The 120,053-nt window shown below is 31.6% G+C and overlaps 24 protein-coding genes across 39 annotated transcripts; 10 read left to right on the top strand and 14 right to left on the bottom strand.

The window, feature by feature from the left end:
* Positions 1–518: 518 nt before the first annotated feature.
* On the bottom strand, positions 519–2,125 carry LOC113854918 (DCC family protein At1g52590, chloroplastic). Its single transcript, XM_027486253.1, has 5 exons — positions 1,878–2,125; positions 1,715–1,772; positions 1,424–1,531; positions 1,066–1,158; positions 519–964 (listed from the first exon to the last, which is right to left on the bottom strand). The coding sequence occupies exons 1-5, from the start codon at positions 2,065–2,067 to the stop codon at positions 883–885; spliced, it is 531 nt and encodes a 176-aa protein (XP_027342054.1). The 5' UTR covers positions 2,068–2,125; the 3' UTR covers positions 519–882.
* Positions 2,126–3,655: 1,530 nt separating this feature from the next.
* On the top strand, positions 3,656–7,074 carry LOC113854739 (signal peptidase complex catalytic subunit SEC11A). The gene is made up of 8 exons (XM_027485927.1): positions 3,656–3,807; positions 4,263–4,375; positions 4,593–4,664; positions 4,902–4,937; positions 5,538–5,583; positions 5,976–6,063; positions 6,460–6,517; positions 6,727–7,074. Exons 1-8 carry the CDS (start codon positions 3,729–3,731, stop codon positions 6,775–6,777), a joined length of 543 nt encoding a protein of 180 aa, XP_027341728.1. The 5' UTR covers positions 3,656–3,728; the 3' UTR covers positions 6,778–7,074.
* A 5,051-nt stretch (positions 7,075–12,125) lies between these two features.
* Positions 12,126–15,562, top strand: LOC113854442 (pentatricopeptide repeat-containing protein At1g80150, mitochondrial). Of its 3 annotated transcripts, none has more exons than XM_027485413.1 (3): positions 12,126–13,705; positions 14,088–14,177; positions 14,527–15,298. In XM_027485413.1, exon 1 carries the CDS (start codon positions 12,271–12,273, stop codon positions 13,453–13,455), a length of 1,185 nt encoding a protein of 394 aa, XP_027341214.1. In that variant the 5' UTR covers positions 12,126–12,270; the 3' UTR covers positions 13,456–13,705; positions 14,088–14,177; positions 14,527–15,298. The 3 variants fall into 3 exon arrangements, with proteins under 3 accessions (XP_027341214.1, XP_027341215.1, XP_027341216.1); XM_027485414.1 differs by having other exon boundaries at positions 14,524–15,298; XM_027485415.1 differs by having other exon boundaries at positions 12,126–14,177; positions 14,450–15,562.
* A 7,500-nt stretch (positions 15,563–23,062) lies between these two features.
* LOC113854440 (pentatricopeptide repeat-containing protein At1g52620) lies at positions 23,063–26,876 on the top strand. The gene has a single exon (XM_027485412.1). The coding sequence runs from the start codon at positions 23,319–23,321 to the stop codon at positions 25,779–25,781; it is 2,463 nt and encodes an 820-aa protein (XP_027341213.1). The 5' UTR covers positions 23,063–23,318; the 3' UTR covers positions 25,782–26,876.
* A 1,778-nt stretch (positions 26,877–28,654) lies between these two features.
* LOC113856030 (nodulin-20-like) lies at positions 28,655–33,690 on the top strand. Its single transcript, XM_027487653.1, has 2 exons — positions 28,655–29,220; positions 33,612–33,690. The coding sequence occupies exons 1-2, from the start codon at positions 28,655–28,657 to the stop codon at positions 33,688–33,690; spliced, it is 645 nt and encodes a 214-aa protein (XP_027343454.1).
* LOC113854811 (uncharacterized protein At2g34160-like) lies at positions 30,379–32,478 on the bottom strand. Its single transcript, XM_027486049.1, has 5 exons — positions 32,274–32,478; positions 32,142–32,190; positions 31,090–31,152; positions 30,899–30,963; positions 30,379–30,704 (listed from the first exon to the last, which is right to left on the bottom strand). Exons 1-5 carry the CDS (start codon positions 32,388–32,390, stop codon positions 30,603–30,605), a joined length of 396 nt encoding a protein of 131 aa, XP_027341850.1. The 5' UTR covers positions 32,391–32,478; the 3' UTR covers positions 30,379–30,602.
* Positions 33,691–36,419: 2,729 nt separating the features above from the next.
* On the top strand, positions 36,420–38,129 carry LOC113854088 (metallothiol transferase FosB-like). The gene is made up of 3 exons (XM_027484934.1): positions 36,420–36,680; positions 36,798–36,903; positions 37,714–38,129. The coding sequence occupies exons 1-3, from the start codon at positions 36,526–36,528 to the stop codon at positions 37,963–37,965; spliced, it is 513 nt and encodes a 170-aa protein (XP_027340735.1). The 5' UTR covers positions 36,420–36,525; the 3' UTR covers positions 37,966–38,129.
* A 5,153-nt stretch (positions 38,130–43,282) lies between these two features.
* On the top strand, positions 43,283–44,768 carry LOC113854086 (peptide deformylase 1A, chloroplastic-like). Its single transcript, XM_027484933.1, has 4 exons — positions 43,283–43,644; positions 43,723–43,812; positions 43,883–43,950; positions 44,188–44,768. The coding sequence occupies exons 1-4, from the start codon at positions 43,312–43,314 to the stop codon at positions 44,426–44,428; spliced, it is 732 nt and encodes a 243-aa protein (XP_027340734.1). The 5' UTR covers positions 43,283–43,311; the 3' UTR covers positions 44,429–44,768.
* A 359-nt stretch (positions 44,769–45,127) lies between these two features.
* On the bottom strand, positions 45,128–48,001 carry LOC113856029 (probable polygalacturonase At1g80170). Its single transcript, XM_027487651.1, has 9 exons — positions 47,780–48,001; positions 47,138–47,269; positions 46,851–47,027; positions 46,742–46,762; positions 46,430–46,637; positions 46,094–46,175; positions 45,903–46,011; positions 45,697–45,813; positions 45,128–45,450 (listed from the first exon to the last, which is right to left on the bottom strand). The coding sequence occupies exons 1-9, from the start codon at positions 47,999–48,001 to the stop codon at positions 45,163–45,165; spliced, it is 1,356 nt and encodes a 451-aa protein (XP_027343452.1). The 3' UTR covers positions 45,128–45,162.
* Positions 48,002–51,264: 3,263 nt separating this feature from the next.
* On the bottom strand, positions 51,265–52,164 carry LOC113856187 (uncharacterized protein At1g15400-like). The gene has a single exon (XM_027487905.1). The coding sequence runs from the start codon at positions 51,952–51,954 to the stop codon at positions 51,607–51,609; it is 348 nt and encodes a 115-aa protein (XP_027343706.1). The 5' UTR covers positions 51,955–52,164; the 3' UTR covers positions 51,265–51,606.
* A 4,813-nt stretch (positions 52,165–56,977) lies between these two features.
* Positions 56,978–65,571, top strand: LOC113853603 (nuclear pore complex protein NUP93A-like). 2 transcript variants are annotated; one of them, XM_027484053.1, is made up of 15 exons: positions 56,978–57,167; positions 57,702–57,793; positions 58,023–58,089; positions 58,389–58,448; positions 58,944–59,033; positions 59,858–60,127; positions 60,447–60,542; positions 60,673–60,804; positions 61,291–61,344; positions 61,442–61,525; positions 61,696–61,782; positions 61,862–62,764; positions 63,281–63,462; positions 64,058–64,349; positions 65,115–65,571. In XM_027484053.1, the coding sequence occupies exons 1-15, from the start codon at positions 57,069–57,071 to the stop codon at positions 65,190–65,192; spliced, it is 2,586 nt and encodes an 861-aa protein (XP_027339854.1). In that variant the 5' UTR covers positions 56,978–57,068; the 3' UTR covers positions 65,193–65,571. The 2 variants fall into 2 exon arrangements, with proteins under 2 accessions (XP_027339854.1, XP_027339855.1); XM_027484054.1 differs by having other exon boundaries at positions 57,062–57,167; positions 57,399–57,793; positions 65,115–65,407.
* A 2,040-nt stretch (positions 65,572–67,611) lies between these two features.
* LOC113856028 (embryo-specific protein ATS3B-like) lies at positions 67,612–68,615 on the bottom strand. Its single transcript, XM_027487650.1, has 3 exons — positions 68,490–68,615; positions 68,056–68,169; positions 67,612–67,884 (listed from the first exon to the last, which is right to left on the bottom strand). Exons 1-3 carry the CDS (start codon positions 68,613–68,615, stop codon positions 67,612–67,614), a joined length of 513 nt encoding a protein of 170 aa, XP_027343451.1.
* Positions 68,616–70,602: 1,987 nt separating this feature from the next.
* LOC113856027 (embryo-specific protein ATS3B-like) lies at positions 70,603–71,728 on the bottom strand. The gene is made up of 3 exons (XM_027487649.1): positions 71,603–71,728; positions 71,031–71,141; positions 70,603–70,851 (listed from the first exon to the last, which is right to left on the bottom strand). Exons 1-3 carry the CDS (start codon positions 71,726–71,728, stop codon positions 70,603–70,605), a joined length of 486 nt encoding a protein of 161 aa, XP_027343450.1.
* Positions 71,729–73,592: 1,864 nt separating this feature from the next.
* On the top strand, positions 73,593–76,016 carry LOC113853604 (probable amino-acid racemase). Its single transcript, XM_027484055.1, has 2 exons — positions 73,593–74,533; positions 75,604–76,016. Exons 1-2 carry the CDS (start codon positions 73,823–73,825, stop codon positions 75,880–75,882), a joined length of 990 nt encoding a protein of 329 aa, XP_027339856.1. The 5' UTR covers positions 73,593–73,822; the 3' UTR covers positions 75,883–76,016.
* A 254-nt stretch (positions 76,017–76,270) lies between these two features.
* LOC113856026 lies at positions 76,271–76,603 on the bottom strand. The gene has a single exon (XM_027487648.1). It carries the CDS (start codon positions 76,601–76,603, stop codon positions 76,271–76,273), a length of 333 nt encoding a protein of 110 aa, XP_027343449.1.
* Positions 76,604–77,274: 671 nt separating this feature from the next.
* LOC113855247 (biotin carboxyl carrier protein of acetyl-CoA carboxylase) lies at positions 77,275–82,187 on the bottom strand. Of its 3 annotated transcripts, XM_027486803.1 has the most exons (9): positions 81,984–82,187; positions 80,317–80,505; positions 79,599–79,678; positions 78,722–78,781; positions 78,334–78,567; positions 78,209–78,271; positions 77,770–77,838; positions 77,609–77,654; positions 77,280–77,511 (listed from the first exon to the last, which is right to left on the bottom strand). In XM_027486803.1, the coding sequence occupies exons 1-9, from the start codon at positions 81,991–81,993 to the stop codon at positions 77,441–77,443; spliced, it is 822 nt and encodes a 273-aa protein (XP_027342604.1). In that variant the 5' UTR covers positions 81,994–82,187; the 3' UTR covers positions 77,280–77,440. The 3 variants fall into 3 exon arrangements, with proteins under 3 accessions (XP_027342605.1, XP_027342604.1, XP_027342603.1); XM_027486804.1 differs by having other exon boundaries at positions 77,275–77,654; positions 79,599–79,681; positions 81,984–82,161; XM_027486802.1 differs by lacking the exon at positions 81,984–82,187 and having other exon boundaries at positions 77,441–77,511; positions 80,317–80,536.
* Positions 82,188–84,392: 2,205 nt separating this feature from the next.
* On the bottom strand, positions 84,393–86,052 carry LOC113856025 (protein kinase PINOID 2-like). The gene is made up of 2 exons (XM_027487647.1): positions 85,604–86,052; positions 84,393–85,323 (listed from the first exon to the last, which is right to left on the bottom strand). The coding sequence occupies exons 1-2, from the start codon at positions 86,050–86,052 to the stop codon at positions 84,471–84,473; spliced, it is 1,302 nt and encodes a 433-aa protein (XP_027343448.1). The 3' UTR covers positions 84,393–84,470.
* Positions 86,053–87,295: 1,243 nt separating this feature from the next.
* On the bottom strand, positions 87,296–91,400 carry LOC113854849 (lys-63-specific deubiquitinase BRCC36-like). Of its 2 annotated transcripts, none has more exons than XM_027486117.1 (9): positions 91,100–91,378; positions 90,816–91,029; positions 90,650–90,735; positions 90,350–90,565; positions 89,232–89,416; positions 88,421–88,579; positions 88,206–88,286; positions 88,065–88,119; positions 87,296–87,714 (listed from the first exon to the last, which is right to left on the bottom strand). In XM_027486117.1, exons 1-9 carry the CDS (start codon positions 91,208–91,210, stop codon positions 87,508–87,510), a joined length of 1,314 nt encoding a protein of 437 aa, XP_027341918.1. In that variant the 5' UTR covers positions 91,211–91,378; the 3' UTR covers positions 87,296–87,507. The 2 variants fall into 2 exon arrangements, with proteins under 2 accessions (XP_027341918.1, XP_027341919.1); XM_027486118.1 differs by having other exon boundaries at positions 87,336–87,714; positions 90,864–91,029; positions 91,100–91,400.
* Positions 91,401–92,637: 1,237 nt separating this feature from the next.
* LOC113854731 (late embryogenesis abundant protein 2-like) lies at positions 92,638–93,411 on the top strand. Its single transcript, XM_027485919.1, has 2 exons — positions 92,638–92,827; positions 92,971–93,411. The coding sequence occupies exons 1-2, from the start codon at positions 92,774–92,776 to the stop codon at positions 93,370–93,372; spliced, it is 456 nt and encodes a 151-aa protein (XP_027341720.1). The 5' UTR covers positions 92,638–92,773; the 3' UTR covers positions 93,373–93,411.
* A 156-nt stretch (positions 93,412–93,567) lies between these two features.
* On the bottom strand, positions 93,568–96,075 carry LOC113854730 (WD repeat-containing protein 43-like). The gene is made up of 7 exons (XM_027485917.1): positions 95,981–96,075; positions 95,821–95,874; positions 95,429–95,676; positions 95,119–95,201; positions 94,795–94,906; positions 94,270–94,344; positions 93,568–94,200 (listed from the first exon to the last, which is right to left on the bottom strand). The coding sequence occupies exons 2-7, from the start codon at positions 95,864–95,866 to the stop codon at positions 94,018–94,020; spliced, it is 747 nt and encodes a 248-aa protein (XP_027341718.1). The 5' UTR covers positions 95,867–95,874; positions 95,981–96,075; the 3' UTR covers positions 93,568–94,017.
* An 886-nt stretch (positions 96,076–96,961) lies between these two features.
* On the top strand, positions 96,962–99,951 carry LOC113856621 (monothiol glutaredoxin-S15, mitochondrial-like). 3 transcript variants are annotated; one of them, XM_027488535.1, is made up of 7 exons: positions 96,962–97,179; positions 97,920–98,051; positions 98,180–98,279; positions 98,866–98,932; positions 99,044–99,122; positions 99,206–99,289; positions 99,561–99,601. In XM_027488535.1, exons 1-6 carry the CDS (start codon positions 97,117–97,119, stop codon positions 99,251–99,253), a joined length of 489 nt encoding a protein of 162 aa, XP_027344336.1. In that variant the 5' UTR covers positions 96,962–97,116; the 3' UTR covers positions 99,254–99,289; positions 99,561–99,601. The 3 variants fall into 3 exon arrangements, with proteins under 3 accessions (XP_027344336.1, XP_027344335.1, XP_027344334.1); XM_027488534.1 differs by having other exon boundaries at positions 99,206–99,951; XM_027488533.1 differs by having other exon boundaries at positions 99,044–99,882.
* A 119-nt stretch (positions 99,952–100,070) lies between these two features.
* LOC113856620 (acyl-protein thioesterase 2-like) lies at positions 100,071–104,234 on the bottom strand. Of its 8 annotated transcripts, none has more exons than XM_027488531.1 (12): positions 104,158–104,204; positions 104,014–104,075; positions 103,671–103,831; positions 103,394–103,479; positions 102,973–103,087; positions 101,895–101,931; positions 101,723–101,792; positions 101,507–101,611; positions 101,082–101,232; positions 100,803–100,885; positions 100,573–100,666; positions 100,104–100,481 (listed from the first exon to the last, which is right to left on the bottom strand). In XM_027488531.1, exons 4-12 carry the CDS (start codon positions 103,422–103,424, stop codon positions 100,397–100,399), a joined length of 771 nt encoding a protein of 256 aa, XP_027344332.1. In that variant the 5' UTR covers positions 103,425–103,479; positions 103,671–103,831; positions 104,014–104,075; positions 104,158–104,204; the 3' UTR covers positions 100,104–100,396. The 8 variants fall into 8 exon arrangements, with proteins under 8 accessions (XP_027344331.1, XP_027344333.1, XP_027344332.1 ...); XM_027488528.1 differs by having other exon boundaries at positions 100,114–100,481; positions 103,591–103,831; positions 104,158–104,171; XM_027488530.1 differs by having other exon boundaries at positions 100,071–100,481; positions 103,394–103,831; positions 104,158–104,171.
* A 6,113-nt stretch (positions 104,235–110,347) lies between these two features.
* Positions 110,348–113,021, bottom strand: LOC113856623 (cytochrome c oxidase subunit 5b-2, mitochondrial-like). The gene is made up of 6 exons (XM_027488536.1): positions 112,810–113,021; positions 112,642–112,724; positions 112,324–112,374; positions 111,747–111,813; positions 111,575–111,654; positions 110,348–110,689 (listed from the first exon to the last, which is right to left on the bottom strand). The coding sequence occupies exons 1-6, from the start codon at positions 112,922–112,924 to the stop codon at positions 110,630–110,632; spliced, it is 456 nt and encodes a 151-aa protein (XP_027344337.1). The 5' UTR covers positions 112,925–113,021; the 3' UTR covers positions 110,348–110,629.
* A 2,271-nt stretch (positions 113,022–115,292) lies between these two features.
* On the bottom strand, positions 115,293–117,743 carry LOC113856024 (beta-galactosidase 7-like). Its single transcript, XM_027487646.1, has one exon. The coding sequence runs from the start codon at positions 117,741–117,743 to the stop codon at positions 115,293–115,295; it is 2,451 nt and encodes an 816-aa protein (XP_027343447.1).
* Between the last annotated feature and the right edge of the window lie 2,310 nt (positions 117,744–120,053).

Below are 120,053 nucleotides of genomic sequence, written 5' to 3'. Positions count from 1 at the left end.
GACCTCCGAATTCATCAGACCATGTGAAATAGTGTTCAAGTGTATAACTTATCATTTGTTGAAAATTGTTCTGTTTTCTACTTCCAGAATCAGCTGTATGTAGACATCACAACTAGATCCGTCATGAATGAATAGTTCATTTTTTGTGGAACTAATAGTTAATCCAATTGGAAGGAAGAAAAGTTGAGGCTTTGATTCAATTTATTTCTTTGTTGAAGCATTAAATGCAGAAATTTACTCGCATAAATTCTGAGTAATTTCATAACTAGCAAATTTACTGCAGGGTTTTGACACCTTATTTCTGCGTACTTAGAAGTTAAGACTTATTCTGAGGATCTATTGTGAGAATCATTGGTTGAAAAAATGAATTGGGACCTTCTCCTATTGTTGAGTAACAAGATGGATTGTAAAATCCACTAGTTTTATTAAAATATAAACTTGGTACTTTTCTCTGTAATATAACCATATCACTAATCCAACAATAGGAGAGGATCCAAGTCCAAAACAAATCAGATTCAAGGCTAACAGAAGTCAGGTTACTTAGAAACGATTAAACATGAATGGTCATAAATAAATAAATAAATACAGTTAAACAACTTCTTTAATGATTCGCTGATGAACATAGGAAATTGGGAGTGTCTCCTGACAAAATTGAAATTGCAAAATCGTACGGTACAGAAGATATTATTATGAATTGATGTTCCGCTCGGCTACTATAGAATAAAACAATTAATTTAGAAGCGTAAAGTTGCTATACAGTATACGGAAACTTCAACTAGAAGATTTGAGGACAACATGATCTAACTTCAACCAACCAGAAAGAATCCTAGTTCTTGAACTTAGCACTTTACTATCACCACTAGTACTCATGCCAGGATGATGCTATATTTCACATGATTCTGAACGACCAAAAATCACGTAACGATTGTTTGCAACATTGTCATAAACAAAATCTCTGATAAACCTGCAGCCATCCATGACATATATCATCAAGCATGTTCCTCTTAAGCAATTAAATAACATGATAAAAACTTACAAAGCAACTGAAAAAAAAATACAACTTACAAAGGCACAAATTGAAGAAGAAATGCTAGCTGTGGAAAGGGCAAGTCTATGTATTCCATTATCTTCAGCACGGCTTCTGACTTTATGTATGATCTATAACCAACTAGAAAGTCATATATTTTACTGCAAACTCTTCTTTCTCATAATTTGCAATCATAAATTTCTTCTTTCCTCACAAATATTATAGCAATTCATCAATTCGGTTGAGAATATTTGGATGAAAATTGTTGAGACAAGAAAACCTTTATTTCCTAGCAACACTTCACAGCCGAATTTTATGCATGATTACAAAAAGATGCTACTGAGTTGAAATTGTTTTGCCTCAAAACCAACACTTTTGAACCTTCAATACACGTACCTGTCCTTTTCAACAAGTACAACACTTGAGATATCATCAGGAGCTCTTCCTGATCTCCGAAGCAACATTTTACCCGCTTCACTCTGAAGAGGTTCATATCTAATTGTCCTTTCAACCATAAAACAAACGAAACAACTATCAAGTTCTTGTTTCTCTATATCAAAACAGAGACCTCATTATCTTTCCATCAGGGTAGCAACTTTCACTCTAGTTTATTTATGAGATAAACTTTTACTGTGAAAATAATCAAAAAGTGGAATTACTACAAGGAAAAGGAAAAATATCACATACTTATTTCGATCATTATCACGAACGAACTTCACACCCCCATTGCACAAGTTGCATACCCCTGTGTCAAAAGAAAGAATTTTTATCGAAACTTGCATTGTGGAATCATTTAGTTTCAGGTAGGATGATGAAAATCAGAAGAATAAATTTGAGTTAGTATGATTACCGTCAAACAACATGATGGGTCGTTTGTCTTGGTCGAAGAAAGTGGAAGTTGCTTCAACCCAGTTGGCTGTGTCGCTTCGGGGCTGTGACAAAGTAGCAAAGGTATTAACTTTTCGTGGAGGCAGCGACCACACAGTTGAGTTGAAGCGCCCAACGCAACCAGGAACTGAAACTACAAGCTGAAGAGCCATTGAAACAAGTGGCCTGCGAACTCAGGGAAAGACGACAACTTCAACTCCCACATCGAATGGAATCTATAAAAACATATATAAGACTTTTTAAAGCATTTTTTTATTTTTAAAATTAATCTGTAGTAGATTAGAGATCACAAAAATAGATTTTGCATTTTTTGAAATAAAATCTCGTTCCTATAGTTTGTTAAATTTTAAGAGAGTATATATTTTACGTGTATATTTCAGGGGAAAAAATTAAAATATGTTTAATTCTTGTTTTAAAAATAGTTTTTAATTTTAAAAACGGTTTTCTATTTTTAAAACAGAAATTAAATATGTCTTTGAAGTACATTTTTCATTTTTCAGGCTTAATTTGGACAAAAGAACTGATCCAACCTTTACATATGGTTAAGAAAAATATACTAATTGGATTATATGAACTCAATGCAAATTATCACCACTTGTTTCATTGTCTCTTTGTTGAGGTGCTATTTTTCATTGGGTGAATCAGTAAAATGCGTAAAGAATAATCTAAATTTTTGTCTATTGGTAGATATGTCAAAGTGTGATTAAAAATAGAAGAGTTAAATTAAAACGATTGGAATTTACAGTTGGCTTTTAATTATCTTCTTGCTTCTCTTCTATGTGCGAGTTTGAATATTAAACACGAGTTTAGATTTAAATGTTTTGTGGAATGTGGATAAAAAGGCTTAAAAAATATTATTTTTATTTGGTAATTTTTAAAAAATAATTTATAGTTTTTATTAATTCTTTTTTTTAAAATATTTAAGACAATAAAATTTTACATCTGATGAATAAAAGTTATTAGTTAATTAATTAATAATTAAATTTAGCTTATTCTTTATAATTTATTTTTTAATACAAATTTATCTTTTTTGCTAATTTTGGCCCTAGATGAGTTGACTCGCTGACCTGCTTACTTAGTCTTTAAGATTGAGCTAATATTTGTAAGTCTACTGCTAAATTGACCAATTTTTTGAGACAAAATGGACCTTTTAGTATTTACTTAAAATTGTTTTTTATTATTTTTTTCTTCATTTATTCTCATAATTCTTTAAAAACAAAAAAGTTGGTTCATTCGTGGACTAGCTTAGCGAAATATATGGAAAATTCACGAAATTTAACGCATAAAAAATCAGTTAAAATGAACCAAACTTATTAATACTTCGGAACCGTTTGAGATTATTGTGTTCCAATTGTTAATTAATTATGGTACTTTGCATAGAAATGCAACGCTAGTGACCACGATTGCACGAACTTTAAAAACGGAAGTTATACAATACTTAAATGTAATATGTTTTTTTATTTTGATATTTTATTTTGCAGATTTTTCTTTTAAAAAGTTACAAGGTAAAAACTATCGTGATATGTGCCTATAATCTTAAAATGAAAAATAATCTAAACAATGCGATGTATAAATATTTTAATATATATATTAAAAAATAATTTTTAAAAAAATTAAATTATCATATAATAAAATTATTTTGAATAAAATTTTTAACAAACAGTATCATAAGGTTAAGAAAATAATAATAAAAAGTAGGATTGTTGTAAAAAAAAAAAAAGATCGGGTTTGGCAGAGAGTAAACAAAAGACTGCATTGGTGAAGGAGACAGCGCTGTAGAGAGAGAGAGAGAGAGGAGAAGAAGAAGAAAGCAATGGGTTGGATCGGTGAGAGCATGGATTCCATCAAATCTCTTCAGATCCGGCAGGTCCTCACACAGGCTGTTAGTCTCGGTTCGTTCCGCTTCTTCTCGCTTTCGCGTTCCCACACTTCATTTTCAAAATCAATTTCACTCACTCTCTTAAGGTCTATCTGGTAGCTACGGTGATACGTGTCGACTCTGAAATTTTACATAATCTAAGTATTGGTATCAAAGTCTTCACTCTCCCCCTTCTTTAGGGTTTATGTCGAGAGCTCTTATTGCCAATTTTCCCCATTCCTATGGTTTAAGGCATTTGGAAGATTTGTGTTAAATGGATTATATGAAAAACTTAGGGTTGCTTATTCGCCATAAGTCCACTTTTTTCTGTAATTTATGTGGTTTTTCTAATCTACTATGTATAACCGTATGCATATGCTGTAGTTGTGGACATTACTTTAAGATTTGGTTGATAACTTGTACATATTGGCTATGCTGATTTACCACAAATACTGTTAACGTCACGATTTTCTGATCTGTCTGCCTCAGGCATGATTGTTACTTCTGCGCTAATAATATGGAAGGCATTGATGTGCATCACTGGCAGTGAATCTCCTGTTGTTGTTGTTCTTTCTGGAAGCATGGAACCGGGATTCAAGCGGGTTAGTTAGTCTCATGCATGAATGCTTCAGTAGTTCTTATTGATTTTCTTACAGTAAATGGTAGTATGAGTTTCTTGTAGTCATAATTCAGGATTTATGTCAATCATCCACTTAATATTTCAGCAAGAAGAGGGAAGGGATATGGAAACTATTCGTCAATATAATTTGTCTGTTTCTGTGTGGTGTTAACAAACGTTGGCTCTCGTGCTATGTGCAGGGAGACATCTTATTCTTGCACATGAGTAAAGATCCGATACGTGCAGGGGAGATTGTTGTGTTTAATGTGGATGTAAGTTTGCTCTTGGTTTGATTCCTTATACTTTGCTTACCCTAGTTCATGTTTATATCAGCATAAATCTATATAAAATAAAATAAAATCAGCGTCATTATCTTTGACTTAATTCAGAATGATAGGCTTGTTTATTCTGTGTTTACAGTTGTTAGTCATATTCATTTTCTGATTCTTTGTATTCTGCTCACTACCATAATGACATACTATATTGACATTTACTCTTTTTTTCTCTAGGGACGTGAGATTCCGATTGTTCATCGTGTAATTAAGGTAAGCACCTCTGGGACAGATAATTATCTTCTGGATGGAAATTTAGGGAGAAGTGGTTCACAGTGTTGCATGGTGTATCCATTTCATGAGTATGTAGCTGTAGGGATGGATGCCTATTCAAACTGTAACCACATAAATTACATAACAAATTGAGCTTTTGCAGTTTGATGTGACTACGAACCACATTCTATACCTGTTTTATCAACTTAGATGCTGTCTGTTATTAGTTCTCCTTACTTGGTATAACTTAATCATGAGGGATAAGGATCAACAATAGTACAATGCCATTAGAACTTTCCTCCTACACCCTCTGCTCCTCTGTTGTTTCTTGAACTACTCGTATCAATTTATTGTCATTGATGTATAAACTGGAGAGCATCAAGAATCTCAGGACAATGGATAAGATTGATTACTTGGACTTTTCCTTCCTTCCAAAGAGAAACTTCCGGAATCCCTCAAGCACACAAGCACCCATATATTTCACCGGTTTAACAGTCTTCAATACTTTCTGAAATATGCACACATTAATTATTATTACACAGTTTATGGTAACTATGGTTTCCCTGCTTTAGACTCTTATTACTTGATCATTTTGTCTAGGTACATGAAAGGCAAGATACTGGGGAGGTTGATGTTCTCACAAAAGGTGGTGACTGATTCATGATTAGATAATTTTACAGAAATGTTGACATTTCTCATTTTAGGTTCTCCATTTTACAGAAATATTAATGATGCTAGCAACACATCCTTTCTAACACATTCTTTATTATTGAGTGAATTTTAATGTGTCTCCCCTTAAAAAAATGGCCCCATTCTCGGACTCTCCTTATAGCGAGACCCACATGAAATTCACCCAATCATTAGTGTTAGAAAGAATGTGTATTGTTAGCATCTCTCTTATACAAAACCTAACCTTGTTTCAGATTTGAAATTCATTTTCCTCTGCAGTATTTCATAAAGTTTTGTTCAGTATTTCATTTTAGTTTGTTATCTGTTAAAGTGATGCTCTCCCTTCATTTATTTTGTCATCTTTGGCAGGAGATAACAATTATGGGGATGACAGGCTACTGTATGCTCATGGTCAGCTTTGGCTGCAAAGACACCACATAATGGGTAGAGCTGTCGGGTATAGCATTTCCTTTAGTTACACTTGCTTCTCTTATTGTAGACTTGTTTTCTAAACCTATCTGGCCACCACATAGTTAGTTGCAATATATAGGTTATGCCTTTGAAGTCTCCAACTATAATTAGAGACAGATATCTGGACATTAAAGTATTTTTCATTTTTTGGCTACATGCTTAATGTTACTTGAAAAGCATAGTATCTACCCATATGTGCATTTCAATACTTGTTGGGCCTTTGAGCATAATGTATTAGGGCACCATGCCAAGAGTTAATCCTAGTTTAACCCATCATGATACCAACAGTTTGGCGTTCAAGTTTTTTTATAGTATGAAGCGTAGTCAATTAATTAGTTATTTTCGGTATTCAATTATCATTGCTTGTTTTTGTCAATGGCAGGTTCTTACCTTACGTTGGCTGGGTGACCATTATTATGACTGAAAAGCCTATCATCAAGGTTTGTTTGCTGTGCCAATCTATTGTGTTCATTTAGCTGAAGTACGTTGTTTATTTTTTGAAACTTCATAATTCTGTCGTAATGTCTGATTGTTGCAAAGCAACATGACGTTTTACTGTGAGATAAATCATGACCAATTTAAAGATGCACCACATAGATATTGAGTTGCAGCAAGTATGGAATGTTCTAAAGCTGTTTTTCCCTTGCAGTATATTCTCATTGGTGCTTTGGGGTTGCTCGTGATAACTTCAAAAGATTAAACGATGAATCTTAAAGTCAAACTGCGGTCTAACCAATGGTAGTGGGAGCAGAAATCATACTTTTCTTGAAGGTGTCATTTTGTACCATTCTTAGTATGGGGGACAATATAATGTTAAGAAGAATTTAATGCAAAATAGTTGAATTTTCATATTTTCTTACCCCTTACTTTTTATATCGTATTTTGGTGCAATTTTAAGCATATATAAACAGCTGTTCCTTAGACGTTTCTCACCCACACTGGCACTGCTGCCAAAAACAAGACTTTATTTCTATGCGATAAATTTTAGCTTACTGATGCATTAATAAATCTTAATATAATTGTTTAAATTTTATCTTAATTGATCTTAAATGAAGCTAATATAAAATTTGTGGGGTGTAGGTTTAGTTTAGTTTAGTTTTGTATTTTCGGGGGGTCCGTTATAGCTTTCACCCCCCTGAGTGTGATTAATATTCTCTTGGGATACCGAGCCAGATCTTCTCAAGTACTATCACTGTTGCACCCACCCGAATTCATTTCATGGATGAAATTCAGATGATACGTCGTTTTTTTTTTTTTTTTGCTCGTACACTAAAGCAATATTTCATGGCTGAATTTTGAAATTGTTAAAAAACACTTCAAAATATGATATCATCTCAAGTAATAAACACATTTCATTCCATGGTTGCAATTTTCATTATTCTTGAAAAATGCATTTTTATTTGGATAAATAGTAAATAAGCAGATTGTCCGTCTGAATTTTCAGATACTGAGAAGGTTGAAGCTTTTACTTGTGGTATATAAATCCGAAAGATTAATGTTCTACACCTCATCTTATGAAAGAAAGAAAAAGCTTTAGAGTATGATTGATTACTGTTTTAAGAACAGTTTTCTATTTTTAAAAATAAATTTTCATATAAATTTATATTAAAATTTATTTTTAAAAACCAGAAAAAAAATAGAAAATTATTTTCAAAACAGTATCTTTATCTTTATATATATATATATAAGTAGATGAGTTTTGGAAGGAAAGTTGCAATAAGTTTTGAAGGAGAATTTGTCTTCATTTTTTAATACAATAATCTTTATATAAAAATTAATAATTACTATTTAAGGCTATCATAAATGCTTTAATTCAAATTAATTAAATTCATTCATTTTTAATTAGCAGTTTTGATATATCTTTAACTTTAAGGTCGTCTTGAATGATTTAATTTAAATCAGTTAAATGTATTTATTTTTAATTAGCAGTCTTTATATATTCAAAATATGCATCCTTTGTGGCGGCAGATTTGAACCTTAATATTAATGTTTATTTTAAATTTTATTATTAAAAATTAATAACTGATAAAATTACATAAAACTCTTGAACTTTAAATTAAGTTTATTATAAAATTAAAAAAATAAGTAAAAAAAAGACGTAAAAAAAAGTAAAAAGAAAATCAAATATATTGATTTGATTCTCAATGACTTGGAGTGAGTATTATTTTATAACATATTTTAATGGCTAAAATATTTATTAAATATTTTTTCTCTTTCATTACTTTATACTAATTAAGATTATATTATATTGAATTTATTTCGTAAGAATCAGAGAATTGTTTGTACTTTATGAGCGGAGTTTGATGATCAAATGGTTGTTTTTTAAAAGAATGAAAATTATAATACTTTACCTATTATGATTATTCAATTATGTAAAGTGAAAACATTTGGTGGTATGATTTTTTATCTATATTGAACTATTTTTAATTGTGTGATAATTATTATTATCAACAAATTATATTTCATAGTTGTTTTAGGAACTTTAGGCATATCAAATGCTTATAATGAGACAAAGTTGTATATCAATCTTAACATAAAAGAGGCTATTGATTACAAGAATAAGTAAGTATTTTAATTATTTTTTATTTATAGAGACATCATTATGTTTTGCATGATATTTCCTATTTTTGTTAACTTATAAGCTATCCAATTTGTGGTATAGGATAAATATGAATGATACAGGTATAAGTCAAGTATTAAGTCTGATGGATACTCTTCTGTTTTAATGGAAGATGATTTGCTTCAAGCTCAAAACATGACCGTATATACATGAAATAATTGAGACAAATTATATATGTTTTGTATTGAAATAATGAAGTGAAATGCATATAATTAGCAGTTAAATACAATTTTAAATTTTAATATAAATGATTTACTTTAAATTTTATTCTTGAAAACTGATAATTTGTATATGATTAATGAAGAATAATAGAATAAATGAATAAGAATTGATGAGTGTATATATATATTCTAAGGGTCATTTATGTTACATTTGATCTGTTATAAATAATCAAATGATAGCTATATGGACAAATATAAAATATTTAATACCGATAAAAAAATTATATTTTATTTAGTGTATATATATTAACATATTTGTACTTTCTTTTTAACCTTAATATTAACATATAGGATTATTTATGAAAAACAGTAAAATGAATAAATTATAATTAATTAATTTATATATTTAAAAGGTCATACAACAATGGAATAATAAGAATTAATATTAATTTAGTATTTATAATTTAAATATTATATGAAAAAAGTACAAAAATTGTTAAAAAGTTGGTATACAAAGAAATCTTTCAAAATATAAATTAGATTTATTATAAAAATTAGAACTTTCCTTCTTAATTAATTTCAATAGAAAAGAAAAATAATTTATAAAGTTTTATATTATATTTTTTTCTTTCAAATAACTAATATTTTTATTAATAATAATATTAACATATACTAATTAATTTTAAACTTTAAAATAGTTTAAATATTATTATAAAGTTTTTCTTATCATAATATTTGTCTATATTTTATATGTGACTCATAAATTTTATATTATATATGTGTAATTTTAATTAATATAAAGATTCATTTTTGTTTTCAATAAATTTATTCTTCTCTTTTACTTTCTATTTAAATATTAATTCAAAATTTTAAAATATATAAAGTATATAAAATTTGCATATGAAAAATTATTTATCTTATTTTTCAATCTATTTATATTTGATATTATTCAATATAATATAATTTTATTATTATATTTTTATATTTAAATTATAATTTTATAATATTAATATATACTAATTACAATATAAGAAAATTTCTGTGACATATAAATATATTTACTAATCTATAATTAAATTTTTTATTATAATATTTAAAGTCACATATAAATTATTTTTAACTATTATATTTATTTTTTATAGATTATTTATTTTTAAAATAATCAAAAAATTTATTTAATATTTTTATCTTTCTGTTATATTAAAAATAATTAATTTAATATTTAAAGTATAATTATTTTAAAACTAAATTATATATATATATAATTAATAAATATACAATTCAATAATAAGAGATAAAATTATGATACTTGATACATACCAATAGTTTCAAAAATACAAAATAGGCTTATTTAAAAAAAATTATTTATTTTTATCTTTAAATTGTGTATTATATAATTTTATAAGATAAAATAAGATATATAATTTTATTCTTTCAATAATTTTTGCATTAAAATATTTTAAATATATTAAAATTTATTTTTTTATTAAGAATCCTTATGTTGTGGTAGTATATATACATGTTAAATTATTACAAATTAATTATAAGAGTATTTTTAAACTTTATAGAATTAAATTTATAATTTATAAATTTAAATTATATTTGAGTTTAAACCTTTTACTTTTAAAGTTAATTTATAAATATTTAAAATTATATTATAAATCTTTATATAACATATGAAATCATTTTATTAGTAACAATATTAATATATACTAATTAATTTTAAAATTTAAAAGTATTTTTAAACTTTATAGAATTAAATCTATAATCTTATAAATTTAAATTTTATTTTAGTTTAATCCTTTTACTTTTAAAACTAATTTAAAAATATTTAAAAGTATATTATAAATCTTTATATAATATATGAAATCATTTTATTAGTAATAATATTAATATATACTAATTAATTTTAAATTTTAAAATAAATTAAATATTATCATAAATGTTTTATAGAATTATTTTTTATTTTATAATTATTAATTATAATATTATACTATAACATAATAATTTATCTGTGCATTGCGCAGCTCATCTATAAATCTTAATTGAAATTTTAAAATATATAAAGTATCTAAAATTTGCATATAAAAATTTATTTATTTTATTTTTTAATTTATTTATATTTAATATTATTCAATATAAAATAATTTTATTATTATATTTTTTATTATTTAAATTATAATTTTATAATATTAATATATATTAATTACAATATAAATAAATTTCTGTGACATATAAATATATTTACTAATTTATAATTAAATTTTTTATAATAATATTTATAATATTTAAAGTCACATATAAATTATTTTTAATTGTTATATTTATTTTTTATAGATAATTTATTTTAAAAATAATTAAAATTTTTATTTAATATTTTTTTTTATATTAAAAATAATTAATTTAATATTTAAATTATAATTATTTTAAAACTAAATTATATATATTTAATTAATAAATATACGATTCAATAACAAGTGATTAAATTATGATACTTAATACATAACAATGGTTTTAAAAATATAAAATAGACTTATTTAATAAAAAAATTATTTATTTTTATCTTTAAATTGTATGATATATAATTTTATAAGATAAAATAAGATATATAATTTTATTTCTTTAATAATTTTTGTCTTAAAATATTTTAAATATATTAAAATTTATTTATTTTATTAAAAATCCTTATGTTGTAGTATGTATATATACATGTTAAATTATTACAAATTAATTATAAGAATATTTTTAAACTTTATAGAATTAAATTTATAATTTATAAATTTAAATTATATTTAAATTTAAATCTTTTACTTTTGAAGTTAATTTATAAATATTTAAAAGTATATTATAAATTTTTATATAACATATGAAATATTTTATTAGTAATAATATTAATATATACTAATTAATTTAAAATTTAAAATAATTTAAATATTATTATAAATATTTTATATAATTATTTTTTATTTTATAATTATTAATTATAATATTATACTATAATATAATAATTTATCCGTGTATCGGGTTCACTTCTTAATTTATATTTATATTTTGATAATATCGTACAAAATATTGCACCTAAAGTTTCCTAAATAAATCGGATTTCATTCAGAATCTGTTGAGTTGAGATGTGATAACAGAACGAGTTTTATAACATTTTTTACGTGTTCATGGGGTCACATGGCATAGTCACAAAAACTCGCTCATGTAGTTACTAGTTACTGAAAAATAAATAAATAAATAAATAAAAAAAGGAAAAAAATATGAGAGGGTCTGGAACAGGTGATGCGGTTGAAGAGACACCCCCAATGAATGGTGGCGCTGCCATCGCTCATAAACCCTAGTGATTCTCTCTGCGTCCACGTCTTCGAATGCATACCACAAATGATCCCCTCCTTCCATCCCCCTGATCATGTTCTCTCTGCGATCCACTCGCAGACTCTGCCACTCCGCCGCCGCTGCCGCCGATTCTTCCGCCGCTCCTCTAATTCGCGTTCAGACCTCAAAACCCTTAGAACCCCCTGTTCTCGATAAGCTCAAAGCCGAGAGGGACCCTGACAAGCTCTTCCACCTTTTCAAGGCCAATGCCACTAACCGCATCCTAGTCGAGAACCGCTTCGCCTTCGACGACACCGTTTCAAGGCTCGCCGGTGCTCGCCGTTTCGATTACATCGAACACTTGCTTGAGCACCAGAAAACCCTACCTCAGGCTCGCCGCGAAGGATTCATCGTTCGAATTATAACCCTTTATGGCAAAGCTGGCATGACCAACCGCGCCGTCCACACTTTCTATAACATGCGCTGTCGTAGAACCGTTAAGTCTTTCAACGCTACCCTTCAAGTTTTGGCTCAATCCCCAAATTTCGATTCTATTCGCCAGTTCTTAGTTCAGGTTTCTCCCCGCTTTGATATTCAGCTAGATATTGTTTCTGTTAACATTGCTATTAAGGCCTTTTGTGAAGTGGGAAAGCTTCAAGAGGCTTATTTGTTTATGTCAGAGGCTGAGAAAAAGGGTGTTTCACCTGATGTGATAACGTATACTACTCTTTTATCTGCTTTTTACAAGAATAAGAGGTGGGAAATTGGCAATGGTTTGTGGAACCTTATGGTGTTGAAGGGGTGTATGCCCAACCTTGCCACGTTCAACGTTCGGATCCAATTTCTTGTTAGTGTGAGGCGTGCGTGGGATGCTAATAAATTGATTGATGTGATGCAGAGAGTGGGGATTGCACCGGATGAGGTTACCTTTAATTTGGTGATCAAGGGTTTTTGCCAGGCTGGTTATGTTGACATGGCCAAGAGGGTTTATTCTGCGCTGCATGGGAAGGGGTATAAACCTAATGCTAAGATTTATCAGACCATGATTCATTATTTATGTAAGAGTGGGGATTATGATCGGGCGTACACCATGTGCAGAGATTCTATGCAGAAGAATTGGTTTCCGGATGTCAGTACCTTCTATATGCTGCTGGAGGGCCTTAAGGGAAATGGTCAAATTCGTAAAGGAATGTTGATCGTTACGTTGGCTGAGAAGAGAATGCCTCCCTTCTCTTCTGGTCATTTGGCTGCCATGCAGTCCATATTGTCCAGTAGTTAGCTTAGGTAGAATAGGGAAACAGGAAATTGGCTGACTTTTGTGAGACAGCAGCCTCGACGGTTCTCTCATATTCTTTGTATTCCATTCGTTTGTACATCTTGAAATTTTAACAAGCCTGAAGTTTTTATGTTATTACATCGAGACGAGCAGACGAACACTAATTATTTTCCACTCAGTTTTTTGTACCACCATCCTTAATAACATTTCAGCCAAGATGATATTTCAGGAGGCAAGTATCCTATAAACTCTTGTAAGTTTTGGAGCGTAAGTTTTGGAGCACTTTCCCCTTCAGCATTCTTTCTCTTTGTCACACACAGCACCATTTTTGTGATTGCTTAATTGCAGACTAATCTTGCATGTGGCTATCAAAGGTTGTATATGCTATTCTTTCCATGTCTTACTTTGGAAAAGTGTGCCTAGATCATGGATCATTTTTACGACTGTCAATAGTAATTAACCAAATATTTATTTTATTTTCAATTATTGAAAATTTTAAGGTGGATTTCTGGGGTTTTAAGGCAGATGCATATCTGCAAAGTCACTTCTTTTGGGTTCATGCATGTCATTTTATGAACTTTTATTTAGTAAAAGTTGTTGTCTTCAGATACTAATGTAACACTTGATGATTTCAGAATCATGGTGGTGTGGTGTAGAGTACAGTAATCATTTTAAATAAGTGAAGTTCATCCTTGTTGGATATCAATGATCAGATGTAGACCTCGGTAACACTTTTTTCAGCTGGGTCAATGATTCAATATGCTTCCTGCTTTCATGTTCTTTTATATTATCTTATTTTGATGACTGATATTGCGTAAGTTTTAGCTTCAAGTCTCCCTCATTATTGAAATATCACCCTTATGACTGTCAAAAACCATTTATATGAATAGCATTTACCGTCTTGATGAAACTATAGATTGAAGGACTAGTGTTGTATGTCTTGGTAATATAATGAGATAAATTAGAATTGACCCCAAATATCCATTTGTCTTTGAAGTGAAGGTAAAGTGTTCTTGTCATGCACTGGAAATTTCTGGAAGTATTTTGATGCGCAATCTGGGTTTTGTGTAGCAGAGAGCAGATACTTTGTGTACAATGAACATCCTTGTTCAGATTCCAAGGCTGTCTGAAAGGCTTCTGTCCACACTGCATAATGTATATTGGGCTTGATGAGGTATTTGTGGAGTGAACAAGTTTACAGATATGAGTTTATGCTTTAGAACATGGATCTTATCTGCTCTTCTTTGTGCTTATCTGATTTGGATTGATGCCGGACAATAGCTAAATGTTCTCCTTATTTGAAGGTATTTTCCAATAAAAAAGTTGTTGAAGAGAATAACCAATATATTTATATGGGTAGCCATGTTTGGTTGAATGTATTGGAGAAGTTTTGTCAGCCTTTTGCTGTAAAATCTATTGTGAAGGGGGAGACAGACGGATGAGAATAGAAAGAGCATTATTGCATTGGAAGGCACAAGATCGAGTGTCTATTTTGTGATTATCCATAGACATGAGACATCCGGTGTATGACCATGGTTAGAACTTCTTGTCCATCAATAGGAATAATAATCAGGATGGAGAATTATTTGCACGTAACGCGTGGATATGATGTGCTGATATTGCTGTTGGTTGTTTGCACAGTCCTTCATTAAAAGCATAACACTTTCCACTGAACTAGGATCTTGCATCCGTTTTTGCCATTGTTGTACAGAAAAATCCTTGAACCAGGAATAAGAAGACACAACATATACAGAGAGCAATGGCACGCTGCAAACTAAAAGAAGCCAGAATTTTGTCACAATACGAGCGCGATGTTGGAAGGTATAAAGTGGTAGGAACCAGTTACTCATCCAAGAGTAAGCACATATACCACATCATTCTGGCATAAGCTTTGCCCCTCTAGCATTTTTTTTTCATATTGAAAACGAGGGAAGCTTCATCGCTGATTGAAAAACAATTATACCAATCAGAATAGATGATCATTTAAATTGATATTTTTTTTTCCATGGTATTACGAGTGTTTTTGGTTTTAGGGAAGTCCTCTAAGATTTTAATCAGTTTCATCAACTTGTCGATTTTATGTTTTAAATGAAGTTATTTGTCCCTTGACCTATCAATCCTTCCGCCTAGTTCACACTATACCTAGACCTATCACCTGGTACTATCAATTGATCAGTTTTTGCTTGCCATCTTATTCCTTTTTTCATTGAACTTGTCCAACATTTATCCTTTTGTTTTTGGTCAGTACATTAGAACAATAAGGCCACTGTAGGGGCCGAACGCACAAAGTGGTGCGAAGCCAAAGCAGAGGATTGTCGACATTTAGGGCACGTTTGATTTAGTTTTAATTTTTAGTTTTTAAAATTATATTTTTAAATAATTTTATAAAACTTTTTTTAGGAAAAATAAAATAAATGTGTTTGGTAATTTAATTTTAAAACTGGTTTTAGTTGAACTTTCATTAGTTTTAGGAAGAAAAAAAGAAAAATAAAAACAAAAACACCTGAGTAGTAATTCTGTTTTAAAAATTGAAAGTAAAAATTTTTAAAAATAGTTTTTAAAATTTACATTAACAAGTTTTTTTTGCTTTTTATTTTTAAAATAAAAAACTATATTTAAAAAGTGAAAACAAACAAGCCCTTATCCTTTGGAATCATCAATATTCTCATCTTGAGCTTCTTGAGTTTCATTGATGATCAAACAAAAACTGGGTATTAAATACAATTGTTGTTTATACAATAATTTTTTTCGTTATTTTTTTAGACTTCTGTTAGCATTTGACACAATAAATAAAAATATGGAGGTGGGTTCAAATATAATGAGGCAAATAGCATTTTGTCGAATTTCGAGTAAAACAAGGTGCTTCACAACCATGATATTAATCGTTCATAAAACAAGGAATGATGTGTTAATGTGTTATCTATCTTTATGTCGCAATCTTATAGTCGCATGTCACTCTAAAACATTTGAGTCAGTTTAGTAATTAAACAATGAAACAAATCAATGTTATGCTAGATTAGGGTTTCTGCTGCAACCACACTGCCTCTCAGAATCTGTTTCTGATGCTTCAAGAAACCCCAATCTCTCATGCAGACCAAAAAAAAAAAAAATCAATGTTATGCTCTCTCTTGCGGTCACTGTGTGAGAGTATTGTAAGACTAGGATAACATTAGAATAAATGAATAATCAACTCAATTAATTAAAATCTAATCCAACATTGAAAAACAAATAAAACATGCAATTTTTATTATAATAATTAACTGAAAATGTTCTTTTTAGTAATTCAATAATTTTTCCCGTCTGCAGAAGATGTTAAAAAAAAAGATTTTAAAGATAATGGATTTTAGTTTGACAAGTTAGTACAAAAATGTTTTTTTTTTCGTTTTTTATTTAAAAAAACATTTCTTTTCAAGACAATATTTGATCGCTGATTTTACGTTTATCGTGATCTAATCCTTAATAATTTTATAGACGTATTATGAAACAATAAATATGATATAATAAAGTAAAGAAATGATATAAATGATAATATTAATTATATTCTTTGATTTTTGTATTATCTAGATAAAAAATGAAATAATTATAAAAAATTATTATTTATAACAATTTTGATTTATGAATATTAAAACAGTATCAATATTTGTTTTTTTTATTTTTTTTCTTATTAGCATGTAATGATTATATCAGTATTTATGAGGCTCAGATCAGGATCTTATGCAGTTTTAGATAGAATTATAATCTGTAATTTAAATTCGCTTAAACAAATATGATAAAAAGTAATTTTTGTTTAAGTTAACAAAAGTTGTTAAAGTCAATCTAGTAAAAAAGTAATTTTTGCTTAAGTTAAAAAATTTGTTTAAATTAAAATTGTAAAAGATTTTTAAATTTTTTTTTCTCTTTAAATTACATAAAAGTTAAGAAACGTTTATGTAAGATCATGTGATCACAATTTATAGTTATGTTATAAAAATTTAAATATTTCAAAATATGTAATAATATAATTATTTTTTAAAATTATTATTTTTATAATAATAATTATTATTTTTAATAATATAATTTTAAATAGTTTTATCTCATTAATTTTTAACACAAGTAGTTTGTTAGATAATATATTTAAAATATTTAATAGAATAATATATATTAAAAAATTTGTTTAGAGAAATAGTTACTTATGTATCCATAGAGGAGGATCCGGATCCTCTGCAGTCTTGGCGGGAACTGCAGGGCGCAGTGCATTTTCGCTTAAGCGAAAATTTAGGACCATTCGCTTAAGTTAGAATAAAGGCTTAAGCGAATGGAAGTTAGAGAGCGGTTCATTAATAACCACTCTCCAAGAAAGACTTTAGAGAACGGTTAATAGAGAATCGCTCTCCAACTAGGGCTTAAACATGATTCGTGTCTCGCTTAAGCCCCTAAATTCACTTAAGCTATTTTCATTTAGCTTAAGCGCGCTACGAAGCGAAATATATTAAACCTAAGCGAAAATGGACTAGAGAGGGATGCATTTGAATCACAATTTCGCTTGAGCGGATTGTAAATCGCTTAAGTTATTATTGAATCGCTTAAGCCTTGACCAGCGATTTTAATTGAAATTAAGCGAATTTGAGGCAGAGAACTATTATTTCAGGCATGCGAAATGGCTTAAGCGAAACTGAATTGGCTTAAGCGAATTGTGGAAGGGCTTGAGCCCAGATTTGAATATGTGAGCGAATATGAAAACCGCTTAAGCGAATATGGGAGCTTAAGCGAATATATCATAAGTTTAAAAAATTATGCAGAAATAGCAGCATGCAAAACAATGGCTTAAGCGAATATTAATTGGCTTAAGCGAATGATAGCAGGGCTTGAGCCCAAATTTGAATTTGTGAGCGAATATTAATACCGCTTAAGCGAATACATGAGCTTAAGCGAAAATATCAGAATTTTAAAAAATTATGCAGAAACAGCAGCATGCAAAAAAATGGCTTAAGCTAATATTAATTGGATTAAGCAAATGGTAGCAGGGCTTGAGCCAAAAATTTATTTTCCCAGCGTATCAAAATTAGCTTAAGAGATGCCATGGGCTTAAGCGAATAAAAAAGAAAATCCTAACATTATGCAGAAACAAACAGCATGCAAGAGGGCTAAATAGACAGGATTACATCTGTTCTTCAACATACATCTTCCACCAAAAACAATTTATAAATACAAATTTAGCTTAGAAACAAAAGAACTTTTTCCAATTGCGAAATCAAATTTGATCAAGGATTGAAGTATTGGTATCATCAAGTTGTTCCTACAAAATTAAAATAGATATAAGAAGACACATAATGAACAAGAATGGATGGAAGTTTATTAGTCTTACCTTCAACAAATCTGTGAAACTTAATTGCTGGATGAAAGTTTCAGGGGGAACATAATATGGAGGTGCTGAACAATGTACTTGAAATGATGAACCTAACATTGGTTGATATTCCTTAAACATTTAAGCACAGTAAAATTAATGATATGGTTATAACAAGGAAGTTATAATAAATGCATTAATCGACAATAAAAGTGGTTATAAGAAAGTACTTGAGATGCTGATTGACCTAAAGTTGGACTTTTGTTCTTCTTTTTTGCTTGTAGCTCAACCCAACTTTTGAATCTTTTACACCCTTTCCTCTTGGTAGTAGGTCTATGCTTAAATCTCTTAGGTTGTATACTATGAATATTGACCTTATCAACACCATCATTGTTATTGTTGTCATTATCTTGTGGTTGTAAGCGAAGTTTTGTGATTTGAATGATTAAAGTATTAATACTTTCATCCACTAATTGACAATATTCTTCTGAACTAGAAACCTCAGAGGCCAACCTAATCATTTTACATGCTAGATGTCGGTATCTGCGGGTAGTACTCAGTTTAGGATCTCCTTCCACTGGTATTCTTTTTACATTGTGAATAATACCACAACATCCTTGTGTTGTCCATCTCTTTAGTATGTATTTGTCAGGAACAACCTTTACATCATTGGCTTCAAACACTTTTAAAGCATGACAACAAAGTATACCAAATGTTTCAAATTTTTTACAAGAGCAATTGATAGTAGTTGAGGAACGATCAAATGTAATTGTCCATGATCTTTGTTGATTGACTTTATATATTCAATCAAATGAGGAGTTTCAATCCTTTGCGATATGCAACAAGCTAAGAATTGAGCAAACTCTTGTTGAAATAAATTATACACTACATTTGTGTAAACCTTAGCCATTTGTATTAGTATTGGTGATACCTCATATCGCAACATGGCTAGTTTGTGACAAGAGTCATACTCACACTTGAGCTCGTTATAACGTTTGTCTTCAACCACCCGTTCAAAGTGTTCAAAGAATTGCTTGATGTCAACACCAGGTCTCATACATGCCTTGAAGTCATAATTTAAACTTTCACTTAACTGAGTGCTACGCATTCCAAGGGTTAAATAATCCTTGAGATAACATGATGCTCATTTCTCCTTTATAGCATACAGTGAAGTAATCCAAGTATGTTCTTGAACATTGTATTCTGTAATCAACCTTATCCAAGCCTCCTCAAACTCAATTGAAGTATCAAAGTCATATATGTATCATTTCAAATCTCGTAAGAAATGACTCCCTCCTTTCATCAAATTTCCCAAATGCTTTATTCCATTTTGCATTAAGTGCCACGTGCATAAAGCATGACGTGTCTCAGGCATTACTTGGACAAGTGCCTTTGCCATTGCTTGGTCTTGATCTGTAAAAAGAGTTTGAGGTTTTTTGTTGTTGTGTGCTTCCAAGAATGTCTCGAACAACCATTGAAATGATTCAGCTGTTTCATCATACAATATTCTGCTGGAAATGCTTTTTGTCACTTTTATTTTGATGTTTGGCTGATTGAAAATTTTTTTGCTGGATGAAATGTTAGTTTGAGCTTACCTTAATGTCTGTATTTTTTGCTTAAGCGACACAAACAGGCTTAAGCGATTTTTACTAAAATTTTTGTCCTGGTTTCGACTGCATGATGGCACCAAAAAAATCAATTCCTCAAAGAAAGAGGCAGAGACCAGAAGTTGGCCAAACTTCACAACAGCATGATGAACCTATTGATCAACATGAACATTCACCACCAGCGACTCAAACACAAACACAAACAGAAGTCATATCATGGGATAGATATAGGTTCAAAACTAGGGCCAAGGCTCAAAGATTTATTGACTTACAAGCTAGAGATTTGCTACTTGAGAGAAAGGTAGCTTTACAAGAAGGAGAGTATGAAGAATTTATGCAAGAGGTTAGGAGAAGAAAATGGGAATTCTTGGCAAATCTCCCCAACCAAATTAATGAGGTAATCGTCAAAGAGTTTTATGCAAATGTTTGGCCATTGATACCAGAAAGGTCAGAAAAGAGGTCTTGGGTTCGAAGGCACCCAGTTGCTTATGATAGAGATGCAATTTCAGCTTTGTTAGGCAACCCTTTGACCTTACAAGAAGGGGAGCTATGCCAATACCAGCAACGCCGAAAGCGATTCTCAAGTTTTTTGGATCATGCTGTAGCTGAGGCCTTATGCATCCCTGGAAAATCATATGAAACAAATGCTGCTGGGAAGCCAATGAGGTTCAAAAGACAATCTCTGAATACTTTGGCCCAAATCTGGACATCATTTCTTCTTGCTAACATTGCTCCAACCACACACACCTCAGATCTTCGGATGCCTCGAGCATATCTCATATACAGTATCATGCAAGGGATATCCGTTGACATAGCAGCAATCATTTCAGATGAGTTGCACCAATTTGTTATTTCCAACACCTCCTCTATTGCATCAGCAACAAAACTTTTGGGATTTCCAGCACTCATCACTGCTTTATGTGCTTCCCAAAGTGTTATCCTTCCAGAGAGCGTTGCTCAAACTATCAGTTTGAAGAAACCAATCAATTCCCAGTTCATCAGAAATTATTGCACCAATCAATTGGAACAGCCTGCAGGACCTTCCTCTCAACCCTCCTCATCTGTACCACTTACATCACAGCCAACACAACCATTCATGCCTGACATGCCACAAACAGATTCAAGTGTCCTATGCCATCTAACCCACATAGAGCAACAATTGGCAGCAACTAATCGCGCTTACACTCAGTTGAATGAGTCGTTCTACAAGTTAGCCCTTTTCTTATTTAATATTTTAATATATGTAATCAATTATGCAACCATGCCTGATTTTCTCTTTCCATAGGTTCACTCTACATCAACATCATGGTGAGCCATCTGCTTTTCCATGGCCAACACCAGAGCTTTTTGTAGCGACTGTATCGTGGCCTGGAGACAATCCTATCTTTTCAGCTCAACAACAAACTCCACAAGATCATGTATCACATCCGGATGAAGGAGCCAATGAGGACATTGACGATCATCAAGAGGGAGATGTACAACAACATCAAAACTTAGAGGAAGAAGGGAGACATGATGAGGGAGATGGGCCACAACCAATGCAAGAAGAGGACAATATAGGAGACCCATGATTAGAATTAGGATTTTATTGTAATGGATATGAATGACTAAACATTTTCTGTTATGTAATATATTTTCTCTTTACTTTCCCAATGGTGAATTCTATACTTTTTCATTGATGGATTTTAATATTTATTCACAATCGTGCCAAAGTCATTATAAACTGTTTTTGGTGGAAGATGTATGTTGAAGAACAGATGTAATCCAGTCTATTTAGCCCTCTTGCATGCTGTTTGTTTCTGCATAATGTTAGGATTTTCTTTTTTATTCGCTTAAGCCCATGGCATCGCTTAAGCTAATTTTGATACGTTGGAAAAATAAATTTTTGGCTCAAGCCTTGCTACCATTTGCTTAATCCAATTAATATTAGTTTAAGCCATTTTTTTGCATGGTGCTGTTTCTGCATAATTTTTTAAAATTCTGATATTTTCGCTTAAGCTCATGTATTCGCTTAAGCGGTATTAATATTCGCTCACAAATTCAAATCTGGGCTCAAGCCCTGCTATCATTCGCTTAAGCCAATTAATATTCGCTTAAGCCATTGTTTTGCATGCTACTGTTTCTGCATAATTTTTTAAACTTCTGATATATTCGTTTAAGCTCCCATATTCGCTTAAGCGGTTTTCATATTCACTCACATATTCAAATCTGGGCTCAAGCCCTTCCACAATTCGCTTAAGCCAATTCAGTTTCGCTTAAGCCATTTCGCATGCCTGAAATAATAGCTCTCTGCCTCAAATTCGCTTAATTTCAATTAAAATCGCTGGTCAAGGCTTAAGCGATTCAATAATAGCTTAAGCGATTTACAATCCGCTCAAGCGAAATTGTGATTCAAATGCATCTCTCTCTAGTCTATTTTTGCTTAGGTTTAATATATTTCGCTTCGTAGCGCGCTTAAGCTAAATGAAAATAGCTTAAGTGAATTTAGGGGCTTAAGCAAGACACAAATCATGTTTAAGCCCTAGTTAGAGAGCAATTCTCCATTAACTGCTCTCTAAAGTCTTTCTTGAAGAGCAGTTATTAATGAACCGCTCTCTAACTTCCATTCGCTTAAGCCTTTATTTTAGCTTAAGTGAATGGTCCTAAATTTTCGCTTAAACAAAAAAATTAAGTTAAGCGAAAATGCACTGCACCTTGCAGTTGTCGTCGAGACTGCAGAAGATTCGGATCCCATGGAGGAAGTGGATGTCTTCCACGTACGACTTGAGGAGTTGAAGCATTGTCTAGCGCTGTTAAATAGATAGAAGACGATCATTTACTTGCCTTTGCAGTTTGCATCGCACTCGTTGTTTCTCATGTACGGGGTAACATTCGATCTGACATATGATTGAAACCTTAACAGTAACCCTCTTCCTTGAAACCTTTTAAACACAAAAATGTCGAAGGCCGTTCTTTCGCGAATCAAACCTCGTCACTGCCCGAAAGGTCCCACCTTTTTGCCTCCCCGCATCAGAAACCTCGTTTTGGACGTCATCCGAATCCTTAAAACCCAGCAATGGCAGGATTCCCTCGAATCTCGCTTCGCCGAATCCGAGGTGCTTGTTTCCGATGTCGCCCATTTCGTCATAGACCGAGTACACGACGCAGAACTGGGTTTGAAGTTTTTTGATTGGGCTTCGACCAGACCCTTTTCTTGCTCTCTCGATGGGGTTGCCTATTCTTCTCTTCTGAAGCTCTTGGCGAGGTTCAGAGTGTTTTCCGAGATCGAGTTGGTGTTGGGGAACATGGAAGTTCAAGACTTGAAGCCTACCCATGAAGCATTCGGCACTTTGATTTGCGCCTATGGAGAATCTGGGTTGGTTGATAGGGCCCTCCAGTTATTCCATGCAGTGCGTGAATTGCATAATTGTTTTCCCAGTGTCGTAGCTTGCAATTCATTGCTGAATAATTTGGTGAGAAGCGGGAAAGTTGATATTGCGCTTCAGCTGTATGACAAAATGCTTGAAGCAGATGATGGTACTGGTAAGGTTGTGGATAATTGTAGCACCTCCATAGTGGTGAAGGGCCTATGCAACTTGGGGAAGGTTGAGGAAGGTAGGAGGTTGATTAAAGATAGATGGGGAAAGGGTTGTGTGCCACATGTGGTGTTTTACAATATGATTATTGATGGGCATTGCAAGAAGGGTGATCTCGAAAGTGCAACTAGATTTCTCAAGGAATTGAAATTGAAGGGGTTTTTGCCAACGGTAGAAACTTACGGGGCTTTAATTAATGGATTTTGCAAGGCTGGTAAGTTCGCAGAAGTTGATCATCTTCTGACGGAAATGACTGCAAGCGGATTCAATGTGAATATACAAGTGTTCAATAATATTATAGATGCTGAATTCAAGCATGGTTTGATAGAAAAAGCATCTGAGACAATGAGAAGGATGGATGAGATGGGTTGTGAGCCAGATATTACAACTTACAATACTCTGATTAACTTTTCGTGTAGGAGTGGAAGGATTAAAGAAGCTGATGAACTTATAGAGAAGGCAAAAGAAAGGGGATTGCTTCCTAGTAAGTTTAGTTATACCCCCATCATGCATGCTTATTGCAAACAAGGGGATTATGTTAAGGCATCGAAAATGCTTTTTAAGATTGCTGAAATGGGAGAAAAACCGGACTTGGTTTCTTATGGAGCTTTTATCCATGGAGTTGTTGTTGCCGGCGAAATTGATGTTGCACTGATGGTCCGAGAGAAAATGATGAAGAAGGGTGTATTTCCTGATGCTCAAATTTACAATGTTTTGATGAGTGGTCTCTGCAAGAAAGGGAGATTTCCTGCTGCCAAACTTCTACTTTCAGAAATGCTTGATCTAAATGTTCAACCTGATGCATATGTTTATACCACCTTGGTAGACGGGTTAATTAGAAATGATGAACTTGATGAGGCAATTAAGCTTTTTGAAGCCATATTTGAAAAGGGTATAGACCCTGGCATTGTGGTGTATAATGCTATGATCAAAGGTTTCTGTAAATTTGGAAAGATGACAGATGCTCTTTCATGCTTAAATAAGATGAAAAATGAGCATCTCGCTCCAGATGAATACACTTATTCCACAGTTATAGACGGATATGTAAAACTTCATGACTTAAGTAGTGCACTCAAGATGTTTGGACAGATGATAAAACAAAAATTCAAGCCAAATGTGGTCACCTACACCTCTTTGATCAATGGATTCTGCAAGAAAGCAGATATGAACAGAGCTGAAAAAGTTTTCAGAGGGATGGAATCTCTCAACTTGGAGCCTAATGTTGTCACATACACCATATTAGTTGGGGGTTTCTTTAAGGATGGTAAACCTGAAAAAGCAACATCCATTTTCGAGCTAATGCTGATGAACAATTGTCTTCCAAATGATGTCACATTCCATTACCTGATAAATGGTTTAACAAATATTACAACTAGTCCAGCTCTAATTAAGCAGAATGAGTCTATGGAATATGGGAGGTCCTTGATCTTGGATTTCTTTGCAATGATGGTATCAGATGGATGGAACCCATTGGTTGCTGCCTATAATTCTGTTCTTGTTTGTCTCTGTAAGCATGGAATGGTTGACACTGCCCAATTATTGCAAACTAAGATGATGCGTAAGGGGTTTCTTATAGATTATGTATGTTTCACTGCTCTGCTACATGGCTTATGCCAAAAAGGAAGATCAAAAGAATGGAGAAATGTTATATCATGTGATATAAATAATATTGAACTCCAATCTGCTATTGAATATTCCCTGATTTTAGACAAATACCTATATCAGGGAGGGCTATCAGAGGCTTCGGGTATTTTACAGGCCTTGATTGAAGACTCCAAGCTTTCTAATCAACCAGACAAACATATAAAGGTTATAGAAAGATAGGGAAGAAGGAAATTCCCATAAAATAGGAAATTCTCCAAGCTTCAGGTATGAATGTGTATTTGTTGAATAAACTTAAATGTCGGTTTTAATGGTTTTAATTCAACAGTTTTTGTTAGAATAAAAGGTCAGGAGTCAGCAGTTATATTTTTGATAAATTGTTATAATGGGTTTTGATTGTAGTTTATGGCTATTAATAGAATTTAAGTCTTTTATTTTATAAATAGATTATTGTATTATTTGACAAAATGTGTAAGAAATATGCAAACAATTTTTCTCCTCTGTGCTCGTCATAGAATTTTATAAAGGAAACCATTTTTTCTAAATTCTATTATTCTTCTTGAGGACTGTACACATCAAAGGTATAATGCAAGTGGTCAAGTGGTCTTCGAACAAGCATTTTATGAAGAGGCTACCAATGAAAAATTATTAGTTCCAACCTTTTGCAATATAACTGCCATGCGCTAAAGATGAGCTGTTTAGTCAATATTATGGGAGCCATCTGCCTGTAACAATAAAGAGGTGCTGGATCGATATGAATTGCACAGTATGCATGACGGTTTACTTCCTCCCAGTGGAAGCATCAAGACTCAAGAGCTTCCGCGTATTGCTTTTGTACAATTATTTTAAAAGTAACATTAAATGGTATAAAAACCCCACTTCATTAGTCTGTTGAAGCCATTAGCTTTGGAAGCTGTCCAGTTCCTACAGACAGAGAAGAAAATTTTCCCCGACATGAATATCATGATCCCTTGTTATATTGCGGAAAGCCCTTCAATTTGCAGCTCTTTGAACAGCCTCTTTGCCCCTTCACTCACTTTCCCATGACAGGAGCATTATTGCAGTGACTGGGCAACACTGACTGATTTCAGAGTCATTGCATGGCATTAGGATATACTTTGAAGTTTAGTAAAAGGGACTTCTGATTCTGCTCTGCTTTATCAGTTAATTAGGTAATGCATGGATTTTCATTCTGATATGAGAAGCTGAAAAGTGAGCTCTTCATCATGCCAGAAGAGTTTCTCAGTTTTCATAAACGGTTGTGATCTATGATGTAAGTTATTCAGTTGATTTTTGAAAAAATGTTATACTTCCATCTTTTAGACAACTAAAAATAATAATGATGTTTTCTTTTTGGGTCAACAAATAATGTTTTCTTTAAAATAGTTATCTTCGAAGATGGGCTAAAAGCCTAAAACTAGTCTCGTCAACAATTACCGTAAACATAATACTGTGTGAAGATCACCAATTACTGGGGCTCTTTAGTTGGAGATAGAAAAAAAAACAATTACCTGAAGTAATTTCTATGGTAATTTTTATATGCATATCGTTATAATATCACTCTCTAATCATTTTTATTTCTTGATTATTTCATGCATGTAAGTAATATACTTGCCAAAAAATGAATGAATCTTACTCCAATTGAATCCGCACTTAATTAATCCAACGTTAAAACACTTGACCGAAAAGAAAAAAAAACTAATAAACAAAGGCAGAAAAACAACCTCATACTGATAAATGTTGTTCATGTATTAAATTACGATTTTTTAAAAGACCAGTCTTCTAAGTGTGACGGTGTAAATTATTTCTTGAATATTTTTATATAACTGCAATTTTAAATTTAATAGTTAGATTGATAAAATAAATAATTTTTATAAAAGGTTGATAAAAGTATATTTTTACAAAGTTTGATAATCGGTATCAATTAATTCTACCCCATAAAGAAGTATATTTTTATAATTTGTTAATTAATACAATTCTATGTTTAAAAAAAATTGTTTTCAGCCCTTCTCATTATTCTGTCACTTAGGAAGAATTTTTTTTTTTCAAAATAAAGGAATGACGTTGTAATTTAAATATCTTTTAAAAATTATAAAATTTAGCATAGAAATTAACTTTTAAAATAATTGTCATCCCAATCAAACTCTTTTATTTATAACGGTAACATATAAAAAATTACACCGTATTAGTGACTTAAAACTATATATGAAGCATTTAATAAATAAATAAATAAAATGAAACGACTTTTAATTTTAATGAAGCATCTCTTTGTTAAACCTAATATTTCCAAAATGTCAACATTGTTTGATGAACGTTTTAATTGAATCCGGTGTATGAATGAGTTGTCATATATTTATTTTGTCTTAAATATTCAATAATGTATTAAATATAATTAAAAATAATGAATACTTAACAAATTTTTCGTTTCCCACGTTTAATTTTCATAGGAGATAACTTGTATGATTCGGAAACAAATGTGAGATTTGTCTGTTTTAAAAACAAAGAGGTACACCTTAGATAATATAATATTATGATAATATATTATTAAAAAAGTTATGGCTGAAATTTTAATAATTTAATTATACATGTGAATACATTTTTATCATAATTCTAATTGTATATTTTATTTTATCTAATATCTATGATGATATTTATCCTCTAAAATGCACTCTCTCACTTTAAAGAGCTAAATCCTTAATTGTAGACATCTCAGCAAAAAATTGAACCATAATTTATTAGTTTAAACAACTCATTCTTTACACTGATGATACATTTTAAGAAAAAACAAAAAAAAAACTCTTTAATCTTCGTAAAAGGAAATAAATAAACGTGAAATGTGAATGCAGTAGTCGTCAAATCAACCATATTTTATTTTTTTTATGAACAGAGATATTCTATTTTGATGTCAGAAAGACAAATAATTTTAACTCTTGGAAGCAAGAAAAGTAAAAGGTCATTAATTTTTATATATAAAAAAAAACATTTACATATATTTCTTAGATTCTCTTGCGCATATTGTAGAGTTGACATATTCTATAAATACAAGAGCATCAAAGAAATATTTCCCATAAGTGCAGGGTTAAGAAAACCAATTAATGGAGAAAATGAGAGTGATACTAATTACTCAATTCCTATTCATAGCTGCAGCAGCTGCAGCACAAGTTGATGATGGAAAAGCTATTAATCCTAATCAAAATCTTAATCCCCTTAATAACCAACCTCAAGCCTATGAATCTCCAAGATTCCAAAAGTTTGTGACACATTGCACCTCACATATTGCTGAAACTTGCAGTGGAAACGATGCTTTGATACAGCATCCATATGTGTTGGCCCAATGTCTTTTCACCTCTATGGAAAAGTGTTTGGTAGACCATGGGGCCGCACTTTATCCATCAACTAAGACCGTCACAGAGCCCCATCAAGCCAAAGAGAAAGCCCAAGACCAGGCCCAAGAACAAGAGCCCAAATCTCCTAAGCCACTCTTTTATCATCCATTACTAGTTGATGCTCTGAACTTTCAAACCGTCTTGAGAGACTGCACACGTGTCACTGCACGGACTTGTTTGAGGGGTCCAAATGTTGCCACGTCATCAGTTTTAGCGGCGTGCCTAATTCCATCTATGAATCAATGCGTATATCCCCGTGGAGCTGAACCCAGTATGTATTCTTTACTATTAATAGAGTTTTTTCTAACAGCTAAAATACCCAAGTTGAATATAATACACTCCTTTTATTCAGATGCATGATTAATGTTCTCACCACTTATATATACTTATTGATTTTCTTTATTGGTTAAAAATGATTGGTGATATTTTTCACCAAAAGTCAATCATATAATAATGTTATCCTCATACAAATACAAGAATGCTTCCTTTTATGTGAACTTTTTAAGAAATAAAGTCATGTAAAAATTTTATATTTATCTTTTATTCCAAAAAATAATCAATTTTTTAAAATCGATTTTTTTCATACTGATTTTAATTATGTAACGTACTTCATATGGCTTATTCTTGTGTTTTTCAATTGTTTAGTTTTAAGATTTTAAAAATATATATCTTGAATTATAATGCAGGTGACCCGTGACGCTGTTGTGGAGTGAAGTTATATTGGATATGAAGGCAAACATCTTGAAGGTATTCGCCACAGAACTAGTAAAAGAATAATCGGGTTTGCTCAGCCCAGCCCAGCCCATAGTATAATAATCCCTTTTCTAGCCAAGAGACTACTCTTTATTTCAATTTACTTGAAACATCCCTAGTCATATATCAACTATATATTATTGGCTTGCAAGCTTGTCTACGGCGAAGGATCCATAAAACCTTGAATATTCCAATTAGCTACATTACTGTTATGTATAATAAATCATTGTACGTCGTGATCGTTAAGGCTTTTCAACTATATAAAACATGCTTTATTTCCATTTCGTTGGATTTCTACTGGAACGCATAATTTAGGTACAGAACCTGGTGCCGCACTCTGCCGTTTATATAATGTGACAAAATCAATAATATAATATAATACACACATATATATATATATATATATATAATAAAAATTTACTATCTTTAAATACATAAAACCAATTATAAGACTGAAATTAATAAAATCAATAATTTGATTCAACTAATTGTATACTATTGACTAATTTATTTTAATTGAAAACGCTTTTCTTTTGAATCATAAACAAATGGGTAGTCAATATGCGGTGGAAAATGAAGAGGAAATGAAAGGGGCATTGTTGTTAGGTTGTCTAAATATCTCGATGAAAAGGAAGAGGAAATGAAAGGTTGACCTTCATACTACAGGTGGGATCACGACGGTAATTGAAACAAAGATTGTCACAAATTTTTGGAACATTAGACATTGTATGACCCTAACTAACAAGAAAAACCCATTTTATAGAGAAAGAAACAAAGGAATTTTGTAGTTCAATATTGCAGGTCAGTTTATAATAATGACATGTCCTCTACCTCGCAACAACAAAAATGCAAATCACTAAAAGGTACATATCTTCAACAGATTCTAATGTAATTTTGAAGAACTTCATGCGCTCTGTTCTTCAATATCTCCATTTTCACCATCTTCAGCAACCGCAGCAGCCATCAATTCATCGAAGTTTGCTGTCTTCCCAAGAACTATTTCGATCTAAAACATTATTTATGAAATAAAGAACTTTAAGGCAAATCAACAAAAGCTGGTTTTTAGTTTTATTTTTTCAATTAATTTTCTTGAAGTTCTAAGAATTGTCTTGCTGTGCATTTGCGCGCACACCAAGGCCAAACAGGCTCCAAACAAACATTCTCCTTCTAGAGTAAAAAAGAACTTGTTTAAATCCGTACCTTGGCCTTTTGGACTGGTCTACCTCTAGAATCATCCTTTATGTCCACAGTTGATGTCATGATTTCTGCATGAAGATTCCATCATTAAACAAATTAGATTATTCAAATATAAAAGATTAAGAGAATCAGAAAGAGTGTCTACGAGAAGGGAGAGAGATCATTTCTCGAGAGAAAAAAATATAGCGTCTCACTCTTTTCAACAGCAAGTCCATTGTTTTTCAAAATTTCAGTAACAGTTACCACGGTGGCAATAGCTGTAACAAAGAAATAGAAAAATATCAGAAATCAGATTAAAATTGTAATCAAGGAAAATACATTTTATTTTCTTCCTCATTATAACTTTTTAATACATTTCTGCCATTCCAGGAAATATTATAACGCTCACATGTAGATCAACTATTGCTTTCAAATTTAGAAAAAAATTTTAAAATAAATCTCCAGATTTCATTTCAGCATTGCAAATATACTTAGCTACTTAGCTTCGCAACAGTTTTTGTCCCACCATTTCTATCATCTATCAAATTAAATAACTGATTATACTTAAACCCTAAGTAGGAAGAAAGTCCCTAGTGGGTAAAACTTGAGGAAAGGCCACCAGTAAAAGTCAAATCTCCAAGGACAGCACCTCTGCGTACAGCTGCAAGGTCTAAAAAATTAGCTAATCCGACTTGTCATGGCCAAATTTTCCAAACTTAAGGCCGAACAATGCTATGAGCCGGCAACAAACCAATGCAGCCACCTACGTTGTATTTGAGGTTTCGTAAGGAATTGGAAGGTGAGGCCAGGGTACAGCATTATTAGTATGCTTTAAAACAGAGCATAAGTACACAATAGTGATAGCCACCATCACCAGCATCACTGCATAGTGCATACTAAAACTAAAATTTGAAGGAAAACACAATACCTTGAAACAAAGTTCAACACTAAAGTCATTCAAAAGTTCAGGGCATGATGGGGTAGCTAAAGAAATCTTAACATTTATCAAGACAGCTATAGAAACACGTTGCCGAAAGTAACATCTTTTGGTCAATGAAATTTTAATCTTTTAAGAGCTATAACTCTTCAGTTTTTCAAAATTCTCAGTCTCGTGGTTATATTAGCTTCTGAAACTCCAAAATAATAATACTTAAAAAAATCAAAAGGATGAGCATATTACCAATCCATTACAAAAAAAAAAAAAAAAAAAACGTAACTGAATTAATAAAACAAAAAAACCAGAGAAAAGCGCGAAGAATACTGATACCCATTCCTAGCGCTGAGAGTTCGACCTCATTATGCTGTTGCATATATCTCTGCAATAAAAACAAAATTAAACATGAGGAAAGAAGTTTGCAAGCTTCAAAATCTCGTATGAAGAGTTGAAATTTGCAGGGACCTTGGCGAGATTAACGTAGAAGAAGAGGGGCTTCTTCGTGTTAGAGACTTGAATGCGATTTTTCTTGTATGAATCGGAGATGTTGATGTTGTTCACTCCCTCCGTTATGCTTTCCATTTCTCTCTCTCTCTCTCTCTCTCTGTAATCAAAAACCCTAACAACTTGTTTTATGAAAAGTGTTGAAGAGAACAACCCCCACGAACCACACGATGCACTCCTTGGCCCAACATTTTATTCATTCCATTGGATCTTATTGGGCCAGGCCCGTTTACGAATACAAAACAAAAACTGGATCATACCAGCTAAGCAGAAAAATGCGAGCGTCATACCAGCTAAGTCTAATTTAAACTTGTTAAAGTTATTTCATTTACTCTAGTTTTATTGTAAGTCACTTAACACTTCTTCTCTAATTTATAAATTTTTTAGGAAGGTTACATTAGTCTTTTTCATAAGATTCTCTAATTAATTAGGTCCTAATAATTTTAGAAATGTTTTAAAAAATGTATAGAAATTGTTAATTTATTTCTACAGTAAAATTCATTGTTCTTATAAAAATAATTTTACATGGACAATTAAAATTCCATAAGATTAAATCATTTTTTAAATATAAACAGAACATTTGAAGATGCCCCATTAAAGTGATTTAAAAATTAACTCTCTCATATTTCAATAGAAATACATGTATTTATATAATGTACAGTTCATTAATTTAAATTTATATATTTTAGTTGTATCTAACAGTTTAAATATGAATATATGAATATTAATTTTATAAATTTTTAAAGGGATAAAATCCTAAATTATTTATTTGCTCGTCCTTTTGCCATGGATATACTTGAGCCACTTGCTTGACACGTTCCGTCTAAAAATAAATATTACAACGAACAAATAGAAAACACGATTGCGTTGCGTGAATGAAAAATCGTTGGATATTTCTTGTCTTCGTATAATTGACAAACTTACGATGGATCTGACTAAACAAATTAAATAAATACTAATCAGATAAATTTTATTATATAATATTTTATCATTTATTTATTCAAATAAATTTTAAAAATATATAAAAATAATAATATTATTTTTATCTATTCAAATCAGAAAAATTGATTCAAATTATCGGTGGATCCTGCCATTACGTGTTGAAGCAAATGTTATTTAAAATGTGTTAAAAAAGGGTGGTGTAAACACTTTTCAACTAAAAACCATTTTGATAATTCAATTATGTGATTTTAAGTTTGATATATAAAAATAACGTCAAAATTTTAAGGTAATTCGATTTTATTTTATTTTATTTTATTTTATTTAGACCACGTATATCCTCTCAACTTGGAGCCGAAGTATCTCTTATTTATTAAAGGATAAGATATTCTGGAAAAAAAATCTGAACGAATTGACATTATTTCAATGCTTGTTCTAAATTATTAAGTTGGAACTTTGAATATCTATAATAAAAAAGAGTAGCAGGATATATGAGCAATATTCTGGTTTGGAGCATTGGGGGGTGAATTATTGTGCCATACTTGCTAGAGTTTCATGTGGACAATGATTTGATTTGTTGGCTACTTCATGCACATATGAAACTTGTGAAGGTATGTTTAATTAATGTTAGTGTTAATAAGTGACCCACTCTAATATAGAATATATAAAATCAATGAACGAGACACTCAATTATTGAAGATAGGTCATAATCCCTAATAGATCTCAAAATGGACATTTTTTAAGGATTCTTCTAATACTTGTCATAGTGATATTCATTTAACAATCTGTTTATGTCGATTTGATCTTTAAATTTTATAATATTGATTATTCTGATATTTCATATGACACACAAATTACTTTTTAATCTGACTGGTTTGTCAAATACCACATTAATCATGCCTTTAACATTATCAAATAAGTTTAGCTAAAAAAATGGCTTATCAATTAATTTAACCCTTAATATGTAAATCAAATTGAGTAATAGTGATCAGGAGGCATGTTTAAATTGCTTTTGATTTAATGTCGATACTAAATTGGTGGGTAAATATTAATTTTAAAATTTAATTTTACTCTCCGTAATGTTAATAATCAAACTCACTAGTAATGCAAAATTTAAGAATTAAATTATTTTCAATTTGTTGTTTAATAACTATGTAAAAATTGACTAATGCAATGCAAAATAAAAAAACTCAGTGATTTTTGTCTTAACTAATGAGTATGTCATATATTACACATGTATTTAAAATATATGAATATGTAAAAAATAAATAAATTTAAAAACACTGAAAGATTATTTTGCTGATAATTAAAAAGCACGAGTCCAATTTATTTATTTTGTATGATAAAATATTGTTGTTAATCTATATAATATAATATTAATTTATTGTTAATTCATAAACATCTCATTTTGTATTTAAGAACTAAACTAATTTCCTGCAATAGATTTTTTTTTATTTTATAAACATCTCATGGCACTTATTATTAATGAAAAAATTTAAATATTGATTAAAATGATTAAAATAAATAAAGGTTTTATTTATTTTGATAACTGAATAATAAAAATTGATGAAAGTATGTTTTGATTTATAAGTCACGTGTCATAAAAACAAACAATACGTAAGAAAAAAGTACGTGTAGAATTTTAATTAAAAAACAAGATTATAATACAAAGATGAATTTAAATTCCATTTGATCAAATAAATTGAATTTGTACCGCATATTATGTTTAAGTGATTTAACATATTATTTTGAATGTTGAGTTTTGATTTAATAGGTAAATTACTTTACACTAGTATTTGTATCTGTGCAATGTATGGAATGAATTATAATTTTTTAATTGTAATAAAAATTATATACAAATATTTTTTTAATATTTTTAATCACAAACAGGAATAATATAAATAATAATTATTTATTACTCAAATTTCAACTAGTTTAACATAACACAATTTAGTTCTGTGAATTTTTTAAATCTATATTTATAGTAATACCTTTATGCATAATAATTAAATATTTTAATTGATTTCAATTAATAACTTTAAATTTCAGAATGGAAATATTTGATTAAATATGTTTTATTAAATAAAAATATCACAAATATGTAAAAAAGTTATTTTTTGGGCACAAAAGAAATAGTGGATAACAAGAAAAACAGCAAATTTAGTGGATAAGACAAGGTCATTATTCGGCTGAAATATTAAAAAGATGAGTCACAAATGCGTATAGCCAATTTAGTTATTAAATTCTTATTAAACTCACCTTTAAGGAATGTTTGTAGGGTTTAAAAATAGTAATAACAGTGTTAAGTTGAAAATGTTAAATTATATTTCCTTTTAAAAAAGAAAATATTAAATATTGAAAAAGAAAATGTTTATAGGAATTTTTAAAACATCTCTTTATTTATGTTTTTATTCTTATGAGAGAATGAAAAATTAATATTTTTATCTATAAAAATGTTTTAACCGTACTTGTAGTTAAAAATCATATTTATAATACTTTTGAAAATTAATAGATTCCTTGATGGATACCCAATTAGGCAAAATCAGCAGGCCAAGTCCTAAATTAGAAGCTGTGAAGCTGCACTCAAAGTATTAGGAGGCAAAGTTCAAACAGAGATATGAAAAATCGAATATTTCTTTTTCTGTATTTTGTTTAATGTTTATAAATATTTTTTAATTATTAAATAAAATCATTATAAATACACGTGGATACATACATCTCACAATTTAGTGCATATTATTCTTCTATCTAATATACTACATAATCCATTTTTATATTAAAAAAATATTGTATAATACTTAAAGAGAAAAAAAAAAAAAAAAGAGCTTTCCACGTGCCTGAAAATCTGCTTTTTGTCCTGCTGAATATAAAAAAAGAAAAAGAAAGAAAATAAAATAAAATATTTGAATAATTTAAATAACAGAATACTTTTCCTATTTACTCAATATTTGTATTTTATAAATGTGAATGCGTGTATTGATTTATTTCTAAATTGGATAGAAGAGAAAAATGAATAGGATGCAATCTTGTTTAGCGTAAGGTAACGTGGAAATGACGTGTAAGGGAAATCATGAGACCAAAACAAAGAAAGTGACACGTGGCGAAAATGTATGACATAACGACGATAGGGTCTATATAGAGCGCACCCATTTCGCTCGAGTTGGTGGACTTGCGTGACTTTCATTCTTTTGTTTCCGTTTCTTTCTCGAAAGTTTGGGATTTGGAATTTGAAATTGTTGTGTTTGGGGTAGAATTAGGGTATTCTCTCGAGAAAATGAAAGAAAGTGTTGGCAACCCTTTGCACCTAAAGTCTGTGAACCACATCTCTCTCATCTGCACATCCGTGGAAGAATCTATGAACTTTTATCAGAACTTTCTTGGATTTTTCCCTATCAGGAGGCCAGGATCATTTGACTTTAATGGGGCGTGGTAATTGTTAACTGATTATTCTAAATTTCAAATCAAAGCATTTCAACTTCATCATCCAATGTTTGTTGTTAATTATGTTTATGTAATCTAATTTTGCTTTTGATTTTCTACTTACAGGCTTTTTGGCTTTGGGATTGGAATTCACTTGCTGCAGGCTGAGGATCCAACAAACATCCCAAGAAAGACTGAAATTAATCCAAAAGATAATCATATATCATTCCAGGCAAGTTTTTAATGTGATCGTCGCGTTCATTTTTTTTTATTCAGCATCAGATTAAATGCTTTGTTCAGTTTCGGGGTTGTGAATAGTTTTCTTACATCAATTATTTTAAATTTTAAAATAATAACTTATTAAAAATATTTATTATACTAAGACTATAAAAGTATAATAAATATATTCTTAAAAATTGATAAAAATGTTTTAATATTTTAAGAAGAACCAAATTAAAAACATAAATTAACTCAAGAGACTAGTATTCATTAAATCGCAAATTTAATTAAACTCATACTTTTCTCCCAGGTAAATGTAAGTGTTTTTTTAATCTGATAATTTTTCTTACCTTATAATGGGATATTTTGTTCTTTTCGAAACTAGAAAAAAAAAATACTAAACCATAGAAATAAGAATTTAATTAGAATATATTAATAAGTATTATGTTATTATTTAATCGTAGATTGTTGTATTATTAAGTTATGTGATCAATTAATTTTAAACTTATATATATTATGTAATCTAATTAATTGATATTGTAAAAAAAAGTATACTAACATTGTATTGAAATTGAATTCTAAAAATAAATAAATGTAGATAGAAATGTGGCGCAAATAGACAAAATCACCATGCTTTTTAGTGCAAAATTGTTTGTATTGGTTTCAAGTTTATAGCACTTGCAATGCCCCTGGCTTTAGAGAGATAAAAACAGGCTCATAACACAGGCGTTTTCTACTTACTGTTGTAGCATTTGTATGTTAGTGCGTGTTTTGATGAAGTAACAAAGTGATTATATATTTTTTGTCCTTATGATGAAAGCAGTGTGAAAGCATGGGGGCAGTGGAGAAGAAGTTGAAGGAGATGGGTATTGGTTATGTGCGTGCAATGGTAGAGGAAAGTGGGATCCAAGTGGATCAGCTGTTTTTCCATGACCCAGATGGGTTCATGATTGAGATATGCAATTGTGATAGCCTTCCTGTGATACCCTTAACAGGTGAGATGGTTAGATCCTGCTCACGTGTGAACCTTCAGATGCTTCAGCAGCAAATACAACAAGTTGTTCAGCAACAATAAGGTCAAGGGAGTGACGAAAGTACGTGGAAAATTAAAGTTGCATATATCCTCCTTTTTATGTTCTCTACTTATCAACGAGTCATTTTCTTCTTGATGTTTGCATTCCTTTGATGTAGTAAACAATATCCTAGTTGTTCCTAATAAAATAAGTATTGTTTCTTGTGCCACTTTAGTTTTTCCAAAAGTGTAAACATGCTTTGCTGGCTAATTTCTTGCATCATTTGCCATATGGGCACCCGCTTTGTTAGCAACCTTATGATCCAGGTGACCTCACACGGACATGGCAACAAATGAGAAGATTCTGTGGTTAACAAACTAATCATATTCAAGAAACCAGAGACTAATAATATTCTAGTATCTTTAGCTTTGGCCTTGATCATTTTGGTATATAGGTAAGATAATGTATAGTGAGAAACTGCAACCTTGTTTAGATCATCGATAAAGTTGTGGCATATTATCTGTTGACTCTTATTTTATTGCATTAGAAACAGAAAAAATATTCTAAATTAATTTAATTTCCAATCAATAACCAATCATGTGAATCGAATGAACCAACCACAGTGAGCAAAGTTAGGTGAAGGTAGTGAATCAACGAAATCATATGAGAATGCCTATTCTCAAACAAGCATTTCCATCATGAAGTGACTATTTCATAAATGCATACTTCTGTTCAGCATCATCAAACTAATAATATACAAACACATGCTTTTAGATACTATAAATGTTTTTCACAAGCTGACTCAGATAACAATTCGAAACTCAAAATGATTAATACAGATGCAATTTATTAATTGTATATTAGATGAGTCAGCATCAGCAAACAGACAGAAAAGCTGACTCGGAGATGGCAAATTTTTCCTCAATTATTGATTGCAAAAAATTGTAAAAGCTCCTCCAATCATTTCTTGGACCCCTCGTGGTGATTTTATTGCAGCCAGCTGGTCCAACTAACAAAATTCATACTTTAGTTTCAAGTGTATGTTAAATTTTAATATGATTACGTTAAAGGGGTTGAGTGAATGTAGTAAGACAAGATTGAGTGAAGTTAAGACAGGTCAAAGGTCTTAGAATGGAGTATTATTTTCTCCTCTTAAAATTTTATGTATAAAAAAAATAACATGATAATATTGTATTCAAATTTTATGTTGAATCAATAGACATAAAAGGGAAAATGTTTATTGAATATTGTAAGGATAGATACTAATATAAAATATTAAATTGGTATATTATATACATCAGAATATTGTAAGGATAGTTATACGCAAGAGAGTCACGAAGGTTCGGTAATTAAGAAGTATAAAAAGATTCATCATTCCATACTTTATATCCAACAAGCGTTTGTCGACCCAACAACGGTTGGTATCAATGAATGTAGAGTTGTTGGACTGACTAACATTTATTTAAAATGAAGTATGAAATTTCAATGTTAATATATAAGCAAGTGAGAATAAATTTTTCTTAGCTTTATATGTGGGAATAAAACTCTCCTTTAATAATTAATGAGCTATAAAATTAGCTAACTTTCTTCTATAGTACTTCATCATAAACATATTTATTCCTAAAACATATTGAATAGTCATTAAATATATTTTATAATCTTTTTACAAATCTTATTCCTAAGAATAAAAGTCTTAAGAAATTGATTTAATTGACAATGAAAGATTCCTAATAACAAGTGCCGCCAAAAATGGAGAGTTCATTCCCTAATATATTTCCTAACAGAAGCATTATACCTTTCCACCACTATCAACAACATAATAATGACAACAACAAAAACAATGAAGTTAAGTATAGTTTTAGACAACTAAGTTAACCTTTAAGCACAGATAAAAAGAAATAGATGGATTTTATAATAAAAATAAAACAAAAGTTTGTTGTATTGTAACAACAGCTTATAAAACGGCGTGACAATAACTCCTTATTATATACTTAACAAATGAAAGATAAGTTATATATAAAATAAAAAATATTTTGATAATCTAATCCTTTTACAATATTTATCTTTATTTTTTAAGATAAGTTAATTTGTTGGAAGAATATTTTCTTTGATGATAGAAGAGGTGAAACTTATTATTGAAGATTTTTTTTTTAAGATCCAGATTGTTTTGTCAAGAGATCCATAATTAGTTTTGGGCTGCATCCAAAGATAGATATCGACCTAAGCCCAACATTGTTTGGCTGAGTAGATGGGCCTAGGCCCAAAATATCTACAAGGGCATTAAAGTTATGTATGTCCAGAGCAGAATGAAAAATGCAATGCTCTAATGCCAACAGAAACTCATCACGAAAGAAGCTAATCATGATTTCATATAACAATTAGTCCCGAGGATCGTGCACACACTTTAAAAGCCAATTTATCATTAACGGTTACTGTATTTATAATATTAAATATTATATTTTTAATAAAATTTATTAATTTTTTATTTATAAGTCAGATGTTAAAACACTTAATGCGTATATAGAAACACGTTAGAAAGTGTGAATCTAACACAGATTCATAATTAGTATTGTTAAAGGAAACATAATTTCACTTAAAAAAGGACAAGATGATTTTGTTGCTAATATAAAACCATGAAAAGAAACATGCAAACGGCAAGGAATAAACAGAAACCCAAACTACATAAACAACATATATTTTCCATTATATGAAGATGTTACAGCCATAAACCAAGTGAATACATTGTTCATCACTGACAATTCATTCATCGGCAGGGACTGCATCCCTATTCTGCCCATTATTTCTCTTTTCTCTAAACCACACGCTTCTACACTAAAGAGCAGAAAAAGAAACAACAAATTAAGACAGAGAAATGCTACATGCACACGACAAGCGTATAATAATAGTCATAGATATAGCCTTGCAAGCACATAGAGGTTTTGATATATATATGTATATATGAAATTAAGGATATATGTATATAATTACTAGAGGCCCCTTGCAAGCATTTGCTCGTAATTTTCAATGGATTGGAGCCTTTGAATAAGCAGTTGCTGCCTGAAGTTCTTGATGAATGCATCAGCACTGGCGTTGATGTCTTCGGTGGGCTTCCTCTCTAGCTTCTTTCCCTCAGAAGTGTGTGTATTCTTTGCCCCATCTGAACCTGAAGATGGGTTTCTCTTCTCTCTCGAGTTGCTACTCTCTCCCTCTCTTTGCTTCTCTGATGAAAATGCTTCCTGGTTGAGGCGTGAAGGATGGAAATAGCTCTTTCTCATTCTTCCCGAGTCTCCAAAGAAAGGCCTTGGTGTGTTACAATGAAATGAATTGGTGCTTCATAGGCAGCCTCATGTGCTTCCTTAAATATATAGATAAAGAAAAGGGAATATGTGGTTTCTACTTTTTTTTTTCTTCGTGTCCAATGGGGTTTATACTTTGTATATAGTTGATACTTTTTTTTTTTTTTCATTAATCTTGGTGATAACTTTAATTTCACCTTGCCCCCACCCCTAGTGTTACCTTCAAACCAAAGTTAAAAGATGATGGAAAGCAAAATGATGCGGAGAATATCTGCCTCAACCGTTATACTAAGCGTAGTAAACGCATATGCTTTCAATGACAAAAGAACAGTAACGTTAAAATAAAATCAATTTGCCTATTGATTGAGGAAAGCTTAACTTTTCATCATTCGGTGAGTGTGAGATTAATATCATATATTTACATCTTCTACATCGTAAATAGTTTTGCTATCGGTTGAAATAATACAAAATTACTACGAATGTTTTTTATAAGGTAATTAGAGAAATTTCAAAGTTGTAAAAGAATTGTCTTTTCTAAGTTGAAATATCATTCAAGATTCAATTAGATCTTAGCCACCAATGTGGCATGTGCAGAAGACCATTCACTTTCATCTTGCGGCTTAAGACATGGGCATGATGGATTAATATCCTGCCGGGGGAAAAGATGCTAAACCTTTGAAGACGCCATGTTTGGCGAGTCAAGTAACAACGTTAATACTACTTTAATCGAATTCTTAAGACCAATGGGGGAACATTCATTGCGCATATATACCGACCCACCTAAGCCATAAATATTAGATTAGATTGGTGCATTGCATGAAAAAGGTTCTTCACAGCTAATAAAAATTAAATATCACGATACGCATGTGATGCCCATCCTTGGCTTTGATTGAGTGGCATGGGAAGCTGCTAACCCACATAGGGTTCTTAATTATTTCTAGATGTTCACACTATTTATCGTAGGAATGCCAAAAAGGTAGTGAAAGCTGTCTTGATTACATACATGTGCATATATATAAGAGCATCTTCACGAGAAATCTAGAGTGAGCCTCCACCGTTCATTGCCACTAATTTGGATGTTAACATATGTTTATTTGGCTTCAACACAGGAGTTTTGATAAGGAAAAAGGCTGAGGTGACACAAAGTAAATTTATAAACTATAGACATAATTAAACATGAGATGAATGTGATAAACGATAAAAATACTAAACTTTGTAAATTATGATTTTAGAATCTACAATATTATTTGTTATTATTATTCCTCTTTCATGCATATAGAATATTCCCCCCTTTAAGACAGAGATTATTGAAGTGGGTATAATTTGCTCTAATAAAGTTATTTCTATACCTATAACCAAAATTTGAACTCCCATTAACAAACTGAAAGTACTACACTGTCTAACAATTGTGTGAGCTTTATTGGCATTTATTATTTTATGGGACAAATTTGAGCTAGATAATATAAATAAATTTTGTATGGAGTTAGCATCTTGAAATGACTTCGATTCTATCCAATGCAAGAAGAATCATATTAATTATCCATATTCACTTATTATAATATCACAAACAAACAAAAGATAAGAGTTGTGTTGATGAAATATTCAAAATATTACTTATTGCAAGTTATTATATATATATATATATATATATATATATATTGAAATCACCAATCCAATTTAATTATTTAATGTTACAAATATTTATTAAATATAATATATTTATGGCATTGAATTATTTATATATTATTAATTTTAATGAATTATTTATTTGTTTTATATATAACAAAGAGAAAACAGTAAATTTTTTTATTTTTCTTTTTTATTATTAATTACAAACCAAATATTATTTATGTGTGAATACCATGCATAACTGGACTTTGATGGTCCAACCACAACTGGGCTTTATGGGCAATGGAGGCCCAAAGACAGATTGAACCCTTGACAATTTCAATTCAGTCCCTCAACGAAACTCACTGAAACTGAAATGATTGATTATTTATTTAATTAAATGCAGTTGAATATAATTAGAATTAAATTGATATTTCCCCTAATTTTATTTACCTTTTTAATTAAGACAATTAAAATGTGGGAGTGAGTGAAAGCAGAAGAAGAATGGAAGTGATGCAGCGGGTGGCGTTACGGTTGCCTGTGGTTCCGATAGCTTTCCAATACGGTGTCGTAATGAGCAGTTACTGCACAACCGGAATGGGAGTGTTGAGGAAGAAGATGAGCTCAAGTTCAGGTTCAGGATCAGGATGGTTTGCGGGGAAATTGCCGAAAATAGTGAAAGCTGGAGAGCGTGTTCTTCACCAGCCTGCAGAAGAAGTTGTTGGGAGCGAGATGAAGTCTGAGAGAGTGCAGAAGATCATCGACCACATGATCCGTGTCATGAGAATCGCACCTGGAGTTGGCCTCGCTGCTCCGCAGATTGGAATCCCCTTAAGAGTTTCTCTCTATTTTTCAATATCTATCTCTTTGTTTATGATTTTTATTTTGTTAGTTATTGATTTATAATGTGTGCAGATAATTGTTTTGGAAGATAGAAAAGAGTATATGAATTATGAAACAAAGGAAGAGATTAAAGCACAGGATAGAAGACCCTTTGATCTTTTGGTATGTCCATTTGCAAAACTACTGAAAATGAAATTTCATCATAAACATTCATTTAATTATTTTAAGGCAGGTGATCCTGAATCCCAAGTTGAAGAAAAAGACTAATAGGACTGCCCTATTCTTTGAAGGCTGTTTGAGGTAATGGTAATAGTTTATCCATTTTTCTAACACATTTGAAAAAATAAGAAGTTATATATAGTAATTTTTAATTAAAAATTATAGCATTTAACAGTAATAATACATTGCATTACATTGAATTTTGTAATTTTTAATAAAAAAATTACTATATATAACTTGTTAACCTATGCAATATTACACTAATTTAATGGAAATAATTTACTATTAACATCTTCATGTGTAACAACATTTTTGTAGTGTTGATGGATATAGTGCTGTGGTAGAGCGGCACCTTGATGTTGAGGTTGCAGGTTTTGATCGTTGCGGGGAACCCATCAAACTAAATGCTAGTGGTTGGCAGGCCCGGATTTTACAACATGAGTGTGATCACCTGGATGGAATACTGTATGTTGATAAGATGTTACCAAGAACTTTCAGAGCTGCACAAAACGTGGATTTGCCTCTTCCCTATGGGTGCCCCAAACTTGGCCCCCGCTAATGCAGTTTCTTTAACTTGATGTTATAATGCAGGTAACATCTTATCACAACGAGTTTCTTGTGCACATTAGCGAAAGGTTGACACTTAAGATCCTAGCATGTAGTAATTCTCATGATTTTTAAGTTAAAAAAATAATCTGAGTATGGGAATCAGTAAGTTTTCCCCCAGTTCTCAGGGTTATCACATTGCAACAATTGTTATTGCAATTCGCTTTTATTTTTCTTTTGTTATCAATTCACTTAATACAACTTTCAATGCGCTCTGGGTATTGATTTTGCTTAGCTTTTCTCTAGGTTGTGCATCTTACAACCAATTTGGAGTATGTACCATCAACATGCTGTGCTTGTTCTCTCTCTTTTTCAATATAATGTCGGGTGTTTATTAATAGTCCATTCAGGTCGCCCTGCTTTTTTGGTTTACCATTCTAAGGATCCTACGAAGATGATGGAGAATTCCCCTTCTAATGCATGAAAATGGAACATGGGTTAATGTTATGACAAGAAAAACAACTTGTTTTTTGTGAATTTGCCTTTGCCTTGCCGTCGGACATATTTTGGTACTAAAAATGCATCTTGATGTTCAGAGACCACAAAAATAATTCAAAGAAATAATGGCATGCATTTACACTGACGATAAGGGTTCTCCATAGTTGCCTTCCCCTTAAATAATAGTTTGCGAAATAATTACTAAGGAATTCCAAGTACTCATTTAATTCTGTACAAAAAACCCTTTACTCAGACGGAATGAATAACAGGGTTTGACTCTAACCATACATTCTGTCTGATAAAATCATCACTGCTTGGGAAGCAAGCCAGAGGATACACCAAACCCCGAGCAGAACCATAAGCTTGCCAGCAGTAGGATCTAGTATTTCCTCCGGAGCATGATGCAAGAAAAATATTTTCCAGATATAATCCTTCACATGGAGAGGCATCACTGCAAACAAATTTAATTGCTTCTCGGGTCGCTGAAGTTCCTTGTATATTAATGAAAGATATGTTCTCCACTTTCACAGCTGAGGTCTGCATTTCGATACAGGACATTACATTCTTGCAGCATATTATAGTTTCCTTGAATGTTTCTATCGATGTTAAAAGAAAAGTGCTCCCTCGGGTGTTTGAATTGAATTTTGATAGAAATGTTAAGGACTAATCCTCCTTGAAGATTGAGACAAATGTATGTGATTCTAGTGACTATATAATCAATGCAAATTATGCATTTAGCTATTATATTCTCCAAACTGAAAAATATTTCAAAAATTTATATACCTGATTATTACAAGGATGTCGTGAATCACAGTAGTATTGATTTATTATTATCGGGTTAGACACATTTTCCATCACGATATTCTGAAATGTGATCTTGGAGGCAAAACCATTCCCACCCTGACAAAAATTTTAGAGAAGTCAATCAATATGAACACCGCTGGGTGACATAAAGAGAAATAGAGTGCTACTGCTGTCAAGAAACTTACCTGCCATGTTTTGATTCTCACCCCATTATCAGTATTGGAAAGAGAAGCTCCATTAATAATTACATCTTGCACCTTCTCCCATTTGTTCTTTTTTCCCAAGCTACCAATGCTGTATAATAGGTTCCAGTCTCACGGTTAACAATTATATCCCTTAATGTCTTAGAGAACTGTAAAGGGAAAATTACTTTCACCTTATGCCATGGCCCGGACCACAAGATATGTTTCTGATCCAGACCCGTGAAGAATTTCTGACTACTGAGATGCAGTCATCACCTGATTGAGAACATAATGGAGTGAAATATTTTTCTTTGGACATACAAAAGTTTATTCTGGAACTTAAAAGTCTGTAATGAAAGTAATCACTATTCTTACTTTCGACTTCCATCTCATTATATAAATGATTTACACATTCATGGTGTTCCACAATTACATTAATGCCATTTTTATGTTCAAGTGCACATTAAAACCATAATACTATCATTCAAGATAACTAAACCTAATGTTGCAATTGGATGAGGATAATGTACCTGTTCTGATTACACTATCCCTAACCTCAACACCCTTTGTTGCACTAATGTGGATTCCATCAGTATTAGGGCTGAAAGCAGGTGCTAATACTTTGAGATTGGATGCAACAACTCGCATACAGCTAGTGAATGCCACGTGCATTTGTTGGCTGTTTAACAACACAAGATTTCCAATTTTCAGATTCTTGCATCTGTGGAAAGTCAGGGCCTGCAGTATAAATGTGGTTTCATATTCAGCCAATAGAAGACATAAGTAATATATCAGATCAGGGAAACAAACTGCTTCACTCCATATTTTGAAGTGTTACTAACCGTTGGAGCAGGATGACATGGCTGCAAAAGGACATTTCAAAGTCACCTTAGTTACACACCTGATTAAACTTCAACGAAATACGAATTTAACCTTGCTAGAAAACCATACATTAGTGGAGTTGATCTTGCAAGATCTGGCCCACCATTCCTGTCCCATTCCATTGATGCTTCCTCGCCCTCCACCATCTACCGTAAGGTAATTCACCCCATGGAAGTAAAGCCATTTGCGCTGATTCAAACCATGCCATACTAGAGGATCTCGCGGTGCAACTATTGTACCTGAGATCTATAATAAATTTGGAAATAATCAAGTAAATAAATATTTTCTGTAAAGACATACTTCATTCAGGAATTGAATGGAGAAAATAACAAAATTTACTTTAACATGGTGCATACCATCAAAGTTATCTTAGATCGACAAGGCCCACCAATGTCAATTGGATGGACAAGGAAAGTTTTCCCTTGTGGAAAAACCACATTTATGAATCCAGAGAGTGAACAAGCGATTTTCCAAACCTCCAGGAAGGCCTGAAAAGATAAACAAACAAGGTCAAGAGACATTTTAATAGTATCATTATGGTGAGTGCATATTGTGCTTGCAGTTGCAGGTGGGAGATTCATGATCCTGCCTAGTTCTAACAGACAAATTATCAAATATTTCATTGCCTATACGGAAACGTAAGAAACCGGGCTGCATGAATGACCCATTATTAAGATGTATTTGTATGTTAATTTTCTACTTAAATTTGGTTCACTAAGTTATTTTCATGTTGCAGTAGAATCTCTAGAAATACTTGCTTTCATACAGCATGATGGTATTGATAAGTGATAATTGTCAGTCAGTGATGGTTACAATTTTTAGATCAAGAAAAATACTGAAAAGAAAAAAAATGAATCCATCCGCAACATTAAATAAGTTCAAAACCTCCAAATTTGAGGCCTTTAAACAACAAATTTATGTTTCCAAATGGTGGGGCACGACGAACTTATTTGATGAAAGGAAAGTCAAAAGTAAAAAAAAATAAATTGAACCATTACCTCAGTGTCATTATGAAAGCCATCCCCTTTAGCACCATAATCGCCGACAGAAAGAACCCGTTTAAATCTGGTTCGGGTTTTGGTCAACCCCGAACGTGGGAGTTGAATAACAGAATCACATCCTTCTGCATGGATACGGGTCAGATACGGACTGACAAGTATGTTTATATGAATGAAGATAATGATAAATGTTAAAGAGAAACAATATCCGAGGTTCTTCATTTTGTGTCAGATTCCGACCATTTCACGCAGGTTTAGTGAGAGAATCTTAGAATAATTTGTTAATTTAGTCACTTGCTGTTTACTAGGAACAGTTAGTTACACACTCCTTCAACTAAGCCTCAAATCAGCATTTAGTAAACGAGAAAACAGCATAAAGCCACAAACCACATTACACACTAATGTCAGTGACAATAGGAGTGTTGTTTATGTTCATTCGATCATAACCGGACCTATGAAATTTTTTTGGACATAAATTAAAACGTTACATTCATTGTATACAAGCATGTCTGTGGTCTTGATGTGACGAAATCGTATAATTTACCATAAAATTTGTCTTTTGTTTGTGCAATACTTGCAAGAGACGAAATTTCCTTCCCGGGGTGGTCTTGTACCCTTGTTCTTTCCTCGTTTGGATGATTGGAACCAAATGATAAAATTAATAAATTATAGAAGTCCTGTCCCGGGCGCCAAAGAATTTCGTGTTCTGTCTGGTCGTTTTTTATCATCTAACTTGTTCAGAATCATAAAATTTTAAAGATTGAACACTCAAATTTATTTCTTAAAAGAATCACCCAGTCTCAATATAATTTGATTTTTGAAAAATAAAGATACCGAACAATATCCCAAGGTTATAATTAAAGTAGAATATTTTAATTCTTAGGTTGTTTTCTCTTCAATTTTAGCACATAATTAGTCTTTAAAAACATCAATTTAGTCCAGGATAAAATTATTTGCCACCTAAATTGGTTCAACAAAATGTTAATTCAAACAAATAAAAAATGTCACTTGTGCAATCTTAAAAACTATTTGATAACTTGCTTATATATATGACAGATGTCATAGGCTATTCCTGATTCATACCTACCAAGTAATAAATTGTCGTTTAAATAGTAAGAAACTATTACTAAGTATGTTTCACTATCCACATAAAATAGTTGGCTTAAAACTCTAGTATCAAGAGCGGACACTGAAAACTATAGAGTGATAGAAAATTGGCCAATTTACATTGTGATTATGACTGCATCTGATGAACAATGGGACACTTGAATCTGAAAACAAGTCGCATCGCATCAAAAGTTGGTTTCGAAAATGGGAAATTTCTTTGAAAAGAGACCAAGAGAGCAGCAGAATGAAAACCAACCAACCAATTCACTGGCTTTGATCTTGGTTGTCTCAGTTTTTGCTCCAACTGGATACAAGCTAAAATGAACCTAAGGATATGTATTCTCAGATTTTATCAACTAATATATATGTAGTTTAAATTATTTACAATCTCTTATTTCTGAGAGAATAAATCATTCTCACACTTGATATTGTTTACATTCTGATTGTAAATAAAATTGAAACAATCAAAACTTCTACTCCTGCATATTTAAACAAAAATTGTTGGCAAACTTGATCAATAAAGTTAATAGTTTTTAAATTAGAGTAATATAAATAATTGGAGCTAATTGTTAACAGTCAGTGACACGTAATGTAGCTACATAAGATGAGCATCTATAAAACAAAAGTTTGAAAAAATGAAGTGTAAGTTAATTTTAGTTTAAATATTCTTAATGTTAAATAAATTGATAGATATTTACTTACTATAAATTTTGCAAGACTTTTATAAAGACAAGATTAATATTGTACCATTAATTGTACTCCGTTGAAGGTTATTATAGATTTACTCAACATGGCACACATTTCAATATTTGGTTTTATGAGACGGGAAAAAGTGTTACTCCTGCACAAATTAAGATTTTTATTAAATAAGAAAAATTTATATATATATATATATATATATATATATGAAATAGATATTTTACACTCGACTTAGTTTAAAAATTAATAAAATAATAAATTATAATCTGTTAAATATAAATTAAATAAAAAATTTAAATAGAGTGTAAAATTTTTTAAATTTAGACTGATATCAGAATATATATATATAAGTTTATTTTAATTTTATTTTTTTTTATTTTTATTTAACTCTATCTTTATGGTTTAAAAAAAAGCACTGTGTCTTTCTCTCATGCTGTATTCTTAATTTATTTATTTATTTTCTTCTCAAAATCAAACAGAGCAAGTAATTTCCATTCCCATTAATTGCTAAGGTTGCTTTTCCAAGGGTGGGGTTTGGGATCATTATGTGATGAGCCATCACCCGTTTCACAAGGAAGTAAAAGCCACTGAATACGCACATAAAATTTTGGCTTCATATAATGCATTTGCTATCTCAATAAACACCAAAAAGTAACAGATAATGAATTGAGTGTCAAGGTGATATATTGTGGTTCTATTTGGACAGCTGTCACCATCAAATAGGCTCAAAACACATAAATAAGATAATTGATGGAAAAAACTCATATGACTTGCTAAGAAAGAGAAATACTGCATATTTGGTTGGGATTAATTAAAACAATATTCAAAAGCTTTCTGAAAAATGATAAAAAATAGTAAATTAAACCAAAATCATAAAAAAAATCTTCTCATTCAACTCCAACTTGTTTGTATTTACAAGAGTAAAACACAATTGATGAAGATTTTGAATAATTAGAAACTGAATTTTGTTTTTCAAATTTCTTGACAACTTTTTATGCGTATTTCTAAAGCGATTTCATATGTAAGAATTACATTTTTTTATTGACATCGATTTCCCTTGTACGATTACACAATTACATGTCATTACCTCACTATAAAAAAGTTGACCAATGACCACCATAACAAAATTTTTTTTTTATTAACAATTAAATATTATCAAGCGTTGTGATCATTTTTATTGGTATAATTTTCATTTAACTTAATAAATTGTCAGTATAAACTTTGAAAGTTTATACTAATAAATAATATATCGTACTATCCTTTGATATTTTAATAATACATAATAATGTTTTTATTAATAAAATTAGTTGTTGGTATGATATATTATATTATTATAAATTGCGAGTCGACAATACAGTATATAAATATTATAAATTTAACTTAAATACATTTTTATCCAATTATAAATTATTATATATTTATATTTGTAAAAATTGTCAATTATTATAATAATTCATATACGAGTTATCTTTTAAATATTATATGATTAAATGATACTATACATCTTATATATATTGCTCTCTAACTATAATTAAGGTTGCTCTAAAAAAAAGAAGATAATTCTAATCATGGCCAAGCAGAACAAAACTTTACACTGTATTTGCAATTTGCACTCATAGCAAAGCAGCTTAATAATGTGAAATCCCATTTTTGAGATTTGCTCATATAAATCACCAAAAAATAATAACGATTATTACTACTCAAGTACTCAACTCAACCAAAATAAAACATTGATTAAACATCTCTACCAGCTAACCATTGATCCAAGAGAATTTGAACACTGTTCCAAGTAAAAACTAGAAAAGAAAAGGAAAAAGGTTTGCACAAAACAGAGACTTGAATATTGTAAAGGCAAAAGAGAAAGAAAAACAGAGAGGTCATCATCATGTTCGCAACACGAATTCATGAATTCAACCCCGCCCTACCCTACCACCCTAAAACTAATCATTACATAAAAGACTATAACCCTCCGCGGAATATCCCTTCTCCGACCACCGTCGAAGGACGAGTCAATTGACAAACTACCTTGCTCGATGCTTCGCCGGTTTTGCCCGTTGCCCCTTATCCCCTGCTTTTCCAAAGGCGCCGCAAAACCCACATGCAGAGAGTCTGGGAGACGGTGGCTCAATCGCCGGCGAGACTTTTCCGGTGCGGTAACCGCGGGTTCCACCGTTGGAGCGGGTTCTCTGAAGTGGCGGCGGCGGTGCATGAAGGTCTTTAATGTCGTCCTTGTCCTTGTCCTTGTCGATGTCCTGTTCTTGGTTATTGTTGACTTTGTTGAGTTCCTCTGATAAGAACCTGTCGTCCCAAACGAAGCCAGAAGAACCTTGCCTTCTGAAGGACACTGCAGATCTTTGAAGACCAGCCATGGGCACAGGTTGTGTTTCTCTCTATCTATCTGGATCTTTCTCTTGAAAGCAAATTGCACATGAATATAAGTATCCTTTTGTGTGTGACTTTTTCTCAATTACTGCATAAATTAATTGAATGAAAGGATATTGAAAGAGAAAGAGAGAGAACAGCTGGTGAAGAAATTGGAGACAAGTGGTTAATACAAGAAAGAAGAGGTCATATTAAGACAACTTGGTCAATATCTCCTCCTACTCCTCTCATTTTATAATATCAATCTCTTCTTTAACTTCCACATCATTATATTACTGTTCCATCTAAACCCTAAACTAATATAATTTTAAATTTGATAACGAATAGTATGCAGTAGATTCTTATCTTCATTAACATGTATTTAAAAAAAATTAGATAACAGTTTAATTCCTATAAAGCTAAAACATTTGATATTGCTTCATAAAAAATAGTTAGGATGTTGTTACAAATTAAATAATTAATTTATTTTTATAAAAAACAATAAAGGTAAATGAGAAATAATTTTTAAAATTTTTAATTATATACTCGTTACGATAAAGGTACATGTGTTTGTGTTGAGTTAAAACTTATTAATTAACTCAATACTTAACAAATACAAGTTAGAAATACAAAATAAATTTTACTTACTTAAATTAAAAAATAATAATTTTTAAGAGTCAATCCTAAATATAGTAATTAGAATAAAATCAGTATTTAAATTTTAAATTTTTAAAAATATTGATTATTAATTATGATAGGAGCTTTTGGTGTTTTGGATATGTAACATAAGATAATTGAGTTGAATTTGTGTTAGTCAACTTAACGCTTTAAAAAAATAAGAATTAAATGCTAAATTTGAAAAAAAAAATTATCAACTCATTTCAAACGTAATAACTTGTACATATAAATTTAAAATTATTTTTTATTATATAAAAACAATTGAATGAACTTTATATTTTGAATACATTAAATATTTTAGTGAAAAAGTATCTTTATATGTAGAAATACACCTTAAATGAATTAGATTAGAATGTTAGCATAATAATATAAATTTTAAATTTTTTATTATTTTGGTACTATGAAACTTTTTTACAAACTAGTAGTGATGTTAATATGTTTATGTATTGATAAAATAATTATTTAAATTATAATAGTTATAGAATTAATCATTGTCATTATAAACAAAAATAACATTTTAATAATTAAAAATAATAATTTTTGAGAAACAATTTAGAATTTTATTGAAAATAAAATTATGGGCATGGTGACTTTATGCGCAACTTAGCATGACACACGGGGTGTTGGGTCCACCGAGTGAGTGTGCACACTACCTCCACCGTCCCTGTCACATCATAATCGTTCAATAAATGAAAGGAAGAAAACGCATTCACGTCCTTGTCGCCTTACCATGGTTTTGATAAGAGTAGTAATAACATGACAACAACAATAATAATGATAATAATAATAAATTAAGACATTACAAGTTATTTTAATCTTATAAAATAAAATTACAAATCAACTCATATAATAAATATAGTAAATGAAAGATAATTTTTCGAAGTCATATAATAAAGAGCTAATTGTGTAGTATATTTGCAATATAAACATATTAATTTCTTCATAACCTTTAATTTATCAATTGATTGTAATATATTTAAAAAGAAGGTTTGTAATATATTTTTAACACACTTTTTTAATACACTCTTAACTATCAATTGGAATTTATTAAAAGTTTGTAAAAATATTTAAAAAAATGTGTGGTTAGATTTTGTTTCTGTTAAAACCCTTTGAAAGTTTTAATTCTTTTGATCGTGAGTGTTGTGGTTTTGTTTTGTTCTTAATGCATTTCATTTCTTAAGTCAAGCAATGAAGTGAAAATAGCCGAAATAGTAGACTTGAAACAATCTTTGGTGATAAATTGTTTATGTATGCAATAAAGATAGCAACAAACGCAAGTATTTGAAAATTGGCAACTCCAACCTATACTTGCCTGCAGAATTAAGTAATGTGAGACTTAAATCAATATTTGGTCATACTTAGGGAGAAAACAAATAGCAACAATAATATATGCATAAATTCAGTGTGGTCCGCAAACATCTTTAAGAATACTATAGAGTTTACTAACCTCCCCAGTGATTCATATAAAAGGTTAACAACTATGAATAATCACGGCTACCAAAAAATAATATTTATAACAAATTTTTAGATAAATTAATAATTAACCAATCTAATAATAAGTGTAATGATATTTTTAAAAATAGCAAATTTTTAATACTAGTTATCAAATAATTAATGTAAAAATTATTTTTTACGCTAATTTCAACTTTCTATAAAAAATGTGAAAAATACTATAAATATAAACATGTTAAAAAAAGAAAATATCAAAATTTTAAAAAATATTTCTGTTCAACCTTCTTATGTTAGGCTAAGAATAAAATAGAAACCAATGGAGTTAAAAACAAAATTAGTGCTAAAAAAATATTGCTAAATTAGAGGACTGTAAAATTAAGATAATATATATATATATTTTAGTATCATTTAATAAAAGAAGAAAAAATACATTTATTTTCTTTCCTTATCTCCTGATTTTTTGAAGGAAACCTTTATTTAACGGATGCATTATTTTAATAATCGAGGGCTTTTTTTTAATAAATTTTTAAAAAATATATAAAATAGACATATAACTACATGAATTAAAATTTTATAGTAAAAATTATGTATTTCAAAGTTTTAAAGTAAAAGTTACATAATTTTTTAAATCAATTACTAAACAATTAATGTAAATAACACTTTTTATATCGTTTATTTTTTTAAAATCCGTGTAAAAATAAATTAAATATAACTTTTTAAATCAAACATTTATAAAATTGATATAAAATGTCACTTTCAATATTAGTTTTTCATAATCGATATAAAATAATTCAAATATTATATTTTAAAAGCACACACTATTAAAATAACATAAATTAATGATATTAAATACAAACTTCTTATTACATTCTTAAATTTTTGTTAGTATTTTTTGTTACGTCATTGATAAAAATAAACTTTTATTTATATTCTTAAAATTTTGTTAATGTTGTTAGTTATATTATTAATAAATATGAACTTTTATAAGTTATATCAATAATTTTATCTTTATTTTTTTATTTTTTTTAATTTAATTTATTAATATACTATATTGATAAACATCGTATATTTTTTATTTAAATATTTAATAAATACTAAATTTGAAGTAAATAAAGGTAAATATTAACGATGATCATTGTATAATTTTTATTTACATACTCAACTAAGATTAAATATTAAATAAATATTAACAATAAACATTAATAATATTAATAATGTTAATGAATATGGATAAAATATAAAAAATATTTGTTAAATTACCATAGAAATATTAACATTATTAACAAATACTAACAAAAGAAACATTTTATAAATTAATTGTTCATAATTAATGTAAAAAATAATAATTTTTTATATCACATTATTTACCTTGATTTTTTAACTAATATTAATTGTTAACAAGGGAATTAAATAAATGAAAAAATTTTAAGTGAGTCAGTAAGATTGAAGCAAGAGGTATGAAGTTATGAATCAAAATTCTCTCATATTTTGATGCAGACTAAATAGTTCAATGAAGTAAAATTTTACACTTTTGCTTAAATAAATATATAAACTACACTGATTCAACCGTTCAATCCCGAGAGAGAATCCTGATCTATGAACTTATTATTCAAACATTTCTCTTCAAAATATAATTTATATATAAAAAACAAGTAGTAGTCAGTGAGTTATCATTAGCAGTACCCAGAGAGGGAAAAAATTATATTTGTTGTTCCCCTTTTGATACATTATTATACACTAAGTGGTCGCACCTTGTTGATTATTTGGGCACATGAGGTGTTCAGTGCACGAAGGCTAGCTCATATCTGTTTTACTAGTTTACTTTCTTCTACAATCGATTTTCTAGTGATAAAATTATTTTGATTCAATTTGCATAAATGTAATTATTTTTCTATAAATTGTATTTTTTGGGAATTATATTTCATAGAAATCATAATTTTTGTAAACATTATAAGTATATTTGGTATATTTAAAAGATTTTTAAAATCATTTTTATGAGCATAGTTAATATTTTTCATTTTAAAAAAGAATTTACATCACCACCTCTTATTTGAATTTCTTTTATTGAGAAATATAGTTATTTTTTAAGAATGTCAGTTTTGTAAGAATATTTATTTTTTTCAATCAAGCATTCTCAACTTTAAAATTTTGAAAAATTTAAAATAATTTTCCTAATAAACATTCTTTGGTCAATTTTTTTTATAAATTTAATCTAGTTTGTAAATACTAGGAAGAGAACGAAGCAAAAAATTGAGAAAAGATGATTATCTCAACTAATTTACATCAATGTGATTATTTTAATTATTTATTTACGTCACTACATTATATTAAGTATTTTACATTGAATTAAGAAAAATTCAACAATAATTGATAACTAATAAATATAGTGTGTAATATACGAAAATTTTATCAATGATTGTAATGGATATAACTTTTTTTTTTTTTAAACAATGGCTTTATATATTTAAACAACGAATAAAGATGAATTCAATTTATTGAGAAATAAACTGATATTCTAAAAGAATATAAATTCAAATTTTATTTTTAATATAAGAAATTTATTGATGAGTTATCTATAAAAATCTCTATAAATTATTAAAAGTTTTTAATTTGTAATGAATGTTTGAGATCAAGCTACCTTAATCTATAAACATCTCTATAAATTCTTTTGATGTATTGTTGTTACAAAATTAATTTATAAAAAGATTATCATCATATTAGACATTCATTTTTTTTTTTTACAGATTACTCCATTAGCTTATGTTTGAATTAAGAAAAAGAATAAAAATAAGATTAAGAAAAAGTAATTTTTAAAAAATAATATTTTTAATCTCTTTCTTTATTTTTTAAATAATCCGGTCTGAATCTGAAAGATCCCGTTAATTTGGGTGCATGCGCGTTCTGCAGAACCTTTCTTTTTCAAATTTTAGGGCTTAAGAAAGAGCGTTCGTCTAAAACTAAAACCCTCACATTTGCGTTGAGCTCGAGAGCCATGGCGAACGAAGACTTGAGCAATTGGACTGATCTGCTGCATTCTTCCACGAAGCTTCTCGAACAAGCTGCTCCTTCTGCTCAGTTCCCTCCACTTCAGGTTCTCTTCCTTCTTCTCAAACCAACTCACTTCGCTTCGTTTCTCAATCTAATACCACTCAAACCAATGCCATCGAATCAACTTGTTCCTTTTAATTTGCCTAACAAACACACACTACATTTTCTACGAACTAATCTTTCGCTGTTTATTTTAGTTTCTCTGAAAAATTTTGCGAAGCAATAGAAATTTCCTAGAGTTTAGATTTGTATTAATTTTTTCTTTGAAAGACAGAGTCCAGTACGATTTCGCGTTCGATTCCAGCATTCCACTTTAAGTGTTGTTTCAGTTGGTTACTGGAATACCGAAACGCTACACATCGAAACTGTGGTTGTACATGCATAAAATTCAGTTGGAGGATAAGTATAAGTGTATTTTGATTTTGAACTAAGGGTAGCTTCGATTTGACCTAGTAAATGGATAAGCATTGTTTCCTGTCAGTGAGAATTGTGACTGCTTGAAAGATAAGGAATATTTATTGATTATATATACATTTTGGGATCTCTGGTTTTGAATTCACTTTCTTATGTTGTTCAGAGGAACTTAGATCAACTGGAAGCGTTGTCCAAGAAGCTTAAATCCAAGACCATAAGGACTGAAGCACCTTCTCAGTCTATTGCTGCTACGAGGTAATCTTTGGTTGTGATTGTTTTGTTGCAATTTTTTTTCTATTGATTTCTGAATTTTTCAATCACTTAGAAGTTAGAAATTATAACATATCTTGAATTATCTTATGGCTAGTCTGTTAGAAAAATTCATATTTTTTAGACATGATTTATTTGCACCATTTTCTTGAAGGAGAAAATGCATTATAACACAGTCAATTATTTTGATAAATTTTTGTATTTCCATGGACAGGCTCCTTGCTCGTGAAGGGATAAATGCGGAGCAGCTTGCAAGGGATCTGAAGTCATTTGAATTGAAGGTACTACTAAATATCAACTTTTGAATCTTTTTTACATTTAACATTTTTGCTTTGCTTGTCATTAAGCATTCCAATTTTAGATTGCTGTGTAGCTATTTTATGCATCTTTTCTGCACAGCCATAGTTATCTCACTTTAGAGTTGCTTGTTTTCCTGATATAATTAGTTCTGTAGCAAAACTAATTTTCCCTTCGAAGTACATAACGTTTGTTTTTTCTGTGGTTCTCCCTATTACTTAATTTATGTGGCTTCTATATTACTGATGCCATACTTCTTGTCTTTTCTATCTGCCCTTTGAAGACTACTTTTGAGGATGTTTTTCCTGTTGAGGCAACAAGTGTTGAAGAGTATCTACAGCAGGTATTTTTCATTTTTAAATTTCCTGTTATTCATGGATTTACTATACTATCACATTTAAGTAATAATTAGACATTGAAATGATTCAATTTGGATTTGAGTTTGCTTGCATTTTTTTCCCTTCAATGTTCACAAAACCAGTGAGAAATATTTATTCCTATATATTCAAACACAGTGTTCGAAGTCTGTTGTTTGAATTCTTTCATTGCATTTTGTTAGAGTTAAAGTGCTATCTTTGTAGATGAAAATTATTATTTGTTTTCATTTTTATGTTATTTTTACTTTTCACAGGTGAGCATGGTATTGTAGCATGATTGTTTTATCTGAATGCTGTTTCTTTCTGCTGCCCCCTTTGTCCTATAAGCAAAACTATTCAGTGATTGTATGTGAAGTTCTGTTCTTTGTCATGGAAAACAAATAAAATTTTCTTACTCCATACATCTAGTCTTTTTTTTAATTGGAGTTGTGACAATATTGTGTACTGTGTTTTCCCCTCAGGTTCATGAAATGGCAATGGTCTCTGCTGTCCAGGAAGCTCAGAAGGATAATCTCAGGAGTTTCAATGATTATATGATGAAAGTTTTAGAGGTTAGTGTAAGCGTGTCTTTCATGATTTAATGCTTTATTATGGTTTTTTTACACTTGTAATTTAGGGTTTGGTTTCTTTATATATCTTACTGGAGATATTTTTTTGTAATAGACATTGGTTAAGATATATTCATAAAATTACCAAAATAAGAACCCTTGGTCTAGTATTGGTAAAGCATTATTTTGCACACTTGATGTTTCCTTGCATTGCTGAAAAAAAAATCATTATAGATTTGTACTATATTGTTATATTTGCTTTCTTTCATGTTTAAGTTGTAGTTAAATGCCTTGAATAAAAAAATGTGTTTAGATTTTTTTATGGCTTTTAGGACAAGGTTATGACAAAGGGATTGTAGAGATTTATTGTATTGATAATATTGTTTATCTTTGCCATGTTTTACTTTTGTGTCATTGTTTATGAGGACATCTCCTTTCGTGGTGGAGTTAACCTACTTTATAATCCTTATTAATTCTTTCTATAAGTTTTTCTCGTTTTCTATTTAAAATGAAGATGAATAGAAAACAAAAAGAAAATGAAAAATAGGTCTGTTTAACACATGTAACTTAATGATTTTGTCTAATCTTAACAATTAGAACTAGGTCCACTGATCTGATTAACATCCACCAATCAAAGCATCCCTTTTGGCTGATTGCTTTTCTACTAAACTTGCTTAGGCAATCTGTGGAACTTCACATATTAAATATAGTCAGAGAAGTGAGTAAATATTTTTATTACATATTTGTAATTTTATAAATGGGATGAGCATTCAATATATTGTGTGGCTCAGCCTCCTTAATGCTCGGTAGAATTTACTTATTGACAGGAGGATTGGCAAAAAGAAAAGCGTGATTTCCTTCAGAGTTTAAGTCGAATTTCAACATTACCTAGGACAAACATGATTGCTAATGGCAATGTGGGTTCTCGCCCAGGTCAGATTGCGTGTGTATCTTCTAGTCCACAAGTCTCTTCTGGTATGCCTAGCATGGAGATTGTTCCTCTGACTAGCAGACCTGTTGTGGAGAAAAAGGCATCAATCTATGCTGAGGTAGTGAAAAATCTGAATAAAGCGAGGGAGTCTGGGCTACCGTTTAAAGTATGTCCTCTTCTTACTCCATCTCCCTTAAATTTAAAGTGTGATTTGAGATTTTTTAATTAGATTGAAATGTTTGTGGCCGGTGTTGCCTGTTTAAAAGTCATGCCTTTTTTGATCAACTTATTTATTGGCATGAAACTGATGCTTTGAAATTTTAATCTAATATCATGTCCATTCTTCATTTTTGGATATACAATGGTACATTATATGTTTTGAGATGTTTTCTGCATTGTTCCTGTATGCTCTTGTAGTATTTACCTTTATATTTGCATGCTTGTTAGTATGTTGGTTTTCATTAATTTTTTCCTATGGTTCTTAGCCTGCTGCAGCTTTCAAGGGTGCATATGAAAATTTGGGCATTGATGCTAGTGGTGGAAAATCGGTAACAATGCGAAAGATATGGCACCTTGTTCAGGTTGTTCTTGTAATTGTATGCTGTTATTCTCTTAGACAAAACTGAAGAAAAACTTTTGCATGCAACTTATTGTTCCACTGGAAAATTAAATATTTTATTTATTTTCATATAACTTAGCTCATTAAAACAGATGCTAATGGACGAGGATTCAGCCCTGCAACATGTTTCAAAAAAGATGATGTTGATTATTGGTGCAAGACGCCACCTTGAATGGGGACATGAGAAATACATCATGGATACCATACAAAGTCATCCTGCACAAGTAATTTGTTATTCAGGAATTCAATACTACTCCAACTAATGTTGTCTGCAGATGATTTTTCTAGTACTTATTGTAACTTTTTTTTCCCTGTGGATTGATAATTCTACCTTTATTTGACTCCCTGTGTTTGCATGCTATTATCCTTTTGTTGGGAATTTTTTTTTTTTTAAATTTTGGGAAAAACTTTGTCATGCTTTCTGAAATATTGTCCTTCCTCCTGAGTTTTCTTTATTAATATAGGACAGAAAACACACATGAAATTGCATTATTATTGTCAATGGTTATGTTACAAAAAAACTTTATATTTATTTATGTTGATAATCCTCATTTGGACTTCTTATGCGTGCCATGTCATACTTTTGAGAAATGGGGAACTACTTTGCAATCTTATCTCAATTTTTTTATGCTGCTTGTTCTTTATTTATATAAGATATCATGCATAAATCCGTATTCTTAATTTTTGCTTGCTTTCTTATCTAATGGCAGGCTGCTCTTGGTGGTGGTGTTGGGAATTTGCAAAGAATCCGTGCCTTTCTTCGGGTTTGTCTCAGTTTGAAAAATTATTTCTTATAAATAATACCATGCATTTAATTTTTTTTTTTTATATAAAGTTCTGATTTTAGTTGTTACTGTATAGATTCGGTTGAGGGATTATGGGGTACTAGATTTTGATGCTGGTGATGCCCGACGGCAGCCTCCTGTTGACACCACATGGCAGCAGGTCTCAGATACTTCATCTTATTATAAAATTAGTTATGCTAAGTTATTTGTTGCATTTCATGTTTTTTTCATTTGGTTTCAATTGGTTCATTGATATATCTAATTCCTTTTTGTTTCTTGAAATTATTAATATTGATGATGACCTAAGCTTGCACTTTTTTTTTGTGACAGATATATTTTTGCTTGAGGTCTGGTTATTATGAGGAAGCAAGAAATGTCGCCCTATCTTCACGTGCTTCACATCAGTTTTCTCCTCTGGTATATCATGTGGTCACTACTAATTTTTTTTAGTAATTTATGTTGTAATCATTCTTAATATTTTACTTGTTTCTGACAGCTCACAGAGTGGATTAATACTGGAGGGATGGTGCCAGAAGAGATTGCAGCTGCTGCATCAGATGAATGTGAAAGAATGTTGAGAACTGGTGACCGGGTAGGTCGAGCTGCATATGACAAGAAAAAGTTACTTCTGTATGCCATCATATCAGGTTCTAGAAGACATATTGATCGCCTGCTTAGGGATCAACCAACTCTGTTTAGTACAATAGAGGATTTCTTGTGGTTCAAATTGTCAGCCGTTCGGGATTGCCCTAGTGGACCTTCATCCATTGTTCTAAGTGATGGTCTCATTCCATACAGTTTAGATGATTTGCAAATTTACCTGAATAAATTTGAGCCATCATACTATACTAAAAATGGAAAAGATCCTCTGGTATATCCCTATGTCTTGCTTTTAAGCATTCAATTGCTTCCTGCTGTATTATACTTGTCTAAGGAAGCAGGAGACGAAGGATATAACATTGATGCTGCCCACCTATCAATTGTACTAGCTGATCATGGGGTCCTTTCTGAAGGTGCTGGTTCTGGGCAGAAATTGGGAGTGATGGATGCTTATGCAGAAGTGTCCACGATTATTAGGCAGTATGGATCTATGTATTTGCGTCTTGGTGATCTCCAAATGGCACTAGAATATTATGCACAAGCTGCTGCAGCAGTGGGTGGTGGGCGGTTGTCGTGGACTGGCAGAGGTAATGTTGATCAGCAAAGGCAGAGAAATTTGATGCTGAAGCAGCTTCTAACTGAACTATTGTTAAGGGATGGGGGCATATATCTTTTACTTGGTGTGAGGGGTGCTGGAGATGAAGGTGAATTGGGACGTTTTGTGACTGATCCAAAAGCAAGGCAACAATTTTTAATAGAAGCTGCATGCCAGTGTCAGGAGGCTGGGATGTATGACAAAGTAATTTCTTTCTTTCTTATATTACTGTTATATCTTAGGGGAAAAGCAGGAAGGCCCTTATCTGCATTAACAAATTATAACATGACCTGGCTGTTAGGCATTGCATTATCTTGCAGACTATAATCAGGCTCTTGAGGTAGCTAGAGTGGGGAAGCACTTAATTCTGATTTTTAGATCTCACTGACCTCACTGACCTCACTTCCTTTTTCTGGAACAAAACTAAATCATTATTTAAACTTTAAAGCATTCAGGAATTTTGTTCACTCGCATCTATTTTCAAATTTAATATCTTTGATTACTTATAAGTTGTAACTAATATTCACATTCTTATGTTTCTTGTCTTGTATCTTCACTCTGAGCTTTATCTTACCAATAATACTATCCATACTTCTTTTTCCATCATTCATTTTTTCATTGCCTCTCTTTTTCCCTTAGTTCACATTCTCTGTAGTGGATTATTGAATTTTCATCTAAACGTACTATTGCTTTTGCTGATATTGGATGTTTCTGGTTCAGTCTATAGAAATTCAGAAGAGAGTGGGTTCCTTCTCAATGGCACTGGATACCATCAACAAATGCCTCTCTGAAGCTATTTGTGCTCTTTTCCGTGGAAGATTAGATGGCGAGAGCCGGACTGCTGGCCTAATCCATTCTGGCAATGAAATTTTGGAGACATACACTTATTACCCAGATGTCAGGTGATATTCAAGCTCTTACCTTATGTCATTGTTTTATGCATGACCATGTTTGGCTTTGAGATATTAATATTCTTCTATTTCTACTTATAACCGGCATATATGAACCATAGAGGCATGCTTAGAATTGAGATGCAGGATCAGATCAACTGATTCCACGGGTTTAGTCTTTGTTAGGCATTCTATTTTCTTTCTCTTTGCTGTAGACACCCCCCACCTGCCCAAAAAAATAAATAAAGACCTATACAATATTTTATTAGTAGCATAATTTCATGGATTTGTAAGTGATTTTTTTTTTCTTCATTTGCAATTAATATTCATTGAGGTCTTCCTTGTGTAGTATTCTTAAGAAGTCAGCCTAGGGAATATTCCTAGATGCCTTACTATTGTTTGAGTTGCTGCAGCTTGGATTGATTTTAGAAGTTGAAGATGCTGCATTTTAATGAATTTAAGACCCCAGTAATTTGGATTTTGACTTTTCAATCAGAATTGCGATGATGAATGGTGTCAATTATAAAAATAAGGACCGCTTTTCTTTCTCAGTAACATATTGGGATTCCATCCCTTAGTGAAATGAAGGATTGAATTCTTTTTGCAGTCTTCAAGAGAGAGAGCATGTTTTTGAGCAGCAAACTGTGTTAAGACAACTTGAGTCTATATTGTCAATTCACAAATTGGCAAGACTGGGGCATCATGTCAATGCATTAAGGGAGGTTGCCAAACTTCAATTTCTTCCTCTAGACCCTCGAGCCCCTGATATTGCTGTTGATGTGTTTGAAAGTTTATCTCCTCATGTTCAAGCATGTATTCCAGATCTTCTGAAGGCTGCTCTCACTTGTCTGGACAATGTGCCAGACTCTGATGGATCGATTCGTGCCTTGAGGGCTAAGGTATTATCTTGTGGATTCTGTTGTATGGTTGGGCTATGTCCTTGCTTTATTTGCTTCTGTTGAAGTACCATAATTCACTTAATGCTTTTCAAAAGTGGTGTGTTGGGTGCACGTAATGAGCTTAATGCCTGCCGTATAGTCTGGTAAACTCTGGTCAAATTGAAAATATAACCCATCTCTTGAAGCTTTCTTAGGAGTTTGTCTTAATCTGTTAAATACAAATCTATGTTCATTATTTTATGTGACCACTACTTTTAATATCTATCCTCTGCCCTTGCATCATTTTGCTGTAGTTAATACTCATTTTTTCTTTTTTCTGATTTTATATAAAATATAAAGTATACGTCATAGATATCAAATTAATTCAATACTTGTACCAGAAAGGAAGACGACACGGAAGATTCAGTTGATTTTGTACAAAATCTGGACTTTACTAGAATGAAAAGAGATTGAAGTAGGGATTACTTTCAGTTAATTAAATTGTTATCGAAATATTCATTTACTCACTTTTTGACGGAGGGTAAATGATGGTTTGGGCATGGTTGCCTTATACCAGCAATTTATGGAGCTTTCTTGACAGCAGTAAAGCCTCTTAGTTATCATCTGTTGTAGCTTCAAAATAATGCTCAGTTGATTATGTCAAGCATTTGTGGGTTATTCCTTATCTTACATTTGGTGTCTGATGGCATGATTAATATGCTATTTGATATTTAATTTAATAATGTGTTCTTGTTTAATAATGGTTAAATCTTTTTCTTTGTGCAGATTGCGAGTTTTATTGCGAATAATTTAAAGAGGAATTGGCCTCGTGATTTGTATGAGAGAGTTGCGCAGAGGTTGTGAAAGTAAATATGCGATGGATAAAGGGGTCTCAGTAGTGTAACATATGTAAAGTAGTCTCACACTTTGGTAGTCATATGCCATGGAGATATATTGGGAGGAAGAAATACACATGTTATGAGTTTTTTCATAACTCTTTTCTCCTGTTATAACTATTGGTAATATATCGTTCACAGGCTTGGTTAATAAGGAACGTTTACTTTGCGCCGCTTCCATTTTTGTTTAAAAATCCAGTAAATAGCACGCTGTTTTTCAACTTTTTCGTTATATTCGTGGGATTAACATGCCCTTGTGCTGAAATACTCTAGTAGCATAAGAAATAAATATTTGTTTGAATTGGTTTATTTTGTATTTGGAACGTTATAGTTAAAATCTTAGTTATTGGAAAAACAGATTTTTTTATCTCAGTAATTATCGAGCCCGAAATGTATTTAGTTGCTGATCCAAACTGCGTAGCTCTGTCCCGGCTCCTCCAATTTGTCATTTCATTTGAAAGCCTGATTACATCTAGTTGACTTTATTTTCTTGATTACCCACTGCATACCATTCATCAAGAACAGTTTTTCTAAAGAGATTAATGTTTTTTATTAGAAAATATTACATTTAATATAATTAATGTATTTGATTTTATAATTCTTTAAAAAATATTATATATAGATTCATATTGTCTGCGTTTAAGTATATATTAGAAGAGTTGTATTTTGTTTAAGAGGAAGGAAATGTGAATGCTTATGCGATATTTACACATGTTTGAGATTTTAAGATAAAAAAGGAGGAATTTATAAATTGTTCAAAATTTTTTTAATTTTGTATTTTTAATCTTATTTAGGGAATTTTGTATTGACTCCTTTTCTTTATCTTTGAAATTATTTTTTTCCCTCTAAACTTTTAAACAAAACTTAAGAATTGAACCTGATGAAGGGTATTATGAACCTTCTGTAAATGTGTTTGTGCAGCCGTTACAACTAATACCTTCTGCAGATATGTTCGTATAGCCTTTACAACTTAAGAGATATATGGGACATTACCTATTTACTCTTTCCATGGAAGCATAATCCATGGCAAAAATAGTATGAATGGGTTATTGCAGCAGCAATACGGAAGCATTATTATGACTATGAAAGACGTAACAAGAGCAACGTAACGTGCGGATATTGCTCTTGCCGTTGGTAACTAAAATCTTGAACTTTTTTTGGGGTGCGATACGTGCATAACCAAAGTCAAGTCATTAGTCGAAAGAGTAATGCGAATATATTTTTTTGGTGTATCGAGTATTGTTAATATATACTCGATTTCAACATACAAAACTTTTAACAGTTGGTTAGATGAATCTCTCAAGTATATTAATTAGAATTCGATTATTGATCGCATGTATGAAAAATGTTATGCTGAGAAGAGAGAAAAGAACGAAAAAAATAAATAAAATTGAAGTTTAGATGATTAATTCATTATGGGACTGATGCTCTACAGTTTTGTTCTCAGAAGCCTCAAGCTTAAAGAAGAGAGATTCTCTGACAATTCTGAACCTTCCTCCGAAAGAAGTTAAAACGGTTGGAAATGGACATTTAAAAGAGTCAACATGTTTTGCCGAAGTTAAAAAGTTTTCACATAAAAAACTAAGGCAATTAGGGATTCTAGCAAGCATAACTACTTTGGTTTTTGGACTAAATTACACAAATGATCCAGTATCTACTCTTGCTTATCCAATACAATTACAGTTAGCAAACCCAATCTTTCTTCTGCAAACTCCACTTGAGGGGGTTGTCTCTCTCTCTCTCTCAACCATAATCCAAGGTGAGTGTTTTCTCTTTCATTTCCTCTAGAGATAGTTGAGCCAAAATAAAGAACAAAAAGAAAATTATCCTCGCTTGGCAGGCAACGGTTTGATTCCGATGATAAGACCAACTTGGGTGAAGTATTTGTATTTACTTACTTTGTCTAATTTTCTTTTGTTCTATGTATTTGATGTAAGTTTCATTCAATTGTTCTTTAAGTAAATGATCTAACTAAACTCTTAATGAATTAATGTCTAAATTTTAAAATAAACATATAATTTCAAAACATTATAATAAAGTTCAATACAATAGCAATAAAAGGAAGAATCCATTAAGTACGTGAAACTAGAACTCTTTAACTAGGCATTTTAAAAGCGTTAAATAAACTAGGCTAATCTTAATGTGGTGAGCTAGTCTCACCTCTTGTTACATAAATATTAATAACACATTCTTTTAAATATATTTTTCAACACACTTATTGCGATGGATTTTTTTTTCAAGGAGTTAAAACAATTTTTTAAAAAGATTAATGTACAAAATAAGTGTTTTAACTTCTTGAAAAAATAAACTAATCACAGAGAGTGAATTGAAAAAATGTGTTTAAAGGAACATGTTGCAAGCATTATTGCCTCTTGTTATTGTGGTATTTAAGGAATTAATGTTGCATCATTGCTAGACACCATATTACAGTTGTCAGTGCCGTAGCTGCCCAAATTAGCATCAATTTCGTAGTGAAATATAAAAGGTTGGTGGAAGTAATCATATATGGTCACTGTGTTTGGTATCCAACCATCGACTCCGGTTCTGTATAAGAGCAGATAGCACAATGGACGCAAACATGGTCGGTATATCTCAAATTTATCTGTAGAACACTGGTTGAATTTTCCTGAATTTGGATCATCCAGTCTTGGAACATAAACCTGATTATCAACCAATACATTAATTAGTAGCAAATTAAGTCATTAACCATCAAGTATCAATTACCCACTTGGCAGTTTTTATTGGGTTGATTTTATGACTAATAACTTAATTAAAAGTGCAATAGAAAAAGATCCATGATTATGGTTGAAACTTGGTGATAGAGAAGAAACCTTATTGCCATAATCATCACCAAATATAAGGTTGATTTCATCTCTTGTATTGGTGGGAGAACTGCAACTTGTCTTTATGATGATCGTGTAAGTGCAGCAGCCAATACACTCATTCTGCGAGATGCATACCCCCTTTAATATAATTTCATATGCAAGAAATGCTATAACTTCAGTTGAAAATTGAAACCGAAGTACGTACCTTTTATTATCTATCTATCTATCTAAATATATATATATATATATATATACACACACACACACACACGCTTACTAATTTATAGGTAAAAAGGACCACTAGCTATCACAAATGGAAAGCTACCATGCCATAAGACTGTGAATGATTTTTAATATTTTGAATTAAAGGGGTATTAATTCTTATATTTGGAATATTTAAAAAATTAGACTATGGAGTAAAAAAAAATAAAATTTCTTACCTGTTGCTGGGTTTGGTTGAGCTTGAAAGATTTGTTGGGTTGAGACTGCATGGCAATTGGCGCTGCTAGTGAGAATGCAGCGATGATACAAAATGTGAGGGTTGAAATCAGAGTTAGAGCATTCATTGTTGATTGCTGTGTTTAAAGAAAGAGAAGGAAGAGTTAGCACCTCACTGATTTTGGATTACCAGGTTTTATTAACGCAGGGCCAAAGGCACATTTACGCTGCCGTTAGCTATTTCCAATGAAAATGGCTGATCAAATAATCAATTATGAATTAATTATGGAAAATATTTGTTATAAAAGATATTATTTATGCTAAACTTTTCAAACCGCTACATCTCACGTTAGGTTTGGATTCTTTTTTAATTTGACACTTGATTAAGTGAAATATAAAATAAGTTAATTAGTTAGCTACATAGAAAGAGTAAATGTCACGGGTTCCTATCAATTAATGCCCATCAGCGACTACAAAAAGTTTTCTTTGGTTCATTGATGGAGTGGTATAAACTATAAAGATTAAAGAATTTAAGTTGGCCTTCCTAGATTGTTAAACAAGAAGTTGGAAGCTATTTTTTGCTTAATACATAAAAAATGGGAATAAATTCTTAGGTTGCAAAAATCATAATGAATTGAATGATAATGACTGTAATTTACATATATTTTACAAGAAAATTTTATCACCATTTTGTAATTGGTTTATACAAGTAAATGTATCAATAAGATCATATATTTATTACATAAATAATTTTATTATACTATATCTTACACACTTCTTAAAATTATACTAGAAAATTGTATAAATAATTCTTTAATGTCACTTATAATAATTTATAATTATTGCTTAATTGAGTTGCTTAATTAAATGTTAATATATATATTTTTCTTTTTTGTCAAATTAAATGTTAATGTCTAAGTTAATGCATTAAAACGAATAGGCTTATAGAAGAACTAAAAGTTGAGGAATGTATCCTTTTGCTTTTCCTAAAGATCATTGACTCATTCTTGATTCGGTTCAATAGCTTTAAAACACAAAAAGACTTGATTATCACATTTTTTGGTTGAAGACACGCCTATTGATTCTGATTTAATTATGACCTGTTATTATTATTCTCAGCAATATTTTTTATATGTACAAACTAGCGTAAGGTCATTATTTAAAGTATTTTATTATTTTATAAAACGTTTTTCTATATTTTAGTATTAATGTAAACACACATATAGCAAACATATTAAATTTAAAACGTATTGAAATTTTATTAAACATATCTGACAATTTTAAAATATTAAGATAGTGTTGAGAACTTACATCTTAAGAAAATGAAAGGATTATTACTTTCAAACGAGAGTAATTTCATGAACCCCACCATGAAATCACGAGGGGGATTTTTTTTTTCGCAACATTGTAGATCTTCCGAAAGCTTAATGGCGTATGAAATAACCAAAGGTTGTGGAATGTAATCACCTTGCTACGCTGAAAGATCATTGACTCACTCATTTTAAATTCTAGACAGGAAAAATTCACATTTTTTAGTTCAAGACGTGCCTATAGTTGAGTTAGAATTTAGATCTTTTTAATATTGCTTCTCACTAATCTTTATAAACAGTTTTTATTTATTTTTCATTCTTTAGTCTCTTGATCTAGTCAAATATATCAACTCTTAAACTGAATTTTAAAATGCACTAAATTTTGATGCTCGAGAATATTGAAAAGTTATTTTTTGATTGTATAATAATATAATATCACCTATAATTTTATTAAATCTCAAAAAATATAAATAAAAATTGACTCTTTTTTTTTTTTATACTGAAGAAGGGAGCAACACGTCCAACACAGAAAAAAACTAAATTATAGTTCTAGAAAAATATTGTTAAATTCATAGGTTATAAAATATTATTAAGGAGAGGAAAATATTCAAATCTTACTTTTAGAGTAAGGAAATACATAGCTCTTCAAAACAACATATTTAATTATACATAAACCAACTCATTAAATTTAAAACATGAAATTAAAATCTTCTATCATTTTTATCAGACTAGGGTAAATGCGGGAAGATGGTCTCAACTCTTATTATAGTACAATAGTATTAAGGGAACTAAGGTTGTACTAAAACTAAACACCATGACAGTAGTCAAAGCCATAGCCATCATCGTCAGGAATATTAATGTTGTAGTAAAATGTAATAGGGTCGTATGCGTAGTCATATACGGTCACTGTCTCTGGTATCCAACCATCATCTCCAGTCCTGTATAGGTACAGATCACATATTTGGAAGGTACATGGTCCGTATATTTCATACGTATTCGTAGAGCACTGCCCGAACGTCCCTAAATTAGGACCATCAAGACTTGGAACATAAACCTGATTAATCATCATTTATCAACCAAGACATTAGCACCAAAGTCACAAAAACCATTAATAACTTACCCATTTTGCATTTTTTATTAGGTTGATTTCACTTGTGACATGTGAATATAATTTTTTAAGAGCAAGAGATACATCTGTATATTTATATGATTATGGTATAGTAGAGCCGGAACCTGATTGCCATAGGCGTCACCAAATAAAACACCGATGATTTCAGTAGTATACATATAAGAACTGCAGCTTGTCTTTATGGTGAGCGTGTAACTACAGCTACCACCCTCTTTCTGCAATTAATTAAGATATTGAATTTAGTTTCGGATGCAAGAAGATCTGGGAAAATGCTTCAGTTGAAATCTGAAAGTATAGCCCTTTGTTCTCTAATTTAGCTATATATATGTTCTTTTAGTTAATACAGTTAGTTCATATATATTATATAGTAACTAAACTTTGTAGGTAAAAGGGTCATCAATAATAATAAAAAAACTATCCTCTAATTTGGATAACATTATAAATAAAAATATTAATAAATTTTCTCTAATATGTATTTTTCAAATTTTAAAGAAGTTATTTATAAAAACTTTTAAAAGAATAAAGAAGCATACATTGATTTTAAGTTATGAAAAATGTTTGATTTATTTTATAATTTAATTTTAATTTTGTTAAGAATTTATTAAAAGAAATTATCTAAATTGAGCCTACAATACTCTTAGAACATTTTTCAAAAAAATAAAGGGAAATTTCTTACCTGCTGCTGGGTTTGGTTGAGCTTGAAAGATTCGATGGGTTTAGGCTTAGTGGCTGTTGGCATTGCATGTGAAAAGGCAGTGATGATGCAAAATGTGAAGATCAAAATCACAGTGAGAGCATTCATTGTTTTGTGCTTCAAGAAAGAGGAGGAACACCTTAATGGTTTTTTATTACCAGGCTTTATTACAGCACAAGGAGATTTTTTTCAATAGAACTCAACATATTGAAATGAAACATTCACTGATTGGATAAAATAGCTTCCTTTCTGTGTTTATAATTACATTTAAATGCATTTAATTATACTAATTCTAGTTCAAATAAAATATATTCTTATATGTACACCTGAAACAAAAGTCTTCCTGCCAAAAATATATCCTAAATATATTAGCAAAAAAAATAAAAAATAAAGTTCTTCCGAAAGTTTAATGGCCTCATGGAAGAACCAAAGGTTGTTGAAATAATCCCTTTGCTTTCCTGAATGATCGCTGGCTCATTCTTTATTGGGTCCATCTACTCATAAAATCATGATGATAACCACATTTGGTTATGGTTCAATTAGACTCTTAATATTGTTCCTCACTAATTTTTTATATTCGTGCAAGGTAGCATAAGTTATACAGCAAGGGCCAAATTATAAAAGTTATATATTAACAAAAAGTCATATGATGAGTACATAATTATAGTAAGAAGACATAATTTAAGTAATGAGATTATAGAAAAGTACATAATTATAATAAATTCATAAATATTTGTTTATATAAACGAGTTATATGATGATTTATAAATAGAATCGTATGTACAAGTTTAATTTTGATCTAATCTTTTTTTTTTTAAATAATCTTGTTTGAATAAGATAAGATCATTATGTGTGGCAAAACACTTTATTAAAATATTTAATATAATTATATTTATTAAGACTTAAAATCGAGATCACATGTTAAGTTAGAATAAGTTAGTTTTGATCCAATTTGAGAAATAAGTTTTATTTATTTTGGTTAATTTCAATTTTAGCTTTTTAATTTAACTTTTGTCATTGGTTTTGAACTGAATCAGTTTATTGAACACCTTTAATTTTACAGGAGTAAAGTTACCTACCATAATTAGAAGTGGGTTTGATTCTATACAGTAGTTTTCTACGAATGTAGATGAACAAGGTGACAAATATAACAAGAGGGTCCATCAAGGTGCATAATCCATTGCAGTAAATCTGGGCTCATTAGTGAAGAAATTTGATGGGCCTGGGCCCAAACTCTAGATCCTAAATATATTTGCAATGCCTTCCTGCCAAAAATATAAAACGAAAGCCTTCAAGAAAAGGTTATCTGAATTGAGAAGAAACTGTTTACCAAAAAAAAGAAAAGAATTGTGAAGAAACTTTATAATTTCAATTGGTTCACAAGTGGTGGAGCCCAGTGGAGAATGATACAACCAATGTGAAACGTGACACTAATGCTGCACATGGCGAGAACATTCTTCGATGCTTCCCACTTGTCTAATTCTGGTCCATTTGTGAATAATTGGTATCTCATGAAATTTGGTATATGTTGAAATCTTTGGTCTCCCTTAGTTGTTATACACTTTATGTTTTCGGTTCATACAAATTATGCACTTTTACTTCCTTAAAACTTATTCCCTTTTATTAACTTTGTTAGACTTGCAATTTTCATTCTCCGCTGATTGTAACATTAAAGCTACAGTGATAATCTATGAAAAATTTAGACATATTTTATTTTAAACAATTATAAGATGTTCTGATAACAACATTTATAAGGTTACATTACATAAAATTTTAAAAATTCAGTAACTTCATTGAAAATTTGTATATTGTTTTGCTTATTCGATTTCTATTCACTTATGATGATATTTTAGATTTTTGTTAAATAAAATTTCATGTGAGTCAGATAATACATCATTACTTAATTTATTAATTAATTAATTTATTTTGTGAAGAATTGAAGATATATTGCAAGTATGGTGAGTCTGTGCTAACACTTATTTGAGAAAGAGAAGCATGCTGTCTTTTACTGTGAGGTGAGAATTGAGAGAGAACTCACATGTCTGCACAACACAAGGCATTTTCTATAGTTTTGTTCTTGCTCACTGAGTCTCTTGCTCTGGAGCTGGAACTGGAACTGGCTTGTAAAGTTCAAAGACAAGAATAAGAAACCATTTTGGGTGGTGAGAGAATTTCAACTCCCAAATTTATTTGACATTGGAGATGTTGGATGTCATGTGTTTGAGTTCCCCATTGCAGACATTATTAGGTTGTGTAAGTACCCCTAGTCCTAGATACCTGTGCAAGATAAGGTCGTGTCAAGTTCAAGCCACACCCCCATCTTCAGTTATTTTGAATGCAGATGGAAGTGGGAAATTTTCTCAGAAGCTTCATGGCTCAAATCTTGCTTCAGGAAGGGATGAATCTGTTTCTCCTTTTGTTAGTCAGGGAAATGGGGTGGGCATAATAGGAGGGGTGTCTGTGGATACCACCCTCAAATTTTTAAGAAAACTTGTGGAGTTGAGTTCAGAGGATGGAGGAAATTCCATTCCTTTTGTGCTTTGTTCTGACCCTCTGTTAAGTAAGGATCTTCTGTCCCATGAAAGGAGTTATATTGTTTCTACCACAAGTAAAGTAGAAAGTTTGAAGGTGGATTCTTCTTCGATTGTGCAGACACTAAGAAATAAGAGGGTTTTTCTTGAGAATTCTGGGGCTCGTTGCATAGTGATGCCTTGTAATGTGTCACATTCTTGGTATGAACAAGTATCTGAGGGATGTTCCGTTCCTTTTCTTCACATGGCCGAGTGTGTAGCCAAGGAACTCAAGGAAGCTAAGTTAAAGCCACTGGAAGCTGGTAGTCCTTTGCGCATTGGAGTGCTCGCAACAAATGCAATTCTTGCAGCTGGTTTTTATAAACAGAAGCTTCAGAATGAAGTAATTTCCCTCTGTTGTTCTTAATATCATGCTATCCTAAACCTCAACAGCATCTTATTAGATTATAGTAGACCAAGAGAAAGTGCATGCCATTAGAAACTTCAGCATACCGTATTTTTCTTTTGGTTAAATAGCTTGTTGGACTGAATGTGATGTGCATATCCATTAGTGCATACCGTAGAAGGATTGCCCCATTACAGCCTTGCCTGTTTTAAGTATACTTTCAGTAAGACTAAATGAGGCAGACCTTTATATAATCCTTTTGAAAATAGTTGCTTGAGTATTGAATAACTACAACACTAGTGTTAAGTTTCGACAGACTTCGACATATAAAATTTCATAACAATAATGTAAAACGTGAAGGTCCAAGGCAGTACATTTCTACAAAGATTGTAGGAACTTTCCATCTGTAATGGGAAATGTGATAGATGGAAGTGACGGCCCGGCAGTCTGAAATTTGAGATGCCTTATTTAATGTTTTAACAATTCGTGATTTTTCAATTGCATATGATATCTATGTACTTTGTTGGGAACTTTGTTTAAGCCCAGTAGGACAATCTTTGCGATGATTATATAATTTGTATATTGCTTGTGTTTCATAACTTTGTGTCGCTAGTGCCAACAGAATTTCTCAGATATGCCTAAACAAAACACTGGAACATTGTTTCCTTTCCTGGGTCCATGAAGATCCAATTTCTTCAGTAATCCCTTTACCTGTTTCCTATGACAAAAGAATTGCTAGACAATCAAACTTTGATCACACAATGTCATGTTAGAGTTCAAATGAATCATTGCTGGTTTTCTTCTTATGACAGTTAGAACACAGAAACAACCTCGGAAGGAGGGAGTTTATTATCCCTTAATCTTTAATTTGTAGTCCAGAACAGGATGAACCATGAGGAGCAATTGCCTATTTTCATGTAAAAATGGTGGTTTTTGCCATTTTCTTATTTCTGAACAAGGAGTTGATTGTCATGTATGTACTACAAATAATACACTAGTTGATTTCATTTTTTCTGCAAGAAATAGATATGCGAATATCTATTCACCTTATTTACTTATATGTTCAGGGATTTGAGGTTGTACTTCCTGATAGAGCAACTATGGAACACACAGTGATACCTGCAATTGAAGCTTTGAACAGAAAGGACATGGAAGGGGCATGCAATCTATTGAGAATTGCACTTCAAGTTCTTTTGGTGAGGGCAGCTAGTTCTGTTGTCCTTGCTTCTGATGACATGCAGGATCTCTTGCCCCCAAATGATCCTCTTCTCAAGAAATGTACTGATCCAATGGAGGCCTTAGCCCGGTCAACCATCAAATGCGTAAAATCATCTGGGGGGGGATAATAGATGAACAACAATAGATAGCAACTGTTTGTTGTATTTCATTATGTATCAATATTCTTTTAATTTCATTGATATCTCGCATCTCTTTAATGCAAACTCTTGTATTTCCCAATATTATAATTTTAATTTCTTTGAAACTTTTTTTTGATTATCTACTTAGCTAATGTTATCATTTTCGTTTCTACAAGAGAAAGGGGGGCATTGATATTGATGAAATAAATGCGAAAGCATAATAGTGTCATAAAATTGTCAGACTTTGTACAAAGAGATCTATTAATATCAGCATGAATACATCAATAGCATATACTTTGCACCAAAAAGGCATACTTCTGAAAACAAGGAACTGTGAAGTAAAAGTCTTGCTTGATTCTTGAAGCATTCTTTACCCTTAAGAGAAACTGTTGATCCAATCAGCATAAATGCGACTGTTCCTCTGCAGTTCATTTTTGTTGAAAAAGCGCTTCACAGCAAAAGCATTATGCAAAGGGGTAGTTGAGGAGTTTGTAGGAGTTTGCAGTGTGGTGTGTTGTGGAGCATTGGAAGTGGAAATGGGAACAGGAATATGAAGATGAAGATAACGACAAGAGCGTCCATAGGGGCAGTGTTTGGTTCGAAGGAAGAGTCTGCAGAGTTTGGGATGGCATCTGAGATTGGCATTGACATGGGTATGTCTGAATCTCTTCATATTACGATTGTTCAAACGATGTGTCTCTGTTTCCATGTTTCTTTGATTCTTCTCAAATGCAAATCAAGAAAGCAAAGACTTGTTTTTTCTTCTGCTGCAAGACACAATCCTCAACACCAATATATATGAAGGCCTTTTTTGGGCTTTCTCTGTAGACTTATGGGCTTCGGACTCGCTTATCAGTTTTTTTTTCGACCTTCCACATCGAGGAATATTAGCATTTTCCAAAAGTATTCTCAGATTTGGTTTTTTAATTAATTTTTTTAAAAAAAAATATCATAATTTTTCGTTTAATTTCTATTTTAAAAATTTCTAATCGTGTCTTTCTAATTTTTTTCTTGTATAATCATTTTGTTTAATATTTTGTTTATTTTATGCATTGAATTTCATTTTTCTTACCTATTTTTAATTTTTAAAATATCATGAATTCTTTTTTTAGACTTTACATTTATATTGAAAAAGATTAGAATATATTGAAAAAGATTTAGCATCAAAATTTCTCACAATTATCATTTGATATGCTTAGTGACACTATTGTTTTTGGGATAAAAATAGGCTAAGTGAAGATTTACAAAACTCGAATCTAATTTATTTAATTTAATTTATCTGAGTTTATTTCTTGGACCAAAAAATAGTCCTTTTTTAAAAAAAAACTCTGACCTAGTCCAAAAGTTTATTTAAAAACCTATTTTAGAATAAGAGACTTGAAATAAATTATAAAACCAAATACCAAAAAGTAAAATATAAAACTTCTCTAAATAGACTAATAAACTTAAAATTCATATATGAGAATTGTAAAAACAAACAAGCTGTGTCACAAAACAATAGAAGTTGCTCCAAAAAGTAATGAATGTATCAGTGAATACAGCATGGCTATTGAAGCTTCTTTATTCCAGGAAATGATGGCAATACTGCAACAAGTGCGTCACCATATCCAACAGGATCTGTCGAAGACACAAAACATATAGTATTTGTCTAGTTAGTGACATGTAGTCTTTAGAGAGAGTTTAAAGAGAGATTGAATTGATTTAGGTAACTAACCACCATCCTTTCGTAATATCTTGATGATCTCACCCGACACATCAGACTATAAAACAAACAAACATGAGTCATTGCAATGGTTAGAAGATAATCCTTTTAATTATGGGAATTTGGAAGTTTTTCTTTTTCTTTTTTAAGGAAAGAGAGTGAAAGAACCAAACCTCAATTGGCAGCTCACCACCAAGCTGTTCAATATAACAGATCACTTGACCCTCCTCAACGTTTTGCTTCTGTCAATTACCAAACAATTTTCTTAATAAAACCAACCCAAAGGCATACATTTTTGTAACTTCAATTTAATAAATATATTCTTTTTTCCACATAAACTTGCTACTTTTGGATGTTTAAAATCAGCTTTAAGAACTGAGGTTAGTAAAATCCATTTTAAAAGCATTGCAATTTTGTATTTATATATTTAACTGTCAATACAGACAGAGAGATAGGAAAATCATAAAAAGAATATAAATAACTTTTACAAGTGGTAGATTTCTCTGTATCCACAAAAGGTATGAATGTGCAAGATAACAAGATTTCCTTAGCCAGTTCCAAAAATGATAAGAGAAGAGAGGAAAGAAAAGTCTTGCATTGTAGCAACTGTACCTCTTTACATGATGGTGGAGCACGCTTCCCCTTTATGGTTCGTGATCTCCTAAAGAAACCAACCTGCTCTATGGTTTTAGAGTGCATCATGTAAGGAATGTAAAGTAGAAGTTTTAGATTCTTACCTTTGGAGACTGAATAATCACCAAGCCTTCGTCAGCAGCTTTGTCCAGGAATCTCTGGATAGACCCTGAAGAAGGTAATGGCTCTGAGATGGCCAACGAAGTTGTAGGAACTGATCCATTTGATTTAGGTGTTTCTGTGACATTATTTATGCTTACAGAGGAAGGAATTGGAGGAGGTAGAGTTTTAACTTTTTCACTCAAATCCCTCACCACATGCAGATGAAACCCAGCAAGCTGATGTCATTTGGAGGTTGGACAGATGACAAAGAAGAAAGGAAACAACATTAGGAAGCAAGATTTAATATAAAATACTATTATGAGGGAGAACACGAATAATAGAGTGTTAAGAAAGAGATCCAAATTCAAAGGTCAACTTCATTGAGCTTACTTTTAACTCTAACTCTCCAATTGAATTTGAGTCGCATAATTTTGTGAGCAGGAACTCCACCTGTAGAGAGATTGAAGTAATATATCTTTTAAAATTTTAGAACAAGAATGTCTGTGCATATAGGAATACATGCCTATGTCAAGGCATCAGTGCTTTCAGGTTTAGCAAAGTGATCTTTCAAAATTTTCCATTCATTAAGAATAAGGTAGAAAATAGACTTTTGAGTTACAATATGACATATCTCACCCTCAAGAGTCATAAAATAGAAGTTTTTCAAGTATAACGAAATTTCAGAACTAAAGATTAAATGATTACTTAACACTGCCAAGTAAAGGAAATCACAAAGAAACCATACAAATTTTGGTAATCCAGATTCTATACAGCATTCTAATGAGACCACAAGCCTGAGCAGTGTGCCGTAGCTTGAGTGTTAGGGTGTTAAACATCTGATAGGCTCATGAACTTGGACACAGACTGTAATACTCTTATTTGGCCTGTGCCTTGCCAGTTTAATCGGAAAGAGCTTAAGGACAAAAGCCTAATATAGAACAAGATTTCAAGCTAGGCATTGGCCAATTTTAGACCACACGTATATACTGGCACTCAGGTAACATATGCTGTAAAATGTATCAGAGCACAAAAAGTTATATAAATGAAATTGTTTTATAAATGTGAAGCAATTCACTCATAAACCAAACACAGGTGGGAAACTGAAAATAACCTTAATAGTAGTTACAAACTTATCTTAGCATACAAGGTAATAGATGAAGACTACCTAATAAACTCATCAGTCATCACAATTTGGATCTGCTTACATGTGCCGATTGATGGTAACAAACGAGGAGAGAATAGATGATGAGATTTACTGAGTACTAACCTCATCGAACTTTGGAATAAGCTCACTTGTCACACCAGAAGATTTAATCTCTTCAGAACCTTCTTCTAACCTTGTAACAACTGCTGTGCATCAATAAAGGTAAGCTATAGAAGCCAGATTATGGTACTGATCTCAAGCTAATGTAAGGCTTTTTATAAAATGTAATTGTCACGAACCAACAATCTCAAAAGCGTGAGCTTTTGGATGAAAGTATGTGAATGGTTTTATATCTAACACACCCCCTCATGCAAAAGCCCTTTGGGCTTTGAAGACTGGACAATGCAAGACTCACTCATCTTGTGTTAGAATTCGACTTTTTTATTGGAAGAATGGGAGCAACAAGGATTGAACTCTAGGCCACTTGATGATATAGGTTCTAATGCCATGTCACAAACCTCCTGCCCTTAAAAGCTTATGCTTTTGAGTGAAAGCACATGAATGATTTCATGTCTAACAGCAATAATAGGATCTGCATGAGTGTATACATTTTATATCATGCACAAACAGTATGACATCAACATGCATGCCAAAACACATCAGATAATTTCTGTAACCCCGAGTCCCTAAGTAGGACAGAGATGACACATTGGATCTTCTAGAAAGCATTGATATTAAATTTTTTTTTTAATAGGCTCAAAGAAACTCAGTAATAAATGATAGTTTTATATAACCTGTACAAAAAAAAAATTGTTAAAAAACAATGAATAAAAGAACTTACATTGGATCTCTGATGATGGATCATTGGATGATGCTAAAAACCTGTCTGTCTGTTGTGATATAGCCAAACTAGTGTACTGCAGTGACTGCCTACTGATCCAACTTCTTGTACCAAACTGTTGTGAAAGGCCAACTCTTTTTGCACTAAAGTGCAAGTTCAATACTTTAATATGAGGAGTCCCTAAACTACCTGTGATAGAATTAATGACAAAAATAACCATTATCTTCTGGGGCTATATACAAAGAACCATTTAACGATTAGAAAAGAAACTCCAGACCCTTTCATCACTAGCATGTTAAGTATCTATATGTCAAGACAACATGATGGTTGAAGAAAAAAAAAAAAAAAGAATTGCTTTAAATTGTTACAAAATTTGACAAATACATATTTAAATTAAATACTGCTCTAATTTGCAGAAATCATAATCAGAACAAAGCATACTTTGATGATATAAATAACAAAGGTACTGAAGAAACAAAATAATAGAATTTCCAATAGATTCTTAGATTACATTGTGTAACTTTGACAAAGCTTACCCAAATGTGCAAAGTGACTGCAGTAGACATGACATGATCACGGTGTTAAAAGTAACATTTTAAGCCCTCATTATGATTGTATTTTACACATGAAATGAAAGTGCTAGAGGTGGAGACATGTATTCTTTGCACTGGCACTCATTAGTTTATAACAGACGTCCAATTATCAGAAATCAGTAGAAGTGATGTCTATTTCTGCATTCCACCTTTGAGGTTTAGAACAGCAAGCCCATACATACTCATCACTCAAAGAACAGTTATTCAGTGGAATCACAAATTAAATAACAAGAAGAAATATCTGCCATAATCTAGAAAAAGAGCAGAGTTGTACTAAGTTCAGTCATGGAATGAATATTCCCAGAAGCCTCAAGCACCAACATAAAGCAAAATAAAAACACTGGAAATATTGTAGTATTGATTATTTAACACATGATACAGTTTATACAAACCAAGGCACTTTTTCCAACGTTTACTTCAAAATATTATTACGAAGTTACAACTCATTATGCTGCTTATCAAAACATTTTTAAAAAAAAGAAAGACATGGCCTGGCAATTTGCCAATTTATGAATTTAACAATCTGATACCTTTAGAATTGAAAAGTCTCTCGGGTTAGCACAGAAGAATACTATGCGCTTGACCCCTCATTTGAAAATTTTTCCTACCCTTGATGTGACAATCTACTTTATTTTTAATCATGTCACTTATGTTGCTCTACCTCTTTTAAGTCGCAATTTATTTATCTAAAATCAGAACTCTTTGTCAGTACTAAGTACAAAGCAAATTTAATCTCATCAAACCAGCAACCAGTACCATATAAGATAACCCAAACCTTTATCCAAGACCCACTTTCGTATCCCGTTTCAGACTTCCAAAAATCAAAATTTTCCATCTTAATAATTAAAAAAAAATGAAGGGCACACATCAATTTTGGCATCATATTCCACATTCCATGTACCAACCCCACAGTCTCTGATGTTGAAAAGCACATGCAGAAGAGAAAATTATGGACAACAAAAGGAGTGTAAAAAATTAAGAAGTTTTCTTCTTTTTTGAAGTGGCAATTGTAATTTGTTATCCAATTCCAATCAATGAGACGGGGTGAGAAAAAAAAATAGAGGGAAGACTCACATGAAGCCATTGGAAGAGTGGAACAGAAAATCTTTCTCACAACAGAAAAGGGTTAAACAATTGAGAATGAAGAAGCTCAAAGAGGAGAGAATCCCATGTTAATTGAAAGTTGAGAGAGTGAGAGTGAATAGCCAGAAGAAGACAGAGAACATGGAATGGACGAAGATTGAAGGTTACAGCTGGGCTACACTTGGATTTTGGATTGCTTAGGTCCAACATTATTTCATTCTCTATTCTCTTAACCCTTTTCTTTATCTCATCATTTGACTAAGGTTCCCCTTTAGGGTTAATTATTAATTAATAACGTGTTAATAATATCGTCCCATACAATTGCTCTGTTTTCTGTTTTCAATTTTTTTTTTAAATAAAATAAATGTGTTTTTCAATTAATGTTTTATTTTATTTTCTTTTTAAAATATAATTTTTAAAAATTAAAAATCAAAACAGAAACAAACCCTACCTCTAAAAAGATAATTTTTCAGATACATTTTAGATATTACTAGATACTCTAAATAATTTTGAGATACAATATTGATATTTATTTTTATTTCTAACAAATTAAATAAAAATTATAATTTAAAAAGAGTTTGAGTTTTAATATCATCAATAATCGCAACTCTATATTTATAGAAAGAAAAATCATTTCCCTTTAAAGTGAGAAGTATTTGAACATTCAAACAACTGTAACTACAAATAATTGTGTAATTACTTCATCATTTTTATTATTTAAAATAAATTACGTTGACATCTTTAAAATAGCAAAATCATTATGAGAAAAAAATTTGTTGTTATTATTATTATTATTATTATTATTATTATTATAAATTTAGGGCTTCAATAATGTATCTGACAGTTCTCCACATGGCATATGGAATGTAGTCAACATGCATGCAGGTGTTTATTCAAACAATAGAAAAAAAAAACAAGTATTTCCTTAAAATTTTAATTTTAAAATATCATATTACGTGTTAATTATTTGATTAAAATGTCCTCTTTCGTGGCAACGATACATTTTAATTAGTAATGTGTCAAGAATTTTTCACTTTAGAAGTTGAAATTGTAGTTAAAAGCTTAAGTTAATTAAGTCACTTAATTAAATAAATATTTTGGGAGAGGTTCAATTTTTGGTTATATATATGAAAAAGGTATGGTTAAGAGAAGTAATAGTCACTTTGATGATATATACTTTTGCTTAATTTTTTGTATCTTTCAATCGAGATGCTTTTGTTACACGTACCAAAGAAATTGAAATGCTGCATCATTAGATAATTTTAGTTTAGTATATAAGGTGGATAACTTTGGTAGAGGCACTTACAATAAATTTTAAAACATAATTCATGATGAAAAAATGTTGTGATAAAAATTATATTAAAGTGAAGAATTGAATAATAAATTATAATAAAATTTAAAATTTACTTAAAAGACAAAAATATTAACATATTTTAATAGTATTTCCTAAATTCCTATGATTAATTAATTCTAGCTTGGAAAAAGATTCCTACAATTACAACGAAACCATTCCCTCTATGTAAACAAAACTAAAGAGAAATTAGATTGCTTTGTTCGTATCTGATCATGAATATATACCAAAAGGAAGAAAGATGAGATCCATGGAAACAAAATTGAAGATCAATTTTTTGCAATTTTGCTGTAGAAATGAAAGCAGATATTAATTACGAAGCATAATTTGATAAGTGACAATTTGAAGTGTGACAAAGAAGTTGTCCCACAACAATACCACGTTGCTAATCCAAAAGACCAAAAACATTTAGTAATCTTAGCAAAAGGCAGTAACAATGCATGGAAGCCAAACGTGTCACAAAGGTAGGCATTAGTGTTACAATCACATTGCTATTGCCATACCTTTCAAGGGTTCAAATGTATATAGCTCATTATTATTTTTTGGAAGCTTTCAGAAATTATTAATTAGGGGATCCATTGTCATTCTCTTCAGGGCTACAACTCAATTCCTTCAATTAATTATAGAAAAATGATATATACCTACAAAATGACGAAGGAAAACTATGTATCAAAATTTTTGTTTTATTTTATAAATTTATTATAATTTCTACTATATTTCTAACATTATTTTTTAACCAATGACAATACCCAAAATACAATTATTTGTTTTATTTGAGATTGGGGATAAAGAAAGAGTTAAACATCCAATCAGAGTAATAAACTTCGGAAGGAAGACATAGATAGATATATAACATCACTCTTTTACATGCACAAGATAGATAGATAAATGTTTCATTTCTACTTTACGAAGATTAAATAAAAACAATATGGTACACGGTTTGAAAAAAAAACATATTAAACATGTTTCGCGCCACTATTTCACTTTGGCCGAGTATTCAAGTGGGTTGAAGCCAAAATACACTATTGCATGCCATGCCACCTTGTAAACAGTGAATCTAGCAGGTAGGGAAAGGTTGCCAACATGAGTCTGTTCTTGACCTTAATAATGGCACTAATTAAAGTTAATTAGAAGAAATCAAATTGATGAGGGCCTTGCATTGTTGCTTTGTCCTTGGAGCCAAGTTTTGGCATGGTAGTAAATGAGGTTTGTTTTTCGAGTAAAGTTCTAGTTCTAGGAATAAAAGGAGCTTTAATTGATCTGATTAAGGCCCAGTTGACCCCTTCAAAGAACTCATGTTTTTTTATCTCGCAAGATCCCATGTTGTATCCCATTCTCTTAATGGGATTTTTCACGAGCAGCTTCCTAATAAGGTCCTGTGCCTTCGCAATCTCCCCATGATTTTTTCTGTCTCTAGTGTTTGTTCTTCTTGGGAAGGTTAATGGCTTCTCTATGATATTGTTCAGTGTTTTCTCACTGCTTGTGTCTTTAAAAGGTGTAAATCCAAACAAAAGCTCATAAAGAAACACACCAAATGCCCACCAATCCACTGCACTTCCATGGCCCAGTGCCAAAATCACTTCTGGTGCCAAATACTCGTGAGTCCCAACAAATGAATGTGATCTACCATTAATGGGCTCAGCTGACATATCAATCATGTCCACTCCATGTGCTCCTTCTGAAGCATGTAGCAGTATCACACTATCTGCAATGGCTGCTTTCTTCATACCCCTTTTCACAAATTCATCTGAATTTCTGCAACACAACATTGGCTTCTTTATTCTCTTGTTCACAATCTCATAGTGAGGCCCAAATTTTAGAATCTTGGGATGAACTTCCAAGTGAAGAGAGAGATCAAAGTCAGATAACATGATATGGCCATCTTCTTGAATAAGCACATTTTCTGGCTTGAGGTCTCTATAAATTATCCCCAACATGTGGAGATACTCAAGAGCTAGAAGCACCTCAGCTGCAAAGAATCTTTCCCATGTAGGCACATATATGAATGACACAAAAAAACAAAAAAAGTCATTCTTCAATCTTCAACGAGAAAAGAAGGAAAAAAATTGTTTAAATTTTCCAGGCAGGATTAAGATATTGAAGGCTTCAACTTGGGAAACTTTTTCTGCCAAATCCAGAACATTTTTAGAAAACTCATTAAAGAAGTAAGAGTATTGTGTCGGACAAAATGAAACTAGGATAAACGAGTTTGTATATGTAGCATTGACTTGATATAATACTCTGGCAAGGGGGAACTTACTTTGCAGTGGAGATGCTAAAATGAAGATCTGACTGATGCTGCTGAAGTGTAAACAAGTCACCACCAGGGCAATAATCCATGACCAAACAAGAGTATTGATAAGCATTAAAATTTGCATAAAGGGTTGGCAAGAAAGGGTGGTCAAGCATACTCAACACGTGCTTCTCCATGTTTGCCCTCTTCAGCTTATTTTTCAAAGTCAGAGATTTTCTGTCCACTACTTTCATGGCAAAATAGCAATTGGGGTGTGGCTTAAAAGATTTGTGAATCTTGCAGAGGAAAACTTTTCCAATATCCCCGCAGCCTAGGCGGCATAAGAGTTGGAAATGATGCAGTTGAAGTTGTCCATGTTGTGTACAAAGGTTCTTTATTGCTTGCAAAGCAGGTTGGCTTGCTTTATGTGGCCTATGATTATGATCAAAAGCATAAGCAGTGTCGATGCCCGACATGGTGGTGTAGATGCTATTAATTTGGAAGAATGCAAGACAATTTCAGGCTGTCTTTACTTTTATCTTCCTTAAAAAAGTACTATATTTATAGATGACATATCAATGCTTTCCATGATGACATCACGTCTTGAATTTTAGGTAGGAAGTATAACTTATGCCGCACAGCTTATCTAGAAGTGTAGTCTGACACTTCGCTTGGTAGTTGATATTCTGATAATAGTTTTTCATTCTTAGCACAGTTGATAACAGGCTCAGGAATCAATTCCAACTATACTTGAATGATTGTTTGTAAATTTGAATTTGAATAAACTATATATTATAAAAATAATTTCGTTTAAAAGTAAGTTTAAAATAATGTAATTCAGTAAATTTATAGTGAAATTTAGTATAGAATTTTTAATTTAATGTAAAAATCACAATTTAAGATGTTATTGCAAACATGAGTTTTATACACAATATTAATTTCAGTTAAAAATTACAAAATATAAAAATTATAATAATGTTACAATAATAACTAGAAAAAAATGTAATTCTACGACATCGATTGTGCATGCGTAACTTTGATCTCATCCTCTAACAATCCCTTTCCTCCCTCCTTGTGACAAGATGTAATACAAGTCTCCTTTAAAAAATAAAACCAAGTTAACTCTAGTAAAATGTACCATCCTAGACTGACGAGCAATAGGGTTGACTGAGACAACTTGAGGAACCCAAGCTAAAAAGGAAAAATTATTGAGTGATTCAGAAGTATGTGACCTGATCACTCATTTTAAGTCAGATGTCAACTTTTTTACAATTTATGAGAAAAAATTATATGCGAGTGGCAGAGACTGTGGTTGCGACCCATAGAAATTTTTTTCACTGCAACGGGACTCCAGATCGTACATTTACTCCTTTGGCAAACTCGCTGACAAATGTTTTTTTTTTTTTCCAATTATATCGGCAGAATTAATGCTTCATGGAATTATTATGAATTTATATTTGCTATTACCCCTTTTGTTCATTTGACTATGCTTAATCATTAACCATCCATCTTTTTTTTTTTTCTGACAAAAATCCTTTTCCACGTCGAAAATGGAAGCAAATTGCGACGGTCGAGGAATCAGTATAATCACACAAACATTTTTATGTTATTTTATTATAGTAGGTTTTCTTCCCTCCCCTCATCATTTAGCCCTGCTATAATTTCATTAACACAAGGATCGGGGTCAATCGGCGAAGATACGAGTACGAGTTTATTAACATGCTTCTAATCCAATAATGCATCATACAGTACAATATTGGAGTCTGATTAGCAGAATACTTCATTTAGCATCATTTTCAAACTAGCAATCTTTGCTGAGGCAATATCATTTTCATGTACATTCTACGTATTGAATATCCCATTTTAGCAAAATCATTGTAAATCATCATTGCTTACATTGCTTGAAGCATTGCTTCCAAAAGAGTTTCAATTTAATATCCTTTTCTGCTCCGGCTACCAGGACTACCTACATTCCTAGAACCGAGAGATTCACCTGAACTGTGCAAGTTTCTTAGACCCGGGGACGAACCTCCTCGATGTACAGGAGATGCAACTTGTCGTGGAGATCCTAAACTTGCTTCACTCCCTCTATAAGCCTCAGCCTCCAGACTTTTGGCTTCTTCACTCAGAACTGCTAACTGTTATATCAAAAACATAAGTTCAACATATATTTAGAATGGCTGAACAAAGTAGAATAGTACCGGAGGACAAAGAAATCTCAAATTTGCTGGATGATCAAATAACTTGTGAGCATACTTAAGAAGATAATACATCTAAAGCTACATAGAACACAATAAAAGAGACTAGGCAAGTTAGTTTCCAATCCAAAGTAGGGCCCTTCTGTAAATAAAACGTAAAAAAAGTTGAATTTCACAGAGAATAGAGCAAAAGGTATTTGAAATACATATCCCAAATCCCCTGAACTTTTAGAAATTGGTAATATAGTAAGCAAAAACTATCGCAATGCAACTAAAAGGTTGAAATGTACCCGAGTTTCATTCTCTCTCAGTCGATCTTGAAGCACACTTATGGCGGGACTTAAACTGTAAATTCAGAAAAGTAGTAGTTGTTATAGGAGAAGAAACAAAGAAAAAGAGAAGGAATGAGAAAAAGGGAATTTTGCTCTGACCAATATTCAATCAACTTGCACAAGGAAGCCTGATAAGTTGAAGTGTGGTGAATGAAAGTGAGTGGATGCACTTTTCCATCCCTGCAAAGTAACAAAAAAATGGCACAGGAAATTAGCGACAACACAATAAGGATGGTATATGATCAAAGCAAATAAAATGACTCCATAAAAAATTTATGTATTAAGAATAAGCATACAGTTTATCAAATTATTACCTCATATTTTGTAAGATGGCTTGATTATATGCAGCTCGCTCCTCTTCAAATAGTACATGTTGCAGATCCTTGTATGATAATAGTGGCGAATCAAGGTTGATTAAAGACAAGGCAGGCAAGACATAAAGAGGAATTTCTCTTCTTACAAACTCTGCACCACTGCCACCACATAAAAGCTAGTTTAAAACCCAAGGTTGTGAAACTCTTGTAAACCTCATAAACAATTAAAATGGTTGACCTAACTAATTATAATGCAATGAAGACAGGAAAATGTGATATCATTATCATGTTTAAAGAGTTGCTCAACAGTTATAACATCCATTTATCATTCATATTTTAACCAACAAACATATTGAGAAGCATCCACAGAATGCCTATCTCTATCTCCTTTGTTGATTATATTTCTTAATAGAAAATTAATGGGGTACCATGCTGTTTAAGGCCTGTCATACATGCTTGGTGCTGCCAAGGAAAATTTCAAATAACCAAAGGCAGTGGAATCATTGAGAAGCTTAGAGGGTATTTTTTCAAGACAGGCTAGGATTTATGTTCAAATGGGTGCCAATTATTGCTTACAACATAAATGGATATTGGGGCCTTCCCTTATTCTCTCTCTCAGACTCCATTGGCAAGTACCTAGCAGCTATCCAGATCCTAATCTCCTAATTGCTGGGGATTTGAGGCTTAAGATATGAAACAGCAGCTACCATGTTCCCTTTTGTTTCAAGGGGCCATGATGGATACCAAAAATGGCAGTTGATAAGAAATAAAGATATTAGTGGTCAACTACAAAGTCAACAATATTCTATACCTCACATCCAAATTTGAGCGATGCATTGCCTCCTGCATACTTTCTGACATATCCATGGGATCAACATCAATTATGTTGGTGTCTGAATTGTTGAGATGGTAGTTTTCTCCACCTTTTTCCCTCCCTAGATAGTTGGCATCAGCATTAGCGAAGAAATTCCCCAAGTCTGAAGGTCTCCCCCCACCCTAGCCAAAATATATAATTGCATAACTATAAAAAGACACAAAATAAAGTATTTTTTATCCTAAACAAGTATTACTATATTGATTGGAGTATTGGACAAACTCAAGGGACAAAATTTATTTCCTGTAAGATGAACCTTGGGTGTTTCAGCTTACACTCACGCCTCAACATATCAACAAAAAGATATATACATTATCTTCAAGTAAAACTTCTCTATGAAAAAAAATTTGCAGATTGGACACATGCCAAGGGCGGTTCTATCCCACTTCTGCTTTTCATATGTTGAAAAGAAGATGGGATTCTAAAGCTCGTGGGTTAAATTGTCTTACACAAGAAAAATTTCCATGCTATGAATATCCAATATCTGTCACATCAGTTTTTTAACCTGAATAATTCAACATTAAAAAAACTCTGCAAAGTCATCCAAGAGTTCGTTTAAAAATTAAGACAGAAAAGCAGAAAACAAACAGTACTGTATTTTAACAAAGAAACATCCCAGTCTTGGATATTCTAAAGGCTACATCATGTTTTGCAATTCTGCATTCAAGCATATTAAAAACCATTGGCTATTCTTCAGGCAAACCACACAACACAACATAGTGGACATAAAATCTATTTGAGAAACGATAAATTATACTCCTTCTGGTCCTTTCTATAACTCACCTTCTAGAAGGTTTTAGTAGTCTTTTTTGTAAGGCACTTTATATTCCATACGAAGCATTTATATGTTTTTTTTTTTTCCTTTTTCCCTTAATAAATGGAATTGGTGGAAAGGGTAAATATTGATAATGAGATTAAGTATAATGATATTAAATGAGAGTAAATTTGCCGGGTTATGATAATTTTTAAAAATCAAGAAAAAAAATAACTTCATCTGCTTTTATTCATCTGCGTAATTTAATTGAAGGTGCCTGATAAAAAGGACTGGAGAGTACCTTACTAGCTCCAACAGTTCTTGAATCGCCGGTGTCGAGCTCAGGGCTCTCTGCCTTGAAGTAACCAGATCTTATTGATACATTCTCCGAGGAACTTGGTGACGAATCAATATCAATAACAGAGGTTCTATTTACAGGAGAGAGAGGTATAGGTCTTGACAGTTGATTCTGCTTCCCATCAGATGACTGGAAAGCAATGACTTGAATCCTTCCTACCTAAATACAGTCCATAGCTAATTCATATTAAACCCAACAAAAATAATAGAATTAAAAACAATAATGCATTGAACACAGACAAACCTTGTTTACATCTTCACTATAACAGGAAAAAATCAAGCCAATAAAACCAGAATCAAGAAGCTGATACATAGCCTGAGTGCGCACATCTACGAAATAGTAAAAATATTAGTTAGAAATAATTGATCATGTCGAAGAGGATACATAACCTAAGTAACATAATACATACCAACATGAGAAGGAAGAACGGTAATGTGAGGATGTGAATGGTACCAACCAATGACTCTGGTTGTTCTTCCGGTGGAAGCGGTCATTCTATCGGCGAGAGCAGAAGCAGCAGCCAATTGTTCAGGATTGGTTTCGACTCGATCCTTTCTCCGATCAGACCTCGTCTGAGGAGACGCTCCCCATATCAATGCCGTTACGGCGCCGTTTTTGGAATGCTGGATCGGATCCACAAAAACTTGAATTGAAGAATGAAAGAATCTACGAATCTAAGAAGAAGGAAGCTACCTGTATGTCGCCGAGTAGAAGGCCCATAATCTCTTCGGTTTCGGTGGACAATGCGTGAGTCACGCAAGTTAACCAAACCTCCTCCGACATCTTCACGCTCGTCAGCGACATTCTCCGATTCGATAACTCTCCAATTACTCTCTCTTTCTCTCTCTCGCTCTCTCACTCTGTTCATAGCATTAGGCAAAACCCCCAAACTCTCAGCCTCAACAAAACTAACACTCACTGTTCTCTTACATAATCCCTACCCTCACGCCATCACCTATTTCTTACCCTCTCGTGTATCTCTTTCCAATAGAGCACAAAAAAAAGAAAAGAAATTTAATTTTTATTCCCTCTAATTTTTTATTATATATTTTTAAGGTTTTTAAAAACTTTTTCATCATTTTTTTTAATTAAATAGTATTTATTTTTCTTATATCATATTTTATGAATATTGAATCTTTCTTTCTTTTTTTTAACAATTTATATGATAACAAATTTAATTTAAATACAATAAATTTAAAATGTTGCAATTAAGTTTCTAAAAATTAACATATTAAATATTTTCAATCTGAAAGATTTAAAATTAAATATGATAAATAATCATAAAGGTCTTATTAATTATAGTCTTTGAGATATTGGTTAATGAAAACTTTAAAAATTATGTTAAAAGTACATTAATAAACATGCATTAGTAATATTTCTAATAAAAAGAATAATTTTACTTCTTTAGCAAGGTTCAATAAACTTATCCAAATATTCTGATATTTGATTTGCACTATATTGTTTAAAACTAGGTTCTTATTTTCATTTACTTCATTTTTTCTTTTACTCGAAAACCAAAATCGGGCGAACAGCAACACAACAATGTCCATAAGATAACAAAATAAATCCGATATATTTACCACACTAAGGATATGTTTGATTTTTCTTTTATTTTTTTTATTTTTTTAATATAGCATAAATTTATACTATATTTTTAAAAAAATAAATAACTATTTTAAAAAAAATCAAATATACTCTAAATCTAGCTCAACTCAATCTGAAAATTAATTAAATCATATAAATTAAGGTAATCTAGTAGTTTAATTAATTATTTATTTATAGTGTTCCTATCTATTTAGAGTTTTAGATTGCATTTTTCATATGAGATTATATCTATATGTTAAAAAACATTTTATAAAGAGATTTAATATTAGAAAATTGGACTAATAAATTGTTAAGCCTTAACTTGAACAGTAAACGGCGCTTACTTTCTTCGTCTCTATCTATTTCTTTCCTTGATTTTCATGGTCAAAATCTGTCGTGGGTCATGTATGTTTCAATATAATGTCTTGTAGTAAATGTTCAAATTCAGATATTAATTAAAGAGGAAAAGTGAAATTTATTCACAGGTGATTAGCACGAGAGGAATTGTCGTTTGAGAAAATATGAAAACAACTGCATAACGTGGCAAATTTCTATAGGCTCATTCCCTTCATCGAAATCTTCTAAACGGCACTCCATTTCAAGAGAGGCACGTGCCTTACACGTGTCAGGAGGTTGGACACGTGCTAAAGCTACACAAACCATGAAATGCTATAAATACACAGCATGCAACTCAAACATGGCCACGGGAAGTTGATAAAAAAGACTCACAGTTAGCTGCGAAAAGGAAAAAGAAAGTTTGAGACTTGCAAGTTTAAAGGTAAGATGGCATCCCATGAGCAAAGCTATGGAGCTGGAGAAGCCAAGGGCCGAACTCAGGTAACAGTCACTCGTAACTATTTTGCTTTCTTATTCATTTTCTATCCACGAATTACTATAAAACTGTCATTAGAAAATGTATATATTGTTGATAAATATTGATGGATAAAAGAGACTTATCTTTTAACTGCCCTTTTGGTTAGGAAAAGACGAACCAGATGATGGGCAATCTTGGGGAGAAGGCCCAAGCTGCAAAGGACAAGACCAAGGAAATGGCCGATGCAACGAAGGACAAGACTCAACAAGCAGCCCAAGCAGCAAAGGACAAGACCCAACAAACTGCCCAATCTGCAAAGGACAAGACTTCGGACACTTCCCACGCTGCAAAGGAGAAGGCCCAACAGAATAAAGATGCTGCTCAACAGAAGGCCTCAGAAATGGGCCAGTCTACCAAGGAATCTGCCCAGTCAGGGAAAGACAACACAGAAGGGTTCCTGCAGCAGACAGGGGAGAAGGTGAAGGGTATAACCCAGGGTGCTACCGAGGCCGTGAAGCAAACGCTTGGCTTGGGCCAGCATGATCAAGATCACGGCAGGGATCACTAGCTGCTAGTTCATTTCACTTTCAATAGTTACGTTGACCAATAAATAAATAAATCCCATAATTAAGTTTGTCTTTAGTTCTTCCAGAAGTGGTTACGCAGCATGACTTTTAAATAAGCTGCTCTTCCGTCATAATCTTACGGGTGTACCATTACACACAGTTACTATTCCATGGTTTCAAGTGTGCTCTAATAATCTACATATATAGCATTGAATTAGTATCAACTATGTATCCATGATTTGCGTTTATTACGAAGTACATTACAATTTTGTCTCGGGAGTGGTGAATTAAAATTTCTAATACACTTCAAATGCAACTGTCTGGTTTATAATTTAACTACTATATAAAATAATTTGACAATAACTTAAAAGTACGAATCAAATTTATAGGTTAAAAATTTAAAAATTCCAATAACTGAGAGAATGGGCTGTCAGCGCAATACGCTAGTCTTTAGACTTCAAAATTGTGATTTGTGAGTGACCAAATGGGTGCAAAGAAGCGCACTCAGCCTTGACTCCCTCGGAGTCGTCGGCCCTATTTACCGGTTTCAGCAAACCCAATCACGAGTACTGTAGCTAGTTGTTCTCAGCCGGGGCATCATGCTATGACGGTTCTGAGAAGAACAATAAAGATGCGTGCGTGCATGATCATTCGTCCATCATATCGTTACTTTCTTCAATATCACTGACTTCTTCAAACGCTTCATCAGATTGTTCTTCACCATTGCTATCTTGGTGTGTTTCCAAAGCCTCGGATTCTTCTTCACTATCATCCTTATCCTCGTAGATAACTGGTACAGTTTGACCATCACCTACTTCTTCATCAATAACCTGTCCCAAAAAACCATGAATCAGTGATCTCAAATTGTGCCAACACATTGTAACGCGGGGGGCACTTACCCTTGAGTAAAGAATGTCTAAGCAACTTGACAGATGAACGGCAGGGTCAAAAGTGGAAACTCTAGATTCAATCAGCTGCACAAAACATATAGCAGTTCCAATTAAGAAAAGCACTATGGTAATAAGTGCTCTAACTTAAATGATAATATTCACGGTTTACTCAACGAAATTAAGCCTACCTAGCGTGCACCTGAAGTCATCATAATATGATCGAATGTAAAATTATTCTGTAATATTCTTATCGATTACTAACAGTACAGATTATTTCCATTGTTAACAATCCAACTAAATTATTAAAACGCTATTGGAGAGTGGGGATGCCTTGCCACATCATAGCATACCCACGCATAAATTCAATCGTATTTGCAGTTAAATTGATGCTAAAATGCCTTTTCTCAAGCACATCCAGCAGATATGACATACATATATGACATATCTTAGAACTTGGAAGGTATAGATTGAGCAAGTGACACACAGAAAGCTTGTCAAGTACACCATAAAAAATGACGATGTAACATATCTCACCTGATACAAAGAGTTCAAAACGTGTACCGAAGATTCCTGGGACATTATCGCACTTGCATGCAGTAGAATTAGACGCTTGAGCCATGGAAGAGCACATGTCAAAACTGCACCCCTAAAATAGCGAGAGAGAATACCTTATACACAACTGTGTAACTGAATCGACAGGTAAAAAATTATTTTAACCAGGAAATGTAAATTCAAGAAACAGCCAATCATGGAGTAACAGAACTGCATCCAGTAACAATTGAAACAAATAAAAGTTCAACATGGACACTACTAGGCTTATTAAACACAAATGCTCCAATTATCACTTCGATGTGTTACCTAGACTCGGTAATGGATATGAGATAGTGTAGGAATTTGATGACGTTTGAAGGGCTCAACTGTGCTATTGACTTTGTAATTACCTGCAAAAGAATTAAATGAGCTACATCAGTCATCATGCATATCATATGAGAAACTGGAAAAGTAGGTAAATTTCTTATTCCCATTCTTATACTTTTCAACTTTTTAGAAGCTATTCTCGTTAATTTCTCTAAAACATGAAGATATGAGTTATTTTTAACTTAAAAGAAAGAAGTTTTATTTATTTATTTATTATATTATTATTTTTTCTCTGCAGTAGAAAAAGAACCTTCTCATCTTGCGTATACAAGCAATCTAGTAAAAGGGCGCGATCATCAGCATTTAATGCTTGCATAAGCAAAACATGAACAGAGTCTGCACTTGGAGGCTTGGTTAGTAGAGAAGAATCTTGCTCCTTATCACTCTTGAGTTTGCTATTGTCTGGCAAAGTGAGACCTGCAAGCTTCTCACCCATAGTTGGCTCACTTAAATCATCATCATGAAGGACTTCATCCGCAACCTCCCCTTGATCTACATCTGATTCCAGTATAAGAAGAAACTTCAAACAATACCTCTCAGAATGATGATACAACTCATCTACCAGACTAACCCAACAGTAAACCTTTTCACGCTTTAACATTGAACGAACTTTGAAGTAAAACAGTTAAATCAATAGCAAACCTAATTGATGAGGCTCAGAAGTAGCTTGTCTTTTCCTGGTTTCCATTGGCACTGCTGCATGGAATTGCAAGTCAAAGAAACAGATGAAAGAGTATGAAACATTTCAAAAACTTAAAAGGAACAAATAAGGATAATAATTTGCAGGAGAAATCAATTTTACGTAGAAAGAGAAACAACGCGACAATGAAGACTGCTGCTTCTTTGAGAGAGTGAGTGATTTGGGGAACGACAAGGGTTTTGAGTTTAATCAATTTAGGGCTCAAATTCGCCGATTTTTTGTTTGGGTTTTATACCCACGGTATATAAAATTGAATAAATAAATAAATATCATAAATCCAAAATTAATTAAATGAAAACTTTATCTGCATTTCATTTATAATATTTTTCATTTTAAGAAAAAAACAAACCTTAATATAAGAATATATTATTTATAAAGTTGTACTTTAATTTATTTTGTACGTAAATGATTAAATTAAATTAACTAAACTGCTAAATGTTGGAAAAAGTTGTGGTTTTAAAATAGAAGTTAATGATTGACAGACGATATTTATAATTTATTTTAATTACTAAATGTTTCATTTCACATGCATTCTAAAAATGGGATTAGGTAAAAATAAACAATATTTGAATAAATTTATTAAATAATTGTATTTTATATTGAAACAAGATGTTTAATATGTTAGACAAATCCGTGACACCTACAAGAGCATGTTTTGAGTTTAAAAAGTTAAAAGCATTTAATACAATGTAACAAGTTTAAAACAATGCAATAACAAAGATTTACGGCTTAAGATTACAGTTACAATTACAAGTTTATATGATCTATTCTTATAACTATAAATATGCTTAATTAATTAACTGTGTTTTGAGATATATTTAAATTTTCAATAATTATGTTGAATACATGAAAACACAATGGAGCACATTTTATTATTAAAACATGTTTTATTATTTTAGTATATTTTAAAGTATATTAGTAAAGATTTTTATTATATTATTACATAAACTTTAAAGACTTATTGTATTGTTAATTTTAGGTTTATAAATTTAAAATAAATATTTTTATTATTAGTAACAAATATTAGATTAAATAAAATTAATTTAAAAACTAAAAAGTGATAATATAATTTAGTGAATAGAAACAAATTTATTGCAGGAAAGTTGGAACAAGATTTCCTCTGAGAATCGATCAATCCAAAACCTGAAAGCTAGTTTTGAGAGTTGTGTGCGTTCTGAAGCGGTGTTGCTTGCTACCTTTACTTTCACATAGTTGATAGAAAGGAAGGGATTATTCACATGGCGACATCGTTGTCAAGCATCCTTCTCAAGGGAATCGCAGCTCGTTCTTTCACCAAACCTGTAAAACCCAAAACAAACCCTACTCTTCCATTTCCTATAACTTTCTTTCTCTTATATAAAGTTGCATGCTTTCTGCACTTATCTTTTATGGGCATCCTTTGATTTTTCGTTTCCCCCTTCCTACCTTGCGACTTCGTTTCTTTCTGCCCTTGTTTCAGTTAAATCGTGAAATAGTTAGGCTATGTTTGGATATCTAATGCTGTGTGAAGTAGAATGGAATGGGATGGAATAGAATAGAATTAGGTTACCATTCTATTATTCGGATAAAAAATAGAGGGATTGGATGGAATGGAATAGAATGCATTCCATCAAGTTTCATTCTAGGTTGAACAATGGAACAAGATCTCATTCCATCCCCTTCCATCAATCCAAACATATTGTCTTGTTATTTCCTATTAAAGTATGGGAATTTAGAAAACTGTTTTATTTATTTATTGAAATCTTATTCTTGTGTCATCCATGTTTTCGTATAATTTTTATTCATGTTATGATTTTCAATTGAATAGAATGCCGGGTCTTACTTAATAAAAAAATTAAATAATAAAAATTTATCTGCTCACTAACTGAGTTTAGTTTGGAATTACTATTTACCTGCAATTTTGGAGAGGTTGGCCATCATATTGCATTGTTCTCCTTTATGAATTAATTCCATAATTGATGGACCAGAATATTTGTTCCTCAAATTGCAAGTTACGCTTTCCTTTTGTAATGGTATTGGTCTTCCTTTAATGCGTTCACAGGTAACCAGCTCCTCTTATTATGGAATGAGATATTTCACTAAGGTGTCAAATGATCCTGATACCCATGATGACTTCAAGCCAGCTAATAAAATTGAGAATTCAAATATTTCTTTAGCCGATGTTGTTGAGCAGGTAAATTGCTTATCAATTGAATTGAATCTCATACATGAAGAAAATATATCAATTATGTCTTGTTTCAATAATATAAGTAGTCTGTTACTAGAAATTGAGCTGCTGTTTACTTTGGTCAATGTGCGCAGGATGTCAAGGATAATCCTGTTATGATTTATATGAAAGGTGTACCTGATTTTCCACAGTGTGGATTTAGTTCTCTTGCAGTTAGAGTGTTAAAACACTACGGTAAGTCAATAATTTTCTCCTGCATCCTTAGCTATTCAAGAAATTATATTTTCTGAACTTGTCTGTTCATGGTAGAAATGTTGCTTTTCCCCGTGTTCGAAAATTTGCACACCCATAATTATAAGTGTAGACTCAGGACTGATATGGGATTACATTTCTATTAAACACTATGGTGATTAGTTTGCTGAAAGTAGCTCACTTCATTCTGGCTACCGTGTTTCTGTAATCTCATGTTCTCTGGTTTTATTATGTTGGATGGAATCATTAGACTTTTTGGCCTTGCCATTTCAGTTTATCTTCACCAACAAAAAGGGGCAGTGACATAATTTTTAATGAGAACAATGAAAGAAGCCAGAAGAAAGAGTAGTCAATCGCTGTTGACCTGAAACATAATTTTGATGACCTATATTAATGCCTATGCTCAGATTATATACCATGCTTTAATGAGCTTTTCTAATGGATGTATATTTTTTATTTTATTTTACCTATAGTCTAAAGGAATTTATTACATACATTGAAATATGAACTCACTTTACTGGGTGACAATTCTATTAGTTGGAATCATCATTATACGTTGGTGTTGCAGATGTTCCTTTAAGTGCTAGAAACATTTTGGAGGATGCTGAACTGAAAAGTGCGGTAAAAGCTTTCAGGTAAGTCCATTCTTTCTGGTTTTATTACTCTTGTTTCACCAGACTAATGCTCTATTGCAGGCGAATATACTTTCTGATGTCCTACTGTTCTGTCATGTTCTTTCTCTGCAGTAATTGGCCAACATTTCCACAAGTTTTCATTAAGGGGGAGTTTGTTGGTGGATCAGATATTATTCTTAATATGCATCAGGTTAATTCCCTTTTCCAGAGTTTTGATCTCTTTTTTAACTTGTTATTTTGAACTCGTGTTTATTAATATTTTACATGATGTAGACGGGTGAATTGAAGGAAAAGCTTAAAGATATTACGTCCAAGCAGTAAAGGGAAGGGACAAGTGAGATGATGATATTTAAGAGAGTGAGGTAGTTTAGACAAACGTATTTGATGTAATCTGTTTCCGTTGTTGAAAGATGACATTCGTGACTTCTTTATTTCGGGTTTTCTGGATAGTACGGAGTTAATTTTGATAAATAAAGAATTGTGTGTTAAGGTATTCCCTTAATTTGTGTGTAACTTGGTTTAATGTTGAGATGTTGTATATGAAATAGGAGTCGAGACCTAACTTTTTATTCAGATGAAATTGGAATAATATGGTAGAAACCTATGTATTTTCTTTGTTAAAAGATAGGGATCATCATTCTCGCTCACGGCAAATACAAAACAAAGGATGGAAGATGGCAGAATATATGGAACCTTCCTTAACAAAGGCTGCTGAACCTCTCTAGTCCTCTCCTCTTTCTTTCATTCTACATTTCACTCGCAACCTGCCACATGCAGAGGAACTTAAGTAACTATCCTATTCAATATTCATGACGTGATTTGTATCTCATCCTAACTAATTCAACTCGTTCGCTCTTTATTTGATGACGTTATGATGATGCGAGTCAAAATTGTAATCTAAGCTTGTAGCCCCAACAACAGTTTTGCTTTGGTTATGTTATTTCGTTTGGACTATTTGACTGTTGATGATTTCATGTGTTTTTTTTCTAAATAAATAAAACATTTGATAAGTATTCAAGAACAGTAGAAGAGGCAAACTGGTTTATTTCTTGAGCAAACTATTTGTAACTATTTTTTTCAACCTTAGCCTTTTATCTTTGTACGTGATGCTATGGGTAATAATTACGGTGTTTGCTTAAAAATAATAAAAATCTTCCTCGAAATTGAGAAATAAGGATGCCAAGTTCCAGGCTTTGTTACAATAATAAAGACTAAAATCTCTTCAATAGTACAACTAATTCACTCGCTAGGTTCTACAATAATACAATAAGCGAAATACTTAGAAAACACATATCTTTATTGCTGAGGAACATGACAAAAAGAGACCCAGAAAATTAATTCTCCTATTTTTTATATATACCCATGAACCTGTCCATGATCTACCTATTTGTGCATATGCAACACCCCACCTTCCCAATTATTGTTCCATATACCTTCTACGGGGACTGATACTAGTTATGTCATTTATGAGGATCCCTCAAGCCCTAGCCTTGAACTGAGCCAGGTGCAAACTTCATCCATCTCTCTAGGAACTGTATAATGACCAAGCCTGCACACACGACAAACACAAAAGTGAGGCAGTTGCTTTAACTGATCTGTGATCTATTAGTGGGATGTTATCGACCAAATAAATAAGCTACCCGTCATAGGATTTGAATGCAACATATCGAAACCCTGCTGAACATAAGGATTGAGCAGATTTTTCTCCATATTTGCACAGGACTACATCATCACCTACAAAATGAAGCTTCAATTTAACATAAGGCACGCTAGAATCCTATGCAATAAAATAGTATTTAATTTATAATCATGCCTCTCCATCAAAGAGGAATAAGGACATCAGCATATCAGATTTATAGATACAACATACTGATTCCATGGCAAAGCAAAATTGGTAATGAAGCTGCTCGCCTTCTTGCTTCATGCGACACTTCTATCTTGTTCCTTAAGCTCCTACAAATAGCAGTGTCAACCATGTGAAATCAGTACATGATTACATGCACCATTATGGACTTTTCAATAAACGATGGATGTTGTTGCTACAAACAATATATCAACTAAGCCTCGTGTTTGAGACTTTCAGCAGAATGACCAATCTTATTATCAACATAAATGCAATGTCTGTAAAACAAATAATCTTGTAATATACCTTGATCCGGGAAGCCAACCACTTAGTCCAACCACTGTTCTTAAGTTGAGTGGGTATGGGATGCCATTTCCATACCTTCCCATGGCAAAACATGTTGCAGAGTATAGGGCTATTGCTGCACCCATGCTGAAGCCTCCAATACCAACTTTCACTGTCACAATCAATTTTTCAACAAAATGAATCTTCAAGATATCAATTACATATATACTCAAATTAGATATGTTTAAAGGAGACAGATTCACCCATAGTTATAAATGAATGTATACGGTAATAAATTGGAGTTTGATCCTTTTTTCCCCCTTGAATGAGGGTCATTGATGAAGAAATACTCATTCTAATATAGAAATTATATAAAGGGGACCTTGTCAAATTGCAAATTTTTGAGGTCTAATTGTAAATTTATTGTTGTTTAGCCTTAAAAGTACCATCAGCTGGCTCTGTTGACAACAAGTTTGCAATGTGTGCTGCTGAGGCATCCAAACCCTCCCAATCATCAGGACCATCTTCTGAAAGTTCTCCCACATCAAACCCTGATTAACATTCAATTAGCTAGTTAGACTTCAATTTTTTTTACTATAAGTTTTAGCTTACACAGTGCTGAATTAACTAAAAAAGAGTTGAAGGAAAAAAGACGATATTACATGCAGTGCAGGGAAAACCACCAAGTATGGCCACAGGACGGGTAGGAGCAGTTGGGCAAATCCATTTTATCTGCATAAACACCAAATTTATCTTAGTTATGGAGTGAGAATATTAGCTTAGGAAAGCAAGTTAATTTAATTTCAAACTGATTAAAAGAATAAATATTCTCACATTTGGAAGTGGAAGGGATTCCAGGAGCTGAGATGAGCTGCAACAAAACAAAGCTCAACGTCAGATTAGCATGTCCCCGGCCAGTAAATATGGCATCAATTAGGAACCACTAATTTCCTAGATAAAATCTTCTAGAATAAAGTACTAAAGCCATGCATTGAAATGCTCATGGTATTTTTTGTGACCACACTAAACACAATAAAGAACATTACTAGAATGTACCAGCTTTTATTCAATATTATATTTTCTTCTGTCTAAAGTCATGTCTAGCTGTTCATTTGGTAGAGAAACAAGTGAGCGTGTGGTCCCCAAATTGAGAATTTAGTATATACTCTTCCAATTCAGATTTCCAAGAATTAAAATCACAACTTTCTTCAACAGAATTTATTCCAAGCATAAGGAAGTTTGACGCTGAAAACATTCAACATCAGGAAAACCCAACTTCATTTACGGATTGTGTACTTGAAGCAAAAGTATGAGGCAAGACACAAAAGAACAAGAATAGGACAAACTTTTTGGATTGGAAAGAAGTAAAACCTAGATCCAGGGTGTAAACTCCTCCATCTCCCTAACTAAACATTTTTGCAGAAAGTTGACCGTGGAAGAATTTTTTTTCTTTTCTTTGTGGGGGGTGTCCATAAAAATGTCTACATGAGTGAATCTTATCATGTTAAATTTTAACAACCATGTCACGTGAAAATTTTGTCATCTCTCTCTTCATAATATTCACAAATATCAATTATGACCCACTTATTTAATGTCTATGAAGAGTGGTAGACACAGTTTTCACGTAACAAGATTGTGTGAAAATTCAACATAAGAGGATCCATTCCCATGTCTACATATATGATACCTCCACTGTATACTGTTCCCATCAAAAAGCAAAAAAAGAAAAGCAAAAGGAGAGGTTGGGGAAAGAAAAAGGTAACAATTAGAAAACATTAAAAGGTTAGATGAGGTACAAAGGAAAAAGGAAATGAAGGATTCACAAAGAAAAAGTAAATATAGGACCAGTAGGAAAATGGACAACTTATAATAGTTATGGCACATAATAATATTGAGAAGATGACATTCATACCTCAAACCATTATCACCAAGACCATGCAGCCATACTATAGTGGCTTGGTGTTTCCCTTTGGGCCTCACTACATGGGTCTTCCCAAACTCAAAAGCTCTTCGAGCAGTTCTACTACCTGCAATTGTAAGGGATAAGCCTTACTACTTAATGACATACCAAGTTCAGAGATAACTGACCGATGATGACAAAATAATGATAATCCTTTAAATGAACTGAGAATAGCATGCATTGAAGTTAAATAATGCAGGAAGCTAAAGGAAAACAGAGGAAAAGATTACAAATATGACTTACCAAATGGTTTACACAACAAATAAATGGAAAGGAAAAGCTCCTATAAATGAGTGACAGCAATCTACAAACTAAAATTCATGCAAGGTGCAAGAAAGGATAAAGGACTATAAAATGGAGCAAAAGAACAAACCAGAGCCCATATGAGAATGTGCATGACTCATTTTGCTGCTAGAGAAAGGTGTTTAAATCTTCTACTGCAATGACTATGAAGAGGTTCTGCAATGAAGAAAATGCAGGATGGTGATGCCCCTTTATACCCAGTAGGGTATGGTGGAGTTAGAATAAAACGTGTGAATATGCATTGCCATGTATGTATAGTGGGTGCACCGGCTATAGACTGCTCCTGCAACCGCCTAGAAGGGTATCCATGAAAAGGAGAGGTAAAGACAAAGACAAAAGCATGAAACCTTTATGAGCAAAGAGAATCAAAGCAGAGCAGAGCACAATCATCCATTCCTAAGCCGCACAGCTAGGAGAGAGGGCTCTGGACTCTCGCATAGAGAGAATCTATGCTTGTAGGAAGTGGCCCGAAAATAAAGCAAACCACAACAACCACTGAAGAATATTACTGAAAACAAGAAAGAATAACCTAAGTTTGTAAAAAGAAAATATCTTTTCACAATCATTTGTTTATGAATTTCTACATGATTGATGGATACCCATTAACCTCAAACTAAAGTTTTTTTTTTTTCTTTCAATTTATTGCCTACTCAAATACGTAAAGTAACTCAAGAAAAAATGGGAAATCACCAACAATTGCACATGAAAAAGCAACCGGAGCTTCTTGGTATTTTCCCCTCCTTTCTAGTCCCCTACGGATTCACAATTAAGCTCAGTAACCTGGATTTCATATTAGAATTGACAAGAAAAAGCATGTAAGCTTTTCATTCTAACCTTCCTCTTTTTTGTTTTCTTGCTTGCCACTAAACTTGGTTGCTCATACCCCACTTGAAGAAAAGTTTTATTTGTTTATACACATGAGAAACAGCATAAGTCCAAAGTCTAGACCTTCTCTGAAGTATAGCCACAAATAATAATAATAATGACAATAGTAATAACAGAACTCTTTAACTAACGCATAATGAGAAAAAATAAGGTCCTAAAATCTTCATTTACTTAGCAGAGAGCCAAATTATTTAGAAGAAAATGATCTTCCCCAAAAGGAATCTCAAGAAACATAACAGACATAAGCCCATTGTTTATAAAATCTGAATGTGATAAACTATTAGCAGATTTCTGTGTATCTTTAGTTTTGTCAGTTAGAAAGGGCCTTAGTGGACTCCAACTTGAATATATCCCACTGGCCAACTTCTTTATTGGTTTATAATTTTATTTCTCTCCAAGTTGTGCAGATATTTGCAGCTTTGATTCTCACAGTAACAGCAAAAATGTAATTTATTGCAAAGTGAAAGGTGGAGTTGGCATATATCCCAGACTCAACAAGATTAATTGGGGTATACAGAGGTAGAGCCACTATCACTATGTATAGGTCAATGAGTACATTCATTGTGCACCACTATGTCTGCTCCCCTATAAAATGCAGCTTACTTTGATATCTTCAAATGCTACCTGTCCTTCCCTCTATCCACTAACCCGTTTATAGTTTTGCACCATTTTTCTATGCTTGCATTGATGGAGACTATGGACTAACTTGAACAATTCAAATTGGAATGTAATTCATGAACCAATTTCTTTTGTCTAATGTCAAACTCTCATGATATGCAATGCAAGTACTCTTCACCTTGTTAGTGTAACAAACCTTTCAACCTTTTTGATTTCTTGTCAAGGTAGAATTATTAAGTGAATTATCCTCTGCAACATGGACACGTCCCCACTTTAGAAAAGGTGAATGCAAATATTTCTCACTCAACACACTGTAGACACTGTTAACAGTTCCTTTTATGTTTCTTTTAACCCCCATGGTTTTAAATTTGTCTGTTTAAATAAGATAAGTTTTTCGAATAAATGAGATTCCATTTGAACTTCAGCACTTTTGAACCTCTTGATTAGATAAATCCAAATATAAAAATTAATGGGGTATACTTCCTTTATGAAAAAAAGAAAAAAGTTACTATCCTTTTTAAAATTTTATATTTTGTCATAATTTGCTGTTTTAAAAAGTACTGCAATATTTTTTTACTTAAAAGAGTATCGAAACACCACAAAATCAAAATGCATAAAAAATTAATCAAGTTTAGAAGGGAAAGTTTTTGGAAGTTGAAGAAAGAAAATCTTAGGAGATATGCATTGCATTAAAATACGTTAAATATCAATAAGATTGGTTGCATATAAGACAGCGTTAGCACAACAAAAGAGCATCAATATTAAACTGGTTGACTTAAACTGCAAATAAGTTGTGACATGGCAAATGCTAATTGGTTGCTGTTAATGATTGAGCATCTAATATCCCTCCAGGGTCAAAAATTAGTAGATTTTCCCTCATCTAAGGAGAATTTAGATCAACTTTTTATTTTCGTCAACTTCTTACCAGCCCCACACTCAATTCAGAGAGAGAATAACTCCAAAACTTAAATAATAATAATAATAACAATAACAACAACAAAAAACCGCAATAATAATACAAAGGTACAAATAGGAGCGTTTGTTTATGATGAGACAAGATATGCTGTTGGCACTATCTTGTTATTGGAGATTAAAGTACTGTATGGTGGGTGTGATCTTGCAAATTAGGCGGCTGAAATAGGCAAAGCTTTACAGTAAAGGGAACATTTTTGAGTACCCAATTGAAAAAAGTGTGTAAACTTCAAAATCTGAAAATTATAGTGCAACTCGCGTATGACCATTTTCAAATATTTTACAACTCTCATTCGCCATAAGCTGGCATGCACACCCAGCAAAATATTCCTTTGCTTCAAGAAAAAGTTATATATTTACACACGTTAACACAATAAACTAGTTTAGGAATACACACTAATGCACTCTCACTAAGTTTCAAGTTCATGGGTGTAAAGTAGTGAGTGAGATTCAATCCCAACATTAAGCTTGTGCCGGCTAATACCTCCTCAAATTGAAAATCCCTTAATTAGGGACTTTAATTTTGACATCAACATTAAGCTTTTGGTACTAATTAACTTATCATCTAGGCCAAGAGAGTGCTCATCTATTGATTAGACATTTGTGAACCACAACATGCTGTTTCTAGCTTAACTTTTTCTTCATTTAAAAGGAAGGGCTTATAAGTGGATGATGATAAGTTAAACAATGGAAAATGCTTCATGGACACTCTCTTGATCACGTGCATGCACCAAAAGCTAGATAGAAAAAAGAAGAAAAATGATTGATAAGATAGGTAATGTTATGTATTAAGAAGAAAAAGATTTTAAAAATTACAAAACTAAGCAAGCATTCATATTGTGAATTTATTTCGTTTATATTAGAATAAATAAGGATTTTTTATATTGAAACCAAATTTAAGTTGATGGGATAAGGTGTTAATTTTTCTACACTCATTGTATTAAAATAGATATCTATTTTTTTTCGCATTGTTAACTTTGTATATACAATTATATTTAAAAAAAGAAGTTACAATTATCCATGATTTAATAATGATTCCATCGTCCTTAAAAAACATTTAACTAAAAAATTGCTGAAAGCACACCCAGCAGCACGCCTTTCCTGCATTTAAGATGGAGAATAATTTTAGGTATTTATCTTCGTTTGCATTCACAAATATTGAATCCATTAATTCGGTGTACCATCCCAATAATAATTCTAGCATTCTTCTTTGACATGACACTTGGAATGAAGGGTGCACAATGTTACATTGTATATTACCATATATTAGGGGTGAATAAAAAATTATGTGAATATAAAGTGATAATAATATGAAATTTATTTTATTAATTATTTCATAAATGATTGATAATATTTGATATTATCAATTTAAAAAATTAAAATATGGAACAACATACTAATTATTAAAAGAATAAAATGATTGTTTTGATTTTTAAGTTCTGAAGTTTCTTCTTTTGGAGTTTTATCCTTTAAAGAAACATGAAAAAAAAAAATCTTTTGAAATACTTGAATAGCATGGAGAAAGACAAATTATTTAGCCACTTCCCTTGCAAATAAAACATCTTCTTTTAATAAAAGTGTATCTGTCCAATTATTATTTCAGTTACAAAAGAAGGTTTTGATTGCTATGAATTTTTCAAATTTTGGTTCGATGTTAGGGTGGACCATTATAATTACAAGACAAAACATGTTTAAAAAGTGAAAAGCAACTTTGATCTCATCATTAAAAGTCAAATACAAATGATAAGCCACATTGATATATTGCACTTCATGTTTGGTCTTCGGATAATCATTAAATGTTATGCTTTTGGATTATCTTACGTGAATATTTACAAATTTAATTAAATTATGTTGGCGGTTATACTTTTTCCCTCTAGTTCATGATGACGGAATAATAAAAATTATTATATCAATTATTTAGCTTTAATATGTGTTGACAATAGTTTATACGCTAATTTATTTATTTATTTGACTGAAAATAAATAATTAGAAGTATTTTGTTAATTCTTTAAAAACAACGCTAGCATAAAAACTTTGATTTAGTAACCAAGTAAAAAATAACGTATGCATTAAAAGTTAGAACCAACATTGGTTTTTTTTTCTTTTCTTTCAATTCTATATTTATTAAATTTAAAAATATGTATATTCTCTCTTAATTAATATCCTTAATTTTAATAAGTTAGATCTGCATGCTTTTAGTTTATTGAGAAAAAATAATATAGCCACATAATGGAAATTTTTTCTGTTTTATTAAATTATTAATTTTAATTCATATTATTATTACTACTACCAAATAGTTAGTTTTCTTACTTTTACAATGCATGGGCTATTTTGTGTTTAATATTTATTAATCTTATATGTATGCTATCATGCTAATATTTTTTTTTTTCGTATCAACATCATAATATTTTTGATTTCATCATTCTATAATTTTATTTTAAAAACAATCATGTTATTTTTTTATTAATTATTTAATATCTTTACTAAAAACAGATTTTGTTTGATTCTAAAATTATTTTATATGATTAATTTTTCTCTTTATCACAATCACATATTCTCTTTTTTATTTCATAATTCTATTTTTATTTTAAAATTAATATATATTGATGATAGTATCCAAGTCTTATCAAGACAATTATAATGTAATAATTTTAAAATAAGTAGATATCACAAAGAAGTATTTTAATATACTATTTATGTTTCAGCCAAAATAATAATAATTAATTTTAAAGCATCCTTAAAATTATTATTAGCTTTAATATATTAGAATGCGGTGTAAATAGAAATTGATCTTTTTATGTATTTATCTTTAAAGTTTTAAGTGATTTTCTATATAAACTATAATAGTAAGCATTTTATTTATATTTATGATATATCTCAGAGAGCTGTTTATTTCTTTATTAATCAAGACGCATCACAATTAAACATTAAAAAATCTGCAGACATCATTACTGAAGAGCAATACATCGTTATAGTATTAAATTCTTAAAAATATCGATCATAATACTTTTTGGGTGGTATTGAAAATCATAGTGCTAACTGTTACAGCAATAATATATGTATACTTTTTTAAAAGGGATTTCTTGAGTATTTCATGAGCCACACACTATAATATACTGTAAAGCTAAAAAAGTTATTTTATTCCGATTTTGTTTTCATTTTCCACTTTCTTTCGTTTCCTGATTCATACTAGACATCGAAATTCTTGGTTCTCTGCTAGTGTTAATAATAGCAACACGAATGAAGTAAATAATATTATTGAATCCCACAACGTCCATAGAGGGATGTTTGTTGTTAAAGAGATATCTTGGTAACCTGATCTCCTCAAACGTAATGGAATTCACTTTCATAAGCATGCAAAGTGAGATTGATTCTGACTTAATATAGAGAAAAAGGTAGCAGTAAAGTAAAACATCTTCAAGAAGAAAATGATCCAAAAGGAAGAATAATGGTTGGTAAAGCAATGTGTCCAAAATTTCCTTCATTTCTATGTTTCATTTGTTTATCCTTATAATTCTAATTTGAAAAGAAGTGACAATTATTTCCTTTTCATAATTGGTAAGATGGGGATGTGAGTGAGGCTTTGAATCTATTCTGTTCTGATTCTAATTTCTTGATTTAGAATTTATTACTTGGGAATGCTACCTTGCCATTTCAAGGGCTCACAAAAGGACAAAAGCATTTCGGATACAACTTCCTAAGAATATTTCATTGTCATTTCAGTATTTTGTCAGTGCGACCTTTTTCTTTCGTTTCCTCTGTTCCCTTTGGCAACAGGTGAGTTTGGTGCCCTTTACTCGAATATCTCTTTTATATAAGAAATATTTTTCAAATTTTTTTTTTGTTATATGCATTTTCTCATTTATATTTCAGTATGAATAAAAAAAAAAGAAAAATCAAAACAAACCATGTCATGGTCGAGAATCCCTTTTTTTTTCTTCCTTCAGTTAGATGTTATCAAAACCTGTCGATCAAAACCGTCCTGTTCAATCTTTGGGCTAACATTTGAATTTTGGGCCGATGGACCAGTTTCACTGTCTATGAACCACTTGAAAAATATCAAGACAAAAAAAGCCCTTCTTTGACAGAAAAAAAAGCCCTTCAATTCAAATATATTTTAGTTAAATTAATTTCTTTTGTTACAATTGATTAATGTTTTTAATTTAATCTTTACATTAAAAAGTTCTACATTTTAACCTCCACATAAAAAAATTATAAATACTTTCCACAGTTATAGTAGTATTAAAAAAATTAAATGTAAAGACTAAAACGTAAAAGTTTTCTCACAAGACAAATTATTGCGTAAATTTTTTTTGTATAAAAATTAAAGCAGAATATTGTCAAATTTATAAAGTGAATATAATACCATGATAACTGCAACCCACAGTAAGGACTATTTCGTAAAAGTACGTGGAAACTAGAATATAGAGTTTATTTATTTCTTTTGCACAGCGAGAATTTTTTATATAAGGGCTAAAATAAAAAAATAAGATCAAGATTAGGGACTAAATTTTTATTTTAACCTTAAAATTGTGGCCCCTTTCGTGGTTTGGGTGCTCAAGTATATGCATAGGTTTTTCAAGCATTGTTAAAGAATCAGGGTTGCTATATATTATTTGGCAGAGCAATAAAAAAATTCTAACAGGATTTGATAGCTCAATCAAATGAGCAGATCTGTTCAAATAATCACAGAAACTTTCTATCTCTAAAGTTGCAAAACCGCAAGTATAGAGACCAATCAGAACCGAACAAAACAAGGTCTCGTGATTTGAAAGGTGAAAATGTCTCTATCTCTGCAAATTTTATTCTGAATGAAAATTGGCGGATGCAATCAATGGTGATCGTGATCGCCATGTCCATAAGGATCACCGCCGGGTCCGACCACATCCAGCTGTAAAGAAAAACCAAATAATTAGTTCCAATGAGCAGTAAAGCACCCATTCAAAACAGTCATTTATTATGCACAAGATTATAATTTGTTTATTTAGGCTGTATGCAGAAGCAGTGAACACGGTGCGCTAGATTAACTTCGGAACCATATAAATAAAGAGTGGCTATACATTCTCCCTGTAGAGGAACTATGGTTCCATAAACCACCATTAGTGTTCTAATATAGGCATGCACCCCATGATTCCTCTAAATCAAACATAACACAAGCTTAGATATTACATAGAAGCGTTGGTGAGTGATGACAACACGATAACAAATCAAAATACCGTAGTATTTTCGGTTCAAGATGAATCGAAATTTAATTTCAAATCAAATTAAGTCCATGCTAGGGTATTGCACCTCGAGCCAAAAGGCTAATTTTCTGGCTTACCACTTATTTTTGAGGTTCAAAGTTAAAACCAGATTGACGACTGGGACTTATAAAACGGCCTCAAATGTTAATCGATGCCAAACAACTTTTTAAAAAAATTGCAAAAAATTGACGTGTCACTTCCACATTCATTTATTTAGAATGTAAATTATTGCTAAAGTACGAATCACATATACAAATTAAACAGCAGCTAGCGATTGCTGCAAAAACCAGGCAATTAATTGTCAGATAATTATACACTAATTTATCAGGGGATTCAGATAAGAAAATTGGAAAGGGGCCCAAAGCATGTCAAAACACAAATCTTATAGTAGCAGCATCAACCTTAGCAATCCATAACAAGCAAACAAGCAGATTATTTTCAATCTACATACTTACGTATCTTGACATTTAACCACAAATCTATCTTGCCAGTGGTAACAATAAAATTCTAACTAATTCTCAACCACAACTTACCACAAAATACTGTGAGCACACTGGACATTCAATCTGCTTGCCTTTCTCCAACCAAAACCAGACAACATCATGCTCATCCTCTGCAGGGAAAAAAAAATCACACTCATAAAATAACACAATTAAAAGGATTGAACACAAATTCATAAAAAGAAAAAAGACAAGCAACACTTACCACCTTCACATCCTGGGCATCCAACTATCCTTCTGTCAAAGTAAGATTTAACAACAGCAGGTGCTTCCTATCAACCAAAACAAACAACAAAGAAGACATACATCAAACATAGGGATTAAGCGAGAAAAAAACAATATTTAACCCTGATAACAAAATGCAAAGTGAAAAACAGAAAGTCAAGGTGGTTTATGATCTATTCTATGTTTTCCTTCTCAATTGATATGGTTTCACTAATAATCACAGAAATATCATCTTTGTTTTCAAATTGTTTTCTGCTTTCAAGAATTTGCAAATGAATAGGTTAAACAACAAAATCTCGTTTTTACCACAGTGAAGTCAGGGATCAAACTGAGAATGAGTGTCATTTATAGGCACTTAAGATATTCATATTAGCCTACTTTTAAGAACAGATTAACCACTACTATCTATCTACGCACAAACACATGAGATTTGCTCATATACACCGACTTATCGACACACAAACGGAAGCAGCTGCAACACTCATGACACGAATATACAGAGTCAAACGTTTGCATACACGTAATTATATATATACGAACAAAGTAATGACACTAACCTTTGTGCCGAAAGGACCAATGGGATGGTTTATTTCAAGAATATCCCTTCCCTAAACAAAAATAAACAAAAAAAAAATTAGAAACGCCCATAAAACACCAAAAAGCACCTGCGAAAATGATCAGCAAACTAACATTGAAAAATTTGGGCATCAAACGCAAAGGAATTTCTTAAAATTTCCAATCCATAGTTTTCATATGTTAGAGAAATGAGGATAAATAAATTCAATTGACATTAATTAACAACAGCATCACTCCGATTTAAAAGGAAAAGTATAAGATAGAACATGATCCGAAAACAAATGAAGGAAAGAGAATACCTCAAGCTCAGCCTGAATCTCCTCACGCTCGTGGCCAGTAGCAATTGGCACTACATCCTCAACTCTCTTTCTGATAGAAGAACCTGCAGTAACAATAACGAAAACTGAATCGTATCGAATCGAATCGAATCTAAATGCGAATCGTGCAATCGGAGAAAGAGATAGTACCTGATTGGGCAGTGACGTGGCGCGTGAGGAGAGGAGCGGCGAATCGGGGAAGAGAAGGAGAGAGTGCGGTGGGTAGGGATCTGAGGTGAGAAGGAGAGAAGAGTCTCCGCAACATCGTTTGGTGTGGTTTGGATCTAATGTGAAGGTGCCGTCGCTGTGTTCAAATGCAAGAGAATGCCCTTTCTTTCGTTCCACAGCACAAACAGTGTTAATATTTCTCAACAATCCAAATGATGCACCCCATGCTCTTTCAAAGCGCAACCAGGACCCTCTGCCACGTGCCACTCTAACATTTCGCTATTCAAACCTCATTATTCGCGTGACAAGTGATTTTATCAAATTTAAATTAAGATTTTCATTCTAAAACTTAATAAAATAAATAATAAGAAAAAAAATAGATGTTACGTGCTATTTTATAAACAATTTTAAAATATATGTAATAAATGGAAGTAAAAAAAAAAAACATATGTTTATGTTTATAAAATATAATTTTATATTTTTCATTTGTGTTAAGATCAATGTTAGATCATAATTTAACTCTTATACTTCCTTCCCGTTACTTTATGGAATGAAATGCATTAATGGTGAATGCATAAATCATTTCCCCTACGTTTAGATGAAGTGCTGTGTGCATACTCATCAAACATTATTCTTATCTCAATTTAGCTCAAGAGTCTACAATGATTTCATGTCTCGATTTTGATTTAGACGAAACTAGTAGAACGAATTTTTTTGGGTCTGATAAGTTACCCATGCTATACACACGAGATAATATTTTTTTATATAAAATAAATATTCTTAAAATATAATATAAATATAAATAAATAAAAATATTGTTGCTATATATAATAATGATACAGTAAAGTTTATAAAATTTTATCAAACAGATTAATGTATAAGCTATTGCAGTATGTTTTATTTTAGAAAATTTAGTGACACGTTATATTTCAAGAATCAATTAAAATGTACGAGTAAACTTAATCTTAGGCCACAAAATATATTCTAAATGATCTAGCAATAGAATTGAATTAAACTGAATAATTTTTTTTATTGTGAATTACATTAATCTAATAAAAAAAAGGATAGACAAACCCTGTATAAATTTATAGTAAAGATCTGCTGATAGTCTAAATAGGATGAGGATGGGTAATTAAGACTTGTTGACTATCGAAGGATGAAAGAGTTGGTTAATGATATTCTTTGGTTAGATAGAAAAGAAAAAAAATGAAAAATGAAAAAAATAAGAAAACAAAAGAAACTTGTAAAAAAAAAAGTATTTTATTAAACTACTATTTCGTATATTTTTTATTTTATTTTCAATTTTGTGGTAATTTATGAAACTTTTAAAATTTTATAGATATTATTTTTCTTGATTAATTTATTATAGTAAATATGTATTAATAAAATATATAGAATGAGCAATTAGCAGCATGTTTACAATTTGATACTTTCAAGGGTGAAAAGTCTTGTTTAATTGATCGAGAAAATGTTTTGATAGTGGCTAAATATCGACTTATTTATAAAAAAATTTCAAATAAATTAGTAAAGTAAGAAAATATAGAAGCACAAAAGAAACGAGTAAAAGTAAATGTGGAGTTTTAGAGCATGTTTATTTTTTCAAAAAAAAAAATTGTTATTAAATAATAATAATAATAATATCTTGTTTGTCAACCTAAATTTTTAAAAATATTTTTTTCATTTTTAGTTTTTAAAACTAAAAAAAAATTAAGATATTTTGGTTTTTGTTTTTTCATTTCTTTTTCCAACTAAAAATATTTTTAACATATGTGTTCACTTGTTCTAATGTATCAATGGTATTCACTTGTTTTCTCTGTAACATTACACATTCATACTATTTAAATTTATTTATTAAAAATTATTTAAATTTTAAAATTAATCATCATTTATTAAATTCTGTATAAATTGCAAATATTACTTCTAAGTAAGAATATTTTTCAACTCTATATTAATTAGATTTTAATATTTTAATATTTTTTAATTTAATATTTTATTTTAAATATACAAAATATATTTAAGAAAATAAAAAATATTAAAATTAAATATATATATATATATATATATATACATATATTCATTTAATTTAAAATACTAAATAAAAAAGTAAATAAAACTAAATACATTTTTTTAATTTTTAAAATTTGTTTTTAAAATAAAATTATCAAATAATATTTTTTTATTTTTTATCTTAAAAATAATTATTTTTATTTTTTTCTTAAAAATAGTTATTTAAAATATATTTTTAAAAGTTAAAAACTAAAACATAAACAAACATGCCTCTAAGTGTAACAACATGGATGACAAAAGCAGCCTTAAAAATGGATTAGAAAGGATCAACATCAACAGTATAAAAAAGGAGAACATATTGATTTAATATTGAGCAAATCTTACAACGGAGCCATTAATCCAAAGTACAATTGATTTCACGGAGTGTCTCATTTTCTCAGTATATATTAGATATTGATTCAACAAGTTGCTTGCACAGCTAGTCTACCCACCTCGTCACCAGCAGGTACACCAAATGCTTCTTTTGTTACTGTAAATCCACAACTATTTTTTCCTATGCATGCAGCTTCAACCACGGATTGGCTATCAGTAGCTTCCCAAGACCCTTTCTGGAAAGAACCGCACTTGCCTTGTGGGTTTCCAAAGTTAGCAAATACGATTTGAGAGATTACTTGGTCACCTTGGCATGATAGTTCTAATTCTGCCCCTTCAACAACATTAGCACAAATGGTTCCTGTCGTCACTGTTTGGAAGGAAACATTTTGAGGATTTCCACCTATTTCTTCAAATAAAACCAACGTGTTTTTGTCATTGTTGAGGAAGGACCTTGGAACATGGTACCACCTTTGTGATGGGTTGCCACAATTAGTGTTGCACTTGGCTGGTTCGTATTTTCCACGGTAGTCACAAGTGTCACTACATCCATTGGTAGGTGAAGTCCAAGAAGACCAATATCGACCAATGCTTTGCCCATTCACCCAAGCTTGACCTTTTCCCATGCCTTGCAAGTCCACAACCACAGGGTTTGTTCCCAAAGGAGCTTTGAACTCTGCCTTATACCAAGTCATGGGCTTCCCAATAGGAGATGAACTAGTGCGCCACAATACACCAGGGCGTGGTTGTGGATCATATAAACGCCTTGTTTCACCGTTCAAACCAACTTTGTAAGACCAAAGGTTAGTTGTCAAATCCATAGTCACATTGTTCTTTCCAATTAATTGAACAGGACCACCTGCTATACCGGTTTTTATCTTGTCAAACCCTGCTCCATAATTTGGAAGCCCAACGGTGGCACTAAGCAAAGTTATGATGTTTGATCCCTCCTTTATAGGAACTTGTTTCTCGTATGTTAATTTGCCTCCCCATTGGCTAAATTGGTATCCTACACGCCTTCCATTAACATAAGCATGAAGGGTATGGCCCATAGTGTCCACGTGAAGAGTTGCATTGCTCCAAATGGAAGTGTCACTGATATTGACACTAGTCATGTACCACAAGTAGTCACTCACATCCATAGTTGTTTCCTTCTGCTCAAGAAGCAGGTTTGCTTGAAGAGTACCCTTTCCATGCATGGTGTCTTTCTTTTTCTCTTGGAGCCATGCCCATGTGAGCTTAGGAGAAGCATCATCACTCTTTTTCACCATTATTGAGGTTTGACTATTAACCGTTGCGGTGTTGAAAACTTCTTTGTTGCAACCATCAAGAATGGAAACAGACCAAGCAGGGACAGAGTATTTACCATCTTGTTGTAAGTCAACATTTGCATCTTGGTTCTCGTTTGCATTGCTCAAAAAACAAAATCTTGCCCCACTTGCATTCTTATATGTTGTCAGTGTGACTTGATTGCCAAAATCCTTGTCAGTTCTTGTTCCGTTGGTGAGGATCTTTTCTCCTAATTTTATCGCTGCATGAAGATCCTTAAGATGTCCCCACTTGGGTTGATTCAAATTGCCATACTCATCAATAGGGGCATCATACTCGTAAGATGTTGTGATGTATGGACCTCCTGCTGTGCGACCAAAGTTGGTTCCTCCATGGTACATGTAGTAGTTATTGAGTACTCCACCATTTTGGAAAAACCGTGCAACTGAGAAAGCTGAATCTTCAGCACTTCTGTGGGGGACCCTTTCACCCCATTTTTGGAACCATCCAATCCAGTTCTCAGTGAAAAATTTGGGACTTTTCGGGTTATTGGGTTCAAATTGATCACAATAGTATCCGTTACAAGTATTGATCATAGGTTGGGGAGCATCACCTTGCTGACACATGATCCATGGAACACCAATATTTTGTGCCAAAGCCATCTGAGCACACCAATTAATGTATGTCTTCCCAGCATCTCCATAACCTGACATGATGTTTCCATATTCATTTTCAATTTGAGCAAGAATAATCGGTCCTCCTTGTGATGCAAACAGCTTTGCTTCTTTGAGCATGTTCACAATCTTTGTTGTGAAAACTTGCATTTCATTTTTGTAAATTGCGTTATTGGTTCTCAATTCAATCCCTGGCATATTGTGTAGCCAGAGAGGGAAGCCACCATAGTTCCATTCCGCACAAACATAAGGACCAATCCTTATAATGGCATACAAACCAGCTTCTTGGACTAATTGGAAAAATTTGATGAAATCCAAATTTCCTGAAAAATCATATTCACGTCGAACAGGTTCATGACGGTCCCAGAATACATAACTTTCAATGGCATCAAGACCTCCATCCTTGGCCTTTTGAATGATGTCAGGCCACATCTCCGCCGTGCTTCGTGGATAATGAACTGCACCGGAAAAAATAATGCGCCTCTCTCCATTAATAATTAGAGAACGTGCATCATATGACACCTCCGTGGCAAGGCATAACGTCGCGAGAAAATTGCTCAACAAGAGAATCCTAACCCAGAAAGTAAAATCCATTATAAAATTTATTTATATACATAGAGATGTGATTTTTCAATCTTTGTTGTTCTCCTATTGAAAAAAACGAAAGTGTGGGCTTTTATAAGAACATTAGTCGCTCAAAATAGTTCATCCCTCGAATTGAGGTAACTAATTGGGTTTATTTTAGAAGGAAAACCCGTTAAAATAGACAAGAAAAGTGCAAGCATAGACCATATATTTTTAACTTCTTTAATTATATATCCACCTATTTTTAGAAATACAATCTGCACCAACAGTTGCATTTTAAATTTGTTAAAATCTTTATTTTCTTATTATTTACCGTTTACATTATCTTCAATCTTATTAGTTTTGTTGTTAGTTGTTACTTTAGGATGCCTATAAAAAGCAAAGTTTGTGTGAGTGACGATGTATATTTCTTGCTATGTTAAGGTGTGAGATATAATATTTATGAGATATATTGGTAGTGTTTCTTTTTTTTTTTTAATACAGCACAATCCAGTAATCAAAGATGATTCTTTTATGATTCACCTAATGAAGAAGAATTGAGCTATAATAAGTTTGTGAATCTCTGACTGCAGTTCTTGAGGAAGAGAAGCAACATACTGGCCGGGAGCCCCTTATATCATAACCCACAAAGAAACTAACAGTACTTTCTAATACTTTGAAACAAATCCATATGCATTTTTCTTATATTAATGCTAGTCATTCTTTCTGAATTATAATAAAGAGGACCGTAGTAACAGGATCTTTCACCTATAAATTTTCTGATGCACAGGATCCATTAAAATGACAAGTGCAGAGCATACTTCTTTCTAGTCAGGAACTAGAGGATAGTCATTATAAACAAAGCTTTCAGAGAGAGAAACTTAGAAACAACTTATGATATATGAAAACACACAAGTTTTATTTTTGTTCGGTCTACCTTCAAATGGCAAGGATTCCTCCTTATATAGAGGATAGACAGCGGACAAAATTATTACATCAGACAGGTTTGGATAAGATTCCAACCTTTTACAAAGTAGCTTTTGACAAGCATACAAAGAAAAAAACTTTAAGTACATCTGACTCACACAAAAAACATATTTCATAAAGACACTTTATGTAATAAAGTGTCTTTAACAGAGATTTTTTCAATCCTTGAAGATAGGCTCGTGACTTGGTGACATGTTGGGATCATCATCAGTGCTGAAGCTGACAGAATCATATGGATCTTATGAGTCCATCAATGTGTCAGTATGTGATGACTCTTCATCTTTAATTATGACATGGCTAATTGTTTTCCAATTTCTAAAAGTAATACTGGAACAAATTACTGATGGACTTACTTGTTGAATTTTGTCCCACATGGTTGGATTATCAGTATCTGAAGGGCAAATTATGTCCATGGCTTTTAACTTAGAGCATGTGGATTTGACCTTGAGCATTTCTTCTTGAGCTCCATTCTCAACATGAAGATGAATATTTAAATCTGCCTGGTTATGAGGTGGTCTATCTGGTTCAGATATTTCTCTCAGACTCTGATATGTACTCCAAACTTTGACTTGGTTCTGAGTGTAGAGTAATTTTCAGAGTGGATGTTCAAAATAAGGCCTATGAATAATTACCACCGTTACATGCTTAGGAACTTCAGTTGGAGGCAGATTAATTTCTTTCCATATGCTGAGTCTTTCCATTTCAGATTAGACATCCTTTTTCCAGTTATGAATGGGTTGATACCAAGTTAGAAACTTCCATAACAGGGTTAAATGGTTTCGAGGATCACTAAGAAACTCAAACATACTATATGTGGGAAAGACTATGTGATAATGGAATAAAAGAGTAACACACCAAAGATACCACACATCTTCTTCAATCAAGGGAAAATTCATTAATAAAGTAAAGATATTTAGATATGGTGCATTAGGATGAAACCATGAAGGTTTAGGTTTAGCGCCATGATTGTGGAGAGAAAGAGCTAGATAGTGGAACATATGGTTTCTGGCAAAATCTTTAATGTATTCTACTGTAATAACCCCATCATTTCTCATGTCAGGAGGAAATATTGGAAGAGGATTGTGACCAGTGTTGGTACTGGCTTCAGCAATATTGAGGGGGAAGATTAGTGGATATGTGTTTAAAGAGGTGACAATGGCAATAGGCTTTTTTGGTCTGGACAAAAGATTAGGGACAACATTTTTTTCTCCTTTAATATGTTTAACAGTAAAATCATACCTGCAGAACCAATTTTTTAGTCTGAGAACCTGAGGATCAGGTGGCATTTTGTTTTTGAAATCAAGCAGGGCAGAAAAAGCAGAATTATCCATTTGAACTTCAAAATTATGACCT

The sequence above is a fragment of the Abrus precatorius genome, unplaced genomic scaffold (assembly GCF_003935025.1).
Source record: "Abrus precatorius isolate BTA unplaced genomic scaffold, Abrus_2018 Scaffold11, whole genome shotgun sequence".
NCBI lineage: Eukaryota > Viridiplantae > Streptophyta > Magnoliopsida > Fabales > Fabaceae > Abrus > Abrus precatorius.
This window is presented reverse-complemented; position numbering and strand designations above follow the sequence as displayed.

Coding starts and splice junctions, on each gene's coding strand:
- LOC113856621 (XM_027488533.1), top strand. CDS start 97,117: ATGGCGACATCGTTGTCAAGCATCCTTCTCAAGGGAATCGCAGCTCGT. Junction 98,280..98,865: donor TAGAGTGTTAAAACACTACG/GTAAGTCAATAA, acceptor TTGGTGTTGCAG/ATGTTCCTTTAAGTGCTAGA. Junction 98,933..99,043: donor AGTGCGGTAAAAGCTTTCAG/GTAAGTCCATTC, acceptor CTTTCTCTGCAG/TAATTGGCCAACATTTCCAC.
- LOC113854918 (XM_027486253.1), bottom strand. CDS start 2,067: ATGGCTCTTCAGCTTGTAGTTTCAGTTCCTGGTTGCGTTGGGCGCTTC. Junction 1,773..1,877: donor ACCCATCATGTTGTTTGACG/GTAATCATACTA, acceptor CTTTTGACACAG/GGGTATGCAACTTGTGCAAT. Junction 1,532..1,714: donor CGTGATAATGATCGAAATAA/GTATGTGATATT, acceptor TATGGTTGAAAG/GACAATTAGATATGAACCTC.
- LOC113854730 (XM_027485917.1), bottom strand. CDS start 95,866: ATGGAAACCAGGAAAAGACAAGCTACTTCTGAGCCTCATCAATTAG. Junction 95,202..95,428: donor TGTATACGCAAGATGAGAAG/GTTCTTTTTCTA, acceptor ATTCTTTTGCAG/GTAATTACAAAGTCAATAGC. Junction 94,907..95,118: donor ATATCCATTACCGAGTCTAG/GTAACACATCGA, acceptor TCGCTATTTTAG/GGGTGCAGTTTTGACATGTG.
- LOC113856027 (XM_027487649.1), bottom strand. CDS start 71,728: ATGAATGCTCTCACTGTGATTTTGATCTTCACATTTTGCATCATCACT. Junction 71,142..71,602: donor TCAACCAAACCCAGCAGCAG/GTAAGAAATTTC, acceptor AATTAATTGCAG/AAAGAGGGTGGTAGCTGTAG. Junction 70,852..71,030: donor GTGACGCCTATGGCAATCAG/GTTCCGGCTCTA, acceptor ATGATTAATCAG/GTTTATGTTCCAAGTCTTGA.
- LOC113856187 (XM_027487905.1), bottom strand. CDS start 51,954: ATGGCTGGTCTTCAAAGATCTGCAGTGTCCTTCAGAAGGCAAGGTTCT.
- LOC113854086 (XM_027484933.1), top strand. CDS start 43,312: ATGGAAGTGATGCAGCGGGTGGCGTTACGGTTGCCTGTGGTTCCGATA. Junction 43,645..43,722: donor AGATTGGAATCCCCTTAAGA/GTTTCTCTCTAT, acceptor TAATGTGTGCAG/ATAATTGTTTTGGAAGATAG. Junction 43,951..44,187: donor TTCTTTGAAGGCTGTTTGAG/GTAATGGTAATA, acceptor ACATTTTTGTAG/TGTTGATGGATATAGTGCTG.
- LOC113853603 (XM_027484053.1), top strand. CDS start 57,069: ATGGCGAACGAAGACTTGAGCAATTGGACTGATCTGCTGCATTCTTCC. Junction 58,449..58,943: donor TTGAAGAGTATCTACAGCAG/GTATTTTTCATT, acceptor TTTTCCCCTCAG/GTTCATGAAATGGCAATGGT. Junction 63,463..64,057: donor ACTTATTACCCAGATGTCAG/GTGATATTCAAG, acceptor TTCTTTTTGCAG/TCTTCAAGAGAGAGAGCATG.
- LOC113854731 (XM_027485919.1), top strand. CDS start 92,774: ATGGCATCCCATGAGCAAAGCTATGGAGCTGGAGAAGCCAAGGGCCGA. Junction 92,828..92,970: donor AAGCCAAGGGCCGAACTCAG/GTAACAGTCACT, acceptor CCTTTTGGTTAG/GAAAAGACGAACCAGATGAT.
- LOC113856029 (XM_027487651.1), bottom strand. CDS start 48,001: ATGAAGAACCTCGGATATTGTTTCTCTTTAACATTTATCATTATCTTC. Junction 47,028..47,137: donor GATCTAAGATAACTTTGATG/GTATGCACCATG, acceptor AATTTATTATAG/ATCTCAGGTACAATAGTTGC. Junction 46,176..46,429: donor GGATAGTGTAATCAGAACAG/GTACATTATCCT, acceptor GTTCTCAATCAG/GTGATGACTGCATCTCAGTA.
- LOC113856623 (XM_027488536.1), bottom strand. CDS start 112,924: ATGTTGCGGAGACTCTTCTCTCCTTCTCACCTCAGATCCCTACCCACC. Junction 112,725..112,809: donor CCACGTCACTGCCCAATCAG/GTACTATCTCTT, acceptor TTGTTACTGCAG/GTTCTTCTATCAGAAAGAGA. Junction 111,814..112,323: donor TTGGTCCTTTCGGCACAAAG/GTTAGTGTCATT, acceptor TTTGGTTGATAG/GAAGCACCTGCTGTTGTTAA.
- LOC113856025 (XM_027487647.1), bottom strand. CDS start 86,052: ATGTCGGGCATCGACACTGCTTATGCTTTTGATCATAATCATAGGCCA. Junction 85,324..85,603: donor TTTAGCATCTCCACTGCAAA/GTAAGTTCCCCC, acceptor TACATGGGAAAG/ATTCTTTGCAGCTGAGGTGC.
- LOC113855247 (XM_027486802.1), bottom strand. CDS start 80,536: ATGGTTATTTTTGTCATTAATTCTATCACAGGTAGTTTAGGGACTCCT. Junction 78,568..78,721: donor TTGGAGAGTTAGAGTTAAAA/GTAAGCTCAATG, acceptor AAATGACATCAG/CTTGCTGGGTTTCATCTGCA. Junction 77,655..77,769: donor GTGGTGAGCTGCCAATTGAG/GTTTGGTTCTTT, acceptor TTTGTTTTATAG/TCTGATGTGTCGGGTGAGAT.
- LOC113854849 (XM_027486117.1), bottom strand. CDS start 91,210: ATGTCGCTGACGAGCGTGAAGATGTCGGAGGAGGTTTGGTTAACTTGC. Junction 90,566..90,649: donor ATAGTGAAGATGTAAACAAG/GTTTGTCTGTGT, acceptor GACTGTATTTAG/GTAGGAAGGATTCAAGTCAT. Junction 88,580..89,231: donor CGCTCAAATTTGGATGTGAG/GTATAGAATATT, acceptor ATGTGGTGGCAG/TGGTGCAGAGTTTGTAAGAA.
- LOC113854442 (XM_027485415.1), top strand. CDS start 12,271: ATGTTCTCTCTGCGATCCACTCGCAGACTCTGCCACTCCGCCGCCGCT.
- LOC113856026 (XM_027487648.1), bottom strand. CDS start 76,603: ATGGAAACAGAGACACATCGTTTGAACAATCGTAATATGAAGAGATTC.
- LOC113856620 (XM_027488529.1), bottom strand. CDS start 103,424: ATGAGTCATGCACATTCTCATATGGGCTCTG. Junction 103,088..103,393: donor ACATTCTCATATGGGCTCTG/GTTTGTTCTTTT, acceptor TTACAATTGCAG/GTAGTAGAACTGCTCGAAGA. Junction 101,612..101,722: donor TGGTTTTCCCTGCACTGCAT/GTAATATCGTCT, acceptor AATGTTAATCAG/GGTTTGATGTGGGAGAACTT.
- LOC113854440 (XM_027485412.1), top strand. CDS start 23,319: ATGTCGAAGGCCGTTCTTTCGCGAATCAAACCTCGTCACTGCCCGAAA.
- LOC113856030 (XM_027487653.1), top strand. CDS start 28,655: ATGGAGAAAATGAGAGTGATACTAATTACTCAATTCCTATTCATAGCT. Junction 29,221..33,611: donor CGTGGAGCTGAACCCAGTAT/GTATTCTTTACT, acceptor TTGGAGCCGAAG/TATCTCTTATTTATTAAAGG.
- LOC113856028 (XM_027487650.1), bottom strand. CDS start 68,615: ATGAATGCTCTAACTCTGATTTCAACCCTCACATTTTGTATCATCGCT. Junction 68,170..68,489: donor TCAACCAAACCCAGCAACAG/GTAAGAAATTTT, acceptor TGCATCTCGCAG/AATGAGTGTATTGGCTGCTG. Junction 67,885..68,055: donor GTGATGATTATGGCAATAAG/GTTTCTTCTCTA, acceptor GTTGATAATCAG/GTTTATGTTCCAAGACTGGA.
- LOC113854811 (XM_027486049.1), bottom strand. CDS start 32,390: ATGGAAAGCATAACGGAGGGAGTGAACAACATCAACATCTCCGATTCA. Junction 31,153..32,141: donor ACTCTCAGCGCTAGGAATGG/GTATCAGTATTC, acceptor TCTTTGTTACAG/CTATTGCCACCGTGGTAACT. Junction 30,705..30,898: donor GACCAGTCCAAAAGGCCAAG/GTACGGATTTAA, acceptor ATAATGTTTTAG/ATCGAAATAGTTCTTGGGAA.
- LOC113854088 (XM_027484934.1), top strand. CDS start 36,526: ATGAAAGAAAGTGTTGGCAACCCTTTGCACCTAAAGTCTGTGAACCAC. Junction 36,681..36,797: donor TTTGACTTTAATGGGGCGTG/GTAATTGTTAAC, acceptor TTCTACTTACAG/GCTTTTTGGCTTTGGGATTG. Junction 36,904..37,713: donor ATAATCATATATCATTCCAG/GCAAGTTTTTAA, acceptor TGATGAAAGCAG/TGTGAAAGCATGGGGGCAGT.
- LOC113853604 (XM_027484055.1), top strand. CDS start 73,823: ATGTTGGATGTCATGTGTTTGAGTTCCCCATTGCAGACATTATTAGGT. Junction 74,534..75,603: donor AACAGAAGCTTCAGAATGAA/GTAATTTCCCTC, acceptor TTATATGTTCAG/GGATTTGAGGTTGTACTTCC.
- LOC113856024 (XM_027487646.1), bottom strand. CDS start 117,743: ATGGATTTTACTTTCTGGGTTAGGATTCTCTTGTTGAGCAATTTTCTC.
- LOC113854739 (XM_027485927.1), top strand. CDS start 3,729: ATGGGTTGGATCGGTGAGAGCATGGATTCCATCAAATCTCTTCAGATC. Junction 4,665..4,901: donor TTGTTGTGTTTAATGTGGAT/GTAAGTTTGCTC, acceptor TTTTTTCTCTAG/GGACGTGAGATTCCGATTGT. Junction 4,938..5,537: donor TTGTTCATCGTGTAATTAAG/GTAAGCACCTCT, acceptor CATTTTGTCTAG/GTACATGAAAGGCAAGATAC.